The following is a 144179-nucleotide window of genomic DNA, read 5'->3' as shown; positions in this document are numbered from 1 at the left end:
CAAAAAAAGACCAAAAATGACAAAACAAAAAATCAAAAAGGGGTCAAAAACGTTGACTTACTGGTGGTCCACACGCTACAGGCCTCCGGCACCTCCGAACGCGCTCGAAACGATGTCTGTGATAGGGAATCGGCATTTTCTCTCCAGAGCAAATTCTCTTTCTTCAAAGTCAACAAAGCACAAATGAACCTAAATCAACCCTTAAATCCCTTTTATAGGAGGAAAATGACATTAGGGTTAGCCGACTGGCCCTGTAATATGGTCACGGTCTCCCCTATACCAAAACAGCTATAACTTATTGGGAGATGAATCAATCTGCACACTTTTTATATGCACGACATCCTACACATCATACGACCTTTATCAAATTAAATCAAAAAATTTCAAAATTGATTCATCTCCTGAGGGGGCATCACACATCAAATCTAGGGCACGACTTGCAAATCAAAAGAGCGACACAACAAAAATTGCATTTGATCATAAAATCACAAAAACACATCATTTTCTTTGAAATAACATGTGCACACACGTCACTTCAAAGAGGGGCAAAATGTAGACGTATAAAAATGACCACATTCCTAAATGAATATTTTATGTTCATTTCTCTATTTAATTAAATTCAATTTAATTAAATTATCCACATTCTTCTATTTTATTAAGTAAATTACTCAATTTATTTAAATAAAATTCACTATACCATTTAATGAATAAATCATTTTATTCAATTAAAACCCCCCTATCCACTTTTAATTAAATCCAAATTTAATTAAATAGTTATCCCAAATTGAATAAATCAAATTTATTTAATTACAACCAAATTGAATGAAAATCATTTAATTCAATTAAATCCTATTATCCCTCCATCCACTTGCAAAATCCTAAACCCCTTTCTAATCCCTTCTAGAATCTTCTAATCACTTCTAATTAACCTAACCCTCCCCTAAACTTTGTCACATCCCTAAGCAAAGGGAAGTCACTTCTCAAAAACCTTAAAGTCTTTGATTACCATTGAAGGTTTTCAACCTTCAACCACCAAAACCCTTAAAGTCTTTGAAAACCATTGAAGGCTTCCAACCTTCAACCACTTAATCCCCAAAGTCTCCAATAACCATTAATGGTTAATTCAAACCCTCCCACATGGTTAAAACATTTGTTTTGACTCAACCTCTATCCAACCCAAGGGTCTCATCAGGCCATTAATGCTTTGACCATGATTATCTCTTAATCATTTGCACAAAGATTTATCCTTGGATTAACTCTTAATCCAGTGGGTAAGCCTAACTTAGACTTTACCCTTAGCCTTTAGATAACCATGAGGTCTTCTCAGGCCTTTAATGCCTCCAACCTCTTCTCTCAACCCAACCCTATGTTGACACTTGTCACCATGTCATTGGTGCAAATTGTGCACATGGATCCCCAACTTTCAAACCTGGCCCTTGATTAAACCTTTCAATCTTGACCATCCATTGCCCTGTTTAGGCTATAAATAGAGCTCTCATTCCTCCATTCTAAACAATCATCCTTCAAATTTGTAGCATCACACTTATGCTCAAATATATTCAAGCTTTCATTTCATATATGCTCATCATTTAGCCTCTTTTAGATCATAAATTAGACTAATATGCATGCTTAAATTACTTTCTTTATCATTTGAGTTCAATTATAGACTAAATATAGTATGCTAGGATAGTATTCATACTAATCTTGTCATCTTATCATTTAGTTTATTGCATTTTAGCATCATACATAGTTTACAACACATCTCATACTAAAATGCAATGCTAAAATGCAATAAACTAAATGATAAGATGACAAGATTAGTATGAATACTATCCTAGCATACTATATTTAGTCTATAATTGAACTAAAATGATAAAGAAAGTAATTTAAGCATGCATATTAGTCTAATTTATGATCTAAAAGAGGCTAAATGATGAGCATATATGAAATGAAAGCTTGAATATATTTGAGCATAAGTGTGATGCTACAAATTTGAAGGATGATTGTTTAGAATGGAGAAATGAGAGCTCTATTTATAGCAAAAAGAAGGCAATGGATGGTTAGGATTGAATGGTTTGAAAGTACAAGTGTCAACATAGAATTGGGTTGAGAGAAGAGGTTGGATGCATTAAAGGCCCGAGAAGACCTCATGGTTATCTAAAGGCTAAGGGTCAAGTCTAAGTTAGGATTACCCACTGGATTAGGAATTAATCCAAGGTTAAACCTTTGTGCAAATGATTAAGAGATAATCATGGTCGAAGCATTAAAGGCCTGATGAGACCTTTGAGTTGGGTAGAGGTTGAGTCAAAACAAATTTTTTAACCATGTGGGAGGGTTTGAGTTAACCATTAATGGTTATTGGAGACTTTGTGGATTAAGTGGTTGAAGGTTGGAAGCTTTCAAAGGTTATCAAAGACTTTGATACATTTAGTGGTTGAAGGTTGAAAGCCTTTAATGGTTATCAAAGACTTTGAGGCTTTGAGAAGTGACTTCCCTTTGCTTAGGGATGTGACAAAGTTTAGAGGAGGGGTTAGGTTAATTAGAAGCGATTAGAAGATTCTAGAAGGGATTAGAAAGGGGTTTAGGATTTTGCAAGTGGATGGAGGGGGATAATAGGATTTAATTGATTTAAATGATTTAATTCAATTTGGTTGCAATTTGGGGAAATTAAATAAATTAGATTTATTTAATTTAGGATAACCATTTAATTAAATTTGAATTTAATTAAAAGTGGCTAGGGGGATTTAATTGAATAAAAATGATTTATTCATTAAATGGTATAGTGAATTTTATTTAAGTAAATTGAGTAATTTACTTAATAAAATAGAAGAATATGGATAATTTAATTAAATTGGATTTAATTAAATAGAGAAATGAACATAAAATATTCATTTAGGAATATGGTCATTTTTATACGTCTACAGAACTAGCAAAACATAGATATATTATTCTTACTCTCCTCCCCAAAATGGATCACCTAGAAAAACAAAACTAGAAAGTGTATCCATGTCTTCTCTCACTCTTCCTCTAATGGATCACCTAGAAAAACACAACTAGAATGTGTATATATGTCTTTTCTCTTTTATTCTCATCATAAACTCATAGATTTTCTATTTGTAGCTCATGATTTGATGTGTGCTCTTTCTCTTTTTATGTGATCTCTTATGTCTTTGTGATAGCATTTCAAAAATGATATTGGTGGTTGAGACATTTAGATTATCGAAGTCTCTTTGGCTAGTTGACTTGAGGTCTTGTTCTAGTTTTAAGCTTTTGTGTGTTGTGTGTCTTTTTCCTTTTGTCTTTGTTTGCCTCTTTTGTTTTGTTTTGTGTGCCCTTTCATGTGATTATGTGAGTTAAGATCCTAATATTGGGGGCTTGGTTCCTTGAAATTACTGATGTATTATGCTCCTTGTCATATCATTCCTAATGTAGCGTCCTAAAATTGCGACACTTGCAATTTTGACTGCATTTGGGTCTTCACGATGGCGGCGCAATGTTGAACCTGAATGGAGACCCCGAAACCTGCTTGCGACATCAAAAACTGTATATTTCTGCACCTTGGCCTGATCCTTCCTTGCACCCTGCTGTCCCGGGAAGTGGGACCATGGCGCCCAGCGCCCTGGTCCCTGGCCCTATTTTGGGCCCACTCTCTTGTTGGGCATCGGGTCTTTAAGTTTGCAATTCAGAAAATAATGTTCCCATGTCGGCCCAAGGTCGGAAAAATCAGTCTCTCAACCCTAATTGACAAGTATATAAACTACTTTTCCTCTCCTAGAAAGAAAAAAAAAGGAGGAAATAAGCAAGAGCAAGGCGCGAAAGCAATATTCAAACATACAAACATTCAAGCATTCAAACATTCCTTCAAGCAATTGAGTATTCTAAGTCTCCATTCAAGGCTAAGTGTTGCATTCAAAGACAAGGATTCAACCATTGAAGAGGAGATCACTTACAACATACAAAATACAACATTCATTACACCTTCGCATGTAAGAATACAAACATTCTTACAACAAGGTATCAGTACTTGTTTACATTACAAACATTTACATTTACAGCATTCTCATTTCTTGGTTAATTCCAAAACCGGGGTTTGACCTAAAGGCAAACCCCTAATCCCTAACCCCCCAATCGTCCTCTCTTTTCTGTGTGTAGGTTGCAGGTACGCGGCTGTAATTGAAGATCTGGAATCCTTGTGCAAAGACGAACAGATCCCCCTTTGTTTCGCGGATTTTTTGGAGGACCGTGTGCACTCCGGGCGCCATCGTCCCATCAACTTTCGCTCAAATTTTCAGAATAGCACCGTCTCGACATTTTACTGCTAATTCCAGGTCCGTAGCTTCATCCTGTGTCCCTATCTCCGTTTACAAGCGAATCTTTCCTACTTTACATGCATTCCTAGTTCAATCATTCTATCTACATTCTTTACAAAAGAGGGTATCCTTGATGTCTTACCTCTTGAAACCCATTTAAAATCCAGTCTTGCATTGTGTGGGATTGGATCTTGTGGGTTTCAACCCCTCTTTTGAATGTAAAGTCTCTCCTAAGTGAAAAACCGTCAACCCTAGTGACCCTCCTTTCTCTCTCCTTGGAGTGGAGTGGGAGGAACAACTAGGGTTTCATTTTTCTGCTTTACACCTAATTGCTCCTCTCTTTCATGTTTCATCTACTTTACCGTGATTATTTGCATAGGCTCATACTCCCATTAAAGTAGGGGCTAAATGTAGCACCGTAAATTGTCACCAAGCTAATTTACACCTCATGTTTGTGCCCCTACTTTAGTATGTCCTATCATCATCACCTTTCTAGATTTGTTTGTGCCTACTCTCTAGATTTGAGGCCATGAAAAACCTTTTGTGGGTCCTACTATGGGATATCCACCCTATTTTAGGATTGTTTTGGTCCTAATTATGGTGGGAATGCCCTCGTCTAGATCATGGTACCCCAAAACTCCATGGTCCCACTTAATTAGGCCCCTATTTGAATTGGGTTCGGGGCTATATCTCATTGGTAATATTTGGTCCTCGTGGCTCCACATGATCGTTGGAGGTTGGCCTAATTGTTAACTTACCTAGAAACACTCTATATAAAGACATTTTAGCAACCTAATTTCACCTAAGAAATATAAGTCTTCATTCCTAATATTTGTACATCTATGAAGCATTCACTATCAAGCATTTTCAGAGATCCTCAAGGCTACATATTCATCCTTCAACCATTGTGAACAAAAAATGCATCAATCTTATGCAAGCATGTGTGTGTGTGTGATTAGGGTTTTGTGTTTTTCATGCCATTTCATACAACATTTGTGATTACATTCAGAGACCAAAGCATCATCATCAACAATTGCAGATATGAGGTATATCTATTCAACATTTATTTCAATATTTGCATTATTTTATTAAAGGTTAATTCCTAAACCGGGGTTTGACTTAGGCAAACCCCTATTCCCAACAATTTCCCCCTTCTTTTTTTATGCAAGAAACATGTATAGAGTTGCGCTCAAGGGGATCGACATAATTCATAGAGACGAATGGGTTCAACTTTTGACTTTGAGAAATTCAAAGGACCATGGCAAATTGATACTACCTGGTCTTGAAAAATAATTCTAAACTTTTGGGAACAAATCCGTGACATCTTATTTTGCCCAAGTCCAGATTGGTGTCTTTGTACAACATCTTTAGCTCACTGTTTTTGTCTAATCACTTCAATAATCACCTATTTTACCCTAATATTCAACAATTCAAATCAATTCAACTCAAGGGAGGATAAATCCCTATCCAAGGAACCAAGAATTTGACCAAAATCTTGGTCTTTCAAGGTTAGATCCATTAGATTCCTCTCCTCCCCAATGTAATGGTTAATTAGGTCATTTAGTGGTTTTATTAGCTTAATTTAATCCTAACCCTAATTTTCCTAGCGTTAAAATTTGCATCATGCATTTAATGTTTGTATCAAGGGTAGTTGTTATCGTACCTTATTACCTTGCCTTTATAAGTAAGGACTCTCATGTACATTTTTAATGTCCACTATCATATTGAATCAATCTTGTATTGTTGAAGTAATATATTCTTGGCATTCTATCTTATGGAAGTTGTTTTGGTCTTGCGGGGATCTTTGGGGTGTTGTGGAGTCACCTAATTACTCCAACATGGCAACAAAGCTCTAGATTTGAATATTCCTTCCTTTGAGAATTTGGTTTTGCCTTAAGTTGTTGTTGGATGTAGTTTGAGGTAAAAATGGCATCACAATTGTATTTACAAGGCTCAAAAACCCTTATTTCCATATAAGCCACTTCAATGTTGGATATAGTTGTTTATAAAAAATAAAAATAAATATTTGGAGAGGTTATATGACCTCCCCAAGCTCACAAGTTATGAAAAATATTTTTTTGTTGATTTTATTTTACCTATGATCTATATGTTTTGGGAAAAAATCTTAATGTCTTGGAGAAATAGTATTATATGGTCTCCATTGGTGGACTCGATAGTTTCTTAGATGGTATTGTACCTTTTGTGTACTTTTATAAGTATTTTTACATTTTCATAAGCTCATTTCATCTTATGGATTGGTACAGTACATAGTTTGGTGTCTAAGTGTTTTACTTAAGCAAATTGATTTTATTATTGTAGGCTAAGCCTTATTGGTATGCTAGTTTTGTGTCTCACCAAGGTTTTTCATCCTTGACTTCTATTTGGACACTATTAGCAAGTTTGATTTTATTTTTGTGGTTAGAAATACTTCCACTTCAATGCACTTCATTGTACCATTCATTGGGTCATTTATTACTTTGCATCTTTTTTCACTGAGTGGTTATTGTGTTTTTGGTTGTGTGGCCAAATTTTATATTTGGGACTAGTTGTTTATATTCCCTTGGTGGACGACTTAAATTTGTGGTGGCCCTCGTGGCGTTTTAATTTGGCGGGTGGTTGGTTTATGGTGGGTCCAATGCTTTAAGTGCCCACCATATGCATTTTTAGCCTCTATAGCACCTAAGCCTTCTGTGTATCCCACCACAACCCACACATAATAACCACTTATATCACCACCAAGCCATCCCCCATCAACCACTCATTGGTGGTGGGCCCATTTTTTTTCATCCTACAATGCCCATGGTCACCTGGTATGACCCGTCAACTGTCTTTTAGCCCTCTAGTGTTTGTTTTGGCCCCTTTATGTTCCTCTAAAGGGGGGGTTTCTTTTCCTCGTAACTTGGTCAAACAAAGTCCATTTTTTAAAAAACATGATATGTGGTGGAGGTGATTTTTTAGTATTTTATTATTTGAGCAATGTTTTTATTGTTTGATGTTGAATATTTATTTTTTGCCCCCAAACTCATAAATTTTTGCCTCAATCTCCAATGTTTGCAATTCTTACAATGTTGGAAATGTATTTAGGATCTCTACAAAGCTATGCATTCATGTTTTTCATAATCTATTCTAGGTACATGCATGATTTAGTTTTGTTATTTTCTCATATTGATGGATTACTCAAATAATTTGATAGTTGAGGAGGCTCTTATTTCATTGGATTACTTCATTTCGGTTATATTTCATGTGATTGATCTCTAATTTGTTCTAATTAATTAAGAAAAACAAGTTTTTAGGACCCAAAACCTTTAACATAGGTAAATAAGATAAGTCATCAAAGAGTCTAGAGCATAAAAACCACTTACAAAACTACTGGCACTAAAGTCAGCATACCAAAAAGACAACAAAGGAAAGAAACAACAAAGAAACTAGGAAGGCACTACACAGTTATAGTCTTAAGAATGTCCTCTGCCTTTTTCACCAATTGGTCATAGGTGGCCGCAACAGCTTTGAAATCATCTAGATCCTTATTAGGCTTCTTTTCTTTCTTTTTACCTCTGGTTCTAGTTCTGGGTCCTTGAGCATCTCCTATGCCTTCAGTGTCAGGGTCAATATCCTGGGTATCCTTCTCCTTGTCCAATTTGCTAATGAGAGTTTTAGTATTGCTAGCAGAAACCTTCAGGATGTCTAAACTTTGCTCTGCAATACTCTTGAGGCAATCCTCAATTTTGTTGACTTTACTGGCATTGCCCGATATAGTTTGATCCATAGCGTCAGCAAGAGTTTTCCTCTCCAGCAGGTCTTTCTCTATTTTCTCAAATCTGGGGTTGAAGGAGTCTCTTATATTTTCAGCTTTTGCAATAGTATTTTTTAGGTCCTCAATATAATCAGCCATAGTCTTCCCTTCCCCAGTGTTGATAGTTTCCAGAATCTAAATTTTGTGGCTGAGCTTCTTGTTGTCATCCACAACTTTCTTGCAACTAGTTATTAACCACTCCATGGTTCCCATAAATCCTTTCATACCCTCAGGAGAAGGGTTCGGGGGAAGATCAATCTTACCAGAGTTGTCCTGTTTCTTTTTTGGAGTGTCACCAAAAGTAGCTGTGTCGTCAACCCTATGAACCTCTCCAGTGATCACCTTCTCCAGGTTCTGTTCAACTTCCGAAATCTTTTCCTGCTTATGAGCCTCCAACTCCTTCACATTCTCCTCCTTTCTTTTATGCTTGTTTCTAGTTTGAGTATGGACTTTAGTTTTCTTTTTCAGAGAACCCTGGGGTTTCTCCTTCTCTAAGTCTTCAGAGACCTCCGAGGAGGAGGAGGAGGTAATCTGGAGGATTTTGCCTTTAGGTTTTTTTCCCTTTGAGGAAGAAGGTCTGGTTTTCATATATTTCCTCTTTTTACCAATTTCAAATTCTGAGTCATCCAAGCTCTCCTCAAAGTCACTCGTTGGGTCACTGTCAGAACCCTCATCCATAGAAAAAACAGAGTCTGACCCATCCTCCTCAGACTCAATAGAGGGCTGCAGGCGAGCAATCTGATTAGCATTGAGATGGTCATAAATAAGGACCATTAATCCTTGATGCATGGTAGTGTCCCCCATTAGGTTGTCTTCATAGGCCTTAATGGTGGCGTTCATAGAGCATAACAGAAAATAAGGAAAGTTAACCTTCTCATCATGCTTAAAATGATTCAACAAAACAAAATGGTAGCCGTATACTTTAGTAAATCTACCATCCAATGTAATATATAGCATTATAACAAAGAGGACCTCCCGCTAAGGTTTAACAAAAGCCCTAGGGAGATAGTAAGTTTTACTTAGCTTCACCAGGCGTTTTTTTCTCCTTGTTGATTTCAGGATATCTGTCAATGGCCTCCTTACTCACTTTTTTGTCTCTATGGAAGTTGCTTCCTTCCCTTCGGAGACCCGTGGCTTGTGCGATAATATCTTTATCTATGACAATAGACTGGTCTCCCATTTTCAAAGTGCCCTTTTTCCATTTTTTGCAGAAGAAACTGGTAACCGTGCCATCCCGTCCATGGAGTCTCTCCATAAATTTAGAAAACCCGCCCTTCTGCAAAATATTCCAGACCTCCTCCTTCTACTTCCATTCTGTAATGCCCCGCCAGGAACTCCAAACGAAAACCCACAACAAGGGTGAAACAATTTTTATTTTTTTTAATTATAAACATCATAAGTGCATTTACACAACATGCATGATAATACAAGCAGAAGACTTACACCAGAATTCCTTAAGGGTTACCAACAATGAATTAACTTCAAGAATAACTTCCATAAAACCATAAATTCCACATATGCATCATAACTCAATGATCACAAGAAGTCATAAGGAAATAAATATTCATCATAGAAAGATTGAAAGGATACAACATAATCTCCACTTCAATAAGCATTTACTATCATCATCAAGGAACTGATAAAAACATCCAAACATAGGATTACATTGCTCTTCCAATACATAGCTTCTCAATAAAACTAAAGGATAGATCTCATCCCATTACAAGGTTACAAAAGATCAATATTACAATGATACAATGACCACATAGGTCTACAAATACCAATAATCTCCAAAAACATGAGATGAAGCACAAGTCAAGAACCACAGGAACACCTGTGAAGCCAATCCTCGCATGAAGGCACAAATCCGAATATCCGATGGGAAGTGACACTACCACCCGACCATGTAATTCCCAAATGGAATCACCCCACCGTGCTAGGAGATAGCTAAGGACCCTGAACAAGCATAATCATGACAATGGTCGACAAAATAATACGACTCCATGACAACACAATAAGACTCCACAAGAATCCAAGTGACTCAACTTCACAAACACAAGTGAACTGACATCACAAAACACAAGTGAACCAAATGAGAGAGTGTCATCGCATAGCTTAAGTTGGTTACCCTGGTAGGCCCTCATAGGTCCCGGCTCTCTGTCTTGGTAACCTCTCCCAAACCTCCGGCTCCAACTAAGTCTCATGTGGACCCTACTAGCCTTTCATGAAGACAAGGTGGTTGGTTTTCCATTCTAGGCCTTCTCAAAACATTATGAGCCATGTACTAGCACTCACCTATGCACGAGGTACAATTATCTTTATTAATGTTATGATACTACCTAGCTAATCAATTCGTTAGATTACCAATTATTATCTGACTTTTGTTGGGTCATAATACCTACCACTTTGGGTGCAACCCCCAAGCAAAAGCCACTCTCTCAAAGGACACTACAAAAGCATGGTCACTCCCCGAGGACCCTATGGCAAAACAGAGAGCCATAACACCACTATCAAAACAAGTGGCCAAACAAGGACATATTGTCTCTTGACTAACCATAAGGCAAAGACACTACATGGTTAATACAACAGAGCCAACATATATCACTTGGTCAACATTACCAATTACACCATCACAGGATGATTGAACCACAAACCAAAATATCACAATAAACACTTGCAAGGACAGCTAAATACATCAAATCCGTACTCAGACAATCTTTGAGAATATCAGCATCATAAGCACTTGCAACATCATTGATTGAAATTAAATATAACACTCTTGTAACAGTCACATTATTCAATTCCCAAATCAATATTCCATCAGGAATGAAATCCACATTTAAACATTCAACCGGTTATAACATGAATTCCAAACAGGCATTTAAATCATTTTCAGAATATATCCAAATCTACCAATTTGAATCTCTAATTCATGCATTGATTTCCATTGGTAAAATTATTAACCACATAATAAAAATCACATGAAAATCACATTACATCACACAAAACCACTTTAAACATTCCATTTATAAAATTTAAGTTCTTAACACAAACCGGTTTTCAAGACCGGTGAGGCCTCAAAACCAAACGGGGGTCAAACCAACTCGCGGTTGTGCTGCTGTCGGGACAGTAGACACCACTTATCGGTAGTGCTGCTACCACTGGTAACAGTGTCGCTACCAACCGGTAATACTACCACTTCAACCCGCTAACACTTACCACTTCGAACCGGTAACACTTACCTCTTCAAACATGTAACTTACCTCTTCAAACCAGTGACACTTACCTCTTCAAGCAGGTAATTTACCTCTTCAAACCGGTGACACTTACCTCTTCAAACCGGTGACACTTACCTCTTCGAACCGGTAACACTTACCTCTTCGAACAAGTAATTTACCTCTTCGAACCAGTGACACTTACCTCTTCGAACAGGTAATTTACCTCTTCGAACCGGTGACACTTACCTCTTCGAACGGGTAATTTACCTCTTCGAACCGGTGACACTTACCTCTTTGAACATGTAATTTACCTCTTCGAATCAGTGACACTTACCTCTTCGAACAGGTAATTTACCTCTTCGAACCTGTGACACTTACCTCTTCGAACAGGTAATTTGCCTCTTCGAACCGGTGACACTTACCTCTTCGAACAGGTAATTTACCTCTTTGAACCGGTGACACTTACCTCTTCGAACAGGTAATTTTCCTCTTCGAATCGGTGACACTTACCTCTTCGAACAGGTAATTTGCCTCTTTGAACCAGTGACACTTACCTCTTCGAATAGGTAATTTGCCTCTTGGAATCGGTGACACCTACCTCTTCGAACAGGTAATTTACCTCTTCAAACCAGTGACACTTCATTTCCAGAATTATTTCACGGGCACACACATACAGTGCCAATTTCCAAAATTTCAAGGAAGAGTTTGCCAGCAAGGTAAATGGAGAAATAAACATACTAGAAATAATGACTAACCAAATCATGACAAAATAGAAACAAGGATGCATCCAGCAAGCCCAATCTAAAATTCTTTCTTCTCAAAGAAGAGGTAAATCAATAAATTGATTTCCAAGAACAAAACACACAGCAGATAGAGAAATGAACCATTTCTTTCCTGAATGCAACCATATGATATAGATTTCACAAAACCCGCAGTAGTAAACACTAATTCTTCCATTTCAATCATTCCACAAACATCTACAAGAAGATTGAATAAATTTCCATGCACAGGAAGCAAACTGAAAATTATAAAACAAATTCAAAACAAGAAGGAAACCTCCAACCTTGAAGCAATTAGCAAGCAAAGAGATGAAGAACAACCAATCTTGCAACCAGGTCAAATTTCCAGATCATCCAGGAAGTTTTTCCAGAATTTTCTCTCCAAAATTCTCTTCTTCTCCTGTCGTGAATCCTAGAATGGATGCCCAAAAATGTCTTTTAACTCAAGCTTCTAGGTTAAAGTTTTTTCATCCAATCAATTTTAAATATTTTAAAACTAAAAGGCAATCAGATTTATTTCTTTCCCAAAAAAAAAATAATAATTTCCCAACAATTAAAATGAAAAAGAAAAAGTCAAATGGAAAAGCAAAAAGGAAAGCTTTTATTAATTTCTTTTTCCATAAATATTCCCTTTCAACATAAGCATTTAACCTTTTTAAATGGCTAGGCAATTTATTTATTTCACAAAAATATCAATGCAACTTTACACAATAAATTAAGCCATTTAACCATTTAATCTAGCAATTCATCAATTTAAATAATTCAATAATCACAGAGCATATTAATTAAATGATTACACCAACACAAGATAACATCATCCATTTAAATTAAATAACCAATTAAATAAACCGAAACACGCAAAACCAAGACAGATCAAATTACGACTCTCAAATTACCAAACCAAGGCACCATGACACGCATAACAACCAGACGAGGAAACACAACCGACTGACAACACTCACACAAGCGTAACTGCGGTCAAGCTAGGGTACACCAACTATCTCCTCCACTCCCATCGGATATATAAGGCATGCTCAAACCTGTGAAACCAGGTGGAGTCGATGCCCCGTACCTACCCGATACTTATACCTGCAATGTCCTGCACCAAAGAATGACACATGCATATAGAAAATATACATACAGACACGGTAAACACACCGATGAAGGAGAATCATGACGTTCCCTGTCTCACTGGAGTGAGTGAAGGAAAATCATCCCCTCACATCCCAATACACTTGCAAACACGCAACATATAAATAACGCATCGCAATATAAGGGAAAAGTGTCAGTCCATGATAATGATCCATAAAAATAACATTAATCATAAGCACTGAAATACTACATAAAATCATACACCATAAATCCATATAAAGCATGAAATAACATCACATAATATCTGAATCAATATACAATAATGTTCCACAGAATAGTCATGGAAGTAACTCAAAACATACAAAAGAGGTTGATCGAGGAGGGGTACTACATCCTCACCCCCAAGCCTAGGCTTACTCCTGGAAGCCTAAAACAAATAAGAATAAATCTCTCTCATCTTCGCTGCATCTTCCCAAGTCGCAGAGGACTCATCACTGGGGTCCCATAGGACCCTTACCTGCTCAATGGTGTAACCCCTGAGGGTCAAATCTCGATGCTGAAGGATGCGCACGGGCTCCATGGAAAGCTTCTCGTCCTCGACCTACAAAGTGTTCCAATCAAGAACATGGGTCACATCACAATGATAAGGACGAAGAACAGAAACATGAAAAACATCATGGATGCCGGATAGACTCGACGGCAAGGCAACACGGTAGGCAATAGGTCCTATCCTCTCAAGGATCTCAAAAGGGCCTACAAAACGAGGTGCCAACTTAGAACCCTTTCCATAATGGATCGGACTCTTCCGTGGATGCACTCTCAATAACACATGGTCGCCAATCGAAAACCGGTGATCGACTCTATGAGCATCGACATACTTCTACCTATCCTAGGCAGCAACCAAATGCCCACAAATCTGCTCAACCTGTTGCTCCATCTCACAAAGTAAATCCTGGCCTAAACACACCCTATCCTCTAACTGATCCCAACTCAAAGGAGTATGGAAAGGATGACCATACAATGCCTAGAAGGGCAACATGTCTATAGAGTTGTTATATCTATTATTATAAGCAAACTCCACAAGGCAAATATATTCCTCCTAGCACGACTGTTGATCCATAATATACATGCGAAGCATGTTCTCCAAGACCTGATTCACACGCTCAGTCTGACCATCGGTCTCTGAGTGATAAGCTGAACTAAAGTTCAGCTGGGTCCCCAAAGCATGTTGAAGTGAGGTCAACAAGGTTGATGTAAGACAGGGTCTCTATCAGAAATGATCTGCCTTGGGATCCCATGCAGCCTCACCACATCTTCCAAGAAGACTCGTGCCACCACTGCAGCAGTATAAGAAGATAGAATAGGTGCAAAATGAGCAACTTTGGTCAATCTATCAACAATGATCATGATGCCATCATGACGTCGCGCAAAAGCAGGCAACCCTACTATGAAATCCATGGAAATGATATCCCATTTCCAATCTGGTATCAAATTCGGCTATAAAAGCCCTACAAGGTGTTGATGCTCTGCCTTCACCCGCTGACATTCCAAACACTTGGACACAAAATCAGCAATGTCATGTTTCATACCAGCCCAATGATATGTCTGTCTAAGATCTGCGTGCATCTTCTTGACACCGGGGTGTGCCAAATAAGGTGCACGATGGGCCTCTGACATGATCAAAATGCGAAGACCCTCCAAAGGAGGTACATAGATCCATCCAAGATGTCTAAGAAGACCATCTGACTCAAGAGTATATCCAAAATATCTACCCTCTAATGGTCTTCCAGACTCTGCCACGGCTCTAACATCCTGATACCAAGTGTCCTGAGGATGAACTCCAAGAATTCTCTCACTCAAGTCCACACCAAGGGACAATGTTGCAACCTCATGCCACCTACGGCTCAAAGCATCTGCCACCACATTCTCTTTCCCCTGAATATAATGAACCTCAAAATCATATCGTAGAGGAATTCCATCCATCTTCGCTGTCGAGCTTTCAAGTTTGGCTGCGTGAAAATATACTACAAACTGCAGTGATCACTATGCAGCTCAAACCGATGCCCCAACAAGAAATGTCTCCAATGAACCAATGCATGCACTACAACTGCCAACTCCAAGTCATGAATTGGATAGTTCAACTCATGATCCTTGAGTTTGCGAGACTCATAGGCAACCACACGTCCATCCTGCATGAGCACCGCACCTATACCTTCCAAAGAGGCATCTGTGCATACCATGAAATCTCTAGATGGGTCAGGAACGACCAAAATCAAAGCACTAACAAGGAGTTCCTTTAAGGTACAAAAAGCCTATTCGCACTGCTCTAACCAAACAAACTTCTTCCCTTTCCTCTGAAGAGAAGTAATCGGATAACCTATCCGAGAAAAGCTCTGAACAAAGCGACGGTAATATCCGGCCAAACCCATGAAACTTCAAGCTTCAGAAATATTGGTCAGCGCTGGCCAATCAACAATGGCTTGGATCTTAGAAGGATCCATGGATACACCTTCTCCCAAAACTATATGACCCAAATAGCTCACCTTTGACTGGAAGAAATCACACTTTTCCAAATTCACAAAAAGTTGATTCTCCCTCAAGCACTGCAATACCTGACACAAGTGACCCTCATGCTCTTCCATGGATATAGAATAAATCAATATGTCATCCAAGAACACAAGGGCAAAGTGGTCAATATAGGTGCGAAAAAATCCATTCACAAGACTCATGAACACTGAAGGCGCGTTTGTCAACCCAAATGGCACCACTGTGAACTCATAGTGACCATAACGAGTATGAAATGTCATCTTATAAATGTCTACATCATGAATGCGCAACTGATGATACCCAAACTTTAGGTCTATTTTAGAGAACACCTTGGCTCCCTTCACTTGATCAAAGAGGTCATCAATCTAAGGCAACGGATATCGGTTCCGGATGATTACCTTATTCAACTGTCGATAATCAATGCATAATCGAAGAGAACCATCCTTCTTCTTGATGAAGATAACTGGCGCACCCTAAGGAGAAACACTAGGGAAAATGAATCCCTTGGCCAACAACTCCTCAACTTGCAACTTCAACTCACTCAACTCCTAAGTAGTCATCTAATATGGTGCTCTCGAAATAGGTTCCGCACTAGGAACCAAGTTAATGTGAAAATCTATGTCTCGTTTCGGAGGCATAACGGGAATATCCAAAGGAAACACATCTGCATACTCTCGAAGAATAGGGTGACCATCAAGAGAGATTTCTCAACTCTCTCCCTCATCCACATCCTCAAGAGCAACAACAAAAATCTAACACCCTTGACGCATGCACCGCCTAAGTTGCATAGCGGAAATCATACGTAAGGAAATCGATCGCTGAACTCCAACGATCCCCACTCTCCTGCCATGGTCATCTACACACTCTACTGTCTCCTGATGATAGTCTACATTAGCATTGTGAGATGATAACTAATCCATCCCCAAGACAACTCCATAGGACCCCAAAGGAATGACTCAAAGGTCCACTGAAGTGACAAAGGGTCCTAGGTCCAACTCACAACTGGGAACGAAGGCATCAACAAACACTCGCACATCGGTAGCCAACTCTACTTGCCACCTATCTACCTGCTTAGAAGACACAAGCCCACACCGCTCCACAATGGATGATGATATAAAAGTATCTGAAGCACCGAAATCAAAAAGTACAGAGATAGGGGTTCCACGTAACACACTTGTGGTCTCAATCACAGTACTCTGATGCTCAACCTGACGGTCATCCACCGCTGCAAAAACTCTATGGGATCTACCTACATCCTCCACTGTCGGCTCTGATGCGGCTGGCCTCTAACTAACCGACTGATGCGAACTTCAAGGACACTAAGCGGCCTTGTGGCCAAACTGACCACAAGTAAATCAAGCTTCACTGCCAGGTCCTCTTCTCCCAGACGGTCCACTAGACTGTTGAAAGCTCTTCCCACTAGGGGCTTGAGATGCTCCCTGGAAAGGTCTGCCTACCCCTCATCCATCTCTTTCTCTTCCGGGACTGAGGGATGCCACCCTACTAGCCCTGAGACTGCTTCGATCTCGGCGGCTGCTGCTGCTGTCCACCCTTGGCTGGTACATGAGGACCCCTTAAAGGTGCAATTGTATGGGACTGATTCCCTCTACCTCTAGATCCACTGAAAGGATCACTCCCAGCCTGAACTCCAGACTGGCCGCCATGAACACGACTAAGGTTCTGCTCTACCAACCTGGCTTTCGCCATGGCTACTTCTACTGAAGCAGGCTCAAAAACTCTCACTCCTCCACTAATGCGGTCATTAAGACCCCTCAAGAAGTGTTGCACAAGCATAGCCTCATCATTGTCGATCCCGGCATACTGTTTGAGCTCATAGAACTTGTGCTCAAACTGATCCACTGACAACCCAAATCGGCGCAAAGCATAGAACTCATCTGCTCACGACTGCCTCCACTGGGGTGAGAGGAATCATGCCCTGAACCTCTCCAAAAAGATCTCCCAAGATGCGGTGTTAATGTTCACACCGATCCTCTCCTCCTCTAACCTCTACCAGATAGATGCAAATCTCTCAAGACGCATGATCGCACATCTCGCCTTGGTGTTGCTACTATAAGGATACATAGCAAAACACCGATCCAAACTGATAGCCTAGGTCTCTGCCTCGAGAACAGTACCTTTTCTATCAAAGAAGGGAGGATTAGACCTCATCAAGTCCCTCATGTGCCCTAAGATAGCTGTATCTGGGTCCACTGGGACCTCTCTCCTCCTAGGAGATCTCTCTCTCTCTTTGGAAACTGCTGAAGCGGTTCCTCTTCCCGACCATGGATGGGTTGATCCACCTTGGGTTTGGGGCCTAGTCTAGTTAGCACCTCCTAAAACATCTAACGCGGCTCCTCCCTTTCGGTAACCTGCTCTACTGAAGGCGGTTCCTCTTGATGAACCAACTGATCACTATCCACACTCGCATGAGTGGGTAGAGGTGAAGGACTATGGTGGTTGAAACCTCAAACCCTTCCTCTTCCTCTGCCTCTGGTGCGGCCACCAACACGGCCACCTCCCTTGGCTTTCCTAGCCATGACCTAACACTGCACAAGAGAAAAAAAAGGTTCAGATCAAAGGCAAAGAAAGTCACAAGGAAGTCACACCACCAAACCTACACAAAAAGGTCAAGGCAAATGGGCTCACTACAAACCCAGAGTACCCAGTGTTGAAACATGGGCTCTGATACCAAATGTAATGCCCCACCAGGAACCCCGAAGCAAAACCCACAACAAGGGTCAAACAATTTTTTTTTTTTAAGTATAAACATCATAAGTGCATTTACACAACATGCACGATAATACAATCGGAAGACTTACACCAGAATTCCTTAAGGGTTACCAACGAAGAATTAACTTCAAGAATAACTTCCATAAAACCATAAATTCCACATACGCATCATAACTCAATGATCACAAGAAGCCATAAGAAAATAAAGATTCATCGTTGAAATATTGAAAGGATACAACATAATCTCCACTTCAATAAGCATTTACTATCATCATCAATGAACTGATAAAAACATCCAAACATAGGATTACATTGCTCTTCCAATACATAGCTTCTCAATAAACATAACAGATAGATCTCATCCAATTACAAGGTTACAAAAGATCAATACTACAATGATACAATGATCACATAGGTCTACAAATACCAATAATCTCCAAAAACATGAGATGAAGCATGAGTCACGAACCACAGGAACACCTGCAAAGCCAATCCTCGCATGAAGGCACAAATCTGAACATCTGATGGGAAGTGACACTACCACCCGACCATGTAATTCCCAAATGGAATCACCACACCGTGCTAGGAGATAGCTAAGGACCCTCAAACAAGCATAAGCATGACATGGTCAATAAAACAATATGACTCCATGACAGCACAATAAGACTCCACAAGAATCCAGGTGACTCAACTTCACAAACACAAGTGAACTGACATCACAAAACACAAGTGAACCAAATGAGAGAGTGTCATTGCATAGCTTAAGTTGGTTACGCTGGTAGGCCCTCATAGGTCCCGGCTCTCTATCCTGGTAACCTCTCTCGAACCTCCGGCTCCAACTAAGTCTCATGTGGACCCTACCAGCCTTTTGTGAAGACAAGGTGGTTGGTTTGCCATTCCAGGCCTTATCGAAACATTATGAGCCCTGTACTAGCACTCACCTATGCATGAGGTACAATTATCTTTATTAATGTTATGATACTACCCACCTAATCAATTCATTAGATTACCAGTTATTATCTGACTTTCGCTGGGTCATAATACCTACCACTTTGGGTGCAACCCCCAAGCGAAAGCCACTCTCTCAAAGGACACTACACAAGCACGGTCACTCCCCGAGGACCCTATGGCGAAACAGACAGCCATAACACCACTATCAGAAACAAGTGGACAAACAAGGACATACCTACTCTTGACTAACCATAAGGCAAAGACATTACATGGTTAAGACAATGGAGCCAACATATATCACTTGGTCAACATTACCAATTACACCACCACAGGATAACTGAACCACATACCAAAATATCACAATAAACACTTGCAAGGACAGCTAAATACATCAAATCCGCACTCAAACAATCTTTGAGAATATCAACATCATAAGCACTTGCAACATCATTGATTGAAATTAAATATAAGACTCTTGCAACAGTCACATTATTTAATTCTCAAATCAATATTCCATCAGGAATGAAATCCACATTTAAATATTCAACCGGTTATAACATGAATTCCAAACAGGCATTCAAATCATTTTCAGAATATATCCAAATCTACCAATTTGAATCTCTAATTCATGCCTTGATTTCCATTGGTAAAATTATTAACCACATAATAAAAATCACATGAAAATCACATTACATCACACAAAACCACTTTAAACATTCCATTTATAAAATTTAAGTTCTTAACACAAACCGGTTTTGAAGACTGGTAAGGCCTCAAAACCAAGCGGGGGTCAAACCAACCCGCGGTTGTGTTGCTGCCGGGACAACAAGCACCACTTACCAGTAGTGCTGCTACCATTGGTAACACTACCGCTACCAACCGGTAATACTACCACTTCAAACCGGTAACACTTACCACTTCAAACCAGTACCACTTACCTCTTCGAACAGGTAATTTACCTCTTCGAACCGGTGACACTTACCTCTTCAAACAAGTAATTTACCTCTTCGAACCGGTGACACTTACCTCTTTGAACAGGTAATTTACCTCTTTGAACCGGTGACACTTACCTCTTCGAACAGGTAATTTACCTCTTCAACCCGGTGACACTTACCTCTTCGAATAGGTAATTTACCTCTTCCAACCGGTGACACTTACCTCTTCGAACCGGTGACACTTACCTCTTCGAACAAGTAATTTACCTCTTCGAACCGATAACACTTACCTCTTCGAACAAGTAATTTACCTCTTCGAACCGGTGACACTTACGTTTTCGAACATGTAATTTACCTCTTCAAACTGGTGACACTTACCTCTTCGAACAAGTAATTTACCTCTTCAAACTGGTGACACTTCATTTCCATAATTATTTCACAGGCACACACATACATTGCCAATTTCCAAAATTTCAAGGAAGAGTTTACTAGCAAGGTAAATGGTGAAATAAACATACTAGAAATAATGACTAACCAAATCATGACAAAATTATAACAAGGATGCACCCAGCAAGCCCAATGTAAAATTATTTCTTCTCAAAGAAGAGGTAAATCAATAAATTGATTTCCAAGAACAAAACACACAACAGATAGAGAAATGAACCATTTCTTTCCTGAATGCAACCATATGATATAAATTTCACAAAACCAACAGTAGTAAACACTAATTCTTCCATTTCAATCATTCCACAAACATCTACAGGAAGATTGAATAAATTTCCATGCATAGGAAACAAACTGAAAATTACAAAACAAATTCAAAACAAGAAGGAAACCTCCAACCTTGAAGCAATTAGCAAGCAAAGAGATGAAGAACAACCAATCTTGCAACCAGGTCGAATTTCCAGCTCCTCCAGGAAGTTTTTCCAGAATTTTCTCTCCAATATTCTCTTCTTCTCCTACTGTGAATCCCAGAATGGATGCCCAAAAATGTCTTTTAACCCAAGCTTCTAGGTTAAAGTTTTTTCATCCAATCAAATTTAAATATTTTAAAACTAAAAGGCAATTAGATTTATTTCTTTCCCAAAAAAAAATAAAAAAATTTCCCAACAATTAAAATGAAAAAGCAAAAGTCAAATGGAAAAGCAAAAAGGAAAGCTTTTATTAATTTCTTTTTCCATAAATATTCCCTTTCAACATAAGCATTTAACCTTTTTAAATGGCTAGGCAATTTATTTATTTCACAAAAATATCAATGCAACTTTACACAATAAATTAAGCCATTTAACCATTTAATCTAGCAATTCATCAATTTAAATAATTCAATAATCACAGAGCATATTAATTAAACGATTACGCCAACACAAGATAACATCATCCATTTAAATTAAATAACCAATTAAATAAATGGAAACACGCAAAACCAAGACAGATCAAATGACGACTCTCAAATGACCAAACCAAGGCACCAAGACACGCATAACAACCAAATGGGGAAACACAACCGACTGACAACACTCACACGAGTGTAACTGCGGTCAAGCTAGGGTACAACAACTATCTCCTCCACTCCCATCAGATATATAAGGCATGCTCAGACCTGTGAAACCAGGTGGAGTCGATGCCCCTTACCTACCCGGTACTTGTACCTGCAATGTCCTGCACCAAAGAACAACGCGTGCATATAGAGAATATACATACAAACATGGTAAACACACAGATGAAAGAGAATCGTGATGTTCCATGTCTCACCGGAGTGAGTGAAGGAAAATCATCCCCTCGCATCCCAATACACTTGCAAACGCGCAACATATAAATAACGCATCACAATATACGGGAAAAGTGTCAGTCCATGATAATGATCCATAAAAATAACATTAATCATAAGCACTGAAATACTGCATAAAATCATACACCATAAATCCAGATAAAGCAAGAAATAACATCGCATAATATCCGACTCAATATACAATAATGTTCCACAGAACAGTCACGAAAGTAACTCAAAACATACAAAAGAGGCTGATCGAGGAGAGGTACTACACATTCCTTGCAGTTGCTAGGTTCGTATCGACGTTTGTTTCCACCCATGTTTTCGCTGTTCAAGGCAAAAAAATGAAACTTGCAGAGAGTTTTAGATAGAAAGTTTCTCGGAGCTACCAAATTAAGCCAGAAAGCATGGGAAGTGATAGAATGAGTATTATAATAAATGGTGCTAACAATATTATAATAACTCAGAGTACTCCAATTAGTACATTTCATTATTGTTTTGTCCATCAAATATCTTTGGAGTGCTACTATATCTGTCATTAAAAATGATTAGTCTGACATCCTCAAGGAGTCCTTGTTCTCCCGTCCATGTAATCATTTCATCTTTATTGACCGCCACGTTGGCTGCCCAGTCAACAGACCCATTGGCTTCACGGTAGATATGAGATATATAGCTTTTTTCAAAAGTGCTAATAAGGTCTCTAGTGGATTTGATAATATTATTGATAGACCATGAGGGCTTAGAGGTCTCCCTAAGACATTTAATGATGTTGTTTGAATCCCCTTCAATCCATATGAAGGGGCAATTACATCTTTTAGCAAGGAGAATTCCTTGGAGAGCTATCATTGATTTTGCTTTGTGGTTTGTTTGACTCCCTATTGGGACAACAATCATTTACTTGCATATTCCTTTATAATCTCTAAGAATAGCTTCACAACCCGCAAGGCCCAGATTACCTTTTGCAGCACCATCAAAATTAACTTTGAACCAACCATGAGGGGGAGTTTGCCATCTTGCTTCAAGTCTTTTGTTTTGCTTTGGGTCAGAGCTTCTAGCATTCTTCAAATTTCAAAAACTTAAGATGTTAGATTCCAGGGGGTTGGTCGAAAAACATAGACCCCCAATGATCCCAATATTCTCCACAATCACCCATTGTATTTTCTGGAACACAATATCCTGATCGAGGGAAGTGTCCCTGAAGATACAATTGTTTCTTTCTTTCCATAATCCCCACAGAATGTGAGGAAGTGATAGCTGCCACAGAGATCTCAAAAAGGAGTTAGACCAATGGATATTCCAGGAGTAGAACAACTCACTGATAGTTTTAGAAAACACCTAATCAATGCTAAATTTTTTAAGAAATCTATCCCAAACCGAGGCAGAAAAGGAATAGTGGATGACTAGGTGGTCCACTGACTCTTCCTAATTTGTTATTCAAGAAGTGTGGCATTAATGCAATCATGGGTTATGCAACTCATACTTGTGTAATCACTTTGAATAAGATAATTATGAGTCATAGGCAAAAGGCAATATAACACATTGCATGGGGCTTAATCTTTTGCCTCATCTTTATGGACTCATTCCTAAGCCAAAGACATAATGGAAACAATTAGTTTGGGGTGATAAGAATGATCATATCGCATGATGGATTAGTTGTAGTATTAATAAAAGCATCTTCCAAGAAGCATATCCCAAGTTTAAAGGTATCAAGTGCCCACTCACAATTTGGACCAAAATATGGGAATTTTTGGAAATCCTCATGTTTCTCCATTCCCAAATGATCCTTCTTCAGATTGCTTCATTCCACTTGATGATGTTGATAATATTCCTTTTGATGTTGTACCTTAGAGGAGTTTGAATATGATGCAGCACTTGAGAATCTTGGTGATCCAAAGTCTCCTCCTACAACTCCCACTTCTCTAGTTGAGATCACACATTCATATTTTTTTGGCGATTCATTGAGTACTACTAGTGATTCATTGCAACGTGTATCTATTTGTCTTCTGATTGGGATTCCTATTTGACAAACATTACTTCATAGTTTGTGGAGCATTGCATTTCAAATTTAGAGAACACATTTGAAAGATTATCTCTCTTAGTTGATGATAATCATGGCACAATTGTTATCACTACTTGTTTGTCACCTTATATTGTGATTGGGTATGTACCTAATTGGTTTTTGGCATCTTCATCATCCAAGGAATTGGTGATACATGAGCAGTTTTTAGGGACATCATCCTACATTTAGATTCCACTTTCTACCACTTCCTATTCAAAATAGGAAGCATTCATGCATTTGTACTTCATTCGTCTTCTTCTCAAGGGGATAAATGTTGTTCATAGGCACTGGACTATGTTTTTTCTTCAAGCACTCACCATTTTTGTGTAAAATTGTTCATTATGGAAAGGTTATATCACGTCTCTCTTCTTCCTTCTTATGGGGGATACTTGATTGTATATACATGATGTATGTAGTCCTTGTGGGTATCATTTGTTGAACACACCCAAATATTAAGAGGGGGGGTAAATCAACATAAACTAAAACTTAACCATCCATTATCAATTTAAATAGTAATTGGATCTACCCAAAGAAAGAACAAAAATAGAGCATGCACCACACAAGAACACCAAGATTTTTTATGTGAAAAAATGAGGGAAAAAACACGATGAGAGTTAACTCATTATATGTAAAAAAAGTCAATTAATCCATGATGAACTTGTTGAGCAAGATACAATGAAACATGGACTTGCTGAAGAGACTCACTGTCTGATAGCAGGATACATGAAGATTACAATGAAAATATGAATATTGATTGCTATGGAAGAAGCATTTGACATATTATGCTAATGTTGCAGTCCCTTTGTAGCATAATTAAAACTAAATTCACACACTTCATACTCAATTGATATATTTCTTGTACAACTTACAATATTCATAAATTATTTTCTCTTATATAAATTTCATCCACAACACCTCAAAATATCAATTATGTCGGCTTTGAGATGACCTTACAAATGGAACGTGTGATACAATATAGGTTGGATTCAAACATATGTATCATAAACAAAATTAGGTTTCATATCAACCCAAGACAGAGTTGAACCTCAAGCACATCTCAATACATCCTTCAAAGTCAATAAGATAAGTTAGGATCAACCGCAAATAAAGAAATGCAATCTCTTAAGCCAAACATCGTTATTATTGTCAAAAATAAAATGTTTACCTTTAAACCGCCTGGGAGAAACCAAAATCATCATGCAGATAAGGTTGAAAGCAATTCAAACCATCTACAATATCCCTACAACCTTCTCTTGAAGTAATTAATCATTAAGTGTTAGTGCAAACAAAGAAATCCACTAAACTAATAGAAATAAGACAATTCGGTCTTACAGTTACACTTCAACACATTGAATATTGCATTGTAAAGCACCAAAACAACTAAAACACACATTGTTGAACCCTTATACCTTCCTTAATATGTTCTCAAATCTGCATAATAAAAACTATCCAACTAGAAGAATATGGATCATTTCAATGAACTTTGCTAACTATATACCATTGTCACAACCTTATTTAGTACATAGAAACTTATATCTTTTACAATAGAGGGACGCATCACTTGGTACTCAAGAAAGAAAAAAAATCATGTTTGTAACTATATCAATCTATTTCCAAAGTTCCACAAGAATAAATATTGTTGTGTGGAGAAATGCACAGCAAAAAACTAGAGACATTGCCTTAGAGAAATCATTGAAGATGCCTTAGCCAATAATCCCGAACCTTCCATGACATGCAAAGCATCAAATTGATACTGTATCACTACAGGAGGTTTTCATATCATCAAACATCTATTTCCTCATCCACATCATACTTGAGTATAGGAGAGTTGACAATCATTTATGTCATAATCATCATTTATATGCAAATCAATATCCTTGTCAAACCATCTCTCTCAAATCTTCCATCATCTTAATAATCTATCTCTAACTATTTCTCAGCCTCTTCAACTTAACCAATGAACACAAGTTGGCATCAATGTCACAATTTTTTCCAAAAATCTCTCCCTTTGACATCGAGGACAAAGGGCATAAAATATCCTACTTACAACAACCAAATAATATGCAAGAAATCCTCCTAATTGTATAATATCTACGAAAAAATCTCCCCTTAAGATGGATATTCCCCCAAAACTAATTGGTTTATTCACAATAGTGGTTCCCACTTTTACCCACGAAGGAAAATTGCAAGTGTGGGAAAAAAAAATTTAGGGTGGTTCGTACGAACTAGTGGCGTTCGCTCGGACTACCCAGGAGGGTTCAAATGAACCCCATTTCGAGGTGGGGTTCAAATGAACCCAAACCCAAAATTGGGTTCATTCAAACTCAATAAAATATTATATTTAAGGGGTTCGCTCCAACACCCCCCCCCCCCCTCTTTGAGTGAACCCTTATTAAATTTTTTTATTTTTTTAGTTTTGCGATTGTTTGTGCCTTCCATGTTTGTATGAACATGGGTTCAAATGAACTACGGGGGGTTCGTTCGAACCCACTTCGCTCAAAGGGGTGTTCATTTGAACCCCCTCTCTAGGCATCCCTCCCCCAATCTCTTTAGAATTTTGTGAAATTCTGGCCTTGGAACCTTTGGTTCAAGGCTCAAATGAAAGAATCTTGACAACCCAAAAATATAGGATGGTAGTGCTTGAAGCAAGCTTTCCAAAGACTATAATTTTATTACATTGTGAGTTTATTATGATCTTTTTTATAAAAAATTATGAAATATTATTTTTTCAGCGAACATGAACTTCTTTGTTTAACGCATTGGGAAAAATAGTAAACTAATTCAAAAAAATTATGAAAAATATCTATGCCCTAGGTATTGATGTCTTCTTTCTAACAATTTTTTTTTATTTTTAATTTTGATATATATAGAGCAATTAATGTGTTCAAATGTACACCTATGTCTAAATTATAATTAGTCGGACTTCAAAACTTAATCAAATGATAATATTCAACATATCACTATCAAACCAACTCGATGCCCTGGATATTGATGTTACAAACTTTGAAAGAATTGAGTTTTTATCATTTATAGAAAAAAAAGTTATGTGTTTAGGGAGGCACATCACTCTTAAAAAATGTTGTTTGCTATAAAAAACTACTTTTTCAGGGAGATGGAAAAATAAAATAAAATTTCCTTAAAAAAAAATTGAAAAAAATATATTCAGAATTTGCGGACAAGATGTTACAAATCACTAATTTACATCATCTTCAAATTATCAATTGTTTAAAAGTTATAGGTGTCAGAAAGTGAAGATTATTTTAAAAATGTTCATCTCAGTGTCAAAGTTGGCAAAAAAGTGTGAACCATTATTGTGAGTTCATCGTAATACTATACAAAAGTCTTCAACCAATGACCAAAAAGATATGGCAAACAATACAAACAAAATATTTCATCATCTATGAACTTGCAACTCCCTTAGTAGGTAAAATGCCCTTGTATGTTACCTTAAGGTGAGCCAAAATTTCATCCCAATTTTCCTTAGTTGAGGAAATAATTTTATTCTACCACATAAATTGTATGAATAGGTTCTCAGCCTCATATATACTTCTAGGATCCTTGATCTTCTATTGCACCTTTTATGCTTCACCAAGTGCTCCGGATAATGTAGCAAGCCTCAAATTAACTACATCCCTCAAAAGACTAAACTATTTCTTTATTTGCTCCCTTCGATCTTGCAACATTGATAGCTACAAATGAAGATTTTCCACTTTTCACCCTAGTGTATCCATCCTTGTCTATTAACAAATCACACACTTCAACCATCTGAAAGACTTGTGACTCAATGAAGTCAATATGATCTTTAATGCTCTTTATTGAATTAGGCCATCTCAAATAAAACTGGTATAATACAGTCACCTCATCAACATAATCTTTAATTATCTTTAAATTTTGTTTTAATTTAATGTATGCATCAGAACACTGGTTTGATGCTTCAACCAACCTCTTATCATTCAACTTTCTCAAGGCCTCTTATTGTGCCTTTTGCTTAATATGAGAGAAGTGATCCTTAAAAGAATCCATTAATAGTTTCAAATTTTTCTCTAGGGCCAAAGAGGAATCAATGTTTACCTTTGGTAAATCAACCTGAACAATCTTCATCACCTCATCAATCAAATTTGTCTTCTTCAAATGTTCTTACAATATCTCTTTCCTTGAAAAAGCATGCAATATGTCACCAAGATCTAACTTATGAAAGGGGGAATATTTGACAAGTCAACTTGTCCATCATAAGTAGGAATTTTCAGCAATTATGGTGTAACCATAGGTTGAAACAACATCTACAGTCCTAGTAAGTCCTTAAATGAACATGCAAATGGAGAAGAAGATCCTTCACCAGCTTCTTGACTAGCCTTGGAATAGTCATGCTTTTCAACTATCTTCTTCGCAATATATTAAAATTTCTTAGGATTGTCCACTTCCTTCTTTTCTTCATCTCTACCGTGCACAATACTCTTCTCTGCAACAACATTCCCAACATTCCTTGCACCCTCTAAAAGGGATGTATTAAGTTATTTACCAAAATAAGGGTTCCTCGGAGGAGGGACACTCACTTCACCTTTATCTCCTATACCTTGTGCACCTATATTCTTTGGAGGAGTAGTATCCTTATTTTTCACATCATCCTTCTCATCTCCACAATACTCTATCAAGGAAATATCAAAGGGAGAAACATAAATAGACCATGTGTTGAAACATCTGGTATATCCTCCAATCAGTGTCACCTTGAGGAGCTTGTTCCTCAGTAGTCACCTCAACCCTATTCATCTCTTCAAGGATCCTTGCAATGGTCTCCTCTATTTCCTTCTACACTTCATCCTTATCATTCTCCCACATGCTCATAAGGTTGTTTACCCTTTGCTTTGTCCTCAATTCTTGAGATTCTCTATGAATTGCCTTTATTTTCTCATCCTTGGATAGTGTGGATTTGGCTTGTCCAAGAGATTGTTCTCTCAATTCTACTTATAGCTTGACAACTTCATCTCTTTTCTACATCAAGGCATCAACAAGGATTTCCATAAGAAGATCCAAAATATCTCTCAAAGTCAAATTACACTTCATCATATACATGATTATAGCTTGCTCAATGGTTTCCTGATTGTATAATGGCACCTTTAGATAGAGGTCAACACGTTTATTTCAATTCCCCATGAGACTCAATTACATTAAGAGTTGCATCTAGTTTGAAAGTTTTATGTTTAGGTGTCTCTAGAGGAGTACTCTCGGTTTTCTTTGCCTTCTTCTCATTTCCTTTTCCTTTAGAGCTTCATTCTTCTCATGCTTGCCTTGTTCTCTTCTCTTTTCTCTTCAATATAAAGGCTTCCTTTTCTTCTTCATCATCATCATCATCAATATTCACTGGCTTAATCTTTTCTCTCTTACCCTACTGATTTGTTCTTTATTTATTTTTATCAACAAGAGCCTTTGATTATATCAAGACCTTAGTAGCAACCCTTCTTCTGCTAGGAGAAGTTTGAGCAGGTCCAAAGGGCTTAGTAGGTGTACTAGTGGTGGAGGCAAACCTACCTAATCTTCTTGTTCCATATGGATATTGTAGAGCATCAGTAGGAATCTGTCATGCCTTAGCAATACTTTTAGATGACATTCCCAATTTCTTCTCTAGATCTCCCTCCGTCTTTTCAAACTTTCATCTACTTTCTTCTTGATTAGTTTTCTTGTTATTTATTCATAAGCACTAAATCTTTCAACATTAGAATCTTTTATTTTTTTGACCAGGATGTCAATATATGCTACCCACTCAGGTCCATAGACCTCATAGAGAAATTTGGGAATCCAAGTAGTTATAGGTTAAACTGCCTCCATGTAACAATTATCTTTATCTACAATAAAAGTGATAACCTCCTTACATCTTTCAACAACTTGTGAACGTATCCTATACCTAATTTGCATTTCATTTTGGAAGGTTTTGAAGAATCCCTTGTATGTTGCATCACATGTTTTGTTATCTCAAAATCTATGCATATGTTCTCTAATTTGGAATGCTATTGGAATATCCCTTCTCCAAACCACATTCTTTATTCTAGTGGATCCCTTCATGAAACAAAACATCAGACAAATAATAAGCGATCCATACCAAAATTTGTATCTAGTTTCTTTGGTCTTGTGTAGGTTATCAATCGACTGTTGTCGCAGGAGCTCACAAAGATCAAAATCTTTCCCTTCGTCATTTGATATGTGGTGTGAATTGTTGTGGTAGTAACAAAACTATCATTCTTAGTAAAATATATCTTATGTGCAATGCCCATGGTTGCATACTTGACCCCTAGGTCAGTGATCATCTACAATAAGTGTTCTCTTATCAAAATTTGCTTCAATAAGCCTTGTTACTTCATCATTCTTCATAGCCTTTAGTGTCAGTACTTCTCTAGTGGAGCAGACCCCAGTAATATCTCTTATATCTTCTTTGTTGATTCTATAGGGTTAGTCTGTTAGTCCCAACCGGTACTAAGAGGGGAGGGGTGAATTAGTACATTACCAGTTTCAACCAATTGAAACTTTTACTTTAAGTTTGATCTAATTTACCATTCACCAATGTAAACATTTACTGCATAAGATTAAGCATACATGAAAAGATACACAAAGACACATAGATTTATCTAGTGGAAATCCAATAGGGAGAAAACCACAGTGTGAGTAGGAACTCACAAAATTTGTACTCTTCTGGAGTACACCCAGTTAAGAGCCATCCCTATTAGGAGATTACAAAGACACTATTAGGTGCCACCCGGTTAAGGTATTTTGAACAAGGTCGGTTAGTGCTTTTACCTTGTTCAAGGTAGCATGGTTAAAGGACTTAGAACATCAATCAAGATGTCACCCTATTAAGGTATTTTTACAATGGGACCTGTTAAAGTCCACCCAGTTAAGGGATTTAAGTTGCAGTTGTTAGAAAGAAACAGATGGATGATCTGCTAAAACTGCTACTCATTAGCCTGGTCAAATCACACTGAATAATCACACTAGATCTGCATCGGTTGTGTCTGTTCTACACAACTCTGATCTCCTGAATGCACTATCAACTCTGCCTTCTGTCGATTTGTTGATCCTTGAATATCACATTGTCGGTCCTCTGCCACTTGAGTTACCACTCTGTGAAACACCACTCTACCGGTCTTTTGTCATTCGGCTCTACAGTCTCTTAAACTCCCCCTGTGTCCACTTTCACATTATCTTCATTCACCTTGACAACAACCATCTGATGAATGAGATATGTGTATTTATAGACCTTTTAGTCTATCGCCAACTTTCCCTCCAAAACATACCTTTCAAAATTTCGTTGTTAGGCCTTAAATTACGCCTCTGAGATCATGCAAGAATCTTTTTCAATAGAGTTGAACATGCCGATAAGTCCATCGGTTGACTGGAGAAGACTCTCAATTTAGCCGGTTGTAACTGAACGTTACCAATCTGTCGGTTACCGACTCTTCTGGTGTACTGATCAAAACCTATCTAGCTGATTTCCTCTTGTATACCAGTATGTTCTTTGCTTAGCTGGTGAACCTCTTCTGTGCCGATCTACTCACCGCTACCCGATCTTCTTACTGTTAACCGGTTTACTGATTGCTTTCTGATCTACTCACTGCTTGTCGGTCTACTCACTATCGATGGACTATGAAGACTAAGGAGATGATGTTGCCAACAATGACAACCATACCATTTACCGGTCATACAAAACAATGTCAAAATGCCAACAAACTCCCCCTCTGGCATTGATGGTAAATACTACAAACCGCTACAAAGCTCCAAAGTTCCAAACACCATACCATTTACCGGTCATACAAAACAATATCAGAATGCCATCAAACTCCCCCTTTGGCATTGGTGGTAAATACTACAAACCGCTACAAAACTCCAAAGTTCCAAAACTTCCCTGTTCCTGACAAGATTCCAAAATTCCCCCTTTTGCCATCAATGGCAAAGACTATCCAAAAACAATTTGTCAAAATAAAGCAAAAATCTCTTTAAATTTTTGTTGAGCCACTTTCAAGGAAGATTCCCATGAAGATTGAATTTGTTTCATGGTGGTGAAGTGGCCATGTAAGACCGCAATGAAGACCTCCATATCATCAATTGTCTTACAATCAGGTGCATGTATTAAGTGGTTTGCTTCATTAATGTTCAGTTGCATGAAATCAATAATTGGTGCTAAATAGCACTGGAGTTCTAACAAACTAAGACTTCTTTTGTCTTCTTCATCTTTCAACCTTCTCATCTTATGATTGAGCATTTTGACTTTTCCAATAAAGGTTGATGTTGAACTGCTAAGAGGATCAAAAGAGCTTACTAGATCTTGAATCTCCTTTTGAGTCTCATTTCTTTTATCTTCTAAGTCTTTGATCAAAGCAAGAAAATTTGAAGATTTCATCAGTAGTTGACCAACTTGCTGCAGTATGGTTTTAACTTCTTTTGTTCTGGTGGAAAGAGCAACTTTTCCAACTGTTATCTACTCCATTAGGTTATCTCCTTGCTTTGTTTCATATTACCTTACTACAACCTTCTCCAGATCGGTTGCCTCTGAAATGATTGCTTTAACTAGAGTATCCAACTGATCAATAATGGGTGCAGTATCATCAACTGCAATGTCCAGGATGAGATCAGAGAGAATTATTTTGGCAGAAGTGAGGATTCTTGCCTTCTTTTTCTTTTCTCTCAGTTTTACCTTTTCAGCTTGGATTCTCAGTTTTTCTGAGACTTTCATCAACTGCTTGGGGGTCATTTTCTTTATATCAATGACCGAGTCACCTTCTTCTTCCTCATTTGTTCCTTCTTCCTTTTCTACAGTCTCAACTTTTGAGCTAGTTGTTGTGATGATTCCTACCTTTTTCTTTTCACTTTCAATGTCTAAGTGTAACTTCCTCTTTGTCGGAGGGGTATCCATCACTACTGTGTTATCCTTGTTAGGATTCCTACAGATACTGAGAGGGGGGGGGTGATTCAGTATCTAACCAGTTATAAGATTTTCTTAACTTAAAACATGTAGAGCATATCAATACTGTATACCGGTAAACAAGAAATAATGCAATAAACAAAGATAACAACAACCACGTGAAAAACACACCATAACATAGTAGTTTAATGAGGAAACTTGGTGTGGGAAAAACCTCAGTGGGATTTGTGACCCACAATATTCACTTACTGGCCAATAAGAGAATATTACTGCTACAAGAGGGGCCTGCACATGCAGGAAGGCCAAGTGCCTAGAGCTCATTGTTCAATTACAAAATGGGAAGTCTCACTAACTTACAAAATGGATTATATAAATCCAATGTCTTGTACTACTTCAAAATAGCATCTACTATGCCAGATCCAGTACCAGTTTATAGCTCTGCTTCATACATAAACCCTTAACCTATAATTCGCATAATAGGTCTGCCTTATTTTGCCTATATATTTTCTTCCATCTATTACAAAATGTTGTACAATGATCTCTTATATATATGAATCATTTTACAACTTGCCAAGTTGGCTTAAAATGATTTTACAATAATTAACAAAATATATTACAAACAAAATTCTTGTCGGCTTCTGTGCCGGTATGCTTCCTTTTACTGTCGGTGGTCTCTGTGCCGGTGTAGAATCTGTCTTTGTTGGTGCTAGTAAATTGTCTTGCCGGTGTCATAGGATTGTAAGGTTGCCATCAATGACAAAACCTTCAATCACCTACAATATCTCATTGGAGTGTGCATTTGCCAACAATCTACCCCTTTGGCATTAATGGCAACACTCATGAGAAAAATCCAAAAATTGTTTATCCAAAAGAGTCTGTCGGAATTGTCTTACCAAAAATTTGTGTACCAAAAGAATATGTGCTCCCCCTGAGCTAATGAGTCATTTGCTGGTTATTTTTCTCATTCCACTACTCCCCCTTTGGCATCAATGACAAAGGTTGTCAAAGTGTCAATTGAGTGTGGTTTCCTGTTTCATCCTTGTAACCGGTTGGTTACAATCTGAAAAAGATCTGCCAAAACCAAATTCAGGCTCTCAATGAACTTTTTGCTATCTTTTATTGCAGCCTTAGTCCTCTGAACTGTACCGATGAGGTGTTGCATTTGCTCTGCCAGTGTTTTCTATCCTTGAATCAAAGCATCATATATTTCTTTTCTTAAGGAGGCGAGGTAATCCACTTTTGGACTAAGTCTCCATTGTAGATCTTTAGCCTTTCCTTTTATTCTTTCCTTCTCTCTTTCCAACTTTAGTAGTTCTTCCTCAAAACCTGTTATTTTCCGCTCAAAAACTGATAATGAATCAGATGAATTAATGAAATTATCAGCTAGTTGATTTATTTCCTCCTGTATCTTGTTGATTTTCTTGTCTATATCAACTGTCAAAAAGTTTGTTTTACATATATCCCCGTACAAAGTTTTAAATTCCTTCAGTGTACTACACAGTTCCGGTAAAAGTGTGTCAAATTGCCTTGTACACTTCTTTATTTCCTCCTCAAAGAATTTGTGTTTTTCTTTCTCTAGTCTCTCCTTGAATGATTCCTCTTTTATTTGTTCAACTGTCACAGTGTTGTCAGTAATATACTTAGACAAAGTGTCAAGTTGACTCAAGGAATCTTTATTATCTACATTACATTTAGGTGCTATCATTTTCAAAATTGGAATGGTATCATCTATTGCCTTGTATGCTTGTGAGCTAAAATCTATTATTTTCTTAATGGAATCCAAAATAACTTCTGTTACATTAGTTGATTTGAATTCTGCATTTGAAGAGCCAACACTCTGTATCCTGTCGGTGGGAGCAATTTCCTTGCTTGTGGTGACCTCCGGTAGGTTAGTTTGTGTTTACATTTCTTTAAGAAAAGGTTTGGATTGCTCAGCTGATGCCGGTGGCACTGTCTCTGTATGAACCTATTGTTGTGATGGAGCATGTTGCTTTGTGTTGTCATCTATCGGTTTACCTTTTGTACCATTTGTTATCGATGGCTCATTAGCCATATCTGTTTTCCAAGTTGTATCCTTGTCTACCACAATATTGACTTTTTGTGTGTCAATGTCCACTGTATATAACACCTCAGAATTGGGATTGGTGTCCTCTTGTGGTATGTCCATACTCTCACTAGTCGGTTGATTGTCAGTGGTAACTACCGGTGGAGTATCTAGAGGCGGTGGGGATAAGTTATCTTTTATTTTTATGCTAGGTGGTCCACCAACCTTGCCTTTTCCCTTATCCTTATCCTTCTGATATACTTTGATGGGTTTAGGGTTTCTATATTCTTCCCACTTTTCTTTCTCTACAAGGAATATGTCCCATACATTAGCAGTTTCCTCTGCTACCTCATTCACTGTACCAACCATAAGTGCTACATGTCGGTGTGTAGTTGAAAATACTGACCGGTTAGCCTCTGAGATCAGTTCATCTATCTCTTTTGGTGAGTTGACAGGATAAACAACAAGTAGTTTTTCAATTTTCATTTTCTTATCAATCTCTACAACAACTTGCCTTCTAGCTTCAAGTCTTTTAAACAATTCTGTCGGTAATTCATCTACAACTTGCATTATAAATTTCTTGTAAATGTCCAAGTGTAGAGTTACACTGTTTTCAACTTTCTCCTTGTCATCAACTGATAATGAATCATATAATTCATTGATGTTTTTCAGCTTTCCATCCTCTGTAATTTCATCTAGAAGTTTGTCAATTGGAGCAATGATTTGTTGAGTCTTCTTCTTGGGTGTTAACTTCTTCTTTGGAGTTACTTTTCTAGTCGGGGGCCTTACTGCCTGTTGTTTCTGTCTGGTTCTTCTAGGAGAAGGTGTAGATACCGGTGAAGGTTCCCTCTTTCTCACAACTCTTTTAAATTCAGCAGGTATATCACTTTCTGAAGAATTTCCAACCGGTGAAAGGTGAGTTTCCGGTTGAAGTGATTCTAACTCATCTTCAATAATGCCAGTTTGTTTAAGTACATATTCTTTGATAGTTTTAGCTTGTCTAGATCCTCTTCTAACTGTTGCTTCCACCTTCTTTACCCTTTTCTTTGATTGGATTTGATTTTTAATAGTCTCAGCACTGCCAAATACCTCTTCTTTAGGTTCCTTAGGTGCTTCCAGGAGGGCTTTTGCATATGTTTCAATTATGTGGTCATCAGTTTCATAACCCATTTCAGTAACCCAAATGGTTCTTAGAATAATTGTCTCCATCCAAATCTCATCCTTCTTAATAACAAAGCATATTTCATCCTTATACTTATTTACAATTGCTTGTGATAATCCGACTCTGATATTCATCCGAGCCTTTAATACCTGAAAGTATTCATTTATATTCTTTTCTCTATTTTCACCCATGTTATTTAGTAAATTAGACAATTGTTTGCCTACCGGTATATCAAAACCAAGACTTTTGTTACTGATACCGGACACTTGTTTTGTTATGTGTAGCATTAAACAAACAAGTAGGTTTCCAAATCTGAATGTGCCCTTTTTGTCTTTCTTTATCTTTCCAAGACTGTCAATAAGTTCATCTTTCAACCATTCACACACATCTATTTTTGCATTATCTTTAATCATATCATAAGCACTCTTTATCCATAGGCTAGAGACTAAGTTCAACCTATTTGCATGTGTGGTTTTGTAGCCTAAAATCATGCTAATGAATCTAACATTGATGTCGGTTACATCATTTACTCTTACAGATCTCTTATCAGATGTTGCACCTATTAGGTTAATCACTAGGTCATTTGAGACCTTCTTTTCTTATCAGGCCTGCTACCGATGGAAGGTAACCCTGTCACAGCTTTTACTGCCTCTTTAGTGATTTTGTGAACTGCGTCTAACCAGAAGAATTCACCATGTACCCTGCTTAATACTATCCTTATAACATCCTTAGGAAAATCCGGAATACTGACAATTTCAGTGAATCCTAGGGTTTCAACTATTTTGTGTTCAGGTTTCACATTACCGGAATCATCACAAATTACAGTCTTATACATGCTCTTGATTTCCTCATCACCTAATTCTTCTATGTGACAATGAATATACATTCTAGGGTCTTCAACAAATACTACTCCTTTGGGGATTTGAGAAAATGCACCAACATTATCATCTTTCTTGGCAATCTTGGGAACTAACTAAAATACGGGTCTAGGGCGTTTAATCACTTCGACTACAGTAGGGTTTGCTATGAATTCAGGAACAGATGAAGAAGCCATGATTATAAATACCTTTATCTGCCTTAGGAATGATTGCTTGCTGAATTGCTTCACTTTTTTGCTCGAAATGCCTTTGCTCTAGAATTTCCGCACTCTTCGAATGTTTGAATGCTCGGTGAAATGAAATTGGAGCCAAAACACTTGATTTATAATGTTAATTTTTCCAACCACCACATTTAATGCTTGTCGGTTAAGTAACGACTTAACTTATCTGCTGGTATAGAAGTAATTTCAACTTCTCACCATCAACCGAGGGAATAATAACATGTTTCACATTTGATTGCTAAACCCTCAAGGGAATTTTCTTCAGTTAGATGAAGAGTCTCTTGCCGGTGGAGTGTTACTCTCTTCTGTCAGTGGAGTGTTACTCTATTCTGCCGGTGGAGGAGTGTTCCTATCACCATTTAGATTTGATTTCCTGATCCATTGTTTTGAGAATTCCTGCTTTACTTCTTCAACCTTTTCTTTACCTTTCAAACTAGGACCTTTGTTATTTACCAGTGAGGACTTGATTCTACAAAATTTTGCAATATGTCCAATCTTGTTACAGGCATAACAAGTCACATTATTTTTTTGAATAGCTTTTCCATATCCTATGCCAGTTTGTGTTCTGCATTGATTAGATAAGTGTCCAAATCTTCCACAAACATAACATCTTACATTCATTCTGCAATTCTCTGAATTGCGACCAACTTTGTTGCATTTTGAACATTGATCGATGGGTGTATTGGTATTCTGATAATTTCTAGATCTACATTGATTTTCTCTATGACCATACTTGTTACAGTTAAAGCATTTGCCATTAAATTTATAAGCAGTAGGTTGTCTTACCGGTTTGCCTTGATCCTATGTGTTTGCAGTACTAGAGCTTTCACCAGCTTCAAAGCCAAGACCATTAGTGTCACCATTAAGTTTTTGATTCTTCAACAAGTCACCAAGTTATTCTGAGCTTTTCTTGAATTTTTCTTTATGTTGATTTGCAGCAGCCAGTTCACCTTCCAAGATACCTTTTTGTCTCATGAGTTCATTTGAGTCATTATGTGCATGCATCAGATCTGTCTTCAACATATCATTTTCATAACTAAGTCTTGTGTTTTCATTTGCAACATCATTCAGTCTTTTAGTCAAGTCTTCTTCATTCTTCTTCCTATCTTCAATTTCTTTACAAAATCTCATAGTCATATCCTACATCTCATTCTTTGTTGTCATGTTTTCTTGTTTCAGCTTATTCATTAGATCACTAAGAGTTTCCTTTTCATCATTTTCATTTTGTATCTTTTCACAAAGTTCTCTTCTCTTGTTTCTTGTAATGGTAATATTTTCTTGAAGTGCTTGAATAATATCCTGTGCAGCTTTTGGATCATCTTCAAGTTTGATATTTTTCAATTTTTCTGCATCATAGTCTGAGAAAGCTGCTTCTAATTGCTTCATCAAATTTTCCATCTCTACTGGTGTCAAGATCTTCCTCAAGCTGTTAGGATTCTGAAAATAGAGGACCAAGCTCTGATACCAATTTTTAGGATTCCCACAGATACTGAGAGGGGGGGGGGGGTGAATCAGTATCTAACTGGTTATAAGATTTTCTTAACTTAAAACATGTAGAGCATATCAATATTGTATACCTGTAAACAAGAAATAATGCAATAAACAGAGATAACATCAACCACATGAAAAACACACCATAACATAGTAGTTTAACAAGGAAACCCGGTGTGGGAAAAACCTCGGTGGGATTTGTGACCCACAATATTCACTTACTGGCCAATAAGAGAATATTACTGCTACAAGAGGGGCCTGCACATGCAGGAAGGCCAAGTGCCTAGAGCTCACTGCTCAATTACAAAATGGGAAGTCTCACTGACTTACAAAATGGATTATATAAATCCAATGTCTTGTACTGCTTCAAAATAGCATCTACTATGCCAGATCCAGGTCGGTTTATAGCTCTGCTTCATACATAAACCCTTAACCTATCATTCGCATAATAGGTCTGCCTTATTTCGCCTATATATTTTCTTCCATCTATTACAAAATATTCTACAATGATCTCTTATATATATGAGTCATTTTACAACTTGCCAAGTCGGCTTACAATGATTTTACAATAATTAACAAAATATATTACAAACAAAATTCTTGTCGGCTTCTGTGTTGGTATGCTTCCTTTTACTGTCGGTGGTCTTTGTGCCGGTGTAGAGTCTATCTTCTTGCCAGTGCCGGTAAATTGTCTTGCCGGTGTCATAGGATTTTAAGGTTGCCATCAATGACAAAACCTTCAATCACCTACAATATCTCATTAGAGTGTGCATTTGCCAACAATCCTTTATTTTCTTCTCTTCCTCTTTTCCTTCTTGAGAGAGATTAGGATTTGGTGTCAATAATGTTCTATGAGGTGTATCCTCATAAGGAATGTCTTCAAATAACACTTCATCTTGACCGAAAAGCTTTGTTTTATCAGCTTCCTTCACCGGTGAAGTATGAACCAGTTGCTCGATACCCTTTGTCAGATTGGTGATGTCTGACACAACATTTCCTATTATGTCCTCGACTATGAAAGTATCAAATTCTTCAGTGGAGTCTTTTTCCTTATCTTTTCCTTTGACAAGGACAATTGCTCCTTTGTCCTATTTTGTTTCTTTTTCAATTTCTTCTTCAGTTTTCTTTTGTTTGTTCATAATTTCCTTCCACAAGGCAACACCTTCAACATGTACTCCTCCCACTTCTCCTACTGCCACTCTCCTAGTTCTATTCCTTATTTTGAAATGTTGAATGCATGCTTCAGCCACTGGTGAATCTTGTTCAAGGTCTAAGTCATGTTGCACTTCCATGAGTGCTTTTATTTTGAGATCCTTTTTAGTTGCTAGAGTTGTCTTCCATCTCCCTTCAATGTGATCTAGCAGGTCTGATGGGATAATCCCATATAATTCACTTGGAGTCCTACAAAAATTGTGCAAGTTCCAAATCAAGGCATCCTCAATTTTCCTTTTGTCTTCTTTGGTACTGATGAAATATCTCCTTCCAACACCGCCCACACCTCCAAACTCTTTGATCCCATGCACCAACTCATCAATTGTTGGAGCTTTGTTCCTCCCACTTCTTCTAACCTCCTTTATTTCCACATTTGATAAGGTGTCAATGATATCACCTTCTTTCTCATCCTTTTTAGGCTTTGGCTCACTCTTTTTCTTTCTGGTGTAAGTCACTCCTACCGGTCTATCTTTACTTGGAGAAGATACTGGAGTACTTAGATCCTTTTCCTTTGAGTATGTTGCAGGCTTGGTTGCTGCAATCCCCTTAGATTTTGTCTTTGTCACTTTCTTCTTTCCACCTATTGATTCTTCATCTTTATCAGGTGTGACCCCTGTTTGCACCCCTGCTTGCACACTCACACCAATGGAGGTAGTGGTACCAGATGCTTCACCTCCATATTTCTTATCGAGGGTATCAATCATTTTCCTTACTTTTATTTTTATGATAGGCACATGAAGCTCCTATTTAATTTTAGAGCTTGCCTCCTCATATGTTCCAAACCTCTTTGCTTTCGAGTCTACCAGTCTAGACAAAAGCATATTGATATGAATTTTAACAAGATCTAATGCAACCTCATAGCCCATAGGTGGAACCCAAAAATTTATGGGTTGAACTATTTGAATAATACAACAGTCTGTGTCTAAAAGAAAACAGATATTGTCTTTGTATTTCTGCACTATTCCGGTTGGAATTATTTCTCTCTTGTGCATCCTAATTTGGAATTCCTTAAAATATCCCCACATTGCTTCCCCAAATTTATTTCCCATATCCCTAATCATTTCACCTATCTGAACCATGATAGGCTTCTCTTGTGACCATACTACACTACCCTTACCGGGAAAATATTTTTGCACATAGAAAAATATACATACCAGCAGTGAGCCTATTTGAAAGATTGCTTCTTGTCCTTCTTTATTCTTTCCATGTTCACCATGATTTGACTTTGAATCATCTCACATATATCATATGTTGCATCTTCTTTGATAATTCGATATCTAGCATGGATGGCACCGCTTGGCACACTATTCATTCGGCTTGATTGATAAACCCTGTATCCCAACACTGCAGAGGCAAATCTTACTTCGACATCCTCGATATGGGTGATTGCCATTGCTCTACTATCACATCGGGATTCGGTTAACCGGGTAACTTCAGTTGATGAAATTGTTCTTAGGGTTAATGCTTCACCGGTTGCACTGAACCCTGTCACTCTTCAAATCACCTCCTTTGTGATCTTGATCGATGCATGACCTTCCAGCCGCATAAATTGATCATGAACCCTACTCAATACATATCTAACCCAGTCACCATGAAATTGATAAGGAAAGTCAACAACATTATCCAAACCCTTTGTCTTTAGAGGTAGAAATTCTGCTTTCAATTTATCATTGTCACAAAACCCATCAAACTCATTTCGAATGAACTTATCTCCAAGTTCTTTGAGCTTGCAATGAATGTAGGAGCGAATATCTTCTACCAACAATACACCAGAGGGCACAAATGATAAAGCACCGGTCTTGTCGATTTCAGTGGCTTTCATCGGGTGCAGCTTGAACTTGAGTTGGGGTTCCTTGATAGCTTCAACTAACACAGGAGTCAATATCGGTGCTGCCATGATAACCTTCAAACAAGATTTTCTCAGACGTGGTTGAAAACCCTTTCCTAGGGAATACCAAACACCACTATCGCTTTGCTTGAATTTTAAGCACAAACAAAGCTTGGCAAATTTCAAATCGCCTTTGATTGCACAGGAGCTCAAGAAAGTTCACAAGAATTTAGTGCAAATGAAAATGTGCTAACATTTCCTTATTTATCTATGGAGATTTATTGACACTAGTATCCAACGGTCAGATTTGAAACTCACAACTTAAAGTACACCGATTTGACTTTACCGGTTATTTGTTGCCAATACCGGTACACAAATAAATAAATCCTAGGACAAACTTCAATTAAGAACTTTTAGACCAACTTTTATGCATCACAATTATGCAGATAAACACATCCTTATATTTGTCAAGGGGATTCAAGAATAATCTTACCATATGTGCTCCCCCCTAGGCATCGGTATGCCTAGTTAGAAGAGGAACTGTCATCACCAATGGATGATGACTTGGTTTCAGAATGTCCTTGTCCTTCTTTTCCTTCATCTTTCTTGATCCATATCTTTTTCATTTCATTTCATTTCTTATTTCTTCAGTTGTATTCTTTCCTTTCAGGTCATTTTGCTCTTTCTTCTTGCTATACCGGTTCTTGTCTACAGGCCGGTTGTAGGATCGGCTCCTACGTTCTCTGGCTAAGTGGCCAATCTTATGGCAGTTAAAGCATGCCATACCATTTTTCCTCCACAGTCCTTAATTGTTTTTCTGACCCATTCTCATTTTGCAGTTTCCTACAACATGACCAAGATTACCACATGTGAAACAAGTAGCATTCAATTGATTACTCCTTTTGTTAGGACTGACCGGTTTGAAAGATGATCTTGATACATTTGTCTTGAACCTGCACTCTTCAGATCCGTGTCCAAACTTATTGCATGTGAAGCAATGTCTAGTAAATCTTCTTCCATTTGACATACTGCTAGATTGAGATCCGCATTCATAAGCAGTGTGGCCATACTTATGACGATTATGACAATAACCATCAAAGGTGAAAGTCTTCTTTTGACTAACCGATTTATTTCTATAGTCATTGGTCTTATGACCCAACTTACCACAATGATTACAAGAGAATTTGGAAGACTTCATACCTTTTGCTTCTGGATGGTTTCTTTTACCATCCTTCATCTTTTTGGATTTAGATGATTCTCCAGTTTCTATAGGACCTGAACTAGGGTAAACAAGGCTGGTTGTATCCTTTGTTCTTCTCTGAGCTTTCAACTGTTTATCTACCTTCTCAGAGCTTTCATTGAACTTTCTCAGCTTCTCATTTCTCTCATTCTCATTTTTCAACTCACTCTTGAGTTGTTCATTCTCTTTCATCGACTTCTCCTTTTCTTATGCATTGTCATTCAAATGTTTGTGTATATATTCATTCTCCTAAGTTAGAACTTGGATTTCTTCATCTTTCTCAATCATGATTGCATCATTTTCTCTCAGGGCATCTTCAGCAAGCCTCCTGGCTCTTTCAACTTTTGACAGTTCTTCTTCTGCCTCCCTTTTTCTTTCATCAACACTTATGCTGGCTTCCAGTATCTCAGTCATTATCTGGGCCTGACCTTCTTGTTCTCTTTTGAGATGAGTAATTTCTTTGGTCAACTTCTTGTTCTTTTCCATAAGTTCTAAGACTGCTTCTTCATATCCACTCTGTTCAGAGAGTTGATCTATGATATCTTGACTCTCATTTAGCTGTTGAGCTAATTCCTTCCTTTTTGCAAGATATTTTCTCAGTCTCTCTTTCAGTTGAGCAATGATTTTATTGGCTTCATCGATCTGCTTCTGATACCGGTACTCTTCCATGATCTTTATCCTCAAGCTGTCAAGCTTCACTTCAAAGGAACTGGGCTCTGATACCAATTGTTAGTCCCAACCAGTACTGAGAGGGGAGGGGTGAATCAGTACATTACCAGTTTCAACCAATTGAAACTTTTACTTTAAGTTTGAACTAATTTACCATTCACCAATGTAAACATTTACTGCAAAAGATTAAGCATACATGAAAAGATACACAAAGACATGTAGATTTATCTCGTGGAAACCCAATAGGGAGAAAACCACGGTGTGAGTAGGAACTCACAAAATTTGTACTCTTCTGGAGTACGCCCGGTTAAGAACCATCCCTATTAGGAGATTACAAAGACACTGTCAGGTGCCACCCGGTTAAGGGATTTTGAACAAGGCTGATTAGTGCCTTTACCTTGTTAAAGGTAGCTTGATTAAAGGACTTAGAACATCAATCAAGATGTCACCCGGTTAAGAGATTTTTACAATGGGACCTGTTAAAGTCCACCCAATTAAGGGATTTAAGTTGCAATTGTTAGAAAGCAACAGATGGATGATCTGCTAAAATTGCTACTCATTAGGCTGGTCATATCACATTGAAAAATCACACTAGATCTGCATCGGTCGTGTCTGTTCTACACAACTCTGATCTCCTGAATGCACTATCAACTCTGCCTTCTGCTGATTTGTTGATCCTTGAATATCACATTGTTGGTCCTCTGTCACTTGAGTTACCACTCTGTGAAACACCACTCTACCGGTCTTCTATCATTCGGCTCTGCAGTCTCTTAAACTCTCTGTGTGTCCACTTTCACATTATCTTCATTCACCTTGACAACAACCATCTCAAGAATGAGATATGTGTATTTATAGACCTTTTAGTCTATCACTAGCTTTCCTTCCAAAACATACCTTTCAAAATTATGTTGTCAGGCCTTAAATTACGCCTCTAAAATCATGCAGGAATCTCTGTCAATATAGTCGAACATGTCGATAAGTTTGCCGGTTGAATGGAGAAGACTCCCGATTTAGCTGGTTGTAACTGAACGTTACCAATCTGTTGGTTACCAACTCTTCCGGTGTACCAATCAAAACTTGTCTAGCCGATTTCCTGTTGTATACTGGTTTGTTCTTTGCTTAGTCGGTGAACCTCTTCTGTGTCGATCTACTCACTACTACCCGATCTACTCACTGCTTCCTGGTCTACTCACTTCTTTCCGGTCTACTCACTTCTTGCCGGTCTACTCACTATCGATGGAGTGTGAAGACTAAGAAGATGATGTTGCCAACAATGACAACCATACCATTTACCGGTCATACAAAACAATATCAGAATGCCAACATGGTCAAGGTAAATAAATTCCTCATGAATGTGGCTCAACACAATCTTACTCCATTCTTCCTCATAAAACATCAGAAAAACCTTCCAAATGTCCAATTTCTTCTGCTTTACACTAGCATAATTTGACTTTAGCATGAATTATCATCTAGCATCTCATTGTTCCTAAAATCTTCCATCTTCAAATGATTATACTCATTCAGAGGTGAGTGAATACAAATGTAGACATCTTCAGTGTGAATCATGTCAATGGGAACAAGTGAAAATGCTCTACCCTTGTTAGTCTCAATAGATTTGTAAGGATGCTTCTTATATACTGGCCTTGGCTTCTCTACAGTATCAATTACCCTAGGCATATCCATGTTTATCCTTTTGTAATCTAAGGTTTGTAATAAAAAATAAAAATACTTTCAAATCTAACTGTTAGGGTTTGCATGCAATAGTACTTTGAAAACCTTCTTTGCTTATTAGCTTGTTATCCATCTCGAATGTGTACAATGAGACAAAAAATTGATCAAGTGTTTCTTAAATTCCCTTCTCACCTACCCTAGGAGATTCACATTAAATGCACTTGGGTTTTAGCACCTTTAAACTATTATGTGGTATCAAGGATTTATATAACACTCAACAAACCTCCCATAAAGAGAGAATATACTCTAGAAATTAGATCAAACATCATAATACCACTAGTCAATCACGTCCATGTTACCATTAACTTCTATGTTGAATATTTCAACATCTTATACTTCTTAGGGGTTTGAAAAGTCAACAACTATAACTCCCCTTGAACCAATGCTATCTTTTTAGTTTTGGAAGATCCATGTGCACTATCCTGAGGTATATATCCATCCCTAAAATCGCTTCCTTCCTTCTTCCAAATTTTGTCCATTTCTCTCTTTATCTGAGCCAAATCAACCTTCTTTATGGAGCTGAGATCTTACATTATTTTCCTTACAAAACCTAGCAATATGTCTTAGTTTATTGCAATTATATCATGCAATGCCATGTTGTAGACCATTTCCACTTCTTCTCATATTAGATCTACAATTAGTAGCCTTATGACCAAACTTGTTGCATGTGTAACAATACCCATAGAAGGATTGAGTAGTCATAACATTTTTCTTATTTGTGAAATTATTCCTTATCACTTTACTTTTGTATTTATTAGCCCTATGACTAAATTTATTCCAAGTATAACATTGATCGTTAAATGGTTGAGAGTTCATAGCATTGCATCTTGGATGCCTAAATGAATTCATGTTCATTATAATCCTACAATCAATAAACTTATGTCCAACCTTATTACAAGAATATAAATTACCATTGAAAGACTAAGAGTACCTGGTTTGATTAGGAGCTGGCTTTCTAAAATTATTCTTCTTGTCGAACTTGTGTGAAATTGTTCTTCTTTTCCTTTGTCTTCTTGGATTCATCATGTGCATTTTCTTTTCCCTTCTCACTCTTGCCTTCAGTCATAAAAAAATCTCCCTTCTCAAAACCAAGGCCATTGTTGTGCTTATACGATTTTTGATAACTGAGTACCCCGTCAAGGAGGTCACTGCCAACTTTGGGATTTCTAAGACTTTTGTCTATCTACCCCTTTGTATCTTTCAATTCTTTTCTCGCAGTGACTATTGCTTCCTTGAGCTTGGTGGATTTGATGGATTTGTCATGAAACTTGGTCTCCAAACAATAAACAATCTTCTTGCCTTCTTCAACTTGAATATTTAGGTTAACTATGTCATCTTCTGCCTTCTTGAGTTTTCCTTCACATTCCATGCTTCCTTTAATCTTAGCTTTTAGCTTGATTATTATCTTATCTGCCTAATCAAATTTGGTCTTGTATTCATTAGCCTCTGCCCTTGTAATATCCATGTCCTCGAGAGAAGACCAAATTTCTCCTTTAAGGTCTAATTCACAATCATTAGGATCAATATCCTAACTTTTAGGTTCCATTGCCTCTAGATCTAATTCAGGATAGATTATGTCTTTGTCCATTGCTTTAGATTCTGCGTGTTCAAATGCAAGATTTACCTCAACTGTTAAATTTCTTATCTTAGGAACCTTGCTTTGATACCAATTGTTGAACACACTTGGATGTTGAGAGTGGGGGCGAATCAACGTAAACTAAAATTTGACCATCCATTGATAGTTTAAACATTAAATCAAATTTGTCAAAAGAAAGAAAAGAAACATAGCATGCACCACACAAGAACACTAATATTTTTTACATGGAAAACCCAATGAGGGAAAAAACATGGTGAGAGTTAACTCACACTACATGAAACATATATTACAATATTTGTTTTAAGGCTCACTGCCTAAGGAAGCTCACTTATCCTTGATGGACTTGCTGAGCAAGATACAATGAAACAAGGACCTATTGAAGAGACTCACTGTCTGGTAGTAGGATACATGAATATTACAATGAAAACATGAATATGAACTATTATAGAAGAAGCATTGGACATATGCTTATGTTACCATCCCTTTGTAGAATAATTACTCCATCAAATCGACTTCACACACTTCATACTCAACTAATATCTTTGCTGCACAACTTACTATATTCACAAATGATTTTTTCTTCTATAAATACCATTTGAATCACTTTGAAATATCAATTAGGTCACCTCTAAAAATACCTTACAGATGAAACGCGTGATATAATTTAGGTCAACTTCAAACATATGTATCTTAAAAAAAATTAGGTTGTGGATCAACCCAAGACATAGCTGAACCCTAAACACATCTCAACTTATCCTTCTAAGCCAATAAGATAGGTTAGGATCAACCACAAATAAAGGAACTTAATCTGCAACCCAAATATCATCTTTACTATCAAAATTCTTAATTGTTTACCTTTACACCACCAGGGAGAAACCGAAATCATCATGTAGACCAAGATGAAAGCAATGTAGACCATTTACAACATCCCTGCAACCTTCTTCTAAAGTAATTAATCATTAAGTGATGGTGCAAATGAAGAAATCCACTGAATTGATAGAAATAGGGCAATCCAGTCTTATTGTTACACTTTGACACATTGAATATTGCATTGGAGAGCACCAAGACAATTGAAACCCACGTTGTTGAACCCATATACCTTCCTTAACAAATTCCCAAGTCTTCATAATAAAAACTATCCAACCAAAAAAATGCAAAGCATTTTAATACATTCTACTAACTATATCCCACTATCACAACATTGTCCGGTACATAGAAACTTATATCCTTTATAGAAAAGGGAGACATCGCCTAATACTCTAGAAAAAAGCATGTTTATAACTGTATAAACCTATTACTAAAACCACAAGATTAAATCTTGTTGTGCAGATAGATGTGGACCAAAAAGCTAGAGTCACTGCCTTAGAGAAATCCCTGCAGATACCTTAGCCAATAATCCTTAACCTTTAGTAGCATGTAGGGAATCAAACATATATAGTATCAATGTATGAGGCTGAAGCACACCATTAAACATTTATTTCCTCATCCACATCATACTTGAGTACAAGAGAGATGACAATCATCTATGTCTTCGATGTTCATCATCATTCATATGCATATCAGTATCATTGTCAAACCATCTCTCTCAAATCTTCCACTATCTTAACAACATATCTCTAACCATTTCCTAGCCTCTTCAACTTCACCAGTGACCACAAGTTGACATCAATGATAACACATACTACCAACATCATTGAGTCCTCCATGTATTTCATTTGCTTGTTTCTTTCCTCTCTTTTGGATAGGAGTTTTGTCCCAATGTGTTTTCTCCTTTTCTACATTTGCGAGAGATTGCATTGCATTACATTTGCATTTACATGGGTACCTAACATGGCCTAGTTATTGGAACCCATATTGCATAATAATCTTATGGCTATGTTGCACTCAAGGGAGGTGTTAGTGTGAATGAGGTGATTACCTATCTAGTTGTTATCAAGAAGCTATTCACACGTTAAGCTCACTTAGGCACTAAGTTAGTTGTCCTTATATTCTAGGTGTATTTTCTAGAAGTTAGTTATAATGGGGCCATGTTCACCACATTTACTTTTTAGTTATATAGGCATTTAATATTTATATCACACATTTAATATTCGTATAAAGGGTAGTAGTCATCCCATTTTATCACCTTGTCTTTATAAGCAAGGTATCTCATGTATATTTTGAATATCAATTATCATATTCAATCAATCTTGCACTATTGAAGCAAGCTATTATTGACATTCTCTCTCGTGGAAATTGTTTTGATCTTGCATGGATCTTGGGGTTATTCTGGAGTCACCTAGTCACTTTATGATTATGATGGTAACTATATGAACTGTTGGGTATGTTTTAGTATGTGTATATTTAGAGTTCCTTGCATGCTTTCCCTCAAATATTTTAATTGGACAAAATTTAATTTAGTCGTGTAATAGTAACTTAATGATTCATTTGATTAAGTATTTGATACACTTATGGTATATGTTTTGTCCATAATAAACACTGCTTGCAAAATAAAATAAATTTTGAAGCTACCTAAATCTTGTGGTCACATTAGTTATTATCACGTGCTTGTGATCTATAGCAACATACTCATGTGCTTGTGACGTATAAAAAAATACTCATGTCTATTATTTAAAAATGATCTTAAATGTATATAGTGCAAGAGTTAGTTATGTAGGGGTTATTATCCTTAGTCAAACCCCATCTTTGATTCAATGGTTTGGAACAAGGATCAAAGACATGATGCACTTGTCCATGTGCATAGTCTATTCTTGTTAAATAGGTGATGATGTAAATTAGTGATGCAATAACGATGCTTTATTGATGTAATAGATGTCAAAATATCTGATGGATTAAATGATTGCTTACATAGAAGTAAATAAGAGTTTTTCATTTTATATAAAATTTTAGCATGCAAATCACATATTTCATGGTAAAGTTGACAAGTAACAACTAATAAGAAGGGGTTCAAAATGGGCCTAGGATTAAATCATATCCAAATTATTCAAATGTATAGAGTCAAGATAATTGCCAAGTGTTATACATAAGCATATCATTTATTTGTGTTATAGAGAAAAAATCATGATCTTTTCAGTTTTAGAGGAAAAAGAAACAAATTAACTTCCATTTCAAAGGTAACTCGTTAAAAATAATAGAAGAATACAAGTAGGTCAAGCTTAGTTTTCATAATAGGCCAAGTTCAAAGACATGTAAAGTGAATAGAATATAAGGGGTGGGAAATCTTTATATTCTCTACAAGCTAAACATAAGAATGGAGACTTGTGAGATTGGAAAACCAAGAGAATCCTAGTAGTTTGCTTGTCACTCATATGGTCCTTTATGGGTGTGCAATTTTGAGAAACACTATATTGCATCAAAAGTGGAGGCAGGTAGAAAGAATTCAAAAGAACTAATTATAAACATTCTTAAAATAAAAAAACTTAGGTCAATATGAGATTCTTTGAGATGAAACACTACTTTTGCATTGGAAGCATTAACAATGGCTTGGTTATTAAGCTACCCCAAAAGGGCTAAATTTATGGAGAACCATCATTGGTTTATATTGATTGTAGAAAAAGAGATAAGTAGAAGGAAGAACATGTGGATGACTCAAAATGTCAAGTGGATGAATAAATGATGCATAGATATACAAGAGTGCCCAAACACTAATGATGAAATAAGAGTAAGTGAAAACTTTAGGGTTGCTACATGGACAAAGCAAATTGGTTGGAACAAAGCTTACTATATTAAAGAATTTTAGCCCTATGCGGGATGACAATGAAGAGATTATATAGGAGCAAAAATTAAGTGGAAAACATAAATGTTGGTGGCCCAATTACAAACTAGTTTGCATATCTTAGATGTGAGATTGATAGGCTGGCAATAGCCAAGGAGTGAGAAATTAGAACTCATCTATTTTGCAACAAGGGAAGGTGGAGTTGAATTGACACCACATAATGAAATGATTGACTTATACTTACATTCGTATCAAGTATGAAGATAACCCGAGAGTAGACAATCTAAACCTCTTATTTGAAGGGGGAAGACTAATGACAAACTTTTTGATCAAGATTCACAATAAAAGATTTCACATTAAAAAAATTTAAAATCTACTTACAACTTTTATAAGATCTTTATTTTCTTAAGTAAAATTTTCATACCATTCCTTTTATGCTCTTAATCCCTTAAATTACTTAATCTTATAAAAATTATTGAAATCACTCATTCACTCATTCACTCATTAATTATTGAATATAAAACAAATAACTCAAAACGAGTAAAAAATGAATGGGAAAACAGTACATATGCTCTATTCACTATTGCAAGCACATTTTTGATAAAAGTTTCTTTTCCGTCAAGGCAAGTATTTAAAAATATTCAGAGTTTTAAGAAATGAATTATAAAGTTTTACAGGCGAAACCCAAAGTCTATATTCGAAATTTATTGGCGGGCAGATCGCGTAGCGCATAGGAGGCAGGCATTCAATCTACTCCATTATCATTGTCTGGTACTGGTTAGAGGAAGTAAAACGGAAGTGAAGGAATGAAGCGTCTATTTAGATCAAAAAAGGAGAAGCCGTCTCCTGCATCTGTGGAGAAGGCTTCGGAGGAGGTAAGTATCTTGAAGCATTTAACATTTGTAGCATGAAGTTGAGCTTTATAACATTGATTGTTGATGGTGCTTGTAGTTGAACAAGAGGGGAGATGTGGTGAACGAAAAAGTAAAGAAATTGGATGCAGAGCTGACCATGTTCAAAGAGCAGCTGAAGAAAACCAGACCCGGCCCTTCTCACAACGCTCTCAAAGCACGAGCTTTGCGCATCCTCAAGCAAAAGAAAATGTAGAAATTCTCTTGATCGTGTTATCAAAAAATCTCTTTTCTCCATGGCGCCAAGTTGATATGCTTTATTTTTTTCAAGGATATAGTGTGGCATAAGCACATTCCATTTAGCTGCTCCATTTACTAGAACAGAACTTGTATTCATGTCCAGAAACAACCAAGGCTGACTTGTTTACTTCTTATTTCAAAAAAATGTAATGCCTGCTTAGGTTGTTTGGTCTACCAGCAGGTTTGGAGGTAATCGAACTTGTTTTACCTGGTGACCCAGTTTTATACACCCCAGTAGGCATAGATGAGGCCAAATGCAATTTTTTTCTGTATTTGATGACATAGAAACACCCTAATTGCATAGCTGTTTATAACAGAAGGCAACTGAAATGGTAACATCATTTATTAAAAAACACAACATAGATGCTAAAGATAGTATATTTGACATGTCAATGATACTAATTAACTAGAATTTACTAAAAGTGCAAGGCATTAGATGTAATCAAGCTTAGCTATGACAAATTGTAAAGTAGATACAGCAACAGTATTATAAAGAAGGGAAAGCCAATAATCTACCATCGTCTCCAAAATCTACACACCATAGGAACTTAGGAAAAGGACAGTGAGTGGTTGTAGACAATTAAGTCTGTAGATCCTAATTATAAACCTAATTATACATTAATGTAAAGGAATATATAATATTGTCAGTGGTAGGGAACACGTATCATTTGTAGTGTGGCTAGATGTGAATATAGTCCCTGTGCTTCATGAGAACTTGCCAGACACAAAGAAGGAGACGACTGGCCTTGATGTGTCAATCTCTACCTAGATAGCCACATAGACCAGATCTCAGGAGTTTGTAAGGAGGAAGGCAGGGAGAGCTTACAAGAAAACTTGTCCTTTAGAAGTCAGTGTTGAGCTACAGCTCATATGGACAGTTAGGAATCGAACCTAGGATCTTCCATTTGCTGTTGGAGTGTTCTATAACTAAGCTATTGGCCCCTCTTTGGTTAGTCCATTGTTGGTCTAGGTGTGGCTTATTTCCAGCATCCCCCCTTAAGCCACATTGCAGGTGCTTGGGGCTCCTAGCTTGGCTTTGATACCACATGTTGATCTAGAGCTCATATGGACCAGCTAGGGCTTGAACCTAGGACCTTCCATTTGCTGCTGGAATGTTCTACCCACTAAGCTACCGGCCCCGCTTTGGCCAGCCTATCATCAATCTGGGTGTGGCTTATTTTAAATAGCCAGTACCATAAGTGTAAGAGAAGAGTAGAGATGATATGAGATCTGCTAGAGTGAGGTGTTTGTGGATATAGGCGTAATTATAGCATGAGAGGGGCTGCATATTGTTTGTAGTGTGGCTTGACATCAATATAGTCCGTGTGCTTCTTGAGAACTTGCCAAATCAAAAAGAAAGAAAGGACTAGCCTTGATGTGTCGATCTTCATCTATGCTGGAGTGATACTGTTTAGGTTTGGATAGGCTGAATGGTTGCCAATTTATATCAAACCTAATCCATAAGGATGGCAAGGTCAGCTGCAAACAGAAGCATGAGTATACAAGGAAAGGGACTGCGTATTGTTTGTAGTGTGGTCTGATGTCAATATAGTCCTTGTGGAGGCAGAGGAAGTGTAAGAGAAGAGTTAGAAATTTGTCCTTCACAAGTTAGGACCATAAGAGTAACAAAAGAGTATAGGTAATATGGGATATGCTAGAGTGACATTGCTTAGGTTTGGATAGATTGAATGGTCCAATTATATCAAACTAATCAATAAGTATGACAAGGTCAGCTGTGGACAAAAGTGTAATTATAGTGTGAAAGGGTAGCATATGATTTTGACAAAAGATGAAATCATTGGGCTCAAAAAGGACATGGTGTGGAATGATAAGAGGGAGGATAATATTGTTTGTAAAGGGGAATGGAGCTCGGAGATGGCTTAGAAAGGACCTAACGGATTGTGGAATAGGGTTGGCAATCGCTCACCTCTTTCTTGTGTTGTCATGCTAAGTGATGTTGCTAAGAGATGACAAACCAAGGGATAAGTTATTAATGGTTATCTCAATTGCCACATATATATTTGGCCCCTCAATTTTATTGGTTTGTAACTTGTGAAGTGAGACAAGATACCTCGAAGAAGATATTTGAAAAACAAATGAAAATGTTGGAAGGTTTAAAATTAAGTAAGTAATTTTCATAATTTCCAATATAGTAACTGCAGTAACAACAGTAACAACAGTAAGTTCCCTGATATGAATTTCCAATATAGCACTGTACTGCCTGCTCAGTGAGCTTCAGAGATCTTTATACCCACTTTTCCTTGGGGATATTGTCTGAAGGCCATTGGAATTTGGGAGGTTGTTGATATACCTCATTTTTTTGAAAATTAATTTGTGCTCTCTGAAAATAATATTAATTGGATGCTTGAAGGTATTAATTCGTCATGGATGCTATGTTTAGCTGAATATGTTTGTGTAACAGGTATGAAGGTCAAAGGGATATGCTTTACAATCAAGCTTTTAGCCTTGATCAAGTTTCATTTGCATCAGAGGGTATAAAAGATGCTCAACAAACTGTAAGTATTTCTCTAGCATGTTTTCATATTGTAGGCAAGTTTTGTTTGGTCTACATTTTATCCTTTCTATAGCCTTGGGCTTCTTTTCATGCTTTATGTCTTTGAAAATGCTGGATCAAAATCTTGCCAAAAGGAGATGTTTTGATCTTTCACGCAGAACATGAGAAAGAATATTGCTTGAAATGATACAAGAAATAGTAACTGTGCATCTATGTGATAATTAAATTGTATATGGTACACATTCATATTCTGTCACAATGATGTATTAGATGAGTGAAATCTTTTGTTCTAGAGATAAATGCTAGTCATTTTTAGCTCTACTAAGCTTGGAATATTGTAATTGCTGGGTTTTATGATTGTTTCTTGTTGTACTTGTCCTTTGAGATTCATTTTCCTGACCAAAAATTATGTGGCTCTATCACGTTTGTATCTTATGCGAATCTGATGGTCACTTTAAATACTTTTCGTAATGATTTATTTGATGACGTGGTTGACATTTTGTTGGTTCTGGAGTTCTTTATTGAATGTAAAATCTAAAGTAGAGGAGTTTTTAAAGGACATAAGTTTTTATATTAGAATTTTGCTATATTTCAATTTATTGCACATATACTCCCTTTTGGTGAAAATGAACTACCTCAAAATCATTCCTAGTAATCTCTTCAGCTGTTACCTTTTAATTTTTTTTTTCTTTTATGTGAATATATGTATAATCTAAACAATACAATAATGGGGTTTATGTTGTTAAGCAGTGTAAAATTGAGTATCATTAGTGATGGAAAGATGCAAGCAAAGTAAGCTAAGAGTGCAAGCATAGTGAGGGAAGGACCAACTCAAATCATAATTTTAGTGATTAGTGCGACATAATTTAATAGCTTCTCAATTGTGTTGAAGCAATATGCAAAGGGTTGATTCAAACTATTGAACGCTCCTAACAAAACAAAAGAGAAAATGTATGAGAGACATACCATATCAAATGCAATATTTTCCATCATGAATAGAATGGGAGCATCATTAGGGTTAATAGCCGCCTTTTAGATATAATAATTTGTGGGGTTAGGCTTGCCAAATTACCACCTTAAGAGAGGGTTGACATGACAATGGTGTGGAACACTAAAGGACATCTTTCTTTTCCATTTGCACCAAATGCTTCTACCACTTCTTGGATTCATTCCAATAATGCTTCTAGGCTAGTATATCGAGCTCTCAAGTGTTCTAATTAGTAATGTGGAATTGGAAGGGGGTCTTCAAAAGGAAAAAAGAAGGTTGCAAACAATGTTATAGAAATATAGAACTGACAAACATGGGGGGAGGCATATGGTGCAATTGTTGGAAAGTGTTTGGCATCTCCCCTCAGGATTTGTGACAAGGTTTGACAACCTCTTGTGATGTCCTTAATTGAGATGGTAGTATCTAGAAATTTTGTGCCTTTTAGAAAAAATGACCAGCTCAATTCCTAAAGTGTTATTAGAGTGGGGTTGTAGTTCGAATCTCCTCTAGTAATGTTGAGGGGGAGATTGTTGGAATGTGTTCAGCTTCTTTCCTCGAGATTCGTGACAAGGTTTGATAGCCTTTTGTGAGATCCTTAATTGGGATGGTGGTTTCTTGAATGGGTGTGCCTTTTGTGAAAAATGGACAACTCAACTCCTAATAGCAATAGGATTGTAAAGAATGGTGGTGGCTACATGGGGGTCCCGTTGACGTGTTTTTTATGACAGCGTCTAACACAAAATTAAGTTGCCCAATGGTCACTTTACTCTCTCTTGATCAAAGTCTAATTGTATGCTAAGATTGCGATAAGTTCAAACAATTGACTCCAAGGTTCCGATTATGCAATGGACGTGACTCAGTTGGCTTGATGTGATATGCTTGTAATCCAAGGAGACTTACGTTTGGATCATTCTTTCACGTCTTTGCTGTGGCTGGAACTTCATCATCGGATATAGCAATTCTGTGATGCTTCTACTTTGAATGAACTGAACTGGAATGAACTGAAATTAAAGGGGAAAGGGTTAGGAGGATCTAAATCTACTCGTAAGGGCAGTGATATCAATAGATAGTGCTCTAATGGATGAATTCCAAATAAACCAAGTTTTGCTTCACCAAGATTAACTACAACTCCATAAGAATTGGTGCAATCTTCCAAGGATGTTGAAGGATTTTCACATCGAGAAAGTGCATTTGAATACCCAAAACGGTGCAATCCAAATGACTATCCACATTTGAACTTAGCACAAATTTAGTGGCTCAGGCTAAATTTACACTACAACTCATAATCAACAAGATGCAAAAAGTATGAACCATGGAAATTCATCAAACACTATTACATTCTCCATTGAAATCAAAGCATTACTCTACTTCTACTCTAAGTGAGGAAGGTGAAACCATGCAAGTTTTGAAAAATAACTTAAGAAAAAACATTAGAGAACAATGTTTCATTGTTATTATCTCAAAAGCTTATCGCAACAATTTCATACAAATCTCCCTCCCCTTACAAATGAAGGGCTCGCCCCCTTGTATAGGCCTCAAGCCTTGATTACATGCAGACCCTAAACCCAAAAGATTCCACACACATGATGCAACAAGGTGGGAATAAACATTAATGACCCATCATGTCCATTATCAATTAATTACATTCTTGCCAAAAATGGCATCCTTTGTGCATTAAATGCACCACTTCTTTCAAATTCGTCCAATGTGCATTGAATGCACCATCACTTCCAAATCGGTTACATGCAAAAGATGCTCTACCATTGCATTAAATATGACGGTTGCCATGCAATGAATTAGCCACCACCCTAATAGATTCTTGACATGTTAGTGGATCTTGCCGTCATTTATAATTTTCTTGGTTGTGCTTCATTAATATGGAATATTCTTTGTGCATATCACCAACTCATCCTTTACAAGAATCTTTCCATTTCGGGCTCACAAAAGACATTTTGGAATATTTTCCTGCCTTAGAAGAATTTTAACAAAATTATCCGATCCTGCAGGAATCCTATTCGTTTGGAATTCGAGGAGAGAGAAAATCTTTGTAGAGAGATTTTGCCCTTAAGGAAAATTTTTGTGCACACTTCATCCTTAAGGAAGGTTTTCCTGACCATTGATCATTTTTTTTGTGCTTAAGGAAATTTGTCTTGTTCTGAGCTCTGGAGAGAGAAAATCTTCTTAGCTAATTTTCCTTGTGCCTTGAAATTCTTCATCTTGGGCACATTTCTTCCCTGAGGAAGGAATTTCTTCAATCCTTAGCCAAATTTCACATTTTCCAAGAATTTTGCCCTGAAGGAAGGAAATTCCAACACTTAGTCAATTTTTCACTTTCCTAAAATTCTGTCTTTAAGGAAGGGATTTCCAACACTTAGTCAATTTTTCACTTTCCTAGAATTCTGTCTTGAAGGAAGGAATTTCCAACACTTAGTCAATTTTTTTACTTTCCTGGAATTCTGTCGTGAAGGAAGGAATTTCCAACACTTAGTCAATTTTTTCACTTTCTTGGAATTCTATCCTGAAGGAAGGAATTTCCTACACTTAGTCAATTTTTTCACTTTCCTGGAATTTCTTCATCTTGGGCATAATTTTTTCCTTGGGAAGAAATTTTTGATCAATTCATCACCTTTCCTATTTTTTAGGATTTTTTTCCATTTTGAGCTCTGGAATTCAGGAGAGAGAAAATTCTCCTGATCAATTCTCTTATGTCTTAGTATTTTCTTCAACTTTAGGGCAAATTTCATGCTTGAAGGAGATATTTTGACCTTTTTCCTGAGGGGATTTTCCATTCTTCTCCTTGGGCCCCAATTCCACCTTGCCTTGGAATTCAACTTTTAGTTCATCCTTGGGCGGAATTTTGATGTTATGGAGGAATTCTCCTTTGGAAGGAAAATTCAAAATTCCTTCCCTTTTTACTTTTGGCGCTCCACAACATGTTTGGGTGTGAAAATTACCTTGTGGAGGAATTCTTGCTTGAGGATGGAATTCCTTGACACCCCCTTTCTAGTGCCCTGCCTTGACCTTGGGTGTGAAAACCATATGATGCAGGAAAACTGGTCAAGGAGGAATATTCCTCTTGACCCTCAGTTTGGCACCCAACTACCTGACTCGGGCGTTGAATCCATATGATGCAGGAAAATGTGGTGTGGAGGAAAATTCCTCCACCACCTAGTTCTAGCGCTCTCCTTGATGCTTGGGCGCTGAAAGGACATGGAGGAGGAATCTAGCGCCCAATCCTTGACATGAGCGCCAAAACCACTTAGGCATGGAATTTTGGGGGTGGAGGAAAAATATTCCATGACCCCATTCTAGTGTTCACCTACTTTTGGAAGCCAATTATTGCCAAGGTAAAGATTCACTTGGGTTTTGCTAGACCTAGCCAATTTTGCCCTTTTTCAAACTTGGGATGCCACATTTGGAATTGAAGTGGATTTTCGTGCCTTAGGAAGATTTTCAGTGCCTTTCTACTTCTGGAATGAATTCCACAGCCATTTTTTGATTAGTAGCTTGCTTTTTCAAACTTCTTGGATTTAGACAAGTATTCAGGAATGCTTAGTCTTCAGTGTCGGGACCCCTGCTTGTGAAAAACCTGCCAAAAATGGACTTACTAAAAATAGTAAGTATTTCAAAATGTCAAAATTAAGGCAAAACAAGACAAGATAACACTTAATAAAAATCGAAATTGACTAAAAATAGAAACTACTAAAAATAGTATGTTTGATTTTTGGCAAAATAAAGACAATTCAGGAGGTAGTGAAATTCCCCAAAAAATAGGATCTTTCTAAAAATAGAAAGTTGCTTAGAATTTGCTCAAATTTCATTGGTAGGTTCCTTGAAGGGTCTTTATTCCAATGCAACGTTTAGTTTTTCCATAACCCTAAAGAAAAGACCTCAAATATAAGACTAAAGGGCAAAAACCCTAAAATAGACCAAACGAGTTCCAAACATAGCCAAATTTACTCAAACGACGTGTAAACTTGATCAAATTCACCCCAGAACACTTGCAAACCGGGGAGACCAAAGAGACTGCTGCGAAAAGACCTAGAGAAACACAACCAAAAGACCAAGAGAACCTAAAAAGTAGGGGGTCTCCATTTGCAATGGGGCGATGTGTGAAAACGTCACAACAGGTCCAATAATGCAATGAATGTTTGCTTTTTGCCTCATTTCCTAGGGTGCTAATTCATTTGTTGTTGAGAGAAATCGTCCCACTCTATCAAGTGGGAACAAACTTACCTCTTAGAGAGTGGAGAAGCTAGTTATTGTTCAAAGTATCCTATGCATCTAGGATCCTAGGATGATTGAGTGCAAATAAATTCTAACAACCCAAAGGGTTGTGAATTCTTGAGGAACTTGGGAAGGTAGATGAGGATCGAGATGTGTAGCTGAGATGGGTTGGGGTCTTGTTGAAGGAGCCACATGATTCAAATTTAGAGAGCAGTGATGAAGAGTTTCTAGGGCATGTGGGAGATGCATCTCATTATGACAATAACTATTGAGTTTGCTTCTCCATTCTTGCAGCTTAGCGTGTTGCTAGGATAAAGATATGGTTGTTATATTTTGTTAGTTGAGGATATTGTTAGAATTACTTTTATGATAATGCTATTTGAATTTTTAATTTTTAATTTTTATTGTTATTTATGAATTAGAGATGCCAATTACTTTTTTTAAAGTTTGTAGTGCACATCTTTAGAATTTCTAATGAAAAGCTATATAAATATTTAAATCACATCAAATCATCTAAAGGCTGTTTTTTCTTTGTGTTTATAGTGGATCTCTTACTTTGTTTTAATTGCCTTCGCAAGATGTTGGCCCAATAGCCAAGTGACCATTCAATAGGCAAAATGTTTCGCAGTTTGCAATTAAAATGACACAAAAATGGCCTATAATTAAGGGGGTAATTAACTTTGGAAATGCAACATTTGAACCCTTGATTGTATGGCTGCCTTAGGAATATTAATGTAGATCTCCCACATTTTATTGTATTAAGGTGTTGAGCTATGTAATAAGGTCATACTTGAGGAGTGGGTAGATATTATTAGATTGTGCAATGGGGACACCTCTATACCGTTTGCTACTTCCTCTAGGACTTCTAGACTAGTTTTCGCACCACCTATGATAAGTTGAGTGTAGTAGAATAGAGGTGGAAACAAAAGCCCAAAGGTTTAGCTACAACTTCCAAGCTAGTTGTATATTTGTTCAATGTGCAGGACGAGGAGGAGTATTGTTTGCTAAGTTATTTCATTTCATGTTGCCCAGTCTCTTTACTTTAAGTAGGCTTTTCTGAAGGCATGCAAAGTATGTCCATCTATTGGACTTCTTGATGAAACAAAGTTGAGAATCACCTTTCTTGTAAAAGTCTATTACAACGTTAATCTATTGATGGAGAAGATAAAAGTCACATGGGTGATATATGTGTGCAACATAATTATGGATGTAGGGACAAATATTAGATATAATCCAATCATCAATGTCGTATTCATAGATAAGGAAGGCCCTTAGTTCTTTAAGGCTATTTGATTGTTCTAGAAAGTGCAAAGAGGCAGAGTTCCAGTTCGAGAATTTGAGGGATGTTGATGAGGAGTTTGGCCTTTATATAGTGTAGTTGGCCATAGATGGAATATGTATGTAAAGCAATAGGGAAGTTAGTTGAGACTACTATAGGTTCATCTACTAGATCCTATGTTGTGTGGATTCAATGACAAATGTAATTCAAGACATTGGTATGCTTGATTGGTCAAAAAGGTTGTGGTAGGTGCCAAGAAGGTTCAAATGTTCATATGCAACCACTACACTTAATGGGTACACAAATATTATAAAAGAAATGAATTCTTCAAGCTACTTGAGACCTGGTTCACACCCTTCTTCATTTTATTATAGAGGATACTTGAGTTGTTAAAGCTCTAGCAACTAATGATCATGACACGAGTCGATTAAGTGGGGAGTCGAAAGATAGATCAAGGGAGGAAAGTGAGCAATATAGTGTTCAATGATACATTTTGATCAAATGTAAGATACAACATAACCATTGCATCCCTTGTTTCTTTCTTCATCAAATATGGGGATTTTGAAGAGATTTAGGGATGTATAGATATTATACTTGACCAAATGAAGGTCATGTCTTGTTAGAGAGACTTTGCCAAGTAGTTGTACTATAATCATTTTCATCCCATCATTCAATGGAGGTGGAAGAAGCTGAAAACTTAAGTGAATTTGAAATAGTTTGTTTAGAGGCTTGGTAGAGTTGTTCCCATTGATGATAATAAGGTCAAAAAGGACTTAATGAAACCCTTTAAGAAAATGTGTAATGTGGAGGATGCTCTAATAATTAGAGCTAAGTGGATCCAATTTGTTGAATTGAACGGCCAAAGGAGTTCAAAAAAAGTAGACAAACAAACTATGTTCCAAGACAAACTAATTAGTTGGTGGCAATCAATTGGCCTCTTTCATTGCTTTGTACACATGCCATTTGCTTTCTTTCATAGTTTTCAAATTGCTTTGCCACAAAGAGGAATTGGTTTAGATATAGCTTTATACACTCTTTTAATTGCAACAAACTTACTTTAGGAGAGTAGTGTTGTCCTCATTTTTGGATTCTCAAAAATTTGACAACCCCTACAAATTTTTGCCTAAAAAATGTCATTTTTGTCTCCAAGGCATGTTTTATGAGGTACAAAACTCACATTTGATAGTGTCAAATCATTGGGGGGTGTCCTTGCCATCATTGTCCAAGTTTTGGTGAGTTTTGGTCTTCCTTTTCCTAGCTTTCTGTGCAATTTCGGGTTTAAGAACAATCACTGCATGTTGAAGATTTTACTCTATGGCATGCTTCCCGAGGCGGAAATTCACCCCATCCTTGGGCTGGATCGATCGCTGATCCATCCCCAAGCTATGTTTCGAATTTCGTCGCGTTTCGAGTCCGTTTGCTATGTTTTTGCGTTAATGTAGGGGAATTTTTCAATGATTACCAGTAATTGGTAATTTGTTTTTCAAAACCCCCTTGAAGCTTTTAGGGGAATTTTTCTCCAAATTGCAAGTTTTTATAAAAACTTGTAATGAGGGTTTTAAAACCCCCATTACCAGTAGCTTGACTTTAAGTGTTTAAAAACTTGTAAATGGGATTTTAAAACCCCTTTTCATGTCTTTATAACTTAAAGTTGTTTTTATAATGTTAAAATAAAACTTGTAAACGGGATTTTAAAACCCCTTTACACGTTTTAAGTGAAATCACTTATAAAGGGAATTCTATTTCCCTATTACAAGTAATATTTACTTGTAATTTCTTTTCTAAAACCCGAAATTTGCCTTAAAGGCAAAAATATGAACATTTTGTAAAACTTGTTGTTTTGTTTCTAAAACCCGAAATTTGCCTTAAAGGCAAAAATATGAACATTTTGTAAAACTTGTTGTTTTGTTTCTAAAACCCGAAATTCTTCCATGCCATTGCAAGCTGATTTGAGTTCGGATTTCTTGGAGGAAATTTAGGGATTCCTTCCAACTGTGAATTTCTTGCAACTTTGAAGGATTCAAAACGTATTTTTTGTGCATTTGTTCAAACCATTTTATTGCGCATTTGTCTTCTTGAAGCCGTTTTTCTAAATCACGCATTCAAGGCGTTTATGACTATGATTTGGGGGGGGTTGAATCCATCTAATCTCAAGGCGTTTTTGGCTCTATCATAAATGCGTTGGATTCTATGCTTTGATCAAACCATTTTATGCGCATTTGTGGTTGCGGATTTGTAAAAAGACCCTAAAAAACAGTCACGGGTTTTTGTTAAGATACGCATTCTTCCCATTTGAGGGCTTCATCTTCCATGTTTGGTTGATTCTTCAAGTTTGGATCTCTTTTCAACTTTGCAAGGTAATTTTTATTTTTGTCTTTCTTTCTTAATTTCTTTCCTTGCATTTTCTTGTTTTAGTTTTAGTTTTGTTCATGTTCATAATGGGTTCGTGAGACGAAATTCCCCATTTTACAAAGAAATTTGTAAAGTAAAGTTGTTCTTCCCCTTTGGAATTTCTCCTTCTTTACTTGCATTCGGGTTTTAAAAACCCGATTGAAAGTAAGAGGAAAATTAGTGTTCTTCCCTTTTTGGACAAAGACTTAACCTTCTTTAGTCCAAAAATCAAGCTACAATGATTTAAAAATCAAGTTCTTCCCAATTTCGGGTTTTGAAATCCGGATTGCAAGTTGAAAGTTCTTCCCATTTTTGCATGGCAAAGTTCCAAGAGTTCTTCTAAGATCCATTCATAACCATCCGCACTTGTTGTTTTTAGTCATAAGCTTCATTTCTCTCATATCAAGATCCCTTTTCCTACCATTTCATCCACTCATTTCACACCTTCATTCATTTTCCCCATTTAAAGTCTACCTGCGGTCAGCCATCCAGAACCCGAAATTGGTCCAAAATGCACTTAAAAAAACACTTGAAAATGAGTTCTAAAGGTCCAATTACAAGTGCAAACTTGTAGTTACCCATTACACATATGAAGTTGCATGTTTGTTCTCCACAATTGCAAGTTAATGCTCTTGTTTTTCCCACACATGTAATGCAACTTCCAAAACCCGAAATTCACTTGTGAGCCCATTTTTGCATCAATTTATCTCTTCCCTTGTCAGTCTGGTTTGCACACACGATCTACCAAATCAATGGATTAAGGCATGGGCCTTATTTTGCAAGCAAATTTCAAGAATGGAGGATGATACAAAGAAGAGATACAACAACAATTCATGGTTGAGAGCATAGAATGCTTTCAAGACAAAGATGGTCATGACATGAAAAGAGGAAGGCAACCCTTTCCCTCCTGAAAAGATAGTACTACCCCAAGCAAGAAGACAAGGATGCAAGTTCCCGTTCCGGTTCAAGATGTCTTTACCAATCCAGAATACTTCAAGTTCTAGCATCCTGAAGCGACATGAAGATCATCACAAACAAAGGATGCTGCAGTTAGAGTCGTGTCTTTAGACACATGGAATAGTTTTAGTTATGCATTTGTAATTTCATTTTGACAAGTTACATGTAAAAAAATAACTTTGTAATTGCAAGTTAACTTATTACTTGCACTTTTGTAATTACATGTAAAGCAACTACAAGTTGTGTTCAATCAGGATTGTAGTTGGAATAAGTCTTAGTTAGTTATTGAATAAGTCTTGGTGGTTGAGAGAATCTCTCAAGTTAGTTAGGATCCTCCCACCTTTTTCTCAAGGCTTCTCTCCTATAAATAGAAGAGAGGGTCCATTGTAATTTTTATCTTTTGGAAAGCAAGCAAAAACTCTACCAAATTTACAGCAAGAAGTCTTTGAGCTTATGTATGTGAATTGAAAGTTTTGAAGAATAATAAAGAAGGATTACTCAAGTTTTGAGTCTTTGAGCTACATGTTTGAGTTTGAATTTTTTTATTTCTTCCATGCAAAGTGTTTCTAAAGGAGCTTAGTCTAATCTGATTTGAAGTCTTTGAGCTGCAAGTAGAGAAGATTAATTAAAATAGGAAAATCTCTAGAAGAAGCAGCAAGTCTTTGAGCTTGCGTCTATTCTTGAGGAAAAATTATTGTTTGATAAGAAATAGTAGCAAGTCTTTGAGCTTGCATTAGTTTTTGTCTTTGTGTTGAAAGAATAGATTATTCCAGTCTTTGAGTTGTTGTCTTTTATTCGTTGTAAAATTTAGTATAGCAAAGGGTAGATAGGACTTCCAATAGTCAAGTCTTTGAGCTTGATATTGCTGTCCCGTTCCGAAGGAAGTGACGAGAGTCTTTGAGCTTTCAGGAAACTTCATTTCCTTTCTCTCGTTTTCATTTGAAGTTGTTACCATTATTGTACATTTTCTTGCTATCACTTTTCTAAAGAGAGAAAAGGATATAGGCTTCCTTGAAGAAAGAAGGAAGACTGCTGCCCCATCCTGTTTTTTATTTCAGTTTTAGATAGATAGGGGAAGCCTTCCCTTAATTAGGAGAGTTTCATACTCACACACTGTGGTTGAAGCCACAATTTTGTTTGCTTTCACGAGTGTACAAAATTTTCAACCAACAAGTAGATAAGCTTGTTTTACAAAGTGCTTTGCAACTCATTGATTGGAAGATAAAGAAGTGCAAAAAGAGTTTGACAACAAGGTGCAATGTAGTGCTTGAGGAACAAGGTGTAAGAACCCTGTTGGTTCTAACTGTCCTGAAATACTGTTGCTGATTTGTTTTTGGATTTTCAAGGGTTTTGAACAATTTTGAATAAAAATAACAAGTGCACCAGGCAACAATTGCTCACATAACTGAATAGATACCAAATATGGAACAATTGAATCTATATTATGCATTAAGTAACTGTTGCAAATTAAACTAATACATAAAACATACCCGTAAGTCCTTAGCTTATTTGAAATAAAGAATTCTGGAGTTTGCCAACCAAAACTGGGAAACTAACCAAAATTAAAGTACAAGTCCAAAATACAATTTCTCTAGGCCAAAAATGAGATGAATCCACCTGATTATGTTGGGCGTTAGGAATGGTGCAACTAGATTGCAAATTAGAAAGGTGTTTCAGCCTCTCAGTCAAAACGTCCCTTTCTTGGACCCCACGTGCCAAGCCTGAATTGTACGACCAACAACTGGAAATTGTACAACTGCTTATTGAAATGAAATATGCTGCTAAAAGGGGCGTCTAACCTGATTTGCCCTTTCCTTATTAAAAAATCTGCAATATCTGAAATAAAGAATCTCTGTTGAAGCATAATAAGACTCCTGAATGAAGCCTTCACAATTGCAATAATTCAGCTGATCTTCCACAACCTCACAATCACAGATCCACGAAGAATTTCCGTTCTCCAATGGCCAAACCTCTGAAACCCTTGTCAAGGAATTCTACAGAGCAAAATAGAAGCAATGTCAAATATTCAATAATGAGTTTTAATTGCGTTTTTCTCCTTATAACCCCAAAAGCACAAATTCCAAGAACGTACGCCCAAATGGAATTTTAAATGCATTTAAATCATTTTTCAATAGTTTAAATTCATCTTGGACGCACTTTTACATTTAAATGATTTAAAATCACTTTTAATATTTTGAGTGACCTTTTAATTTTTAATAAAGTCACTTTGTAATAATTAAGTGGCTCATAATTTTAATAAAGTCACTTTATGACTTTATGATATCCATATAAGCTAATTAAATAACTTAACCACTAAAATATTAATATCTCCCTCAATATTCAGTCTTTTGACTTGCCGTCAGAAGCTGGGGTCAATACTGAATAACCCCCATGTGTCCAGGTGCCCTAACTAAAAACCTCAACTAAGCCCATACACTGACTGCAAAGGCCTTGGAATTGAAACCAAGACTGAACTGAAGAAGTGGAACTGCCACTGAGACTCTCTGTCCCGAATGTTAGCCTACAAGAGTCCAAATAGTAGGCTAATCCCTCGAACTCTGATGCTCACGAAAACGGGGACATTACACAAGGGTAGTTTGAAGAGGGCCAAAATGTACAACTAGGATTGGTGGGTTCTTGCTGCAAGAGCTAGATGAATATAGCAGTTCTAGTGATGAGCATTTCATGAATGAGTTTATAATCAAAGCAATCAGGGAAGTTCCAACCAAGCATGCCTCTTATCTCTCTTAGGGACTCAAAATGCGTGTTGGTGTGTTTGATGGTCCCATTGAAAGTCTTAGAATAGGACTTGACATTATAGTGAGTAGGGAGTAAATTTAAGCGTAAGGAAGGTCTATTCTAGAGGAGGTTGCCATAGGATGGTAGGACCAACCCCCTTAACCATCATTTGTATAAGGAGGTTTGGATTTATGATTTTCCTTGCCCCCTTACACCATTTTTCACTCCACACTCTTTCCTCTTTCTACATTTTCTATTATTGTTTGGCTTTGGTGGGTGTGATAATTTGTTCCTTTTATTTGTTAGGGTGTGATAATCTTCCTTGCTTTTTCTCTCTCTTCACGACCATGGGAGTTAAACTGGCCTTGGATGTTAGGAGGCTTTCTAGAGGTAGTGATTTGCTTCCTCTTTGTATCTCCAAGCTTGCACCTTGGCCTTCAATGCTTCCCAGTGAGCATTACCATGTCGTGCATTGGCCCTTTCACAACAATCAATGATGACATTGATGATTACTCCCTTCTAGGCCCTAATAGAGATATTTAGTGAAATTTGTATCTTGTCTTTCCAATTTTCATCAGCCGTTGTTCTTTGTGATTTTTGTTTCCCCCACATAGCTCTTTGTATTGGTTTCTTAAAAAAATCTTGTATTGGTATTACAGGTGATTGTTCTACAATACAACCCTTTCTATCTGCTCAACCTACTGTTGATGTTGAAAAATTGCTCTGTGCTTTCATTCAACACATAATAGAATGCTGAGCGTATCCTATCCTCTCTTGAAATCATAGGGGATGACCTCAAGGTTCCAACTGTCAGGTCTAGACTTGCTTAGGATAACCTAGTGATTGATGTGTATTGCTGGTAAACATGAGGGTACTTATGCATTTTACAAGCTGGCCTGCATCTAGCATGGCTATCTGGCAATGCTTTGACTCTCGAACCGAGCAAAAATAAATATCAAAGAGATAGGGTTTAGACATCTTAAGGACATGATAGTAATGGTTGGTGCTATAGGTAGACAAATTTCGAATAAACTAGTTCCTGCTCAACTAGAGATAAACTCACAACTCTACAGGAATAGTGCAAGCTCCAAGGGAATAAAAAGGATTTTCAGGCTATGGATATTCATTCAGCTACCCAATTTTGGCACAATCTGAAATAAACATTTACAGTTGAACTAATAGCAACAGTTGGCTTAGACAAACCATGCATAGAGACTTACAATCAACAAGCCTCCAATGGTATGAACTTGAAATCAAATCATATACCCTCACACTTCGCCATTAAGATCACTGAACTTTAATTAGCTAGATGGAGAGAAACCATGCAAACAAGTTAGGCAAATGGTAAAACACCAGATTTCAATGCTTTATTCATCTACTCAAACTGCTATTACTGCCATGCCCCTACCATAATCCCCTGACCAACATTGATCAGAGAATTTGTCTTATTCATAAAACTTCTCTAATTTTCTAACCATTTGGAAAACATGGGTTAATGCTGCGATTAAAGAGAGCAAAGTAAATGAAGACTTGGACAAAGGAAAAATGAGTATTATTGCTGTGCAATGGGTTAGTTAAAAACAAAAGAAGTATTTTAAGAGAAGATGCTTCTTTGCATATGTCATAACCCGGATTTGACTGCCATGACCCCGCCACAACGAAGACGATATATATAAGGAAATCATCTTATGAAATTAGACTTCACGGTTTCCCTAATGCTGAAGTCACCACAGACTCAATCATTCCATCGTCTGTGAGCAAGGAAAGAACAAAAATAAATGAATAACAAGACACCTTCGAGTTGATGCTTCTAGACATAATCAACGATGTATTACGGTTGGTTATCTTAGATTAATCAACAAATGGTTGGTTAAGCAAATCACATCGCTTAGTCAAAGTGAAGAGTTACAACCTTTGAGAGACTGGGTGTGATGAGGACGGACACTGTCATTCAATAAGGAAGAAGGCAAATATTTATTGGAAATCTGACTTCAAATGAAGGCATGGAGGTAGAAGATTGGAATAAGGATGTTAAGTCTGTATCGAAGAAGATAAGAAAAAGAAAAGAGGCTGAGACCAGTGGATGTTAGCAAACTGTTGCATCTTGCTGTCAACTGTATGTTGAGCAATATTGTCATAATATTAATATCTCTTTCTGAGAATATTCTGCTGTAATTTATAATAATATCTGTAATATAAGTTAAAGAAATCTCTTTCTGAGAATATTCTGCTGTAATATATATATATAGCTTGGCTTTTGTCATCTCTGAAAGGGGAAACTTCGGCATTTGATTCGGACTTTTCAAGCAAAAGATCTTGCTAACTCCAAATTTTTCAGGCTTGGAGAAGTTCAGTATTCTCAAAGGGGATAGGAAGGACCTCTTAAAATATGACTTGTTCGCTTTTTCCTGCCAGAGCAGAACTTAACTCAGGTTTTGGGGATGAAGCTGGTGCTTGGTTGGGCATTGGAAGAACTTTGAAACAATAGTAAGCTTGACTTTGGTATGCATACCCCGGAGCTCCCCCTCTCTCTCTCTCTCTTTCTCACGCGGATAGCAGGTCAAAAACAATGGGAGTCCCTGTCAGCGACGGGAAATGTGGACAGAGCACAACACCTACTACTTCTCAGTACAAATTACTGCACATCATTCTGACTTTTTATTTTGGGAGGGGATGATGTAATCAGGTAAATTAAAATTTGTCATTGGTTGCTAGTGCCAACTATTTTATTAGTATTACGGGTTTTGGTAAGTTGGCATGATTCGTTTTCGCAGTTAGTGGCTTGTCTTAACTGACAATTGGTACCCCTTTAAGTTCAATTCATGTAGACAGGGTAAAATTTTTAATCCTTGGTTGATCATCCTTGCTCTAGTTCTATGTAAAAATAAAGCTATACATCTGTTAATCTGGTATGCATTGCATTTTATTTTTGTTTACACAAGTAATTACTCTAATCAGATAAAAGAGTAAACAATTTCTTAAGTCCAATATTTCAATTTTGCCTCAACTTCAAGGTTGATGATGTTTTGAATGGGTTCTACACTATCATAGGGGAATAGAAGTTGATTCTCAAATTAGGATAATGATTTTCGCCCTCCGAGATCTTCAAACTTACATAAGGGGACCTTTTACTTGAGATATATACAAGGCAACTTTGATGACATAGTAGCTAGGTAAAACTTGCATAAGGTCATACTTTAGATTTCTTGTGTTGAAGTTCAATAATGAGCTGTAGTTCTTTAACATTTTTTTCTTACCTTAGATCCATGAGGGACAGGTTTGGTGCTAAGATACCATACTTTCAGACTAAGTTAGCGATTCGGGTACGGATTCGCGGATTCGGCAATTTTTTTTTCTTGGGTATGGGTACGGGTACGTTCGTACACACACACACACACACATATATTATATATATGTTCAAACATACAAATATGAAACATACAATGTAACTTTCCCATACAATGATACATAGTTGTTTTTTAATTGTTTTTTTGACTTCTATGACCTGTGGGCCCTGTTTTTGGGAACCCACAGGCCTTGGTTCTCTCGGGTCCGCCTGGGTTCTCCTTGGGTTCCACCCGGGTCCTGCCCAGATGGTCGGGTTCTCTCACAGAGAACCCGGCCACTTGGGCAGGACCCGTGTGGAACCCAAGGAGAACCAGGCTCGGACCAGGACCGGGCAAGAACCAGGACCTGGACCCAGCCTTTTTCCCCAAGAACCGGTATCTCAGCTTTCAGATGATTGTTGAAATTGTCTTGAGCTAAGCATGCAGCACTTGAAGATGAGGTGAAGGTTAAGAAAAGAAGATTTTTTTGTTGACTTCAATATGCTTTTGTAGTCTTTTTTTGATGTACAATTGTGTATGCGAACAAGGTAGAATATAACTGATTAGTTTTTATTTAAATTTGTTTTAGAGAAGAGTGCATAGAAAAACATATGCTTCCTTAAAATATAACTATAAATTGTTTTTTTCAAGTTGGTTTGATTGTGCACAGTTTTTATGCCAAGTTTAACTTCAGTCCGAAATCAGCCTGCCAAGTTTGAATTTGATAACTATGGTCCGACTAATTATAGCGAGTCTATTTTTTGTTTGGGATTGGTAACTTGCAAAAGAAAATCCAAACCTGGTACTTGCATGTAATTGTATAAATGAAAGCCAATTTTCAGGACAATAATATTGACATCCTGAATTTCTATATCAAACCCCTTAATTGAAAATTATAAACTCTAATCAATACTTGATCCCAGCAATGTGCATTTTGTATGTTTTGCATTTCAGGATTGTCAAATAGTATTAAAATATGACTTCAGTTTCTTTAAGTTTTAAAAAAATATGTTCTTTCTATAATCATGGATGTTTTTTAGACATTAACTTGCTATTATTTTGTATTCTTCCTTTTGAATGCAGACCAAGAATGCATGAAACGTACAAATATTTACCATTTGTCACAAATATATTTTCTCTGATTTCTTTTATGTTCTTTAAGTTCGTCTTTTCCTTCATATTTAGCATTTCTGACTTTATTTTTGTCATCCTTCCTTCTCATTTGGTCTTTTTCATTCTTTTTAAAAATCTTTTGGCTTTAATACCTTATTGATAGGGCCTTTTACGTGTACAGGAGTGATTATTATATGTGATCTGTATATGCAAACTATATGACATGTTAATGTTTATTAGCAAATTGAGCTGTCTGAAAAAACGCTTATGCCTAATAAGGATATGTTGAAGTGTTCCAGAAATTAAGTCACTGTTTTATTAAAACTAACTGTAAGTACCATAATATTATGATTATAATTTATAACTAATCAATGATAACTAGTTAACTATGTTACTTAGGGATGTGTCCTCAGCTTTTTTCTGGGTGTCTCTATCCCTGACATGTCTTGGGGTTGCGGGGACGCTTTTGAAATGTCCCCATGGCTGTCCCTGGGTCCCTGCCTGACAGGAGATGTTCTGGAAATGATCAGGAGATGGGGACATTTGTGGACATCTGGTAGTCCTTGGGATGGCCATGGACAACCTTGATGCCCCTTGAAATCTTGGGGATGGCCATGGACAACTCTGATGTCCTTTGACAATCCTGGGGATGGCCATATGTTAATGGATAGTCAGGCGCCCAATGAATAAAACAACAATGTGGAATAAGACCCCCTTAGTTCCTTAGAATTGTAATGCCCCTAATTTTAAGTGGTAGATTAATTAAATTATTTTTTATTAAGTCTTCCAAAATTAAAATCAAATATCTTAAGATGACTTAATATTGATTAATTTAATTAATTAATTATAAAGTAATAAAAGTTCCTCAAGTCAGCTTCTAAAAGTGTTGGAGAAATATTATTTAATTTATGGGGGAATTTAATTATCACAAGTTGATTCACTTTCTTGGCAAATTATTATATCATGAGGCCACTTTAATTGATGACGATGGGGTGAATTTTACTAGGCGAGTACATGACTTGGTGAATTAAATATCCATGAGCTAAGATCAAAGTTAATGGCAAGTTACTTAAGCGATTTATCCATTATAAGCCTAAGTTAGATATTAATTTGACTTGGGTGGCTTTTTAAATGAAGGCGATTTAAATATTTTATGCCCACGTGAAATCATTAATGAATGCCGAATTATTTAATTGAAGCGGGTGCTCTAAGTCAAATAATAAATATTAATGTGGGCGGGCCTATGCTTGGGAAAAATAATATCTTTAAAAATGTGCAAACCGTGGAGGGGAAAAAAAAGCTGATTTATAAAAGGAAAATTGTGAGCTATGGGGCATTCATTCATTCACGATAATTTCTTCATTTTATCGAAGTTTCCTCTCTAAGTGAGCGACGAGTCTTGTAGCACAAACCCTAGGACGAGACCCCTAGTGGTTGGATGATTTGGACAAAATCCCAAGTCATTGGTTGATGAATCTATTGCCAGTTGTGGTGAATTTAAGCACTTAAATTGCAAGTTCATATTTATTGACAGGTTTGGGCGACTTGCAAGAGACCATCAGCCTACAACAGAAATCGCGATGTCTTATCAATTTGCTTTCTCCATTCAGTATTGCAATATCAAGGCATAAGTTGTACGACACCATTGAGAGCAGCCACGATTTGGTCCAGTGTGGAAAGCATCAGCAAGAACAAACATCTCCAAGGTTCTCCTGGTAGAGACTCACTTCACAAGGGTCCAATCCTAGAATTCAACGAAGGGGATATGTATTGTAACTTTCCCCATATGCTATCGCAAGCCTACACATGATTATTGTTGTCTATTAAGGTCGCCACAGATTGCTCTTTAAGGCATTTTTGTATGTATAATGGCAAATACAAATGCATTAGAAAATAACTAAGTTATCGGGTTCGCCCCTTTTGCCCTCCTGACACGAACCGGGTCCGTGCGGGTCTGGGTCCGTGCTGGGTTCGCCTGGGGTTTGGCCAAGGTTCACCCTAGGGGTGAACCTTGGCTGGATCCCGGGTGAACCCAACGTAGAACCGGGTGAACCTAGGCGTGGGGCTGGGTTAAGTCACCAGAAAGTGACTTTGCACATTAAAAAACTAATTTTATTTGCCTTTTTGGAGCCAAAAACTCTAATCCGCCCTTGCTAAATGCATTTGAGACCCAAAACAACTTCATTTGCTCATCTATTCTCTCTTGGTTTCATTTTGGCATTTTGAAGGGCAAGTGATTATTTTCGAAGGAGATTGTTTGTGGAGTGCTTGACGAAGGTGGAGAGCTTGCACAAAGGAGATTCAAGCACTTAAGGTAAGCATCTATCCTTATTCTTTGATCTTTTAACGAATTTTTTCAAGTTTTTTTTTTCTCAATTTTTTTAAATAGAAAAAGATAAACAAGTTCTATTATTTTTTTATAATGTTTTTTTTATACTTACATTAGCTTTTACATTGTGTAATATTGCATTTTTTTTTTTTTTTTTCAAATTTAAAAATGTTTAATTTCTTATAATAGCAAAAAAACAAAATGGCAACAAGTTCGAGTTCAGTGAGTGGGGGTTACAAGACTCAACCAAAAAATTAAAGTTGATAGAGGATCTCCTTTATGGAATTATACTACAATGCATGAACAACTTCCAGGAGGTGGGGGATATGAATGGACTTGTATTTTTTGTAAAACCAATTATACGTGCTCGTATTATCGAGTGAGACTTCACTTTTATGGCCCTGCTAGGAAAGGGATTAAAATGTGTGTAGGGCTAGATGAGAAAGGGTTGTCTGCAACACAAATAGCAGCATTCATTAGAGAACAAGAAGACGTTGATAGAGCTATAGCAAGAGAAAAACTAAGAGCTAATCCATCTACAAGCAAAACATCAATGACTTTACCTGATGATCATACACTACCAGAAAAGGTCCCCCATCACCCTTTCTTGGAGATACCCACTATGCAAGATGAAGTTGAAGTAGAAAATTCTCTTTCCCGCAAAAGAGGCCCATTGGACAAAGCATTCAAAATGGAATAAAGAGATATTGCAAAGCAAAAAATTGCACGTTGCCTCTTTGCCAATGGTCTTCCTTTCAACTTGGTAAGATCACCATATTGGCAGGAGATGGTGACGACAATCAGTAATGCACCTACTGGTTTCACATGCCCTGGGTATGAAAAGGTCCGCACCACCTTATTGGCAAGAGAGAAGAATTTTGTAGAGCAATCATTGAAACCGATTAGAGATTCTTGGGCTGAATCGGGTGTTTCTATTGTTTTTGATGGATGGAAGGATGGCAAAAACCATCCATTGATAAATGTTATTGCAGTGTCCCCCAAAGGGACAATGTTTTTGAGGGCAATTGATTGTGAGGGGTAGCTCAAAGATGCAAAATTCATTTCCAGAATCCTCTTTGATTGCATAGATATGGTGGGAAATGACAATGTTGTCCAAGTCATCATAGACAATGCAAAGGTTTGTAGGGCTGTAGGTGCTTTGGTTGAACAAAGATATTCACACATTTTTTGGACACCATGCACCGTACACTCCTTCAACTTGGTGATGCAAGCAATTGGCACTCAAATAGATTGGGTGAAGGATATCTACCAAGAGGGTGAGGAGATCCAAATGTTTGTGACAAACCACCATATGTCACAAGCCATTTTTAGGAGCTTCTTGAGGTTGGAATTGTTGAAGGTAAATTTAACTTATCTATTTATTTCATTTATGTCATGTTTAATTTTATTTTATATTTTTTAAAATGTGTTATTGACATTTTTTTACATGAACCTAGGTTGTTGAGGCCCAATTTGCATCAAATACAATAATGTTGAGATGTCTTTTGAAGGTGAAAGAAGCATTGAGTGCCATGGTTATTAGTAACCAATGGAGTATTTGGAAGCAATCAAATTCAGAGGGCCCAAAAGGTTAGGGATTTCATCTTGAATCTCAATTGGCGGGATAATGTGGAATATGTATTGGATTTCACCGAGCCTATCATGAGTATGCTTAGGTAGTCTGATACAGATGCAGCATGTTTGGGGGATGTCTATGATGGCATGGACACCATGATTGAAAAAGTCATAATAGCAAAAAGAGACAAGGACCCCCAAGAAGCATTTCTCAAAAGGGTGGAACAAATCATTCATCATCGGTGGAACAAGATGACCATGCCATTGCACCTCCTTGCACATGCTTTATCTTCTATGTACTATAGCAGTGAAGTACTTTCTTTGCTAGGGAGAACTAAACCATATAGATATCCTGAAGTTGCATCTAGGTACAAGTGGGCATTTGCTAGACTCTACAGTGATCCTGAAGTGGTGGACAGTGTTAGGAGAGAGTTTGGTTTGTTTATCTCGGGAAGAAGTCATAGTCCTTGTGCCATTAATGATCAATCCAAAATGGATGGAGTTACATGGTGGTACCTCCATGGTCAAGATTTTATGTTCTTCCAACCTCTTGCAATCAAGATACTATCACAAGTAAGTTTTTTTACTTTCAAATATTAACATTTGTATTGTAGACTTTAGCTTTTAAGTTTTTAACATTCTTTAATTTATTTTGCATTTTTTTTTAATTTTAAGTTTTGTTGGTTTTCTCTCCAATTTCATCAGGTTGCAAGTTCTTCCGTTGCTGAACGAAATTGGAGTACATACTCCTTTTTTTACTCAGTGAAACGTAACCGGTTGGCTTCAAAAAGAGTAGAAGGCTTGGTTTATATTCATTTCAATTTGCGTCTTCTAACACATAAGGCACAACAATACAAGGAAGGGGCAATGAAGCCTTGGGATGTAACCCTTGAGTGTACCCACTTGGATGCAACTGTTGATGATCTGGTTAGAGTCACTTTAAATGACGATGATCATATACTCATACCTATAGCTGATGGAGCTAGTAGGAGTGGCACTTGTTTGGGTTCAAATGATTTTGAATTTGAACTTGGAGCAAATGATGATGATCTTGATCTAGATCCTTTTTATGGTTGAGGAACATTGAAGATAAAAGACAATTATTATTTTTGATTGTCAATTTTGTAATTGTAATTATTTTCATTTGCATCGTGAACCTAGACATATATGAATCTATGATACATTGATATATATTATATGGCATATGAGTATATGACATAATATGATATTATTGAAATTCTGAACTATCAATTGAAATGGCATTTGGCATTGATCAATGATGAAGTAGCGTACTATTAAATCTATTTAGATTTGTAATTTTGTATGTTTCTTTAATTTTTTGCATATAATATGTATACACACACACACACACACACACGGACGAACCCAACCCACGAACCCAAAAGGCAATTTTTTTTTTCCCGAACCCACGAACTAGGTTCGCGTTGGCGAACCCGCTCCCAAACCCGAACCGGTAACTTAGGAAAATAAGAAGGCAGTTTCATATTGATCATGAATATATGATTCTCAGTACAGTATGCAGTAATTTGTGTTTCCCAAATATTGATGAATGATTTTCAGAATTGAATACAAACTGTTCCTAAAGTAGGAGTTTGACTAATCCTTGTTTACATTAGTTGTTAGTTCCGAATTTCTATACCATGTTATGTGAAAGTCATCATCAAACTCTTAAAACAAACCTTTAGACATAAAAAATACAGAAATCAGACCTTGCATGCCAAGTGTTTGACAAAATGTCAATACATAGAAATCAGAGAATTTAGGAGCATTAAGGCTATATAAGACAGGGGATACTACAAGAATGGAAACCAGTCTGCAATCAGGTTGCACAATTACATATACCAATATGGACTATATATTGGGTAAAGAAGAACATTTCCCACTTGTAGTGTGTTACCTATAAATTTTTAAACTTTTGGTAAGTCGTAAATCTTTATTGACTTTCCCTCCTTTTCCCCCTTGTCGCGGCTTTTCTGAGTTTCTTAACCTCTATCACGGGGTTCTTAACTTTTAGAATTACTCGACCACCCGACATGCTTAGGGGAGTCTGCAGGAAGTTGGCACCATTCGAAGGTCGGACTTGTGGTTGTCTTTGAAAGAGTTCGATGGTTGTGAACTTATCCGATCTTCCAATCCTTCGACATCTTTTATGTTGTGTAAAGGCTGGGCTTCTCTGAAGTTTCAAAGGACATCTCCGATTTCAAAACAAGGACATTCTTGATGATGTAATTTCGAGCTAATTCAGTACCCTATTGGGGTGGCAACACGAGTGGTGGTAAAGATAGATCACGCTCGAACGCCGTCAGAATTAAAAGAGCCTATCAATTAATAAGAATAACTGCCCCCTGCCGTTATTCTCTTCGACCTCATCAGTTGACATGTCATGCACAACTTCCAGGAAACAAATCAAGGGAAGATTTACAAAGTACCGTCATTAATGGCAATTAAACAATTAAGGACACGAAAAAGGTGGCAGCATGTGTTACTACATTTGATGCTGTCATTTTTGCAGAAAACATTAATATACTACCCTTGAAGATAGCTAAAAAGGGGAGATTGTCATGATTTGCTTGCATCAGAATGGTTTTGCCTCATGACGGTGAATTTGAATTGGCCAGAGAAAGAGTTGGAGGATATAGTCCGACAGTTACGGTCTTTTGCATGGAAAGCACATACTAATTTCAGTGAATATAGGAAGGCTGTTGCTATATTAGGAAAGATTGCAGAACAAGCTGAAAACCACGAACAACGCTTGCAGGACGAGCTCGCAGCAAGAAGAAACCCGGATAATTGAGTTCAACAAGATAGTGCTTAAAGCTAAGAAAGGCCCTGTGGTGCAGCCTGATGTTGAGGAATTGCAGGAGGATATCGTCATGAACTTGATTGACTTTTTCCGAGCTACTGTACTTGATGAGGAAGAGTTTACAGATCTACTTCTGACATTGATTGAAGAAGAGGAAATAGCGGACGAGATTCACAAACAGATTGCAGAACAACACCCGACACCCAATGCTGGAGCCCGAGTTCGGTGACTTTATAGCATTACGGTTTTGTGATGTGATTTAGATTTTGTTGCTTAGTGGATCTTTTTCAGTTTTGAGAATAGTCACATTCAAGACCGTTATCTTTAAAGAAACCATTTCTTGAAACAGAAAAGACTTGGGATAATAGTTATAAATAAGTTGATTAGTAGATTTAGGGGGATCTTTTGGGCAAACTTTGTTTTACTCTTAAGAGCAAGAACTTCTTTAAGCATATTTCTGTTTTACTGTTTTGATTATAGAAAAAACTGCTGGTGGCTTTTAGATATTTGTAATCTTTGAATTATGATGTGTGGATGCTTTCTGTTTTTTTGAATGGTTATCAGTGGGTGGATTTATATTTGAGATGGTGAATGGTTTAAATTTTTTGTTGCTACAAGAATATTATCTGTGAATGATATTTTGTGGTAATCTGGTTGATTCAAAATCTGGAAAATCTAAAAATAGTGTTTTGTATTTTATGCATGCCTTTACAAAGCTTTCTGGTTAAAAGCTCTTTCTTTATTTGCTTTCGGGTTAAGAACATTTTGGTTAATTCTTTATTCATTGAATATTATATGAAGATAGTTGCCACCTTGTAAAATAAGCAGAGAATCAGTCAGTAGATAGTTTGTTTAGATTGGTTCAACTGTGGTTACATTTGTCACCTTTGTGGCCGTGAGAATATGTTGTGCGTTGCACACGCTCCCTGTCGTTGACAGGGTCCCCCTTCCTGTTTTGAGCTTTCCGTCGTTGCCTGCTAAGTTTCGCGCAGAGTTTCTCGTGTCTCTTCGAGCGAGTCCGCGACTGATCCGTAAGGTGATTGATGTTGAAGTAATGAGCCGATGAATCCTCCTGGCTAGTCTAGCTCTCGGTCGTGAACGCCAAGAGTTTTGTTCGAAGTTTTGAAATCGCCTTAGGAAGGCATAAGGTAGTGGGAATTGGCGGAGCCCGCCAAGCAAGAGCAATGCGCCTAAAGGTCGCATGAAGACCAAAGTCGCCATTTGTCGCACAACAGCTATGAAGTAGATTGCATAAGGTTTGTCGCCGCGATGTTTATAAGATTTGAACGAGAGATGATTTTCGCCTGCTGATGAACGATCGAATTGCCTGGCCCAAAATGCCTTAGAATTCTGAAGCCTCCTAAATCCAAATTTGTGGAACCTAGCAAAAGGCTAGTAGGAGGTCCGACGTTTCGTGCAAGTTTTCAAAATTGCCTAAGGGGCAAATTTCGGACCCAGAGGCCAAAAGGGTTAAAATTTCACTAAGTTAAAGTTGCCAAAATCGCCCAGGGGGCCTAATTTCGGACCCTGGGGCGAGAATTTCGAAGTCTGATGTTTCCTACTTGGTCCGAAAATAATGCAAAGTGCTTTTAAACGTTGCAAAAGGTAGCTCTAGGTCTGAAAATCATTTAAAACGCTCAAATTCGGACCTTGGGGCGAAAACTGGAGTTTGTAAGAAGCACGTTTAGATCTGAAATTCGCCTTGAGTGTCCATTTTCGGACCCTGGGGGGTAAATGGGAAAGTGTATCAAGTTTGCAAAATCATCCCCTAGGTCCGAAGTTTCTTTTAGAGCTCGCCAAACATGCCATAAAGTCCGAAAACCCTTAATGCGCCCATTTTCAGACCTTGGAGTGAATTTTAAAAATAGAGATAAAATGCGATATGTTTCCAAAGACTCTTGAAGCCTCGAAAATCACTTAAGTTCCTATCTTCGGACCTTAGCGCGAAAATGAAAAACGGTGAAATTGCAACATCTCCAAAAGTACTCCTAGCTCCGAAATTCGCCTTAGACTTATATTTTCGGACCCAGGGAACGAACGTGGAGAGAGTAAAGGCATTTAATTTTTGCGAGGGAGGCACTTGGTCCGAAAATCGCGAAAGTGCCCCTAGCTCCGAAAATCACTAAGTGATTATATTTTCGGACCCTTTGGACCAAAATGATAAAACGCGAAATGTTTCCAAAGGCGTAAAAACTCCAAAAAACGCTTGGAGCCCATTTTCGGACCCTAGCTCCGAAATGTGAGATAATATCAAAATCGCGAAAATGCTTTTAGGTCCGAAAATCGTTTCAAATCATAAAGTCCTCATTTTCGGACCTGGGAGCGAAAATTAGAAAGAAAGTGTTATAAGTTGCAAGAAGGGCGTAAAGTCCGAAAACTTCAGTTCGCTAAAAAGCCCCAAATTCGGACCTTTGCTCTGAAATTCCAAAGAGCCTCGACTTTGCAAAAAGCGCCCAATAGCTCCGAAATAGGCAAAATCGTTCCTTAGTTCCGAAATTGCGATGAATACAAAGGTCGAGTGCTCCGAAGTTTATTTGCAAAATACACTTTGAACGCCCAGGCAACATAGCGCTTGGGATCCGAAGTTTTCCATAGGCGTCGAGCCTCGAAGTCATCGCGAAATACACTCCAAAACGCTAGAAGCTGCAGAAAGTTAAAATTGCAAAGTATACCTCAGTCTCCAAGCTCCGAAATGTTAGAAGCGCGTTGAACCCCGAAGTTTATCTGTAAATCGCGAAAGGGAGTTCAAAAGCATTCAAAGTTCCGAAATTTGCAAGATCGTCTTTTAAGTCCGAGGTTTTACTTGCAAATAGTGTCGGTGCTCCGAAGACCGCCAAACGCCCAAAGCCCCAGCAGGTGAAAATCGCAAACTTTCCAAGTTTGCAAAAGAGGAAGTGTGAGGTCTGAAATTCACCAAAAGTGGGTCAGACCTCCGAAATTCGCTAGAGGTGTGCAAATCGCGAAATATAAAACGCGAAATTTGTGAAGCTTGCAAAGAAGAAAACGCAGTTCGAAATTTGAAAACCATCCAAGGTCCGAAAATAAGAAGGTAAAGTGTTGCATTAACTCCTCCTGATCATTTAAACTCAGATTGCCAATTACCCAGCGTAAGAGAGAAAACCATTTAAAAATAATAAATTCTCTTTTGTTCAGCAACCGCGAAAATTTAAAACAAAGAGATAACCGTTGGAATTCAAACTTTGCAGGATCGTCCGTTCATTTCACGCGACAAGGTTGGGTAATCTCTCGCCATCCGCTCCCGTCAGGTAAGTACGCTTTGTTGCGTATGATCATTTGAAAAATGCTTAAATCGAATGGGCGAATGTGTAAAATTTGATCGCACTGCTTGAATTCTTGAAATTTGCATCTCTTTCGCTCATAAACATTGTTCAAGGCACTCGAAATTTAGAAATCCACTCTTAAGGCTTCGCCAGAAATTGCATCTTTTTTTTCAAACTTAGGAAAATTTTCATGCTTTGTCTCTGTTGAAAGTTAATCCAAAATCCAGAAGTGATAAGTATAAATGCATAGTCAGGAATCTTCGTGAATACGTTGTGGTTAAAATTGATCAAGCTGTTAGCTAGAAATATTGCTCCATGTCCAAACTAAATTTTAAAATTAATCCTGGCATGCTGGAGCATTTTCTTATCTAACCCGCATTACCTTTCTTGTATCACCTCGTAATCCGAATCTGGCTGTGCAGGATAAATGCCTAAATCGGCGGCGGAATCTTCAAAAACTCCCACAGCAGCCGAAACCTCACGAGCGTCCAAATCAGATATCCCACGTAAGGTTGAAAAGATGAAGTATCAGTATCAGAGGGGAGGATTGTGGGAGTCGAAAGTTCAGAGCGTCTGGGACAACATTGGTGATACTGACCTTGGCCATATCGATATTCAGGACTTCAGGAATCGGGTCTTCTCACCCAACGCACATGGCAGGCCCAAGCAGATGGTGGAAAGTGGCATAGCCCAAGCGGCGGGTTTTCCTCCAGCGATACAGAACTATGAATTAGTAGTGGAGGCTGCTTGGCATTATGAACCGAAGTCCAGACTAGTGCTTCTGGAGAATATGACTATCGCCGACTTCTCCCCTGAGGCTATTGGTGATGCATTTGACATCCCCTTTCCAAATAATCCCACAACTACGACCATAGACGAAGCACAAGGGGCATATGATATGAATCCGGCCCGATGCAAAGCATTGATCAACGAAGAATGGTTCAAAGAGAAAAGGCCTTCAAGCACCAGGATTGTAAAAAAGACCCCCAGGAGTGATTTTCATAATGAGCATGGGGATATGGTCACCTTAGTCAGCCGAGTCATGGGACTTCCTAAGTCCAGCTACTTTGAAGAATGGATGTTCTATTTTACAGAGCAAGTCTTCGCCGGAAAGTCTAAGTTTGATTAGGCCCAGATCATAAGCGATAACATCCACACTCAGCTGATTGAGCTCGAAATGAAGAAGTACTTCACCATGACCTCTTATTTGGTCTATATGTTCGCCAAGAACCAGCCACAGCCAGGATTGATAATGAAAGGTGAAATCGGGAATGGGCCTGGTCAGGTGAAAGTCTATGATTGTTACCCACAACTGCACTACCAGGATATAGCTCAGAGGGAAAAGAACAGCCCGGCTTACGCGGTTGGTCAGTATGAACGTGTCAATGACGCCTTCACAATGCGCCTGGTCAGGCTAATGCAGGGAGGGTTACACATAAGGCTCTCGGAGCAAGCTACTACTTTAGTGCAGAGGTATGGAGCCTGGTTCATTTAGTTCCCCAGGTTTTCCTACATCCGAATAGCTGGCTTCGACGGTGCTCCCCTCCGACTTCCACGGTATCCAACCGACAAACTAATTCTTATGGAGGTTGCAAGACAGTCACGCCCGGCTGGCATCTTACTCCGAGAAAGCAAGCAAGCTGGATTCACATTTCCTATGATCATAGGCAGCCATGATGTCCACTTGAAGACCCCTACCCTTGCAGAGGAGTCCCTTGCAGAGTTGGCCTCTTGTGGCCTACAGGACCATTTCCCAAGGAAATACTTTGATCACGATAATCTGGCTAAAAGAGCCTATGGTCGAAGGTACAGAGCAAAGGAGTTAGTTGAAGACTATTGGAAGAATTGCTTCGATGACTACGAGGTTAGGCGACGGGAATATTCTAGGTTGAGTGTGCAGTAGATGCGACTCTTTGAATACCGTCGGGTCCCAGATCAGCTCACAGACTCAGAAAATTGCCTCCAGGCCCGAGAATTTGAAGCAGTGAGGCATCTCTTGCCAGGCGTTGATTGGTCCCAGGACCCAATCACAGATTTCGAGGCAGTTATGGCAGCCCCAGCACGATACACAGATCAGTGGTTACATCAGCAGATCGAGAGGCTAGTCCATGAGGGAGCCCAGTTCACTTACCATTTAATGGGCAGCCTCGATTCTCAATCTTCAGAAGATGAAGGAACATCTAGTGCACCCCGGGAAGGAACTGAGAAACCAGAGAAAAGAAAGAAGGCTAAGGCTTGCAAAGGGACTCGGACGTCCAAAAGAACAAGAAGGGAGAAGATTCCTATAAAGAGGCCGGAGGTCACTTCATCTTCAAAAGATCCTAGTTAGTCCGATGATACCATAGAATTGGATTGCGTACCTGCTCCGCCCTCCCAGAGCGACATCGATGCATTTGAGGCCAATGATCCTCCTGTGCTTGATGTATTGGACACTGAGCTAAGAGCCCTCAAGTTGGCCGAACTGGGTAACCAAATAGAAGAAGGAGAAATCCCATCCACCCAAGGGGTCAAAATGCATGAACCTACCCAACAAAGCCATCACGAGTTGCTGCTCCTCAATGCAGCCAAAGACGACTCCACCGTCGAGGGAGAACAAAGGATAGACGAAACTCATGAGCTCGAGAGAACTGAAGAGCAACCTTCACATGAAGATGTCGGGCAATTGTTCAGCGAAATAGGGGAGAATTCAGCTGCAAGCAAAGAGCTTCACACCTCTTTCACTCCTCCGGTGACAGGGCAGTTGCGAATTTGTGGTCGGTTGGTTGAGAATGTAGGAGAACAAAATGTTGACTTGACCCTATCATCAACCCAGACAGTGCCTCAAGAGTGGCTGATTGCTAGAGCTCAGCGCAGGGCCGCCACCAAAACACCTATCAATCTAGAGGATATCTTCTCACGTATGGATCAAGCAAAAGCCAAAGGGAAGAAGAAACCAAGGGCATATTCTAGAGTGACCAAGGACGAGCAAAGGAACCACACTTTTCATATTGCCACCCCGCTCGTAGACAAGCCAGCAAATCAGATAACACTGGCAGATTATATCATCACAACTGTCCCCATCGGACGAGCTACCAAAGAGCAGGAAAAAGAAGAATTTAAGGATTCAGTGCAGAACATACTCAGACAGCTCGAAGAGATCACAGTGGAAAAGGATATGTATTGGGCCCGTGCTGAGCAAGCCGAGGGATACATCAATCAGCTCCTAAGGCCATTGCACAATCCCTCCGAATCCCATATTCCCCCAACAGCATTGGCACAAAGGACCACGACTGAATTTGAAGGAATTCGGGATACCGCAAAGGCTGTCAAGGAGTGGATGCAAGACATCAAGAAAAGGGGAGAACAAATCCTTAAGGAGGTGAAAGAAATGGCCCTTCATCGAGAGCTCACTCTAGTCAAGTTGTTAGAGGTAAAGAAGGAATCCCTTCACATGCACGAAGTGGCAGCCTCTACCCTTCCCCTCATGAGAGCTCTTTTGTGGACACATGCACAAATTCCCACATTGTCTACCATCCTAGATCCTCATAGCATCAGTGTTCTCAAGGAGTGGTATTGGACCATCACCATGAAGAACGACACCAAAGAAATTATTGACAAAGAAAGTGACGCATGTGAGGTAATTCTGGGAAACATGCAAGAACTAGGTAAGACCATCCTCCGATCAATGGTTTCGGGATGGATAAACGACTTGTCCGATAATGCAATCCAGCCGGACTGGGAAGAAAGATTGGGAACGAATAGGATTACCTATTCCACTAAGGACTTGAGTTTTGCTGGTCAGTTCCATTCAGATATATTATGCTTTGAGTGTAATCGCTCCAGCTGGAAGGACGGTTTAAAGCACGTGGACCAGTATCTCGAGGGCATGCAGTACAAAATTTGCCACCCTCCCATGCCTCCATTCAGTCTGCTCTTCCAGTTGTGTATCAAATTCCAAGAATACGTTCGCGAGGAACGAGCAACAGGTCGTGATTTATGGCGGGAATACTTGCATGGCGAGGATCAGTTTCTAGAGAAAGAGTGTGAAACCGAAATAGAGAAAGTAATTTCTCAAAAGTGCTTTTTTCCCTCCAAATCTTAAAAGTGCACTTTTGCCCAAAAAGGTGACAGTTGACTTTTGGTCAACAAATGTAAAACTTTTTTGATGTACCTTTTTGGATTGTTCCAAATTGTTGTAATTATCCCTTTTTGGGTAGTTATTGCCCATTTTGGGGTAGTTGTTGATATTTGCCTCCCATTTATGGGTATGGGCAGCCATGCTGTATGGATGAATCTGGGCCCCTTGTTTAGATTAAATCTAGGCCATTCGTCCTTTTTGAAGCCTATTTAAGGGATTGGTTTTCCCTCTTTTTTGTAAGAAGTTCTTGGATTGTTGCGAAAGCTCTGGAGAAATTTACAGGAATTAATGCAATGAATTAAGATTGTTTTCAAGTTTCCTTGTGAGTGCATGGTCTCCTTCTTCACTTAATTTAGAAAGCTTTCAGTTATGTCTATTTACTTTACATAGCATTTTTCAAATCAAGCATCTGATAGAATCCTTACAGTCCATACCATTAGAGAACAGCTGATTGCTTTTCTTTCTGCATGGTTAATCTGGACCCTTTCATGCTCAGTTCGGTTATCAAATACATACTATGAATGTAGAAGTTCTAATATCGTACTTGATAATATGAAAATCTAGTTTCTCCTTTGAAGATTGCACTGGATTTAAGCAAACATTGTGTCTAAATAGCTGGTGATGTTTAATCTAGTTCCCTGGAGGTGTTTGTCTGCTTGACTGAGTTTGCTGCCTTAGCTAGAATTTACAGTTCATGTCTTTCTCTCCCTCTCTATCCTTCCCTCCTTTTTTCCTTTTTATTCAGAAGATTTGTAGTCCTATCAAAACAGTATGAAATTAACCGATATCATCCGATAGAAAGATCGTAAAAGTTCCAGGGAATTTATCCATAAATTGCCAATTAAACGTAAGTCCCCCTTGTGTTTCCAGCAAAACACATCAAGCCACTGAGAGATCCCGCAGTCAAGACCTGACAAAAGAAACCTTGAGGTAGTCTCCTTTGATCAAACTTAGAAAACAGCATTAGAGACTTCCTTATCTCAAGAGAGAGTAGGATAATCAGTCGGCTATTCTATTTTGCGTTGGTCATATGGAGTTTGCAGCAATGCGACTTCAGACACGTCAACAGAATATAGAGTTAGGTGATAAATCTGTTAACCAACATAGTGATCTACTTGATAGCGAGGAATTGCTGGATCAAACAGCTGTTGTAGTCCTGCTTACTGATGCTTTGGAGTTTTTTGAAATTCAAGATATTAGGAAAGTAGATATATCTGCTGTTTTGGGGTAATGTGAACAGTTAACGGGCTTTTTGTTGTATGAATATGCTGCATTTGGCAAGAAACATTAATGAGAAACTAAGCAACCATGCATCAGAATTGAGTGTATCTGTTTATGAAAATTCAACATGCATTAAGTCTCAAGATATAGATGCACTCGATACTCTTTTTAAAGTCTTTGAAGGAGCAGATTTTTGTGCCAATTTAGAAAATGAGCTGCATTACTGCCTTGACTGTACATTTTTCTTAGCTTTGGAAAGAGAAAGCCCTGCCTTAGCATCTGTCAGGTTAAACAAAAGCAGGAATATGGAGGTTATTGAAACATTTATTAAAGAGACTGCTGAATTGATTGCAGAAGTTGAGGGGATTCATAGTTCGTTGGTTAGGATATGGAGGTCACAAATGTTTGTTAGTGTTAGGGCTGCCAAAAAGTCTTAACTTCCTGATGGTATGGTTTTGGATGTCAGTAGTTCAGATTTGTTGGTAAACAGATTTGTCCCTTTTTGAAATCTTAACAATTATCTTCTTTAAGCAAAATATGACTCTGTTTCACCCTTGTAAAAGGAAACAAACTACCGACAGTTGGATGAATTAATAAAATTTCAACCTCTGCATTAGAGGGCAGCTCCTCATATGATTTGCAATGAATTTATTATACAAATGATATGCTAATACTTTTTACCAAAAAGCATTGAAAGGCTTCAGCATTCATTCATCAACACAAATAAATGCCTTCAAAACTGTAAACATAGGAAATTTTCTGAAAGAATATTCAAAGGGAGTTCACAGACTCTGATTTACAAACATACTCGCTGAATAAATTCAAAACAAAACAGAGGCTCAACAAATACTGATGGCTGACCGATACTCTCTCATGCCTCACAGGGCAAGGGGGATCAAGCACATCAATACAATGCGAGTCTTCCAATAACTAATAATACCCATGAGCTGAGGAAAATTAAGGAGATAACTGATCACAAAATTACAATCATGCCCATAACAACTTTCTCAAGAAAGAGTACGAATCTCCAAACACACAGATTCAAAGATTGCGTAACACAATATTTCATTGATAATCAGTCATTGTATTTTCCAAACAATTCATATGAGAAATCAAAATATTATTTGCTGCTCCCAAAAATCACAGTTTTCAGAACCACTACAAAGACAAGCTTTTCAGCTTAAATAGCCACCAGGCCCATAGTTTTAATATAATCAAATTACATTTACTTTTATCCAAGTGAAAGAAACCGTTTGAAACAACATAAAAGAAAACTAAATTAACAGCCACTAGGAGGCTGACATTTCATCTTCGGATCATCTAGGCTTCCACCGTGGCAGAGGAGGTTACGGATTTGTCTTGCTTTGCCGTAGAACCACGCCACTCCAGGTGTGCTGTCGAGAAGTTCAGGATGACTTGGAAATAAGGCAGACCAATGTGTAGGATTCTCTGCTTCCACACTTCTTTGTCCATGTTTACCTGTGCAACTTTCGCCTTGTGAACCTCTAAATGGTCTGAGCAGACAATGAGCATCGATTCAATCCTTGCCACCTTTGAAAAGTCATCCGTGGTCAAGGATTTTGTCATCTGAATGAACTGGATCCTCTCTCGAAAAATCTTGGTCATGTCTGTAGCCTCTTCAACTGTCTTGGCGCCCTCCTTCATGAGTTGAATATCGATACACTTGGGGTCTTTCTGCATCGTATCGATCAAGTTGGTCAATCCTTTGAGCAGCTTAGTGGATTCTTCATGACCTTGCTTGATGATTGAATTGCGCCATTCCACATTTTTCTTTGACACGTATAACACATTATCATCCAAGTTCTCCACCGGTTTTTCAGCCAGGAATTTCATCACTCCATATTTCCGAACATCGTTCATTTGTGCAAGGACTGCTACCCACTTAATCCTTTCTTTCTCCCAGGCGACCGTTTCCAATTCTAGCTCCTTGCTCACAGTTTCAGCATCTTTATAAACTTTTACCAGATTAATAATATAATCTGATCCCTGTTGTATAATAAGGTCCAACCATTTATTGAACATCTCTGCCACTACCTTGTTCCTTTGAACCTGATCTAGCATTTTCTGGTTGGCTGGAGATTTAGGGTCGAATGACACCGGTATTTGTGACAATGGTTGGGGGTCTAGATTGTGGATGGCATTGATGTACTCAGCCATCTGGGTAACAACTTGCTTCCGTTCTCTTTTGTCCTTCTCATCTTTCCACGTTCTTGAAATTATCCTCTTCGTGGGGGATTCTAAATGCCTAACATCTCCAGCCCTTGAAGCAACCCCCAAATCTATCTTTTCCATAGTAAAATCCTCCTCCGTAGCCTTGTCTGCATCTCTTCCTGGAATTGGTTTGACCACTTCGGTCGTCCAGTGACCTGTTGTTTCATCTACATCAAGCATTGCTTGTGTTTTGAGTTTCTTTGGTTTCGACGCCTTCCCCAAACATCTGCTAACCATGTCCTCCATTGGGATTGTAACTGGCACCACACTCCGTTTTTTCCCAACAGTGGCTTCCAACCATCTTGGTGCGTTTGCAGGTTCCTTAGGTGGTGGAGTTGTCTGTGCATATGGTGAAGTGACAATTACCAAGGTGTTCATGGGATCTTGTCGAATTTCCTCTTCCTTATTTGTGTCCATTTCCTGCATCTCGGGCTCATCTTGATCCTGTGAATCCATTGTTTGTTCAAGCTCTTCACTGGGGTCCAAGTCTACGACAACCTGTTTTAGGATGGGGCTCCCTACTCTTCTTTTTACTCCTGGACCGAGTTACTCGAGCAACTGTGAGACCAAATGTCGACCTCTTTGACCTCCTAGGTTGAATTTTCTCTACAACGGGCCTTGAAACACCTGCAACATCAACAATTTTGTTAGTGGAAGAAACAAGAGATTGAATCACAATGTGTGAATCAATTCTTGGTTCATGTGAGGACATGTGAAGTCCCTCCTTAAACTTCTAGTTCCTCAACTATCTCTCTGTTCTCCTCACAACATTGAAGGTTCTAGTTTGGATACTATCATCTTCCTTTTTTTTCCAGTCAATTTATGGAATCGGTTTTCCTTTAACCTCGGTATCAAACTCAGGATCCAAAACATCCCCCTCTGTATCTTTTGATACGCCGGATATATTAAATGGAAGCCTCATGGTAGTTATTTGCTGCAAAGTGAATCTGGACCATAGTCTCTTTCTTACTTCATACTCATCACTGCAGTTCTCCCAATAATCCTCTATCTGAGGTTCATGACAAAAATGACTATCTACATTTAGGTTCTCCATTGCATAACCCCTGCTATCAAACTTTCGCCTTGCCACATATGGCTGCAGGTTCATCTTTTTGAACTCTAGTTCCAGGTTCAAGGCATCTGATACAGACTTACAACTATAATATCTGAGTTCAACTGGGAATACAACTCCAGACTCGCCCTTCGCTCCTAATCTTTTATCAATGTGGGCCAACTGCCTGCTCACCTCTATAAGTACGTAGCTGTCAAAAGCGTACCTGGGCAGCTTGAATGGTTGGCCCTCAAAGCCACCTACCCGTATGTAAGTAAACCGGGGAAATTGAATAAAGAAACTTCCATATATACTCACAAATTCCATAGCTTCAACAAACATCCTCCTGTTTGCATCACCCTGGAGCTCAAAGGCAAGTCTTCCCGCGAAGACTCCATTCCACCTGTCAATTTGCTCGACATCTCTGTTGTTGTAACAGGGGGTAATAGTTGTATACCCTCATTCCATCAATCCAGGGTTCATTAGGCAGTCCAGGCCAATCCCTTGTGCAAGCTAAAATGTAGAAAAGATAGGAAGACATATAAAACCCTGACATCCCCACAAAATTGCTCAATCCTTCGTGAAGTCTCTTTGCGATTACCTGAGACCAATCTAGATATCTGTCACCAGATAGAACCACTTGGATGAAAAAGTACATCCAATCCACCCAGTAGAAGGAATGTGAGTTACCCTTTACTCTGTTCAAAAGAATAACAATATCCCGCACCTCTGTGATGAAGTGCTCTCTGGTCAAGGGCTTGGGTAACCGTGATCCTCCTTTCTGAATCTTCAAGAGCCAATTCCTAGCAATTACGCTCTTGTACTTGCTCTTCTTTTCTGAGAAATAGGCATATGAATTCCCAATAGTCCAGTCCTCATATTCATCTTTGTGTGGAATACCCATTGCCGCCATTACCGTTTCTCTATTAATACTGACTAGCACCTCGCCATCGCTAGTTCTGATACATCTGTTCTCAGAGTCATATCTGTTCATGCAAGCCATCACTAAATCCGGATACGGTGCGACAAGCGGGAACGCAGCAGCTTCCACAAGACCACTTTTAACTATTTTCTCCATTAATGAACCAGTCTAAGGGTTCTTAGTTCTTTCTAGGAAATCCCCTAAATCTACATGAACCAAGGAGGTGTCTTCTAATTCTGGCAAAATACTCACTAGACACGAGGTCCGGCCAAGCTTTGGCAGCATTGGCCTCATACTGCCTATCTATACTCTTAACCAAGAAATTCTAAAAACAAGACAGTATCCTACCCCAACAATTTAGAGATTTTCCCTTTTCTCTACTGATAAATCCTCAGAACTTAAAGAAACACAACTTAGGAGGAATCAACTGAACTTACCCGTTACCACCATGAAAACTGGAAATTCCTCAGGAGAACAGAGCTGGTTTTACCTTTGGCGCCTCCAATTTGCTCAAGTATGGTAGCTGCAACCTTCTCAAATATGGAAATAAATTCACACACATTTCCTTCAATCAGACGGGAAAATATCTATAAAGCCACACACACGCTTCATCATGATTTACCCAAGCGTGCGAAGTAACATTGAAATGACAAAAACCTGACACCTTCTTAATTATCCATCACTTCCGCACAAGTAGCTCGATGCACTCATGATTATTTTCCATATTTATAATTTTAAACTGCTGAAAAGGGAATATTCCTTCTTGTCGCGCCGCTTTTATTTTCATCCAAAAAGCCTTAGAGTTAGTTTTGAAATGAACCCATGAACCTTGAACCATTTGAACCTCTTGACAAAAAGTTCAACGGTTCAAGTTCATTTAAGAGATATAACAGTGAGCGAGCGGCACACACAACAACACTGGGAACGAGCAACAATAAGGACTATTAAACATGAACCTTGAACCTTTTGAACCGCTTGAGATTTGGTTCAAGGTTCAAGGCCGCATATCAACTTAAAACATATGGACCCATGCTCGTTAAATAACGATACATTGCCACGACTCACAAAAGGCATTTTGAACCTTGAACCTTATGAACCACTTGAAATTTGGTTCAACGGGTTCAAAACTTCAAAGACCACAAACAAAAGCGCACTTGTTCACACGACAACAGAGACCACAAATGACTTTTTTTTTTTTTTTAAAAACGCGCTTTGAACCTTGAACCATTTGAACTTTTTAGAAAGAGTTCAACGGTTCAAGTATGAGGGAAAACAAATGACCCGACGAAAGTAAAGGCACAAAAGGCAACCTGCGAGTATGAATACTTAAAAGAGAAAAATTGCGGGGGGACTAACAAGATGCAACATATTTTATGTGACCTGAGGATGCATTGGACCTGGACAACATGGAATTGCAACTTGCTGCTACAGAGTGATCCTAGGAATGTGCTTTCTTGGGAAGGTTAGTCTCTACGATAGCAAGTGAAGTACCGAGATGATAATTGTTTTAGAAAGGGTCATGGTCTATGTTGTAGGATTTGGCAGAATCCCCACCTCTCGGTACCTATATGGGTCCAGTTCAGCATTGGGCCTAGGATTGGGATGGCAGGGGTTCACCTGGGGCATCCCATGTTCCCTCTGGGTGCTTTTGTGAACTTGGGGTGGATCTGGGTGAGCCCAAGCAGATCCAAGGGCTGCTGAAAAGCAAAAAGCAATTTTTTTAGAACTTTTTTATCAACAAAAAAGTGCCAAAATACCTAATTTTGCCCTTGAGAGAGAAAAAATTGTGAGAATGACATGCGCCATGAAGTTTTGTGTGGTTTCAAAGGCCTTAATTTGGGCTTTCTAGCAGGAGCTCTCCCCTTCAACCACACCCCACCCACACACACACATATTTGAAACCACATCCGTACAAAAGAAAAAAATCATACTGGGTACCTAATCCTCGAACTTGTAGCCTTTCTTGTACTAGTTTCGACAACTGTCATGGTTATAGATCTTGGTTGTGCTAGAGCTGTTCATGCTTGTTAGCAAAGGACCATGCACATTATTTTTACAAAGAAAGAACACATTGTAGGAAACACTATTTGTAGAAATGGGGAAGAAGATTTAAATCAATGAAATTTAGTGTTCATTTGTTGACATTAATGGTATTCAACATCCTATACTCTTAGGGACCTGTTGGTGTTTTTTTTATGCGCATGCAACTCAGAATAAAATACCCAGAGATATTCTATTCTCTCTTGATCAAAATCTTTTGTGTTGAACAGACGGACTGTGTGATTACAAAGACTACTCCAATGTTCCAGATTCATGCAGATAGTCTTAGTTGGTTCGTTGTGATATGCTAGTAATCTCAAGGGGGACTTACACAATTGTTCGAGGAGTTAATTGATCTAAAGATTCTATTGATTCTTTGACTTTTTTTTTGGGGAATAATTTTTTAAATAAGTTATATTTAGTCCTATTTCTACTAGACTTGAAAAAAAAGGGCAAAAAATGAAGGTTTTAGGAAGATATTTCTAACCCTAAGCTAATCCTATGAACTTGGGAGACGAAAACTGCAAACGTGGAATTAAAACCAATTCTCGCTTCGCCAAATTCAACAACTACACAAGAATGGTGCTATATTCTAAGGGATTCAAAAGATTTTCATATTACTTATATTCACCAACATTTTGAACAATGAGTAAAGCAATAGAAATTAAATTTCATTTACTGGTTCAAGCTAACTTTGCACAATAATTGAAAATCATCCAATTATCAAAAGTATGAACACATCATTCCACATTGAGCAATTCCATCAAATCCTTTATTCAATCTAATAACTTGGAAATAAAACCTACTCTAATGAGAGCAAAGAAACCATGCTAACTTGCAAATGTATACAAGATTCACCAACAATTGAACAATGAATTATATCTTAGCACTTAAGAAGTATCACTACAACAATTTCTCTGAAATCTCTGATATATAATAAATGAAATTAGGCACCCTTATTACAGAGCCACGACCTGGACTGATTTAAGATCAATGGCCAAGATTAAACAACAAACCTAATTAGGGCAAGCTAGCATATTTATCCAAAATGGACTAATGAGAAATGAACAACTAATTAATCCAGCTTTCTTCTAGAAGCGGGTATCCCTTATCCTTTTCGTTAGCAGCTTATTCGATGAACCTAGTAATTATGGGGCCTAGCTCTTCCATTGGGACACTTGGCAGGATGCCAATTTGTACTCCATCGGGTCCATCTCATCTTCACATGTGGCAAAGGTGATCATCCAATCAATTTCCAGCTTTCGAAACCACCTTCAATGGACATGAAAGAGGATGCCTTGTTGAAATGTTGCCTTTGGATCAAATTTGGAGAAGTGGAAAAGTTGTTTTGAACTTTGACCTTCAGATTCTCCACATCCAAGTCCCTGTCTCAGACTCCTTCCTGTTCAAGCCCATTGGAATCTATAATGAGGACATTGTTTTGAACAACCTTGATTGTTTCCTCTATTTTGGCACCATCACTCTTCATTCTCTCCAAGACTTCTCTAGCAACCAAGGCGTGATACCATGTGTTGAAGTCATATGAAGTTCCGCCATCAATTACATTTCCATTGGTCAAATCATGCTCAGGAATTCCTCTCAGCGCCTTCAAACATAGAATTGTCTTTTCTTGGATGCTTTGGAAATCCTCCCAAAATTCAGTTATCAACTGGCTTCTACACATGAAGGAAGAGACCCAACCATAGACTTGTGCCAATTCTTCCACAAATTTGATGGCTTTTTTTCAACTTCTTCAATCCATTCCCTGACCTCTTGGGATGTCATCTTCATTGCTTCAAAATTTTCAACTGACTCTTGTGGAAGAATCAAAGGTGGAGCAACTACTGCCTCTTCTCTTCTAATAGGATTTACCAAATGTTGGATATAACCCTTCAGTTGTTCATTCTCTTCCTTGAGTTTGTTTTTCTTTTCTACTTCTCTCCGTAGCCTTTCTTTGATGGCGTTGACTGAATCATCCAACTCCTGAACTTCTTGTTCCTTTGTGGTAGGACCTATATCCGTAGTCATTAGTTCATATTCTTCAGGAGCAATGTCTTCTTTGGATTTGTCAAATTTTGGAATAGCCACCTGCACTGAATGGGATCCTGTGCCATCCTTATGAATTAAGGAATATGTCTTTGCTTTCTTCTTTTCCTCAGGCCGGTTTAGTCTGGCTAAGAACTTTGTTGAATTGTCCATTGGTTGGACTTCTACAATAGCTTTCTTTTTCATTCTTTGCAATAACCAACTTGGTACGATTGGCTGTTCAATGCCATTATCTTCTCGATTTTCTTGATTTCCTTCACTTTTCTCAATTTCCCTGAGTGCAGAAATCATTCCTTCTTGAAAACCTCCTTCCAAAATATCCAATTCAATATTTTCCAACTCCACATCCATAGCTGTTACTGGATTTTTAGGGTTATCAAGAACAATTTGCTGCTGAATTGGTGTCTCATTTGGTTCCTCACAAACTGGAGGAGGAATTTTCATCTCAACTTGTTGATTATCTGCAACTGGAGCTTTGCCCTTGCTTGTGAATGAGCCAACTTCTTCCACCAAAGAAGTATTGATAGAGGAAGATGCTTTATTTGTTTTCTGCTTCTTTCTTCTTGAACTTTCTGCTGTATCATTCTTTCTCATGGAATTTCCACTTGGCTTTTTAGTATCATGTGTTACTTCATCCTCTTCAGAAGAACAAGAACCCAAGTTTCTCATCAAATCATAGGTGAAGGGGATATTCTTCTCCCTCAACTTGTGAATTTGCTGATCCACCCACCACTTAGTGAATTTCATGACTGGTCTCATCAATGTATCCAAATCTGAAAGTTCAAGTCCGGACCAATCTATTGCAGGAAGTGGTTTATCTTTTTCTTCTTCATAGCGTGGTTGAGTGAAAATCCCATCATCTTCCAGCTGATCTGGTACGGGGAAAAGTTCAAGTGTTCTGATCATGCTGACTGGTATTCTAGACCACATTCTTCTTCTTACTTTGTATTCATCATCCGCATATGCCCATAAGTCCTCAAGATCAACCCTGTGCTTGTATTTCCTTTCATTTACCATTCTTATATGGCGATGGTGATCAAAATTAGACTTTGATCAGTAGAAGGACAAAGGATACCACTGCATCTCCACATCTGCTTGTGCTGATGGACATGATTCTAACATCTTTCCAATGAAAAGGGGATTGGAAACTCCTGCCTTCTACTTGGCTCTTTGGATTTTCCCAAATGTATCCAGTTGCCTGATGACTTCTAGTAATACCATTTTGTTTGTTGAAAATTTTGGAAGTTTGTATGGGCATCTTGTGAATCCTTGGACTCTCAGGTATGTGAATCTAAGGAATTGAATATACGAAGACCCGAATCTACTTATCAAATCCTTTGCCTCCGATGTCAATCTTTGATGGGTGCCTCCTTGAAGTCTCCTGGTGATGTACATAAGGAATGCATCATTAACTCTTTTGAAGTGAGATTTCTCTTGCATATGCAATTGCAGATAGCAATCATATGCCTTGAATTGACCATCTTTGTTTCCCACAATTCCTTTGCAAATCAATCCCTTATATTTGTAACACCATGCCAGTATGTATATGCCATAGGAACTCATGTAAAAAGACTTTGTTTGTTCTAAGTTTCTCAGTTGCTCATCAAGGTTATTACTGATTATTCTTGCCCAATTATCATTTTGACACCAGTCGTGATTGTTAGTTTTCATGATCAGATTAACCATAATAAACAGAAAACTAAAGTTGCACAGTAAAGCATACAAATAGAGGATCACACAACACAAAAGCTACCCTGGGAAAACCTCCCTCTTGGAGGAAAAACCCAGCAACAACAGATCCTTGGATCTAATTATCATTCTGAAAATGTAGATTCACTTACCTAGCTAGGGCACAATACAACAACAGGAGATAATAGATAAGATCAGACTTATCTCAGTCCTTAGAATGCATGAAATCACAGTGCTGATTTTCAAGCCTTTACACAGAAATCCGTTGTCCTTTGATTGTGCTTCACTGCCCTTCAATGGTGGTTTGTTGTCCTCTAATTGTCTTCGCAGTCATCTTCTTGTCTTTGCTGTCATGGAGAACAAGTTCGCTATCCTCAAGGTGTATTCATACTAGCACAACAGATGATGTCCTCCTTTAGTCAGATTTCGCATTGTATATAGCAGAGGCAGCTTGCATATAACCTTCAATGAATTCCCTGGCCTTTAGGCAGAATCCTCATTAGATAAACAGTAGAGATAGTTCACTTGTATTCATAACTTTCAGATTTCGCATATGGAGGAGCAGAGATAGTTCGCTGATTGTGTGTGGTGTGTGTATCAAATGATACTTCATTTGCTTGCATTTATATATGATTAAACTCCCTTAATCACCCTCCAAGTTGGCTAGGAGGTTTTGGCGCCAAGGTTTATTTGAACCACATTTATTGCCGCCCAACTTGGGGCCTATATCCTTCACACGCTACAAAGTAACGGTTATAGGGTCGGCCCTATAATGAGGTTTGCACGTTACATATTGGTGAAGCCCTATCCTTGGGCGCTGAGCTGGAGTATTACGTGTTTGGCAAAGATTAGAGGGCCCAACCCTATTTAAGTTTCCACGCCGCCTAAATGAATAGGTGTGATTTACAAAGAAAAGGGCCCAGCCCTTTTGGATGGGTTCTAATGTTGCCTTGCGGCAATTAGAACCCATCTCCTATTTATTTTCACCCTAGTTACAAAAACAACACTCCCTCTTAACTAGGGAGGAAAATAAATACAAAACCATATTCACGTGGATAATCCCATGGCCTGAAATTTTACAAAGTTTAAGAATAGGGCCCAGCCCTAAGCAATACAAAATACACATCATGATCTGAGCACACAAATACATTGCAATATGAGCCTTTCCATAATGTTCTCCTCTGTAATGCCAGGAGAGGATGAAATCAAACTTCATAGCTATATCCTTTCCTGGAACCTACATATATCACCAAGTTTTAAGATCTTTCATCATGCACACCCACAGAGGATGAGAGATCTTTACTCATGCACACCTGTAAAAAAGATACTCATATGAACATACAACATAAATCATGCACAACCGCAGAGGATACATAAATTTCTCCCAGAGAAGGACAATCTGTCACCTTGCATACCGCAGAGGGTGAATACGCTTCTCCACTGAGAAGAACAAACTACCACCTTGCACTCCGCAGAGGGTGGACTCACCTTGCACTCCGCAGAGGGTGAGCGAGAACTACCACCTTGCACTCTGCAGAGGGTGGATGATACACCCAATGTATCATGGTTAGTATCAAAACATTTTGCAATAGACAAGGAATATACATTAGATATATATTATCAATTCCTCTATTAAACCATAATGATTAGAACCCAAGAATGAAATGAGATATTAAAAGATATCAAGAATCCCTCTAAAACCCTATCTAAATAAAGAATTCACAGACCTGATGATTCATTCTTACTTACGAAGTGGACCCATAGCATCTTAAAAGAGAGAGATGAAAGGTAGACTTTCATAATTAGTCCGATGACAAGATCTGATTGAGGTAGGGCTTCTCAGGTCATGCATGAATGCTTTCTTCAGAGTGACATAATCTGAAAACATTATCTTCAAGAGTAGACAAGGAGATTAGCTTACCTTTAGAGGCAAGATATAGAAAAGAAACAAAATAAACACCAAACCTTAGAAACCCTTAACACAGGGGTTCAGACATGAGGATAGAAGACATATACCTATACCCAGATCTTATCTCCCTTTAAATAAGTTGAGATTCATCACCTTTGAAAGTTCTAAGATATTAAGAGGATGAGGAAACAATTGATGCAGATGAAAGACCTTGACTGTGCATGTAATCATCTGAAAACCCTAGCTGTCACACAAAAATCCAGGCGATAAATCTGATCACTGCACATGCAAACCTAGGCTCTGATACCATGTTAGTTTTCATGATCAGATTAACCATAATAAACAGAAAACTAAAGTTGCACAGTAAAGCATACAAATAGAGGATCACACAACACAAAAGCTACCCTGGGAAAACCTCCCTCTTGGAGGAAAAACCCAGCAACAACAGATCCTCAGATCTAATTATCATTCTGAAAATGTAGATTCACTTACCTAGCTAGGGCACAATACAACAGCAGGAGATAATAGATAAGATCAGACTTATCTCAGTCCTTAGAATGCGTGAAATCACAGTGCTGATTTGCAAGCCTTTACACAAAAATCCGTTGTCCTTTGAGTGTGCTTCACTGCCCTTCAATGGTGGTTTGTTGTCCTCTAATTGTCTTCGCAGTCATCTTCTTGTCTTTGCTGTCATGGAGAACAAGTTCGCTATCCTCAAGGTGTATTCATACTAGCACAACAGATGATGTCCTCCTTTAGTTAGATTTCGCATTGTATATAGCAGAGTTAGCTTGCATATAACCTTCAATGAATTCCCTGGCCTTTAGGCAGAATCCTCATTAGATAAACAGTAGAGATAGTTCACTTGTATTCATAACTTTCAGATTTCGTATATGGAGGAGCAGAGATAGTTCGTTGATTGTGTGTGGTGTGTGTATCAAATGATACTTCATTTGCTTGCATTTATATATGATTAAACTCCCTTAATCACCCTCCAAGTTGGCTAGGAGGTTTTGGTGCCAAGGTTTATTTGAACCACATTTATTGCCGCCCAACTTGGGGCCTATATCCTTCACACACTACAAAGTAAAGGTTATAGGGTCGGCCCTATAATGAGGTTTGCACGTTACATATTGGTGAAGCCCTATCCTTGGGCGCTGAGCTGGAGTATTATGCGTTTGGCAAAGATTAGAGGGCCCAACCCTATTTAACTTTCCACGCCACCTAAATGAATAGGTGTGATTTACAAAGAAAAGGGCCCAGCCCTTTTGGATGGGTTCTAATGTTGCCTTGCGGCAATTAGAACCCATCTCCTATTTATTTTCACCCTAGTTACAAAAACAACAGTGATTTCATTAATGAAGTGATACATCCAAGGCTCGTATGAGGAAGCTTGGGGACTTCCCATGACCCCGTTGAGCAATAGAACAAGGTCACCATACTCTTCAACGAAATCATTCTGGAAAAGTTTCTTAGGGACTTTGGTATAATGGGGTATTGGTTTAAGCAGCCATTGCTTGTTCATTACTTCGGTACAAGAGATAGGATCAGCTTCAAAGATTGCTAAGGCCTCCTTGGTTTTGTACATAGTAGAATGCTAAGTTGGGATGCCAAATGCCTCTTTGATGGCCTCTTCTCCAAGGTAGGCCAGTACTTTTCCATCAGGTGCCACAATTTGTCTTTTCTGAGTGTTGTAATGCTTTGCACATTCTACCATCAGCTCATAGCATTGCATAGCTGGAGGAAATCCAGCTGCTGGAACAATTCCATTTCGCATCATTTTCATCTAGCCTGTACATCCTTTTCTTGAAATCTTCAAGGTCAACATGGCCAAGGTCAGCATTACTAACTTTCTTCCACTTTATTTGAATCTTGGAATTCAGCTTTGGTCCCTTGTTGAACTTCATCTGCACTTTTTGAGAAATTCCTCCTTGTGTTGACATCTACTTCCTGAAAAATATGGAAAATTCCTAAGTTAGAAAAAGGGAGTTTGATGCTCACTTAAGGAATTTTGAAGGGTAACTCTGATTTTTCTCATAAATTCTTAAAATCAGACTGAAAACCAGTCTGATAAATGAAAATCAAAGTTAGTAAAACCTTGGAAATTATGAAATTAAGTCTGATTATGAACTTTAGGAATGAAAATCAGACTTAAAAACATTCTGAAAATTAAAATCAGACTTAAGAAATTCTGGAAACTGTGAAATTTATACTAATTTATAAGATTTCTGTCTTCAAAATTGAAAATGCACAAAAAAACAACATGGTTTTTGGATGAATTTGAAGAATTTGAAGTGGAAAATCATGTCTAAGTCTGAGATTTAGGAATTTAGACTAAAAGAATGAATTTTGAAGGACTGAAATCCTGAAAATCTGTCTTAGAAATGCTTATAAACCTGAAAATCTTGAATAAATTCTTCAAGAGAATTGCTTCCAGTTTGCCTTCAAATGTCTGAATTCTTCCTAGAAATAATTTTGCACCTGCAATTTCACTTTAAATCTACCTAGAAACCTGTAACGAATTCTTCCAAGAGCTCGAATTTCCAAGTATGGGATGCAACTTGTGAATGAATGAATGCCAATGTCTATGTTTATAAGGAGTTTGATCCCTACCTTGCTTTGTTTTTTTGTTTTCATGAGTTTTATTTGGAATGAATCAAGTCATGCTTTGGGCTTGAAATTGAACCTTCCCTTCTGTTTTTTGTTTTAAGTCAATGGCAATTTCTTTTGCTTTGTTCTAGAAGCCTTCTTCTTGAGCGAACTTGCTCCTTGATTTCAATTCTTTTTTGCTTTATCTCCTTTTTCCTTTCTTTCAACACTTTGCCCAAAAAATTCTCAAGCTCCTTTCTTTCTATGACATGCGAATTTCCTCGTGCTTAGCTTTTTGTGTTTTAAATTTTTAATCCACATAATCTTTCTGAACTTGAGTGAATTTCATCCTTGCTTTACAACCTTTGCTTTATTGTTTTTGCCTTCAACACTTAGGTGAATTCTTTTTGTGTTTCAGCCTTTGCTTTTCTTGTTTTAATTCACCTCAACTTAACCAAATTTTCTTCTCATCTTAGGCAAATTCCTCTTGTGTTTATCTTTTGCTTTATTCACCTTATCTTCAACACTTAGGTGAATTTTGTTTTTATTTCCAGACTTGCCTTCATCTTAGCCAGACTCTCCATTTATCCACCTAGGGTGGACTTCACACTAGGATAAGGAAAAATGCCACTTGATAGGGTGGACTAGGAGGAATTTTCACCTTTTCCAAGGGTGAACTTCATCTCGACTTAGGAATTCTTCGAATGTCCCTAGGCGAAATTCATCTTGGCTTTAGAATTTTTTCATTTCTTTATACCTAGCCAAAATTCTGACTTTTCCCTTTTCGAAGTGCCAACACTTGACCATTTTCTCACCTACTTTGAGGGCGGACTTGACAGTAGGAAAGGGAAGTTTGTGCTATCCTTGGGCAGACTTTGCACGTGGTTGAGGAACTTTTCACCTCACTTGGGCGGACTTTGCTTGGTGCCAAGGAACTCTTCATGCTACCTGTTGTGACCATTTCACACATCGCCCCATTAAAATGGGGACCCCCTCTTTTTTGCTTTTGTTTCGCCTGTTCTTTTCTCTGCTCTTAGGGTTTTGATTAAGTGAGTGAGTTGTCTAGACTAGGGTTAAGCCTCAGGGGTTTCTGTTGGATATTTTCAAGCCGAGTCTAGTCGAGTTTTTGAAGGTTATTGAGCATCCTCCCGAAGGTTGCAAATTTTGAAATGGGATGAGCCTGTTAGGAAGGTCAAGTACGTCTCAGGATAGGTCCAGTCAGGGTTTTGAGGGCACATTCAAATTTTGTCTAAGTGTTAGCATTTTAATGATGGAACTGTGCATTTTTTTTGTCTGGGCAATTTTTGACCAAATTTTTGATGGCTTGATAACTGATTCCTGGCCTTAGAAATGACCTAATTATGCCTTGTGAAGTGACTGAAGACCTAAATTTTGGATATTTTGGCTTGTAAAGGTAAAATCGCTCCTGTCCCTCTCCCAGGGACCAAGGCGAAAATGATGTTTTGTGCATCTTGGTTATTGACTTGTTTCAATGTTTTTGTGCAAGGTCGCCAGGGGATATGATCGAACAGATTTTGAAGATTTTGAAGATTTTGAAGACTCAAAAATGACAAGTTTTTAAAGGTTTAAGGTAAAATCGCTCCTGTCCTTCACTGAAGGACCAGGGTGAAATGGCTTGTTTTGATCATTTTTGGTCTTGGTTCATCAAATTTGAACGCCAAGGACGCAAGGAAAGATGAAGCGAGCATAATGGAGTATCCAGACTTAGTCGTTAGCAATGAAAGGTTGAACTTTTGGCCTAGAAAGATAAAGGCGCTCCTGTCCCTCACTGAAGGACTAGAGCTTGAACTCCAAATTTGCATTATCCTTACAAGATTTAAGTGATTTCGCGATTTGAGGAGGACAAGGGAAGTATGTTTTGCTCGTTGAATATAACTTGAATGGGCCACAATGGAGAAAATCGATCCAAGTTGCAGTAGGCGCTCCTGTCCCTCTCCAAGGGACCAGAGCGATTTTTCAAAGGAAGCTCCTGTCCCTCTCCAAGGGACCAGAGCGATTTTCTCACAAGGCAAATTTTGGGCAAAGGTAAAGCAAGTTTTACGTTTAAGATGAGTAAAGGAGGGCGTAATCGGTCCATTGAAGATAATTTTGAAAGTTTGCAAAACATAAGTGAGCTTATAATGGCCAAGGCGCTCCTGTCCCTCTCCCAGGGACCAGGGCGAAAAACACACTATCAAGTCTTTTCCTCCAAATCCAGGCCAAGGCACAAGATGGCGTGATGTTTAAGGTGCTTCAAGGAAGAACAAAGTTGCAAGGACCACGAAACTGGATGAAAAATGGCTAGGGCGCTCTTGTCCCTCACCAAGGGACCAGAGCGAAATCTTCAAATTTACTTAATGACCTAACATTTTGGAATGCCACTTTCATTTCAAAGACTCAAGATGGAAGGCGGAGTGATATTCTACGTTTAGAAAGTGATTTGAAGATGACACGATCAAGGGTTTATACCAAGAACTAAAAAACGCTCTTGTCCTTCACTCAAGGACCAAGGCGATTTTCATAGAATCAACCATTCTCTTCCAAAGCCAACGCAAGGCAAGGTTGTGCGAAGTCAAAAATGTCTTTCGCAGGACGATGAACAAGGAACCAACCCTAAAAATCAACTATCTTAAGCACAAATGCAAAATTCGCTCCTGTCCTTCACTGGAGGACCAGGGCGAAAATCCTAAGAAGGTCAATCTTGCCTTGAGAAAGCAAGCAAAACATGCATAGAACGAGAGATGATGATCATCGCCTACCTCACATCATGGATTGGCGATTTGGAAAATGAAGTCCAAAGATAAATGGTAGATCGCTCCTGTCCCTCACCAAGGGACCAGAGCGAAGTCTTCAAGTGTGCCTAGTTTTAGAATGCCACTTTCGTTTCCAACACTCAAGATGAAGTAAGCAATGACGTTTTTTGCCTTGAAGATTATTGAAAGTCGATATGATCATGAATGTGTGCAATAATGCAAAAAATGCTCCTGTCCTTCACTGGAGGACCAGGGCGAAAATCCTTGGAAGAGCTCATTTTGTCTTGAGAGGGCGAGTGAAACATGCCTTGAAAGGACGAATGAAGATCATTGATTGCCCTGCAACATGAATTGGCAATCGGAAAGACAAAGACTAAGGACAAAAGTAAGATCGCTCCTGTCCCTCACCAAGGGACCAAGGCGAAAGTGTTTTAAGGTGCACTCCTTCCCAAGATGGAGTAAATCAAACTCAAGATTCCAAACGAAAATGCCATTTTGGACGTCCAAGATAAGACTTTGAATGTGAAAAGCAAGAAATACAAGGTCAAAAATGAAGGGGCGCTCCTGTCCCTCTCCCAGGGACCAAGGCGAGGTTCTCACATACCAATATTTTACCATGCCTAGGCGCCAATGTCCTCTAAGACACATTAAATGCCAAATTTCGCTAAAAATTCCAAAATCTTAAAAAAATTAAATTGACATTTAATAAGGGCGCACATCATTTAATAATTAATTTAGGCCTTTTAAAAAAATCGAAATTTCAATTGCAAAGGCATTTAAAATTAATTATTATTAAATTAGAATTCAAAGCGCTTAAGGTGTTTTTTTTTTTTAATGTTTTTGCCAAAGTTGGCCTCTCCTTTTATTTAATTTATATTTATTTCCTTGGCCTATTTTCCAAGTCGGCCTATAGGCAATTGCAAGGATGAGCGCCTATATAATTGAGGTATTTTGAAGCATTTTAATCCATCATTCAATCATTTATTCAAATGCGATTTGGAGAAGCAAGGAGAAGTGCGAAATTTGGTCTAAGAAGGAGTGCGAACTTTATTGGAGGCTAGAAGTGGAGCGAATTTTACTCAAGGCGTTAAAGACAAAGGTGGTGGAGTTGATGCTCGTGAGGAAGACCATTTTGATGAAGGAGGCGCATTTGCTAGAGGACTTCGATCTTCATTTTGCCTAGCGAATTTCTTAATTTTGCATCTCTTTTTTTAGAGTTAGTTCTCAAAAAGAGGTATGGCGAGATCTCCCTTGTTCAAATTTTGAAATTTTGAATTTCAAATTACATAGTCATATTTAGGAAATGATAATTCAAAGATTTATCATGAAGTTTCCTAAATTTAAAACTTAAATCCAGTCTATACTTCTACATTGCAAAGTATATTGCTTATTATGAAATGTTGTGTAGGTATCAAGATGGCGACCCCGAAGGCAGGAGCATCCACTAGTCGTCCAGCTCTCATGAAGGAAGATCAAAGGAATGAAGAATTGGAGACCAAGATCGTGTCAAAATGGAGCAACATTGGAGATACCAACTTGGGAAACTTCAGTGTGAAGAAGTTTCGAGAGGTCCCTTATATTGGAAAGCCATCACCTGTCGCAAGGAGAACAATTGAAAGTGGCATTATCAAGGCGGCCGGCTTCCCTCCAGCAGTCCAGTGTCCTGAGCTGATGATCGAGTGTGCCCGCCATTATGACCCACAATCCAGATCAATCGTGTCCAAGGAAGGAAACACTTTGGCTTACCTTTCAGAGGAGGCTATCAGTGAAGCTCTCCATCTACCAGAGCATAAAGATATGATTTATAAAAGCTTGGAAGGAGCTAGATCCATGTACGAAGATGATCCAGACACTTGCTTAAGCATCATCAATAAGAATTGGTTACTCAAGAGTCGTCCTCGCCTGAGCAAGGTTCCAAACACACCACATAGGATCAACTTCCAGGAGGAGTACAGAGATTTGATAACCTTACTCAATCGAGTTACAGGGGCTCCTCAAGCCTTCTATTTTGAGAAGTGGATGTTTTACTTCATCCAAGTGATAGTTCAAGGAAAAGGAACAATTCATTGGGCTAGAATTATTAGCCATTGCTTGGACGTGCAGTTAAGAAGACTGAAGGCTACCAAGTCCTTCCACATGAGTTCATACATCATATATGCCTTGATCAGGAGTTTTGAATATGCAGGACTACCTCACAGAGGAGCAATCGGAAGAGGGCCCAGGGAAGTCAGAGTTTGTGAATCTTATGTTCATTTGCATCATCCACCTGGAAGTAACTACAAGTTAGTTAATGATACCTTCACGATGAACATCACCAGGACATTGCAAGGTGGGATTCACAATCGGATATCTCAAGATGCACAGGAGCTTGTAAAGAGGTATGGTGCTTGGTTTATCCAATTCCAGAAGTTTACATATATTAGAGTTCATGGGTGTCCTTCACCTCCATATATGTTGCCAAGATGTCCGACAGACAGAATAGTGTTACTGGAAGTGACTAGGCAGTTGGCAGCTTATGCAAAGGCATTCAGACACAGGCATGGAAATGGAATTCCTGTGCCTATCATACTAGGGAATTCAGTTGAGGTATGTCCTAATGCTCTAGCCTTGGATGATGCAGAGAAAGAGTTGGCCTTATATTCATTTTCATTCTTTGCCTTGAGAGAGAATTTTGATCCTTATGGATATATAGAAGAAACAGTTGGTAGAAAGTACAAGCACGAGTCTCAGATAGAGGACTTTCTGATGAATCTCTCAAGTGATTTAGAGGTGAAAAGAAAGATGCATTCCAGATTACCTTTAGATCTCATCAGGAAATGCAAAGTCTACAGAGTGGCCGATCAAGCCCAGGACAGTGGCAGACATCTCCAATCATCTTATGACCGAGAGGACAAGACAGTGAAGATAGATCGGAACGAGCCTGAAATTACAGACTTGAGAACTTTGATGGCTCCGATTTTGTCTTGTACTCGCAGATGGGTGGATATACAACATCAAAAGTTGAGAGAACAAAACATATCAATGACTTTTACTTTGGAGGAAAGGCCAGGGGAAGGAGGAGCAAGCACAAGCGAGGGCAATCCTCATCCTAAGAGTACAAGTGAAGACAATCCTCACCCTAGATGCGTAAGTGAAGGCAATCCTCATCCTAGAAGCGCGAAGAGGAAAGAAAGCCCTGAGAAAAGGGAACCTTCCAAGAAGAAGCAAGAGGCCCATCGAGGTCACTCATCTAGCACATCTTCCCAACATGAAAAAAGGAAAAGTCAAGGACAAGAGAAGAGGGTACTTGAAGTTGAGGAATCTATGGAGTCAATGGTCCAGAATGATAAACATGAAGAAAGGCGAGCACCTCAACGTTCATCAAGTCAATCTCCCCAAGTCAATGAGCTACATGAAGACAAGAATGATGATGAAGTGACATCTCCTCTCCGAGAAGAGGGATCAGTGCCTAAAGAAATACAAGTTAGAGAGACAAGGTCCGCCATTCCAGACTGGTTAAAGGAGAGGCTAACAAGGGTAATTGTGATCAAAGATGAAGATAATGTAATTGATTTAGAAAGCCTTGTTGGAAATTCTCAGGAAGTGACAGAGAGAAGGAAGGCTACCAAGATGTCCAAGATGATCAGAGATGAGACAGGGTCCAGAAAATTGCAGATAGCTACACCAGCAGTAGATAAATATGAAGGTGAAATCCTGGCAGAGGAATATGATGTAGAAACATTTGAACTTGGTCCACTCACAGCCGAGCAGACACTGGATGAGGCCACTGATTCATTTGAGGCACTTAAGGACAAGCTTAGAGAAGAAATGGAAAAGAATAGAAAGCTTGAGCGAGAGGTCGGTGCTTGGAGAGGCTACTTTAGCCATCTCAATCAGCCTTTGGGACGTCAGGATCCAGTAGTATCTCCTGTGCAAGCACTTCCCCTTGAATCAGTTGGCGAGGCAGAAAGAGTTAAGAGCTTGGTCTAGCTTATGAGCTCTTGGATTGACAAATCTCATACCGTTGCCATGAGTTCGCAACAAGAATGATGCAAACTACCCATCGAGCTATCCAGGTCCTTGAGATCATTCATAACCTAATGATAACAGTAGCCGCCTTTGCCCACACTAGAGATGTTATCATTCCTGTTCTGCAAGTAATCAAGCAAACACCAAGGAAGATCTTAGCACAAGAAAAGATAATGGATGGAGGGGCTCATAATTTACTCCAGTGGTCAACTCTACTTCAGATGAAGGAAGTTCTTTTCGAAGACATTAGTACGAAGTGCAATCAAGTCGAGGAGGTCATTCATCCGATTCAGGACAAGGTGTTTGAGGTGTTATGTTCTATTCTTGGCAGGAGGATTGAAGATGAGACAGATGTGAATCTTCAAGAGTTGGAGGGAAAGGTCAAGGTCATCTTTTGCAAAGATGAGAATGTTATCACAGACGAGCAAAGAGATCAAATGTTTGCCACTATGCTCCTGATTGAGAAAATCAAAGAGCTCGAGCCTGGATGGGACGTAGCTCTTCTCAAGGCTTTTGATCAGATCATCCACTTGGAGGAACGAATGAGGAATCTTCCAGAGATTCCTATTGCAGAGATTGAAGGAATTGTGTCTAGATTCACTGCATATGCTAAAAGGGAGCATTGGAAAGGGAACAAGGTTCTAGAAGAGAGGTTGTTATAGATGATGTGGCACCTTAATTATCATTGGTCTATGTTTCCTAGATTTTTGTGCCAATTAAATATTTGGCTATGCATTTAATATTGTTCAGTAAAAGGGGAACGTTTTATAATAAAACCCTAATTAGGGTTTAGGTGTCAAAATCTCAGCCGTTGATCTTCTTTTAATCTGGGCCATTCATTGTAATTGAGGATGCTATATATACCCTCATTCATTTTCATTTTGTCATTAGAAATTAGAAAATAAGAGAGAGATAGAGAATAGCAGTTAGAAGATTAGAGCTTTTGAGAAGAAAGTTATTTTGTAGCAAGATTGAGCATTGAAGAAAGAATTTCAAGCAATTGTTGTCTATGTTGACTTTGAGATCAATAAAATATTGAAGTTATGGTGTTTTATTGCAATTCTTGTGGTTATCTTCATGGTTGTTTACTTTCTTGAATCATTCTCAGTCGAAGTAGTGTTTAAATTTGAAAGACTAAGTGTTGAGCTTGATCTTTGGTGAGATTCACGTCCCAAACCACTAGCTTCTTACTGATTGTAAGGATGCCTTGTGTGGTCAACTGGAGATATTTGGATTGCTTAAACCTTCAGTCATTATTGAACTATTGACATGTACCTTCATGGTAGTGTCTATGATTCTTGATGATTTGAAAATCAATAGTCACCTTAGAAGATCGCATCAATCTCAGTAGAGTTGTAATTCCTTGGCAATACTGAAATTGGTCGAGTCTTGCCAAGTCTAGCCTACATTAAGTCATTCTTAGGATTAGATTAGGATTCGTCTCTTGCAAACCCTACCTTTTGATCTTTTTGAGAACTTGTTAGTTTTAGGAAAAACTGTTCCTGAACGGAAACGTAAGGCCCCTTGATGAAACAACATTCACAACGACCACTGGTGCTTATCCACACGTAGAGACCCTACATTACAGAACCTTGGAGTCATCCTGATTGATCCTTCCTCGCGACATCTTCAACAATCAGAGGCTTTATTCAAGAGAGGATAAGGTACCCTTGGTTATTTTATTCTGTGTTAGGCAGTGTACAAAATACACGTCAACACTACCCAAGGGGGACTTCATCATGGTTGAGGATTTCTCACTTGCCAAAGCTCTTAGCTAAACGTTTTCCTTCTCACCTTGGGTGGACTTCATTGTGGCCAAGGAATTGTTTCACTTGCCATGAGCGGACTTCATGAAGCCTTGAAAATTTCTCCATTATTGAGTGAACTTTGACATTTGATCAAGAATTTTATGCTTTCCCTAGTTGGACTTCAAATGGGATCAAGGTCTTCTTCATGATTCGAATGAGGAATTTCTAGATCCAAGTTCCAGACTTAGTCAATTTTCATGATCTTCAATTAGCTTTTTGGAAAACATCCTTTGGATTCAAAAGTTATTTCATACTTGATTTGTTCTGGATGCATTCTCCTAACTTGACATTTCTCTTGACCTGACGACTCCCTGTGATCTTGAAAAAAGCAAAAAAGCAACTTTCTATTTTTAGAAAAAAAGTAAACTGAAAAAGAAGGTTCCCAAATTGGCCCCAAAATGCCAAAAACAAAACTTTCTAAATTTAGAAAAAAGCAAAAAAAAAAAAAAATCCTAAAAGTGGGAAAGTTGTCAGAATTGATCCCAGGAAATTGTGATTTTACTCCTTTGACTGTCTGAGCCCATTTGTAGCATCAAAACACTATTTTGACCATTCCTTCACTTCACTGATTTTGGTAACTCCTCCAAATTTTGAGAAAAGTCAACTCATTTTTGAGTCTAGAGATCTGAAACAAAATCCTAAGATGCCAAAACCCTAACATAAAAAGCAAAAACAAGGGGTTCTCCATTTGCAATGGGGTGATGTGTGATTATGTCACGACAGAACCATGCTCCGGAAACCATCTTCCACACTTAGTTTTCTAAGTCTTCATTTAGCTGCCCAAAAGACAATGCTTGAGATGTTAGTCTCAAAAATGTTGAGACAGTTGAGATCTCCAACGACAATACTTTGAAGCTATTTGTACCAATAGATATTAAAATAGGGCCTCATAATATTATCTGATACTGTGTATATTGTTATGTAATATGGTTTGATAATGAATATGATGAATGCCTTATATAATGGAATAATTTAAATATCCTCCTTTTTTTTTAATTTTCCCCTTTTCAATTGCTGTCCCATGCAATCTCCCAGAAAAAGGTCACAGATCTCCCATTCGAAAATTGTGTTTCTGCATTTTTTGCCATCCTTGTCCTGGAAAAGCTGTAGAACATAATCAACTGTAATCAAATTGCTATGAGTGTCAATACGTTGCTTATGCACTTGATTATTTGGGTGCCATATTTGATTGCAAGTACTTTTATAAGTAATAAATACATCAAGAACCTCAAGATCTCTTTAACCATGGATGTTGCAGATGGTGGCCATGACAGTGGCAAAAAAGGAGCTTTCTGGAACTTTCCGGACATTGAAGATTGATGAAATTGATGTATGTATTTTCCTTAAGACATTTATGAAAGGACCACTGGCACATCTACTTCTCATTACTAGATATGCTTGTGCTGCATTTATCATTTGTTTTCATGTAGATAATTTATAATTTGACATCTTATGTTATTTCATTGAACTGGATATATTTTAATATAACAGATTGGAAGATTGTAATATTCTGCTCTAGAACTTCATTTAGAAACCTGTAATTTATGCTAGAAGTTGATCTGATTCTTATATTCAAATATTTAGTATATGAGCTCTAAATATGAATATTCCTTGAAGTACTGAGCAATGTTGTTTTCAAGTGCAATGGGCAGCTTAATATGAAGTTTCTAACATATCAGAGAAATAGGAAGCCAGGCCGAAGCTTAGTAACTAATTAAATGAACTGGTCAGGCATGCCCTGGTCAATGTTTAAAATTTGAAAGCAGTGGTCTTTACTTTCAGAAGGGTCTGATAACCTTCTGATTGCTTCCATAACAGAAAATGCAAGATGAGATGCTGGATCTAGCTGGTTACCGTTCTGAGATTCAGGATTCTTTGGGTGAAAGTTACTCAGTACCTGATCATTTGGATGAAGAACTAATGGGAGGTAAGATGTTCGTGTTCCTTACAGATTTTCCTGTAATGTTGCATTATATACTGAATAGTTGAACTTGTTAATATTTGATTATTATAAGTGAGGGCTGTAATTCTAATTTATTATGCTTTTCACTGGTCTCATATTCTAGTTACCTGCTTTGTTGGTATTGGAACAGAACTAACTGCTTTAGAAGATGACATGGTATCCGAAATTCACAATGATCAAATGCCTGCATATTTGCAACCTGAGAAAGCACATGAGCTTGAAGCTGGTTTTGAATTACCATCTGCACCTTTTGAACATGGACCAACTAAGCTTCAGCATACTACCCAGGTGTGCTAGTTCTACGAAGAATATTAGGCTTCTTTGATCATACCTGATCCAATTCCTAATTTATTTTTAGCATTCACAGGTGTATTTAGAGCTGTAATAATCTTTTTATCATCAAGAACCTTCAATATTTTATATTGTCACAATGCATGCATATCTATGAATAAGTTTTCTGTGTTTAACTGAGTGGATCTAGGATCATGTAGTCTAATTCTGTCTAGCGTAAGAGGAACTTTCTACTTGTAGATGCAATATTTGTAGGAATTTTCAGTTTAGTTAGCATAAAATTAGGACTGAGGACGCAACATGATTTTAATTTTTTATTTTTACTGCTTAAATTACAAAATCTTTTTGTCATAATATCTTAATGGGAACAAACTACAGGTGCTTGACAACTTGGGCTGGAGAGACCAGCATGTTATCAAAGGTATCTTATCCATGTCATGAAGAGCCTCAAACCCCCCCATGCTTCCTTGTGAGACTACACACATCCAAACTCCTGGATTTCACTTGCAATATCTGGATCAGGATTATTTTCGGAATGCTATCTAATATAGATGTGCAACTTCTATGTCTCTGTAGGGTGCTTGCCTATCCTATATCACAATTAATTAAGTGCTATAATATTAGGAATTAGAGCAGATGCAAGAAGATGAAACAGGGTGGTCATTTTGCGTAACCTCAAGAAAGCTTCTTTTGCTTCATACGATTTCTCCTTAGGATCCTGCTCTTTATCTGATATGATTTTTTCTATTGGTTACAACATGAGTTGCCCATCATATATTGTGCCCAAACAAGCCTAGTCTATATCTGCATATATAATGGCAGACATAGTGGGTTCTATAAAATCAAGGAAGTCATCAGCCTTGGTCCATCAATCATCATCGAAGATTTAGGAGTTTCATCTTTGAGTGTCCTTTGTGCTTGATTGCATGTAAGGGACCAAAATGTTGTTAATAACCATGTTGCTTAGGCTTCGTTCAGCTTCACAAGTTTCCTAAATTGTATGGGAGGTGAGTCTAGTCTCAGCAACCAAAAAAAGGTTAAGTTATAAGAATATATTTTAAAATTGAAAAATCAAAATGACTGATAGAAATTTAATACATACAGTAACACCACAAATCTGTACTGCTTCTAGGGCTTAGATGAAGTAGGAGATTGTGACCATGAGGAATAGTTAGTTCTATGCTCTTCAATTAATGACATCTGGTCTAAATGGGTTTAGCCTTGTATTAAATAGAGGTAGTCATTATTTGATCTGTACATAAGCCAATATTGAAAGTAAGTCATATTCCAGTTTCGGGTGCATGTCATAATGTTGTTAGTGTCAGATTAAGTACCGAAGGTTTCCCTAAACTTAGTATAGGGAGCCTAGGTAGCATTTGCAGCTCAGGTAGAACAATTACATTGCCAATTTTCCCTGGTTTTGCTCATTTTTGCTTGTGAAAACCCATTGGGCTTCCATATTACTTTATGATATAATTAATCCCCTCATTTGATCCCATTTTCTTAGATATTTAATGTTCACATTTTATACAAACCAAAGCAACACATACGAATACATGTTTGTGCAACCCTTCTGTATGATGTAAATTTTACCTCATTTCTTATGCCAAAACTTTAGTTAAATCAGACCATTTGGACAGTACTCTTCACCATCTATGGGAGGATACGTTTGGATTTGTTGTGATATTTTAAATTGGATAAAAGGCCAATAAGTCGCATTTAATTTTTTCACTGAACCGATTTGTGCAAGTATTCCACACTATTAGATATTGGTCTAGTTAACTGATATGATGACTGTTCTGCATGGTTGATTCAGATTCAAGCCTAGACTTGATCCCTATAAAAGTCTTACTTTCTCTACCCATCTAGTGAAAAAAGTGGTGAGGCCCTTCATTCTTACACACTAATTCACATAGAAAAACAAATGGACACACTTTTTTGTGTTCCAATATACATGGATACATTTGGCGCATTGCATTTCCTTCGGAGCAAGCATGAAATAGCGCAACATTTGTAGCAAGAATTCAGATTTGCTGAAGTTTGTGCCTAGAAAGGGTTCTCTAAGTTGGTTTCAAGCAGATGTGGTTCCTGTGCAAGGAACAAAACAAACCTTGTACTCCTTGATTGAGTTTTTGATCTCTTTCTTGAAATCTGAAGAAGCTTAACAAGGCCAACCCATTTCATAGTGATGGGCTATCTTGGCCTTGTCAAGGAATATTGAGTTGATGATGAGTCACATGCTCTCCAATTTTGTGAGGGCATGCTAAGCTATTTGAGTCTCCTCACCACCACAATATCTCCAAGCAAGACAAAGACATGTACCTTGATTTGTGTACTTACCTTGCAATTCACAATATAAATGAGATAGGTGTTATTTTCAAGATAACAAATTTCTAGTTCCTTGCTTGATTTGTTAGCATTACTTTCTTTTCCTTCCTTAGTTTTTAGATAGACTCCTTGGTTTGATTTGCTCAGCCAAAGTCATCTTATGCGATTGAAATGTTAGGTTCACCACGGAACATATGCTGAAATGTGGTATAAATATATTTTTTATGCATACCCCTGCATAAGATCAACTGTCCAAGAAATTTAAAATGTAGTATAGATATGTGTTGAATGGAAAATGAAGAACTAATTCACTTACATTTAACAACTTCAACCTTGAGAATGTACCAAAGAAGGTTTGGGGCATATGATGCTTTTTCATAGACTCACAAGAACCTACGATTCAGTTTTCTTTGCATAAAATTGCTCTTTCCATGGGTTTTTCTCCATATTTTGCAATATTTAGTTCAGTGAATGGGCTATGCAGTGAGTTTGAAAAACATGATCATGTATCACCTCTACATACTTTTGATTGCTTTACAAGTTTTTGCATTGTTTGTGATTACTTGGAGAACATATTGAGGACCTACAAAGTCAATAACAAATTTGAGGTTGTCAACGATGAAGCTGTAATGTCCCCTTTTGGTTCATTCCAACATCTTTGGAAACACCCAACTTTCTTGGAGAGTGCCAACTTTATTGGAAAGGTATTTTGACAATGGTAGAGAGTTCTTGTGGCCAAGATGAGTACAATGGTACTTTCCATGTATAGATTAATAGGATATACTCTGTGTATTTTATTATGTGTTGACAGAAGTGCAAACTTCCCCATCAACACTTTCCTCTTAAACTGATTTCTTTTAATGGGAGAGACCTTGTACTTCCAAGGACCCTTAGACTAACTCGTGTCTATGAGGATGCCAACAATGAAGTGTGTGTTCTTCACTCTCCCCTCACTTTTAAGAACATATGCCTTTAGGGAATACCAAAGATCGATATTCCCAATTTTCATGGGTACAAAGCTAGTACATGTTTAGGAACGGTGGAACGCTACCTTGATATTTATTAGGTTCTAGAAAATAAGCATGCCACTTTGGCTGGCTTTGCTTTAGGAGTAGCAGCCGGTGATATCTAGGGTGCATAAACTAGGGAATTGTATCTCTCTAGAGCTAAATCCTGAGAGACATTTTGCCAATGGCAAGAATGCAATATTATTTATTTATTTATTTTTCAGCGTTGTTTTTTTTGGTATAATCTTACATGAAACAGGCAATGCACGTTATCAGCATATTGAAAGATTGACCTAAATGTCTCACTTTAAAATTCTTACATTCTGCAACAATCAAGGAAATATAATTTTGATTTACTTAGTAGTCAAAGTTTGCTTCTTTTAACCTTCTTTGGGATGTTAGGAAAAGTTTCATATCTGACATGGTAATTATGGCACATCTTGACTGAAAGGCTTTTGTGGATATCTGAAGTACAGAGCAACTTGAGGCAACTTGGATTACTAACAAGTGGAGTTGACCAGTTTTCTCAAATTCAAGTGACTTATCTAAGTTTGCTGCATGTTAATGTTTACCTTGTGCTGACTGGGTTTGATCGTTGAGGAAAAAATGGATGTCTTGTTTTCGAAGGCTAGTGACATCATTTTAGTGAGACATGATAGCTGTCTCGACGTTTTTACTCATTTCAATTATTTTTGGTCATGTACTATTCACCTTTGAGATATTGTCTAATGCTTGTTTGAGGAATTGTTCAAGACTTGTCTCATTTTGAGTAAATGAATTTTTTGGAGTGAGAATTAAATGATTGCATGGTTTGCACAGAAGAGAACACTCTGCTTAAATTTATTTTTGGTTACATTTTTCCTTATTACAAATGAAATGTGCAAACTGGAGCAAGAATTTTATTTTTAAGCATGCATCTTTATCTATTTAATGAGTATGATGCTTCACGTGCTCATTATTTGACACAGATTCGATATATGGCTAGGTTTCATGATTGCACCTTTGTTAAGGAGACTATATTTTGATGAACATCAATGCAAAATTTATACCTTGAAATCATTCTTCATGCTTGCTAAATGGTTTTATGGCTAGGCGTAAGAATACTTTGGGGCTCATTGTGAATCTGTATATGAATTTCCATTCCTTTTGTCTATTTTTGCATTGCTTTTCACAATGAATTGACTTAGGAAAATAAAAGCTTTGTAGTGCATTCTTGGGCTCAATTGATTCAGTAGCGAAGATTATAATAATACAATGTGTGCTTTGTGTAGGGTGTAGATGAAGATGATCTTCCCGCTGCCCCTAAAGCGTCTTCGATTAAAACTTGATCCATGCGGAAATTGAGTAGAGTGGACTCATTTTGAATACGTCCAAAATAACAAAATTCTGTATATAGCAGCGTTTCTTCACAATTTTTATAGTGATAGATGTTTTGATAACATTCTTTATCATAATTTGTAAGGATACTAGAATGCTAAGTAGAAGATTATTCTTTTCTGTTTAAGAGATAAGTTAGATGATTAGTTTGTGATTCATCCATTTCTTTCCAGTTAGAGCAAAATCTAATAGAACATTGCAGTATAAGTTTTTGTCTGATAACTGGAAACAAGAAAAGTGTCAGGCTCGCCATGCTGCGTTTAGCCTACAATAGATGTTGAAACTACAACAAATAGCTATATACCTTGTAAGGATTGTCTAGTCTTGGACCAGATAAGTTGTTACTCTGTTGCCTGCTGGATGTTGACATTCTATTGAGATCAGTCCCATTAACACTACAACCATTCCTTACTCTCGTTTCGCTTTAGATATAATTTTTTTGTTTAGCATCTTTGTACACACTTATGGGAGGGAGATTTTTAATTATTTTTTTCAGTTCAACTTGAAGGGAAAGCTGTTGTTTTAGAAGCTTAAAGGAAGATTTTTTTAAAAACTGTGTAAGAGGAGAGGGTAGGCTGAGCAGGCAAGCGAAGATTCTTGTCCGCAACCAATCAAATATTTTTTTAAGAGGCTTGTAGACTGAGAATGCCATACAAGTGTATGATATGATTATGTACATACATGATGCATCTTTCCTTATTAGACACGGATACCATCTTATGGTCACCTAGGATGACTAGAGAAATACATGAGTCAAATTCAATAAACATTAAATTTTAATTAAGAGTTTCTGCCAAATCCTCCACTAATATATAATTGGGTTGTACATTGGTTGGGATTATGAGATAAGGGTGACTGGTAAGTGGTTTCATGCTTGAAAAGCTTTATCACGGGGAAAGAGTTTAGAGCGCAAAAAATTTGGGCATTCCGTTCCTTACCAAGGAATACTTAAGAGGTGCTTTTGTGCTAAGTGAGTCCACTTGCTTTGCAAATGTCATTACTTACCTTGAGATGACTAAAGACTCAAATTTCAAAAAATAAAAATGATTACTGGTAATTAATTCCGAAGATTGGTAATTAATTCTGAAGATTTTAATATTGTTCCTTTTTAAAAGCCTTGAAAATTTAGCACTTGGGCCCATCTTATTTGACAATATTTATTGAGTTTGTTATATTAGATATAATTAGAATAAAAAAAATACAATAATATGAATTTAACTAGAACAATAATAGTGGAAATATATCATAATATGGAAAGGAAGCAATTGAGATTAAGATACAAAAGACTAGTTGATATGTTCTTAAGGTGGAGGGAAAGGTTGTTATACCATCATTATGAAGTTTTTCTCTTTTAGAATGTGTTGGTAAGTAAATAGATCATTTTGGTTTCTTAATTTATATTTGATTCATCTAAAAAGCAATGGCATAAATATGCAACATTGGGAGAAATCACTACGAGATAATAGGTGATTGCATTTGAGAGGGACAGTTATTTCTAAGATAGTGGCTTTTAGGGGTTGTTGAGTACTTTTGATTAGAAAGCATAGAGAAAACAAAATAGGAAAAATGATGGAAAGAGAGAAGTCTAGAATGAAATAAACACATATTCACATATGGATTACTCAAGAACAAACATGGATGAATGTGAAAATCTTTCTTTCACATGGGAACGATGGTGTGCGTAGTGAATGTAATGAGGGATAGTAATATTGTTTATAAGCAAAAAGTGCTCACTTCAATTTGATTAATATTGTTTATTTGTAGAAACATTGATTTCGTAAACTGTGTTGTAATCAAATTGAAGTGAACACTTTATGCTTATAAACAATATTACTATCCCTCATTACATCCACTACGCACACCATCGTACCCATGTGAAAGAAAGATTTTCTCATTCATCCATGTTTGTTCTTGAGTAATCCATATGTAAATGTGTTTATTCCATCCTAGACTTCTCCCTTTCCATCATTTTTCCTATTTTGTTTTTTCTATGCTCTTTGATCAGAAGTACTCAACAACCCCTAAAAGCCACTATCTTAGAAATGATTGTCCCTCTCAAATAAAGTGCATGTGTACAAAGTCAATTCACATGGATTCACAACACAGTTTACGAATTCAATGTTCGTACAAATAATCTAACAAACATAGGAATTTGGTAGATTCTTCATCTAAAGGAAATGGTCCAGTTGTCGCCCATGTTCTAATAACCATTTTCAAATACATATTAATTAAAAACCCACTAAATCTTTTCATATGTAATAATAGTTGCCCACCTATATATCTGGTAGTTAAGAAAAAGTATTTAATTGGAGTTGTAAAACTTTATTGGTTACCCATAGTGCACAATTACTAGGACATTAGTGCATAGATATTGGTCAAAACATTTATTAGAGGACTAAATGTATTGGATCAGTTGTGCAACTTTTGTGGTGGTCAAAGGGAATAGTTAACTATGCAATATAATATGAATCCTTCTTCGTTTGTTGTAACTACCCAAAAGACGAAACAAAACTATAAACTCTTAAGTTGCATACGAAAAAATTGTCAAAATTCAATTTATCGTTTAAGAACTGAGGATGTGCAGAGTTAGGGTGGGCAACTATTGGTACCCTTCTCCTATGAGAAACAAATGGATTTCATAAACAAAAATATTGGAACTTGTGCAAAGTTAGGGTGGGCAGCTACTGGTACCCTTCTATGAGAAACAAACAGATTTCATAAATGAAAATATTGTAACTCATGAAAGCAATTTTTTTGTTTATTTTCGACTCATTATTTTTCATTAACCATATTGGGAAGCAAGGCGTACACAAAGTTTCGGTTTCCGCTCTCATGGTCGAGAGAAAAGAACCCTTTACTATAATTTTTCAACCCCTTTGTATCCATTTGCAGCACAAAGTAGATGCACAACTTACATTGTCCTTTACTTAACATGAGTTTTGCCCCTTTTTTTTTTTTCATTTGAACAATTTTACAAAAGATATTACATGAGCAATACTTAATTGCTACTACTTTAAATCTTGCATATTAACAAAGCTGTTTTCATCTCAATACCAATTGATTTTGCATTTAGAAACTTCAAATTTTATGTTTATTTCTCTTGAATAGATTTTCATAATACATAACACATGCAAAATGAAAAGTATCTATTATTGCCACATTTGCACATATGTATCCAACCAAAGCTTCATACCGTGATTTGTCAACCTTTCGATTTATAAAAGAAGATTTCCATAAAGGTTGAGTTTCACATTGGTGTTTATGAGGAGCATTACTTTAGAAGTGATCTTGGATGGATCGATACATAATGCTGCCAAATCAAGTTCCATGATTAAATATGCATATTCAAAAGGAGAATGTGTCAACCATTTCTTCAAGAGTTAAGAAGCTTGGCAACCTCATCGACCATGGAGGCATTGGCTCTAACTCCTATGATATTTTGAGGATACATCTAAACTAACATATTTAATATCATGCATTCTAATGGAAGCATCATCTCAATCACCTTGACCTAAAGCATCCATATCATTTAGCTCTTCTTCAAACATAGTGTTCAAGACTTTGGATCAACCTCAAACAGTTAAGCTTATATAAGAACCTTGTTGTGATACCAATTATTGAACACACACCAGTGTTGAGAGGGGGGGTGGGGGGCGGTGAATCAACATAACCATTAACACGTTTATTCCAGATAACAAACATTCATAAACAATTAAATGAAGACATCATAAGATCATTCACATCAATTGCACATGAACATCGAAATTTATGTGGAAAACCCAAACTGGGAAAACCATGGTGAGCACTTGTTCATAGAAATGATCCACTATATAAAATGATTTACATAAGAGGGAGTTCACTGCTCCGAACTTGTAGATCGAGGCTAACTGCTTCTGGGGCAAGATACAAAGAAATGGACTTGCAAACCTGAAGCTAATTGCAATAGGGCAAGATACAGATTTACAACTTTCAGTAAAATAATTGTACGAATAAAAGCATCTCAATATGCTAATTACAGTCATTGTTATAGGACAATCTCTAACCTTATTTAAATATTTGGACCACCAGATCTTCCAGATCACTGCAACTACATCAATCGTCACTTCTGCACTTCAATACCATCTGACACAACAACTCAAATCACATCGACATCCTTACATCAAGTCACATATACTCCCTGCTGAAATCCACACATATATTTCACACTTCTCTTTATTTCTTTTCAACAAATCATCACATATATGTACCAATCCGAAACAAAACATCCCCACCAACTCAACCAAAAGAAAGATTGTAACGTGTGTGCATATGTTTGACCCAAGATATACCACCAAACCAAAATATGAAACACATAACCAGATCTAAACCAACATCCAATGTGCAACATCGGACCAAAAGAATACTTCACATGTAAACACTGGACCAACAAATATATGATACATGTAACTTCGATAACATAACCTAACACATGTACCAATTATGTTATTTCACAAATGAAAGAGTCTGGACCAAAACAAACAACACCCGGACCACAAAGATAAAGCTTCCAACTATCCTCGCCATAAAAAAACAAGCTAACCTCAATTGGATCAACTGCCAACACAACCTGTCTACATCAAACCAAAAAATCATTCATAGCAACCTCCACTCAAAAGCATAATTGCAAATACTTCAACACAATATCCAACTCAATTGATGTCCAAACTAGAACATATCCAGACCACACTATTTGACATCAATGACAACAAAGCACACATTTGTAACAGGAATCTCATAGGCTACAACACATTATAGCTTCTTTCCACTAGTTTTTGTATACTTTTACCTTTTGGCTCTTCAAATTTGCTTATATTTTTGTCCTCCCTCCTTTCTCATGACTTACCACCTACCCCTCCACTACTTCCAAAATTCTCAAAAAGTTGTCATAAATATCTCCTTGGAATCTTCAAGAATTTTTTTAAAATTTATAACTCTGGCCCAAGTATAGCCCAACTTTTGAGAGTTGTAACTTTTGATTTGAGTACTTGATTGAGCCTTTTTTTTAAAACTAAAGATCTCAAAGTGCTCTACATGCTTGAAATTTTACATGTCTTATTTCCTTGAGTTTTGGGGTCCCATAACATCATTTAAAGCCTTAAAATCCAATTTTTAAGAATTTTTCAAGAAAATTTAAGACTTAATTCTTTAATATCTTCTCTCATAGACTTTTTCTTAGCTTTAAACATACCCGAAATGTACAAAATTCAAGTTCAAATCTTTTTGGAAAATCTCAAGTCCCTATGTATTCATATGTAAACTTACTAAAAATAGAGGCCTTGCTAAATTTAACCTTTTAAAAAAAGAAAGAAAAGTTCTAAACCATTCTTCAGGGATTTTCAATGGAAATAATCTTCATAGTTTCTCACCAAACCTAATAAAAATTAAAACAAAACATTTTTTTAGGTGATGCAAGATTACCCTTATGCCAAAGGTGCTCCTTCATCAAATGGTCACGTAATTAACGATTAAAAGTCTAAGAAATGTAATTATTCTTAGTAGTCCTTTAATAAGGATAAGTATAGTAGTGAGGTATTCATTTTAGCTGATTTCATGGTGATGATTCCTGGTTGATTGACTTTGGTGCTTCTTGTCACATGACATCGAGCATAAGGATTGTACTTACAATATAGCAAGAGTAATGAAGGGCACGTTTTCCTTAGTGATAACTGCTGGAGATTGTTGGAGTTTGTTGATAGCATGAGCTTGTATGGTTGTCATTGATGTCAAACCTGGTTATCCAGATGGTTGTTGCTCTAGATATGCTTTGTCAAACTTGGTTATCTTGATGGATTTTGGTTTAGATATGCTTTTGGTGTTGGTTGTGTCATCCTTTATTTAGGGTGGTGCATAATGCTTTTGGTGCCCTCTATATATGTTGCTAATTGTATTGTGGTTTAATGGATCATATTCTTTTGGTTCAGATATCTGTTGGAAGATGTTAATTTGGGTCTTACCATAGCATGTAGAGATCCACATGGAGTATTGTGCATAAGAAGAGGTTAGGTGGCTAGCTGGTTGATTATGTCTTCATGTTACATTTGGTAATGCCCTTTGGAGTATGTGTTAACATATGTGGTTTGTTGGATCAATCGTGGAAGGATGTATTGTGATATGTTTTGGTTCCATCTTTCTCTTGGAGTGGATCGATCTAAGTATTTTAGGTTTAGGTGACTTATTTTGTGTAATATCGCTTATTCTATTTTGGTTGACCCTTAATTAGGATTTCAATGTTGTATATCATATTTAAGATGTGCAGATGGATGAATTGTGTGTGGAAGAGAAGTGAATTGTGTGAGAAGTGTATGCGAATGATTTGCAAGCAAATTGAGTTTGTGCTGATGTGAAAGACAGTTTGAGAGGAGGTTTGAAGCTGATATATTCTGCAAGACAGTGTTGGGACAATGAAGATTGTCATAGATGTTTGCCATGATATTGGTCGCTTGATTAAGTTGTTCAAGGACAATTTGAAGATCAGGAGAATCCTGCTCAATTTCAATTTAGTTATTTCATTTGTTGCTGATTGATAGTGAGTCCTTTGACAACAATTTGTATCTTATCCTAAGGAAGTGTTCTTCAACTGTGCAAGTCCTCTATGTATCTTGCCTTAGGTTGTGCACCTTAGTTTTGTAGATCCTTTAGGTGTTGGTTCTCCTTGGCTATAAGTCTAAAACGTTGTAAATATTGTTATTCATATTGCGAGTTAGATTCTCATCGTGGTGTAATCGTGGTGTTTCCCTATTTGGGTTTCCACGTAAATTTGGTGTTCATGTGTTCATGTGTTGATGGTTGATGCTTATGTGTTGATGATTAATGTGTTAATGCTAAGTAAGTTGATGTTGTTTATTAATAACTATTTTTGAAGTCTCAAATTAAGTCATTCCCCCTCTGTCTTGTCGAGTGTTCAACAATTGGTATCAGAGAAAGGTTCCTCTTTAGAAAGCTTAACTGCTTGAGGTAGATTTAGAGATGGCACACAACCTTAATATCAAAGCACCAATGTTTGAGGGAACAAACTTTAATTATTGGAAGGAAAGAATGGAGTCTTACTTGGAAGCATTGCAAAATAGAATCTGGGAGATTATTCAGATAGGTTATCAACGCCCTCCGAATGGACCATCAAGTTTAGATGAAATTAAGGCTTAGGAGACAAATGCAAAAGCTAGAACAATTCTTATCAGCTATCTTAGTGATGAAGTATTTGGTAAGGTTAAAGGAATGAAAGAAACTAAGAGAATTTGGAATAAGTTGTGTTATGCATATGAAGGTGATCTGAAGACTCAACAAGCAAGACTTTTGAACCTAAAGCAAAAATTTGAAGGTTTCAGAATGGTTGATGATGAAAGTGCTAAAAGCTACATAGATAGAATGAATGATACATCAAAGGCTATTCAAGTTGTTGGTGGAATGCTAAAACAAAGTGATGCCATAAAAAAGATATGGTTTACATTGACTAAACCCTACAGACTGAAAAAGTGTGCTATTGAAGAATGTCATTATCTGAAAAACTACACAATTGATCAACTTATCAAAACATTGTCTACCTATGAAATTGAAGAGATGGAAGATATAAAATCCTATCTAAGAGAAGCTGCATTTAATGTTTCAAGGATATTAATCGAAAGCAAATGAGAACCTAGATGAGATTGAAGCAAATTTTGTAAGAAGAATAAAGCAAGGAACCAGAAAGTACAAAGGGAAGTTGCCCTTGAAATGCTTTAATTATGGAAGAATTGGTCATTATGCATCTAAATGTATATACAAATAAGACTACAAAAAATTTGATGATGATGAAAATAAAAGTAGATGCAAAAGACGTGATTTTAAAAAAAGAACAGATGATAGAGATAAAGGAAAAAAGCTTTTGCTCCGTGGAAGCACATTCATCTGAGGAAGAAGATGTTGAAGACTAAAATGAAGAATCTTTATTTTTGGCTATAAAGAAGAAGTATTAGGAAAGATCCAGAAGACCGGAAGAGAAGACTGCACTGCATGCTAAAGTTGAACCAAGATCATGAATCATTGATTCTGGATGCTTGAATCAAATGATCAGAAACAAAGACAAGTTTATCACCTTGAAGAAGTATGATGGAGGATCAGTGAAATTTGCAGTAGAGGAAGCTACATCGATTTGTGGAATATGAAGTATCTCGATTGATGGTAAGCATAAAACCGATGGTGTTTATTATGTAGAAGGTTTGAGACATAGTTTTTTGAGTGTTAGTCAAATGTGCATTAAAGGTTATGATGTTACGTTCACAGATATTGAATGTATGATAAAAAAAGATAAAATAAAAAAGATGTTAGCAAAAGGAATTAGGACAAGTGGAAATATTTATTATATAAAGGACAAAAGTGGAAACATATGTTATCTAAGTCAGAGCAATGAATGTCGGTTATGGCATAAGAGGATGGGACATGTTAACTTTGATAACATGATAAAGATTGGTAACTTTAAGGTAGCAAGAGAGTTACCGAGGATTGTCAAGCCTATTACACTGTGTGCAGGGAATGTCAGTTGAGGAAGCAAAGAAGGAGAAGTTTCAAGAACAAAGAGTACTCTACGTCATATCCATTGGAGATAATTCATACAGACTTGTGTGGCCCTACAGGGACAAGCATACTTAATGGTGAAAGGTTTTTTATGTTACTCATTGATGATTATTCTAGAATGGCATGGGTTACATTTTTGAGAGAAAATATGAAGCTTCTGAAAGATTTAAAGTTTTCAAGTCAATGGTAGAAAATCAAGTTGATGCTAGAATCAAGTGTTTGAGATTTAATAGAGGTGGACAATTTACTTCAAATGTATGGTATTAGGAGATATCTTTCTGCTCTGAGAACTCCTCAGCAGAATGGTGTGGTAGAAAGGAAAAATAGAACTTTTATTGAGATGGTTAGAACTATGATGAGAGATGCTAACCCGGGTAATGTGTATTGGAAAGAAGTTGTGCATATTGTTGTTTACATTCTTAACAAGGTTAACATAAGAATAAATCTTACAAAGACACCTTATGAGTTGTTGTATGAAAGACCACCTATTGTGAAATATTTCAAAATCTTTGGGAGTAAGTGCTATATCAGAAGAGATGAGAATGACATCGAAAAGTTTGATACCAGAGCAAGTGAAGGACTATTCTTGGGATATGCTACAAACAACAAAGCCTATTGGTGTTACAATAAGAAATTAAACAAGATAGTGGATAGTACAAATGTGAAAGTATGCGAGGTATGGGATCAGACTTCCCCTCAACTTGTTCAAGAGACCAAATTTGAGATCATTCCTATTGCTGTAGAAGAAAAGACAGATCCGGAAGGAAGCAATGAAGAAAAGTTAGATGAAATAGAAGAAGAAGATAAAGAAGAACTAGAGCAAGTAATCAAGACCCCAAAATATGTGCATAGGAGCCATTTAGAAGATCAGATAATCATAAACAAGAACAAAGGAGTTCAGACAAGAAGAAGTGTTATAGAGGTAAATGAGAAAACTAATTGTTGTTTTCTTCCACTCATTGAACGTAAATCATATGAAGAAGCGAGCAAAGAAGAAAGTTGGGTTAATGCAATGGAAGAAGAATTGAATCAGATATGGAAGAATTAGACTTGGGAGCTAGTACCTAGAATGATGGATAAAAATATGATAGGAACTAAATGGGTGTTCCAGAACAAACTGAATGAACAAGCACAAGTCACAAGAAATAAGGCAAGATTGATATGTAGAGGCTATTCTCAGGTAGAAGGTATTGACTTTGAAGAAACCTTTGCCCCAATTTCTAAGATGGAAGCTGTCAAAATGTTTCTTTCTTGTTCTACGTACAAGAACTTTAGAGTATATCAAATGGATGTTAAGTTAGCAAATTATAAATGGAGAAGTGAAAGAATAAGTATACATTGAACAACTAGATGGATTCTGATTGTCAAATAATTCGGACATGGTTTGTAGATTAAAGAAGGCATTGTATGGACTCAAACAAGCACTTAGAGCATTGTATGCAAGATTGGACAAATATTTGTTACAGCAAAATTTTAGGAAAGGTACTACAGACAACAGAATCTATTTCAAGGTTGAAGGCATTAAGTTGTTGATTGTGGTTGTTTATGTTGATGATATTATCTTTGCAGGAAGTGATGGATTGTGTAAAGAATTTGTCGAAGAGATGCAAAAAGAATTTGAGATGTCTATGTTTGGAGTGATGCATTCTTTCTTGGTCTTCAAGTTACTCAGTTGAATGGTAAAAAATTTATTTCCCAAGCTAAGAATGTTAAAGAAGTTTGATTTGGAGAATTGTAAACCTGTTACTACCCCTTTAGTTTTTGGATGCAAGTTAGGTGAAGATGATACATCTCTAGATGTTGATAAGAAGAAGTACAGATCTATGATTGGAGGACTGTTATATCTTACTACTTCTAGACTTGATATTATGCAAGTTGTGTTTGCTTGTGATATTTCAAGCTAGTCCAAAGCAAGCTCATGATCAAGTAGTGAAGAGGATTTTTAGATATCTGAAAGGAACTCAAGAATTTGGTTTATGGTACAAGAAGGATGGAGATTTCATATTTAAAGCATATACAGATGTTGATTGAGTTGAAAGTATTGATGACATGAAAAGTACTAGTGGTGGTGCATTCTTTTTGGGAGACTAATTAGTTTCATGGATGAGGCCAAAACTGGGGTAAGGAATAAATTGGATTCAGTTTGGTCTAAGTGTCAATTCGGGGGTCATGAGCTTGTGAGAGGTGTTGTGGCTATTTGCGCAAGGCCTATAGGTAGCAAGTTGAGCGGGGATGAAATGAAACTTGTAGAAATAAACCTACAACAAACTAAAATAATTCAAATGAGAGGAACTACCACTTCCTGGCGATAGGATCTGCAACAATCTATGACAAGAACAACTTATGATGATTACAAAATTTAAACAATTAACAAACCAAACTTGCAAATAACATTAATTAAGAACGAAAAATAAAAACACTGCTAAACTACAGAGTCACCAGATGTTCCAAGAAGTGGGTCCTGCCTCCTCATTACATTCAGTGATGGAGCACAAATTCCTTTCTACGCTGCTGCTTTGATGATGAAAGTTAGTATTTTGTTTTTTACAGAATAATAAACTTCAATATGTAAGTGTGCACAGAAATCCGTCCATACAAAAATCTGCCTATGTTGATATTATAGACCATATTTATAGAGGTCGAATCTATAACAAACGATATATAAAATAGAATAGTTTGTTTTGGGTTGTGGCTAACAAACTATATTATAGCAGTTCACTTAAAACCTCCATTGTTGGCCATAAATTAAAAATAATTTGTTACATCAACAACTGAAAATAGGAAACAGACAAATTGACAGGTTTCCTTCACCACGGGTTTCCCCATCACAAAAATGGCGCACGTGGATTATTGGTCTATGCTATTATAACAATGATAAAAAATAGGCGATATTATGATTGTTGGTCTATGCTGTTGTAATTATTTTTCTCTGGTATATAGCCAACAAGTAACTGATGCTACCTTGGAAGTTGATGTCATGTTTTGAAAAGGTGACATAAATACATTGTTGATCGAAAAGTGATATGCAACAACTCTTACCTAGAAAGTGACAGGAAGCTTTGTATGCTGCAAGCTATATTTTTCAAGGCTTAAAATCATGATTCTTGTTAGTAAAGGCAATCGATAATTAATTTCCATATTTTTATCCAAAACTATATTAAATATCACATATATATATTTAATCATATGCAATGTAAAATGGTAAGATTATATGAAAATGGTACGGAAGTTGAATGTAGGAATGGTTATGAAGGCATATGAAAATAGGCCAAAATATAACATAGAATGGAATAGGATTGGCTCTCATCAATAATACCAATGCTATAAACATTTCGAAGAATTCGGTTACGCATTGAAGAACTAAACATATTTCAATCTGTTATCATTTATTCAGAGAGAAGGTTGTAGAGAAAGAAGTCAGGCTGGAATACATTTCTACATCAGAGCAGGTAGCAGACATTTTTACTAAGGCTTTGACGAAGGATACTTTTGAGTATCTCAAGCAGAAGTTAGGGGTTACTGCCCCTCCTTTTTCTAAGTAGATGCATCTTCGGTGGTGCATCTTTCCAAAGGGATACTTAACACTTATCCTTGTCTCCTAAATTGATGTTGTTGTGGCTCTCAACGAGAGCAATGGTGTGAGTTGATCAGTATGTTATTTAGCGCCCGTTGTTATTGTTGTCAAAGGGGGAGAGAGAGTTGTTGTGAGAATATTTGGATCATATTGGTGTTGCCATCGATGACAAAGGGGGATATTGTCGGAGTTTGTTGGTAGCATGAGCTTATATGGTTGTCATTGATGTCAAACTTGGTTATCCGGATGGTTATTGGTTCAGATATGCTTTGTTAGACCTAGTTATCTTGATGGATGTTGGTTTGGATATGCTTTTGGTGTTGGTTGTGTCATCCTGTATCCAGGGTGGTTTGAAATGCTTTTGGTGCCCTCCAGATATGTTGCTAATTCTATTGCGGTTTAATGGATCATATTCTTTTGGTTTGGATATGTGTTAGAAGATGTGTTGAGATGTTAATTTGGGTCTCACCATAGCGTGTGGAGATCCGCATGGAGTATTGTGTATCGCAAGAGGTTATGTGGTCGATCGGTTGATTATGTCTATACTTTACATTTGGTAATATGCCCTTTGGAGTATGTGTTATTGTGTGTGGTTTGTTGGATCAATCGTGGAAGGATGTATTGTGATATGTTTTGGTTCCCTCTTTTTCTTGGAGTGGACCAATCTAAGTATTTTAGGTACGGGTGGCTTATTTTGTATAATATTGCTTATTCTATTTTTGCCAACCCTTCTTTAGGATTTCAATGTTGTATCTCATATTTAAGATGTGCGGATGGATGAATTGTGTGTGGAGTAGAAGTGAATTGTGTGAGAAGTGTATGTGAATGATGTGCAAACAGATTTGAGTTTGTGGTGATGTGAAAGGTAATTTGAGAAGAGCTTTGATGCTGATATATTCTGCAAGATAGTGTATTGGGACAATGAAGATTATCAGAGATGTTTGCCATGATATTGGTCACTTGATTCTATTGTTCAAGGACAATTTCATGATTAGGAGAATCCTTCTCAATTTCAATCATTGTTGATTGCCAATGAGTCCTTTGGCAACTGTTTGTATCTTGTTATGAGGAAGTGTTCTTCAGCTATGCAAATCCTCTTTGTATCGTTCCTAAGGTTGTGTGCCTTAGTTTTACTAGCCCTTCAAGTGTTGGTGCTCCCTGGCTATAAATGTAAAATGTTGTAAACATTGTTATTCATATTGTGAGTTAGATTCTCACTATGGTTTTTCCCTGTTTGGGTTTTTCATGTAAATATGATGTTCATGTGTTGATGGTTGATGCTTATGTGCTAATGATTAATTTGTTAACGCTAAGTAAGTTGCTGTTGTTTATTAATAACCATTTTTGAAGTTCTAGATTGAATCACCCCCCTCTCAATCTTGTCCAGTGTTCAACAATAACAACTCCTTGAAGATAGTTTACTAATGAAAATTTAGACTTGCCTTCATGGATAGTTGAGTAAGGAAACTCTTAGATGTGTTAATTATGATGGTATGATGAAAGAATAAGTATCTGGTAGATTACTGAGAGGGGGGGGGGGGGGGGTGAATCAATAAATAGAAAAACTGATGCAAACTTTCCCAATCTCAATCTCTCACACAAAGTAAACTTATCAATGAAATACCACTGTCAAGATGAAAACTCATAAGAAACCGGTTGACTGTTACAACAACTTAACAGTAAACGTCATTAAACTTGTAAACATCCAAATGCTTTATCATATGTCAACATACTTCATTTCTCAATACTTCCGGTTATCATGCCTTATCAGAAATAGTTAAGTAGTTAATCAAATCAACCATAAGATCATAACCACAAAAACATTCACCACATGACACAAGTATTTTTGACGTGGAAACCCAAATAGGTGAAAACCACGGTGAGATGAGACTCACAAGATAATATCTGAACTCTTCTGAAGTTCGCCCTGTTAGTAGCCAAGCCTATTAAAGCTTTACAAAAGTCCTGTTAAGAACTGATCCTGTTAGGAATCACCCGGTTAAGGGATTGACTACAAATGCCTTGTTAGAAGTAATACCCTGTAAGGAGTAACCTCAGTAGAGGATTTGAAAATCCAAGCTAATGGGCTACCTTGTTAGAGGACTTGAATAACACCAAGCTTGTTAGAGCTTACCCGGTTAGGGGATTTCAATTCTGCTAGAATTGTTAGAAAACAACAGGGGTTTGCTGATTTGTCTGAATAGCACTACACTTGTTTGATCAGATCCTTTTAAGATCCTATCTGCCTTTACTCAAACTGCAGACTCATCATCCAGTTCGGCAACCGCACACTCAACCGATCTTTGCCAACACCTTCAACTGGACAACTTCATCAACCTTATAAGCAAATCAATCAGGTCGGTAACACAACAAAAACCTAATTCTCTCATAGAGATTACAAACAAGTCGGTTCAAGTATGACTGTTGGATTACATAACAATCTTTACACATCAATCAAGAAAACCTCAACCGCTCCTTCATTACCGCTTCATCGAGCTCAGTAACTCATCACACGCTTTGCATTAGATGCAATACATTTGTTGATTCCATTGACAAACAACACGCCAAAACATTTTGAACTTGTCTTCATACAATGATCGTACGTGTCACCATCATTACCACTCAACATCAGATCATAAACCAACATAACCAATTCAACAACCTTAATCAGTTAGGGTTTAACAAAAATAATTGGTAGGGTTTACCAGTTACAACAATAGAAAAGGTTTACACCATTACACCGGTTATCGGTTCTCCTCACAAATTCTTCCTACCGGTTACAGTAACAATATTACAACAATATCAATAATATCATTACCGGTTCAATTGACATAAATGACAACATAACATATCATTAATGCAATCTTCATGCAAATGCCAACAATCTCCCCCTTTGGCATTGATGGCAATACATATATCAACACCATTGATTGCTGCTATGATTGTGAATAGGAATCATGGTTTACATTACCAAGTATTCACATAATTCTTCTCCCCCTTTGACAACAATGCCAAATTGAATGTAAAACATGTAATGTCAAATTTTCACTGTGCATCAACAACATACTGCAACTTGATGCTCCCCCTGTGGAATACATCCACTTCTACGCCAATCCTTGTAAAATTTTGCAAGTGGTTCAGGGATTGATGTAATCAACATCATGCTCAACTAACCTCATGAAGGGGTACAACCCCTAGTTGACTTCTAAGATACTCAAATGTAGTTTTAGGTAGAGGTTTGGTAAAAATATCTGCAAGCTGATCCTTGGTAGAAACATGCTCTAAGATAACATCTTTGCTTTGCACTTTTTCCCTCAAGAAATGATACTTCAATTCAATGTGCTTGGTTCGTGTGTGCAAAACAAGATTCTTGGAAATATTTATTGCACTTGTATTATCACATAAAACCTTTATAGGTTCTGAAATCTTCATCTTAAAACCTTCCAAAATGTGCCTCATCCAAATAGCTTATGTGCAATTCATATAAGCTGCAACATACTCAGCTTCAATAGTAGATTGTGAAGTACAACTCTGCTTTTTACTACTCCATGAAACAAGCCTTCCTCCAAGAAAAAATGCTCCACCGGTTGTGCTTTTTCGGTCATCAACATTTCCTACCCAATCAGTATCTATGTACACCTTCAAGTCAAAATTTCCTCCATATGGATACCATAACCCATAATCAACAGTAGCTTTCAAGTATCTAAAAATTCTTTTGGTTGCTATCAGATGTGTTTCCTTAGGATTCTTCTGGAATCTAGAAACTATGCCAACTACATGAGCTATGTCCGATATGCTGTGAACAACATAGTGCAATTTACCAATCATTGACCTACATTCCTTCTCATCAACAGAAATAGATTCATCTTCCTTAGACAACTTGCAACATGTAACCATTGGTGTCCCAACTGGTTTACAGTCACTCATGCCAAATGTCTTCAAAACCTCTTTCACATACTTAGACTGTGTAATGAAAATACCATTCTTCATTTTTTGTATCTACAAGCCTATGAAATTTTTTATTTCCCCTACTAAAGACATTTCAAACTCATTTTTTATTTCATCTACAAAACTGTTGCTCATGACATTATTACCTCCAAATATGATATCATCAACAAATACTTCACTGACCAGTATTTCATCTCCTTCAGACTTGAGATATATGTTACTATCATCACTGTTTCTCAGAAAGCCTATCTTCATCGGATATGTATGAAACCTTTCATACCATGCTCTCGGTGCTTGCTTTAATCCATATAAAGCTTTATACAATCTACAGACCATGTCTTTCTCATCAGTGAAAACATAACCATCTGGCTGCTCTATGTATACTTCTTCTTCCAATATCCCATTAAAAAATGCAGACTTAATATCCATCTGGTATACCTTGAATTTCTTATGGGCTGCAAATGCAAGTAAAGTTCTGACACCTTCCAGTCTTGCTACTGGTGCAAAAGTTTCGCCATAGTCTTATCCTTCTTGTGCATAACCCTTGCAAACCAACCTTGCCTTGTTGCGAACTACAACACCATCTTCATTCAACTTGTTCTTGTATACCCATTTAGTACCTATAACATTCTTATTTACCGGTCGGGGTACTAGGGTCCAAGTGTTGTTCTTCTCAATTTGATCCAATTCCTCCTCCATAGCTTTAACCTAATGATCATCACCAAATTCCTCCTTAGCAGTTCTTGGTTCAATAGTGGAGATCATGCAAGAATTCTCTCTTATTCTTCTTCTGGTTAGTACTCCAACATCCTTATCCCCAATAGTCTGTTCAAGATTGTTATTCAGTCTCACATATCTAGGAATAACATGATCATTATCTTCAGGTTTAGCTTCTTCGTTATCATCATCTTCTTTTGAATTTATCTGTTTCGGTTGAACAAGTGCATCAAAATTTGCTTTTGTCATTTTCAGATTTCACAGTTTCTCGTTCCAAAAACAAAATGCAAGGATCTTCATCCTTTTTCTCTGAACTGGTTCCTTCTGATACTTTGGGAAATTCACCCACCTCGAACATCAACACTCTCAACAATTGTCTGTGTCCAGTTGTTAAAACACTTGTAGGCCTTACTCTTGGTGGAATAGCCAAGAAATATACCTTCATCACTGTTAGCCTCAAATTTGCTAATGTAATCATCTCTCTTAATAAAACATTTGCTTCCAAATATCTTAAAATAGCTAACATCAGGTGATCTTCCATACAAATATTCATAAGGAGTCTTGTCCTTACCTCTCTTCACTAGAACTCGGCTCATAATGTAGACAGCTGTGCTGACAGCTTCTCTCCAAAAGGTTTTTGGTACACCTCCTTGTATCAACATTGTCCTAGCAGCTTCAACAACTGACCTGTTGTTCCTCTCTATGATACCATTCTGCTGTGGTGTCCTTGGTGCAGAAAGTTGCCGCTTGATACCATTTCCTTGACAATACCTAGTGAATTCCTCAGAAGTAAATTCATCGCCTTGATATGTCCTCAGACACTTTATCTTCTTGCCGCTCTCTTTCTCAGCTAAGGCCATGAATGCCTTGAACTTACCAAAAGATTCAGTCTTATCCTTCAAGAATGTGACCCACATCATCCTTGAGCAATCATCAGTGAAGATCATAAAATATCTGTCACCTTGAATAATTTTTGTTCTTATTGTTCCACAAAGATCTGTATGAACCAAATCTAACAAATATTCCACTGAAAAAGCTTTTCTCTTGAAAGTTGAAGAAGTCATCTTCCCTAACTGACATTCTTTGCAAAGAGCATTAACCGGTTTGTCTAACTGAGGCAAACCTCTCACTGTCTTGGAGTTACTCACTTTGATAATCTTATCAAAGTTTATATGATCAAATTTCCTATTCCAAAGCCAGCTATCATCTATTTTTGCAATCAAACAGTTGCTAACTTTAGGATTAAGGTGAAAGAGGTTACCTTTAGTTTGCTTCCCAGTTGCAATCAATTCACCTTTGTTGTCAAAGATTTTGCACATACCATTTTAAAACTCCAGTGGGTATCCTTTGTCATTGAGTTGTGCCACACTCAAAAGATTGTGCTTTAGACCTTCAACCCAGTAGACATCATCTGCAATTCTCTTCCCATTAAGAGAAATAACTCCCTTACCTTTAACCATGCAGGGTGAGTCATTGTGAAATCTAACAAAATTGTCATCAAATTCCTTCAAAGAAAGAAATTTGCTCCGATCACCAGTCATATGATGTGAACAACCACTATCAATGATCCAATCATCAGAGTTATCCATCCTAGATACTAATGCCTTCTGGTTGGACATCTCTTCCTTAATAGCTACAAACACAATATCTTCACTAGCATCACCATCAGATTCTTCATCAGTGATACCACTATCAACAACAATAAGACAATATCTCTTGCCTTTACCCTTATACTTCTTGAATTTATCTCTCTTGTGTTCATTTTCACCATTAGGACAATTAGCAGCTATGTGGCCAATCTTGTTGCATGCAAAACATTTCAAAGGTAATTTACCTCTATATTTACCAGTGCCTCTAGGCAACTGCTTTGCCAACAATGCTTCAAGCTCCACTAAATTGTCTTCATCCTCAACTTCTCGACTGGATCTGGATTCATAACTGTGACTAGTATCTCTACTTTTTCTCACAAATAGGTTAGAAACAGAAGCTCTAAATGTAGACTTAGATTTCTGTACACTACCATCATAACCATTTAATTCAAAAGCAGTAAGCTTGCCAATGATGGAGTTAAGAGTAACCTTAGTTTTGTTAATGGAATTCAGCTCCTGAATAGCTGTAACTCAAATAGCATAGACCGGTAGCAGTGTTCTCAATACCTTACTGATCACTGTGGCATCTTCCACTTTCCCTCCTACACTCTTAATTTCACCGACTATCTCTTTTAGCCTTTGACCATACTGCTGGATGTTCTCACCTTCAGCCATCCTCATGTCATCAAACTTTCCTCTTAAACTCTCCTCTTTAGCAATCTTAACATGTTCATCACTGCTATAAATCTCTTCAAGTTTTTTCCATACCTCATATGCAGTTTCAAGACCATGAACATCTACATATTTAGTATCAGACAGGGAACTGATAATAGCTTCTAATGCTTGATGATTTTCTTGTTGTTCTTTCTTCTGATCATCAGTCAGAATCCCAGTGGGTGCAATATACTTAGTATCTACATGATCCCAATACTGGCTTCCCAAACTCTTGATGTAAATTTTCATTCTGTCACTCCACATCCTATAGTTTTCTCTGTTAACTTCAGACCTTCCTTCTTCATCATGATCTAGCAGATCTTTACCTCAAGCTGTTAGGCTTAGACCTTAGAGGACCTGAGACGCTCTGATACCAATTGATGGTATGATGAAAGAATAAGTATCCGATAGATTACTGAGAAGGGGGGGGGGGTGAATTAGTAAATAGAAAAACTGCTACAAACTTTCCCAATCTCAATCTCAATCACACAAAGTAAACTTATCAATGAAATACCACTGTCAAGATGAAAACTCATAAGAAAATCGGTTGACTGTTACAACAACTTAACAGTAAACGTCATTCAACTTGTAAACATCCAAATGCTTTATCATATGTCAACATACTTCATTTCTCAATGCTTCCGGTTATCATGCCTTATAAGAAATAGTTAAGTAGTTAATCAAATCAACCATAAGATCATAACCACAAAAACATTCACCACATGACACAAGTATTTTTGATGTGAAAACCCAAATAGGTGAAAACCACGGTGAGATGAGACTCGCAAGATAATATCTAAACTCTTTTGAAGTTTGCCTTGTTAGGAGCCAAGCCTGTTAAAGCTTTACAAAAGTCCTGTTAAGAAGCAATACCTTATAAGGAGTAACCTCAGTAGAGGATTTGAAAATCCAAGCTAATGGACTACCTTGTTAGAGGATTTGAATAACACCAAGCTTGTTAGAGCTTACCGGGTTAGGGGATTTCAATTCTGCTGTAATTGTTAGAAAACAACAGGGGGGTGCTGATTTGTCTGAATAGAACTACACTTGATTTCCAAGAACAAAACACATAGAGCAGATAGAGAAATGAACCATTTCTTTCCTGAATGCAACCATATGATATAGATTTCACAAAACCAGCAGTAGTAAACACTAACCCTTCCATTTCAATCATTCCACAAACATCTATAGGAAGATTGAATAAATTTCCATGCACGGGAAGCAAACTGAAAATTACAAAACAAATTCAAAACAAGAAGGAAACCTCCAACCTTGAAGCAATTAGCAAGCAAAGAGATGAAGAACAACCAGTCTTGCAGCTAGGTCGAATTTGCAGCTCCTCTAGGAAGTTTTTCCAAAATTTTCTCTCCAAAATTCTCTTCTTCTCCTGCCATGAATCCCTAGAATGGATGCCCAAAAATATCTTTTAACCCAAGCTTCTAGGTTAAAGTTTTTCATCCAATCAAATTTAAATATTTTAAAACTAAAAGGCAATCACATTTATTTCTTTTCCAAAAAAATAATAATTATTTTCAACAATTAAAATGAAAAGCAAAAGCCAAATGGAAAAGCAAAAAAGGAAAGCTTTTATTAATTTTTTTTTTTTAATTTAAAATATTTCCTTTCAACCTAAGCATTTAACCTTTTTAAATGGCTAGGCAAATTATTTATTTAGCAAGAATATCAATTTAACTTTACACAATAAATTAAGCCATTTAACCATTTAATCTAGCAATCATTAATTTAAATAAAACAATAATCACATAGCATATTAATTAAATGATTACGCCAACACAAGATAGCATCATCCATTTAAATTAAATAACCATTTAAATAAACGGAAACATGCAAAACCAAGACAGATCAAATGACGACTCTCAAATGACCAAACCAAGGCACCATGACAGGCATAACAACTAGACGAGGAAACACAACTGACTGACAACACACATGAGCGTAACTGCACTCAAGATAGGGTACAACAACTATCTCCTCCACTCCCATCAGATATATAAGGTATGCTCTGACCTGTGAAACCAGGAGGAGTCAATACCCAGTACCTACCCGGTACTAGTACCTACAATGTCCTGCACCAAAGAACCACACGTGCATATAGACCAATATATATAAATACAGACATGGTACGCACACCGATGAAGGGGAATCGTGACATTCCCTGTCTCACCGGAGTGAGTGAAGGAAAATCATCCCCTCGCATCCCAATACACTTGCAAACATGCAACATATAAATAACACATCGCAATATAAGAGAAAAGTGTCAGTCCATGATAATGCTCCATAAAAATAAAATTAATCATAAGCACTGAAATACTGCATAAAATCATACACCATAAATCTAGATAAAGCATGAAATAACATCGCATAATATCCGAATCAATATACAATAATGTTCCACAGAACAGTCATGGAAGTAACTCAAAACATACAAAAGAGGCTGATCGAGGAGGGGTACTACATCCTCCCCCCCAAGCCTAGGATTACTCCTAGAAGCCTAAAATAGATAAGAATAAAGCTCTCTCATCTTCGCTGCATCTTCCTAAGTTGCATAAGACTCATCACTGGGGTCCCATAGGACCCTTACCTGCTCGATGGTGCGACCCCTGAGGGTCAAATCCCGATGTTGAAGAATGCGCACGGGCTCCATGGAAAGCTGCCCGTCCTTGACCTGCAAAGCGTTCCAATCAAGAACATGGGTCACATCACAATTACAAGGATGAAGAATAGAAACATGAAAAACATCATGGATGTGGGATAGACTCGGCGACAAGGCAAGATGGTAGGCAACAAGTCCTATCCTCTCAATGATCTCAAAAGGGCTTACAAAACGAGGTGCCAACTTAGAACCCTTTCCATAATGGATCGGACTCTTCCGTGGACGCACTCTCAAGAACACACTGTCGCCAACCGAAAACTGGCGATCGATTCTATGAGAATCGACATACCTCTTTTGTGTATCCTGGGCAGCAACCAAATGCCCACGAATCTTCTCAACCTGCTGCTCTATCTCACGAAGCAAATCCGGGCCTAAACACACCCTATCCTCTACCTGATCCCAACTCAAAGGAGTATGACAAGGATGACCATATAATGCCTGGAAGGGCGACATGCCTATAGAGCTGTGATATCCATTATTATAAGCAAACTCTACAAGGCAAAGATATTCCTCCCGACGCGACTGTTGATCCATAACATACATGCGAAGCATGTCCTCCAAGAACTGATTCACACGCTCAGTTTGACCATCGATCTCTAGGTGATAAGCTGAACTGAAGCTCAACTGGGTCCCCAAAGCATGTTGAAGTGAGGTCCACAAGGCCGATGTAAAGATAGAGTCTCTATCAGAAATGATCCGTCTTGGGATCCCATGCAACCTCACCACATCTTCCAAGAAGACTCGTGCCACCACTGCTGCAGTATAAGAAGATCGAATAGGAACAAAATGAGCAACTTTGGTCAATCTATCAACAGTGACCATGATGGCATCATGACGCCGCGCAGAAACAGGCAACCCTACTATGAAATCCATGGAAATAATATCCCATTTCCAATCCGGTATCAAATTCAGCTGTAAAAGCCCTGCAGGGTGCTGATGCTATGCCTTCACCCGCTGATATTCCAAATACTTGGACAGAAAATCAGCAATATCACGTTTCATACCAGCCCAATGATATATCTGTCTAAGATCTGTATGCATCTTCTTGACACCAGGGTGTGCCGAATAAGGTGTACAATGGGTCTCTAACATGATCAAAACGCGAAGACCCTCCAAAGGAGGTACATAGATCCGTCCAAGATGTCTAAGAAGACCATCTGACTAAAGAGTATATCCAGAATATCTACCCTCCAATGGTCTTCTAGACTCCGCCACGACTCTAACATCCAAATACCAAGTGTCCCGAGGAAGAACTCCAAGAATTCTCTCACTCAATTCCACACGAAGGGACAATGCTGCAACCTCATGCCGCCTATGGCTCAAAGCATCTGCCACCACATTCTCTTTCCCTTGAATATAACGAACCTCAAAATCATACTCGCAGAAGAATTCCATCCATCTTCGTTGTCGAGCATTCTAGTTCGGCTGTGTGAAAATATACTGCAAATTGCGGTGATCACTATGCAGGTCAAACCGATGCCCCAACAGGAAATGTCTCCAACGAACCAATGCATGCACAACAGCTGCCAACTCCAAGTCATGAACTGGATAGTTCAACTCTTGATCCTTGAGTTTGCAAGACTCATAGGCAACCACACGTCCATCCTGCATAAGCACCACACCTATACCTTCCAAAGAGGCATCTGTGCATACCATGAAATCTCTAGATGGGTCAGGAGCTGCCAAAATCGGAGCACTAACAAGGAGTTCCTTCAAGGTACGAAAAGCCAATTTGCACTTCTCTAACCAAACAAACTTCTTCCCTTTCACACCGATCCTCTCCTCCTCTAATTTCCACCAGATAGATGCGAAGCTCTCTAGATGCATGATCACGCATCTCGCCTTGGTGTTGCTACTTTAAGGATACATAGCAAAACATCAGTCTAAATTGATAAGCCAGGTCTCTGCCTTGAGACCGATACCTTTTCCATCAAAGAAGGGAGGATTAGACCTCATCAAGTTCCTCATGTGCCCTAAGATAGATGGATCCGGGTCCACTGGGACCTCTCTCCTTCTACGAAATCTCTCTCTCTCTCTGGAATCCCCTGAAGCGACTCCTCTACCCGGTCATGGATGGGCTAATCCACCTCGGGTCTGGGGCCTAGTCTAGCTAGCACCTCCTGAAACATCTGACGCAACTCCTCCCTTTCGGGAACCTATTCTACTGAAGGCGATTCCTCCTGATGAACCGACTTCTATCTATCCACACTCGCATGAGTGGGTGGTGACGAAGGACTATGGCGGTCGGAACCTCGACCCCTTCCTCCTCCTCTACCTCTAGTGCGGCCACCAACACGACCACCTCCCTTGGCTTTCCTGGCCATCACCTAAACACTGGACAAGAGAAAAAGGTTCAGATCAAAGGCAAAGAAAGACACAAGGAAGTCACACCATAAGACCTACACAAAAAGGTCAAGGCAAATGGGCTCACTACAAACCCAGAGTACCCAGTGTTGAAACATGGGCTCTAATACCAAATGTAATGCCCCGCCGGGAACCCCAAAGGAAAACCCACAACAAGGGTGAAACAATTTTTTTTATTTAAAAAAAGTATAAGCATCATAAGTGTATTTACACAACATGCACGATAACACAAGCGGAAGACTTACACCATAATTCCTTAAGGGTTACCAACGAAGAATTAACTTCAAGAATAAATTCCAGAACATCATAAATCCACATATGCATCATTAACTCAATGATCACAAGAAGCCAAAGTAAATAAAGATTCATCATTGAAAGATTGAAAGGATACAACATAATCTCCACTTCAACAAGCATTCACTATCATCATCAAGGAAGTGATAAAAACATTCAAACATAGGATTACATCGCTCTTCCAATACATAGCTTCTCAATAAACATAAAGGATATATCTCATCCAATTACAAGGTTACATAAGATCAATATTACAATGATACAATGACCATTTAGGCCTACAAATACCAATAATCTCCAAAACATGAGATGAAGCATAAGTCACGAACCACAGGAACACCTGCGTAGCCAATCCTCGCATGAAGGCAGAAATCCGAACATCCGATGGGAAGTGGCACTACCACCCGACCATGTAATTCCCAAATGGAATCACCCCACCGTGCTAGGAGATAGTTGAGGACCCTTAAACAAGCACAAGCATGACATGGTCGACAAAAGAATACGACTCCATGACATCACAATAAGACTCCACAAGAATCTAGGTGACTCAACTTCACAAACACAAGTGAACCGACATCACAAAACACAAGTGAACCAAATGAGAGAGTGTCATCGCATAGCTTAAGATGGTTACCATGGTAGGCCCTCATAGGTCTCGACTCTCTGCCCTGGTAACCTCTCCCGAACCTCCGGCACCTACTAAGTCTCATGCGGACCCTACCAGCCTTTCGTGAAGACAAGGTGGTTGGTTTTCCATTCCAGGCCTTCTCGAAACATTATGAGCCCTGTACTAGCACTAACCTATGCACGAGGTACAATTATCTTTATTAATGTTATGATACTACCCACCTAATCAATTCATTAGATTACTAGATATTATCTGACTTTCACTGGGTCGTATTGCCTACCACTTTGGGTGCAACGCCCAAGCAAAAGCCACTCTCTCAAAGAACACTACACAAGCATGGTCACTCCCCGAGGACCTTATCGTGAAGTAGACAACCATAGCACCACTATCAGAAACAAGTGGCCAAACAAGTACATACTGACTCTTGACTAACCATAAGGCAAGGACATTGCATGGTTAAGACAATAGAGTGAACATATATCACTTGGTCAAAGGTACCAATTACACCACCATAGGATGACTGAACCACAGACCAAAATATCACAATAAACACTTGCAAGGACAACTAAATACATCAAATCCGCACTTAGACAATCTTTGAGAATATCAGCATTATAAGCACTTGCAACATCATTGATTGAAATTAAATATAACACTCTTGCAACAGTCACATTATTCAATTTCCAAATCAATATTCCTTCAGGAATGAAATCCACATTTAAACATTCAACCAGTTATAACATGAATTCCAAACAGGCATTTAAATCAATTTCAGAATATTTCCAAATTTGCCAATTTGAATCTCTAATTCATGCCTTGATTTCCATTGGTAAATTTATGAACTACATAATAAAAATCCCATGAAAATCACATTACATCACACAAAACCTCTTTAAGCATTACATTTATAAAATTTAAGTTCTTAACACAAACCGGTTTGGAAGACCGGTGAGGCCTCAAAACCAAGCGGGGGTCAAACCAACCCGCGGTTGTGCTGTTGCCGGGACAACAAACACCACTTACCGGTAGTGTTGCTACCACTGGTAACGCTGCCGCTACCAACCGGTAATACTACCACTTCGAACCGGTAACACTTACCACTTAGAACCGGTGACACTTACCTCTTCGAGCAGGTAACACTTACCTCTTCAAACAGGTAATTTAACTCTTCGAATCGGTGACACTTACCTCTTTGAACCAGTGACACTTACTTCTTCGAACAAGTAATTTACCTCTTCGAACCGGTGACACTTACCTCTTCAAACAGGTAATTTACCTCTTTGAACCGGTAACACTTACCTCTTCGAACAAGTAATTTACCTCTTCAAACCAGTAACACTTACCTCTTCGAACAGGTAATTTACCTCTTTGAACCGGTGACACTTACCTCTTCGAACATGTAACTTACCTCTTCGAACCGGTGACACTTACCTCTTCGAACAAGTAATTTACCTCTTCGAGCTGGTGACACTTACCTCTTCGAACAGGTAATTTACCTCTTCGAGCCAATAACACTTACCTCTTCAAACAGGTAATTTACCTCTTCAAACCGGTGACACTTACCCCTTCGAATAGGTAATTTACCTCTTTGAACCAGTGACACTTACCGCTTCGAACTGGTGACACTTCATTTCCAAAATTATTTCACGGGCACACACATATAGTGCCAATTTCCAAAATTTCAAGGAAGAGTTTACCAGCAAGGTAAATGGTGAAATAAACATACTGGAAATAATGACTAACCAAATCATGATAAAATAGAAACAAGGATGCACCCAGCAAGCCCAATCTAAAATTCTTTCTTCTCAAAGAAGAGGTAAATCAATAAATTGATTTCCAAGAACAAAACACACACAACAGATAGAGAAATGAACCATTTCTTTCCTGAATGCAACCATATGATATAGATTTCACAAAACCAGCAGCAGTAAATACTAACCCTTCCATTTCAATCATTCCACACACATCTACAGGAAGATTGAATAAATTTCCATGCATAGGAAGCAAACTAAAAATTACAAAACAAATTCAAAACAAGAAGGAAACCTCCAACCTTGAAGCAATTAGCAAGCAAAGAGATGAAGAACAACGAGTCTTGCAGCCAGGTTGAATTTGTAGCTCCTCCAGGAAGTTTTTCTATAATTTTCTCTCCAAAATTCTC

General features: G+C 37.7%; 1 protein-coding gene across 1 annotated transcript; it reads left to right on the top strand.

Moving 5' to 3' along the window:
- Window positions 1-51513: 51513 nt before the first annotated feature.
- LOC131039450 (vacuolar protein sorting-associated protein 60.1) lies at window positions 51514-117338 on the top strand. The gene is made up of 7 exons (XM_057972228.2): window positions 51514-51756; window positions 51833-51984; window positions 54455-54548; window positions 111220-111291; window positions 111780-111888; window positions 112055-112212; window positions 116822-117338. Exons 1-7 carry the CDS (start codon window positions 51688-51690, stop codon window positions 116876-116878), a joined length of 711 nt encoding a protein of 236 aa, XP_057828211.1. The 5' UTR covers window positions 51514-51687; the 3' UTR covers window positions 116879-117338.
- The last annotated feature ends 26841 nt before the right edge of the window (window positions 117339-144179 follow it).

The sequence above is a fragment of the Cryptomeria japonica genome, chromosome 10, assembly GCF_030272615.1.
Source record: "Cryptomeria japonica chromosome 10, Sugi_1.0, whole genome shotgun sequence".
Lineage (NCBI taxonomy): Eukaryota > Viridiplantae > Streptophyta > Pinopsida > Cupressales > Cupressaceae > Cryptomeria > Cryptomeria japonica.
This window is presented reverse-complemented; position numbering and strand designations above follow the sequence as displayed.

What these genes read in the sequence shown, in the direction of transcription:
- LOC131039450 (XM_057972228.2), top strand. Translation starts at nt 51,688, where the DNA reads ATGAAGCGTCTATTTAGATCAAAAAAGGAGAAGCCGTCTCCTGCATCT. An exon ending in TGAAGATTGATGAAATTGAT is followed by an intron (nt 111,292 to 111,779) that starts GTATGTATTTTC and finishes CTTCCATAACAG; the next exon opens with AAAATGCAAGATGAGATGCT. An exon ending in AGCTTCAGCATACTACCCAG is followed by an intron (nt 112,213 to 116,821) that starts GTGTGCTAGTTC and finishes TGCTTTGTGTAG; the next exon opens with GGTGTAGATGAAGATGATCT.